The sequence below is a fragment of the Carcharhinus amblyrhynchos genome, chromosome 10 (assembly GCF_965287045.1).
Source record: "Carcharhinus amblyrhynchos chromosome 10, sCarAmb.v2.hapA, whole genome shotgun sequence".
Lineage (NCBI taxonomy): Eukaryota > Metazoa > Chordata > Chondrichthyes > Carcharhiniformes > Carcharhinidae > Carcharhinus > Carcharhinus amblyrhynchos.
This window is the reverse complement of record NC_137333.1, coordinates 88,195,264-88,339,442: the sequence shown is the minus strand read 5'-3', so window position 1 is coordinate 88,339,442 and position 144,179 is coordinate 88,195,264. Positions and strand designations below refer to the sequence as shown.

General features: G+C 40.6%; 1 protein-coding gene across 3 annotated transcripts; it reads left to right on the top strand.

Moving 5' to 3' along the window:
- Positions 1–51,162: 51,162 nt before the first annotated feature.
- Positions 51,163–143,949, top strand: fam168a (family with sequence similarity 168 member A). Of its 3 annotated transcripts, XR_013888064.1 has the most exons (9): positions 51,163–51,260; positions 92,968–93,055; positions 113,217–113,297; positions 118,116–118,241; positions 123,120–123,262; positions 129,636–129,813; positions 135,996–136,125; positions 137,135–137,173; positions 137,962–143,949. XR_013888064.1 is itself a non-coding variant. In XM_080197539.1 (8 exons), the coding sequence occupies exons 2-7, from the start codon at positions 92,986–92,988 to the stop codon at positions 136,106–136,108; spliced, it is 708 nt and encodes a 235-aa protein (XP_080053665.1). In that variant the 5' UTR covers positions 51,163–51,260; positions 92,968–92,985; the 3' UTR covers positions 136,109–136,125; positions 137,962–143,949. The 3 variants fall into 3 exon arrangements, 2 of the variants coding, with proteins under 2 accessions (XP_080053665.1, XP_080053664.1); XM_080197539.1 differs by lacking the exon at positions 137,135–137,173 and having other exon boundaries at positions 129,639–129,813; XM_080197538.1 differs by lacking the exon at positions 137,135–137,173.
- Positions 143,950–144,179: the final 230 nt, after the last annotated feature.

Genomic DNA, 144,179 nt, shown 5'->3' with positions numbered 1-144,179 from the left:
TCCTTTTTTAAACAATGGCGTCACATTTGCTGTTTTCCAATCTGCGGGAACCACCCCAGAGTCCAGTGAATTTTGGTAAATTACCATTAGTGCATTTGCTATTTCTCCCGCCATCTCTTTTAGTATCCTCCAAAGCATTCCATCAGGATCAGGAGACTTGTCTGTCTTTAGTCCTATTAACTTGCCCAACACTACCTCTTACCTCTAGGTTCAATTCCCACCCCAGGACTTGACGACCAAGGAAAGTGCATTCATAACACAGTCTAACAGACTGAGTGTGTTTACCTGCAATATCTTCCGAACATACCGGTGGCTGGTGGTAAGAGCAGGAGAGACTCCTAGTCAGCTCTGCTTGATATAGAGTGGTGCTCCTCAAGCTATAATCTCCTGGTGACAGACTAGCAACCTGCCTCAGGAATTACGAGTTATGGAAACAGATGAAAGTTTGCATTAGCAAGCCACTAGGTGTGGGAAGAGAATTGGAATTGGACTAGTTCTAATTAAAGGGATCATCAAGTACTTGCAAATTAATACTTATTGATTTCTAATGACTTTTGCTGCAATTGTGAAAATGTTTGGTCATGTCTGGAGTTCATTAAAGTTTTTGAAGTCTATAAAAGATTCTGTGGCAGGTGTTGAATGGCTTTGTCCTGGTTTTAATCATTCCACAAAAACTACTTGCTCCCAGACATTTTTTATTCTTTCATGAGATGTGAGCATTGCTGCCTAGGCCAGTATTCATTGCCCATCCATAACTACCCTTGAGAAGGTAAGCTGCCTTCATGAACTACTACAGTCCATTCGATGTAGGTACAAGCACAGTGTTGTTAGGAAGGGAGTTCTGGGATGTTGACTCAGTGACAGTGAAGGAACAGTGATAAACTTCCAAAAGTGTGGCTTGGAGCGGAATTTGCAGATGGTGGTAGTACCATTCCTTCAACATCCTGATCCTTTTTGGCGGTAGATGTCACAGTTTGGAACGTGCTGTCAAAGGAGCGTTGGTGAGTTGTTGCAGTGAACCTCCTCGACTATACACATTGTTGTCACTGTAATGAATGTTTAAGGTGGTGGATGGGGTCCCAATTAAGCACCACCTAGATGGTGTCGAGATTCTTAAATGTTGTTAAAGCTGCAAACATCCAGCAAAATGGAGCATATTCCATCATGTTCCTGACTTGACCCTTGTAGATGGTGGACAGAGTTAGGGGAGTCAGGAGGTGAGATCCTTGCTGCAGAATTCCCAGGCTCTGACCTGCTCTGGTAGCTGCAGGGCTAGTCCAGTTCAGTCTCTGGTTATGGTAACCCCGGGGATGTTGATAGTGGGGGATTCAGCGATGGTAATGCTAGTGAATATCAAGGGGAGATGGTGGATTCTCTGCTTTAGAGTAGGGCAAGGAAAAATATTGCAAGTGGTTGTCAATGTGATCATGTCCATGCATTTTTATTTGCCAGGTTTCCTCTGGTGATATTTGTAACAGCTTCCAGTTTCCCATCCACTGTTGTATACGAGAGACACTCAATCCATTTCATCACACAACTTCGGTTATCTGCAAAAATGTTCCTTTAACTTTACATTATGACATTTTTGAGATGAATTGGGCATCAGTATATTCTAGTACCTCCGGCAGTATTGCCTTATTTTAATTGAAGCTGCAATATTCTTTCCAGTGACTCAGCAATTACCAATAAGAAAAATTGGATGCAGAAGTTTTTCTTTACTTCAACTTTTGCAAGTATGAACAAGCACAGAAACACATTGGCATCCACACATTTCAATTTGTCTTGTACTTGGAGTTAGGAACTCTTGTTGAATATATCCCTCAAGATTTTATTACTTAAGCATTTCCTTCCAACTGCCTCGCCTGGCCAAACAACATGACCTTAATTTTACATTTGGGTTGCTCCAGAGGTTGATGTCGGTGAGAGCAGGTATGGAAGCTGCTCCTATCTGAACTAAGACCATAAGAAATAGGAACAAGAATAAGCTATATGGCCTTTCCAGCCCGCTCCGCCATTTTATAAGATCATGACTCACTAAGTCCACTTCTCTCCATAACCCTTAATTACCCTAATGATTAAAAACCTATTGATTTTAGTCTTGAAAATGTTGAAGGACTTGGCTTCTACAGCTTCCTGTGGTAAAAAAATTCCAAAAATTCACCACTTTTCAAGAGAAGAAACTCTTCCTCAAGAGCATTTAGGACAATTTATTTATCATGATGATGCAGAAATCCTTAAATTACATGTGTTGTACCACTCTTAAATAAATCCTGTGGTTTTTTTTTTAAAAAATGGACATACAAGCCAAAGATGGTTGAGGATGTAAATTCTGTTACTTCAGAATTGTTGGTGGATGATACTAAGAGAGAGATAATGGAATCACATCCTGTTTCCAGACAAGGATACATTAAAAGCATGAAAGTTACAAAGAAACTAATTGCCATCTCCTGTGGAGATAATGACAGTATATTATCAACTCAGCAGTATCCTGTGAGCAATATCCTAGTTTGGATTGTGGATTTTTGCCTTCTAGGGATATACACACACTGGGATTAAGGCCAACTGTAAAACTTGGTCAGTGTCGAATTGTGGTGGGTGCATCAATGTGTGACATTGGAGGGAAACCAGCAACAGACCCTTACAAATTTTACAGATTAATCTCTCTCTCTCTCTGATTGCTAGAGCAATCCAAGTCAACAAAGCCACAGCTGAAAAGGAAACAGGATAGCTTTTCAGAACACTAGAATCTCAAAACCAACTGTTTGCCTGCTGAAGTCAGCACTGCTGGAATCACAAATAACAACGGCCACAATATTCCACCATCTATTTTTCACTGATTCATATATTTTTCAACTTATTTTTGGACTTAATTCTTATTTTTAAGAATATTTTTAATGCCGACAGGTTTCTAAGTTCCAATCTTCCAGCCTCCTCGCCGGTAGCATAATGTGAAACATACCGTGAGACACCAGGAAGCTCATTTAAATACATAAGCATGTTGTTAATGAACTCTACCTCAGGAACATCCCCCTCGAACGGATATTCAACTGCTGTCAGCATAACGTCACACCTATGCCATTTACAACAGATTCACTGTGGCATGATTCTGTCATGGGGGTCTCCCGTGGGGTGTAAAATGAGTATAGTCCCCAGAGGAGAGGGATATGGTCAGGCAAGTGCCTGGCATTGGCCGCTAGCATTGCTCCTGACACACGTTGGCACTGTAAAAAGTGTTTATCCCCAGTCCAACGCCAGCATATCCACATCATGACACGTTGGCACTGCCAGGTTGGCACTATGCGCATGTAAACCTACGGTGCCAACCTGTCCTAAGGGGTGAAATCCAGTGGAAGCCTCATGAGGAGGAAGAGATTTATTTAGATTTGCTTGTGGGCTGGGAGCAGATGGAGGAGGAGGGGATGCCGGCGATGGCCAATTGGGGGTAGTTCACGCTCTGGGGGGATGGGCCGATGATATTGGGGTGGAGGAGAAAAGTGCCTATTCTGATTGGGGGTGGTTGGGTGGCCTCTGAGACCTCCTTCATGAGCTGAGAGGGTAAGGGGGGTTATTCCTGTTATAGTTGAGGCACCCTTTAAATATAATGTCCCTTATCAGAGCAGCCCATTTTGCCTGCATTTTAAGGCCCTGCCCCCACATGATGACATGAAACATGCTCCCCCTTGATTTTTTTGACAGAGTTTTGTAAGATCTGGAGAGAAAACCTCGCCAGAAACAACTCTCTGCCAATTTTTGGTCAGAATCCCCCCTGCATTTTTGTAAGGTCCACAGCAGCCTTTCAAAACATTTGCAGTTATTATAAATGTCATCAAGTCTATAATTTATTCTACCTTTAATCCAATAGGAATTCATCAATTTTCTTTTGAAAGATAACAGGACACAGGGCACTCTATAAAGAAGTCAATGATAATAATACACTGCTTCCTTGAGTTAATAATTAGATATTGTTTGACACTGTCAACTAAAACAGTTCTTTGATAAGATTGTTAAAGAGCATGCATTGGGATTTTATTTTCTTCTATTCCTTAATATCCTTGCAATTCTGCTGCAAACAAATTCATGCAGTATGATCTATTAATAAAAATGAAAGAAAAACTGCCAATCATTGCACAGCAGTGATGATATTCCTTTCACACTTTTCAAGCAGCTAAATTGCTACAACCTGTGCGAATAACATATTTTATTCATTTAGCTGCAACACTTTTCAAAAATTATACAACCAAACCTTAGGAAAGTATAGGTTTAACTCAAAGGGACAATGAAGGCAGGTTAACAATTTTTTTTAGCAGAACACAATTAAGGATTTGGACCACTGGAAGGTCCATAGCTTGCATTAGGGTATCAATAGTGGTGACATGAAAATATCTGGGAATCCAAGAAATTGGAATATTTTATGTTGGTTATATATTTTCAAAACTGGGAAAATGTAAGTTGCTTAAGGCAGGGATAGCTTAGCTATGTTAATTGAACGAGTGCCTTGATATGTTGATAAGTCTTGCAACACTGCAAACAGATGTTTACCTAAGGCAAGCAGATAACAATGGGCAACGGAATACGAAGGGATTTGGATAAAGGTTAAAGATGTAAAAGAAAGGACAAGGTATAAAGAGTAGGTCATAAAGTGAGTGCACCTGCATTTACACATCAACAGCCAGACTCAAGAAATAAAGGTAATTAAGTTGGACTTCTGAAGAAGTCAAGCTCAGATAAGGGAAGGTCAAAGGGGAAGAAACATATATAAGGAGATAATGGGTGGCACAGTGATTAGCGCTACTGCATCATTGTGTCAGAGATCCAGGTTCAGTTCCTGGCTTAGGTCACTGTGTGGAGTCTGCATATTCTCTCCGTGTCTATGTGGGTTTCCTGCAGGTGCTCCAGTTTCCTCCCACAATCCAAAGGATGTGTGGGTTAGGCGCACTGGCCATGCTAAATTCTCCCTCAGTATACCCGAGCAGACGACCAAGGGATTTTCACAGTAACTTCATTGCAATGGTTAATGTAAGCCTATTTGTGTCATTAATAAATAAACTTTAAAACTTTAAAGTGAACTTATGAAAGGAAGCTGTCGTTTAGAACTCAGCAAACAGTGGGAATAGCTGCTAGCTTCCAGCATGCAGTATCTATGAAGAAAGCCTGTCTCAAAAAGCCAGTTGTTTGTTCTACCTTAGGAGCAACCCCAAAGAGGTGAAACTGCCTGGTGTGGTAACTGCCACCGTATCGTTTTTTTTAAACTCATAAGGTATTAAGAAACATTTTATCTCTCAGGGTAGCTTTTTAAAATTCATTCATGGGACATGGGCATCGCTGGCTGATCAGCATTTATTTCCCATCTCTGGTTGCCCTTGGAAGGCAGTTGAGAGTCAACCACATTGTTGTGGTTCTAGAGCCATATTTAGGCCAGCCCAGGAGAGGATAGCAGATTTCCTACCCTAAAGAACATTAGTGAACCAGATGGGCTTTTCTGACAATCGACAATAGTTTCATGGTCATCAGCAGATTCTTAATTCCAGATATTTTTTATTGAATTCAAATTCCACATCTGCCATGGCAGGATTCAAACCCAGGTCCTCAGAATATTAGTTGAGTTGTTGGATTAATAGTTTGGCAATAATGCCACTAGGCCATTGCATCCTCCAAATAAGGTTTGTCTGGAACTGTATAAAATTAGTCATTGCCATTCTCTTAATTAAGTATACTCCTAGTTTACTTTATTGTTCTTACTTTATTTCTTAATTAATATTTATTTTATTTAAAATTATCACAAAACATCTGGGACATAATTCTCTGGATTTCGAACCTTTTCTCACATAATGCCAAATTGCAAAAAATACAGTTGATGGAATCATTTCAATTTTCCCTTGTGGGATTTGGAATAAATCAATGTTAATCAGCTATGTCCTTAACAAAACTGGGTCTCTTGGGGGATATTAAAATAATAATTGTTTGATTGGTTTGGAATTGATGAACTTAATGGTGACCAGAGTGAAGGGAGAACAAAAACTGAAAACGTTGAAAAATCTCTGGAGGTCTGACAGCATCTATGGAGACAGAACAGAGCCAAAATTTTGAATCTGGATGAGTAATCTACTCTGCTCTGATGAAGAGTCATCCAGACTCTGTGTGTAAGAGAAAAGTCTTTTCAATTATTTAAATTGTGAATAAGATTGGATATTTGAAAGTAGAAAAAAAATGCCATGGATTTTATTTGTAATGAAGCTTTGGTGTACATTTTTATGTGAATGCATATATTTTGTAACATAATTATGCATAATATAGAAATAAGTAGGAAGTGGTTGAAAAATGAAGCCAATTTTAAAAATTGTTTGTTCTGCTGATTATATATTTTAAAAACTGTTGTTTATTTTGTTGCTTAATAAATATTTGTTTTATTTAAAATCATCACAAAATATCTGGGACATCAATTGCTGGATTTCATATTTCTCCTCACATTACACCATTTTATAGCTGAGGTCAATTATTTTAATTTTTTTTTCCATTTGCAAGACTGCCACTTGCTACTGTCCAGCTTCATTCTAACTTTTCTCTCTTTCGGTTTTCCTTTAGGTACTCAAAGCAGTAAGAGATTTCTGAAAAATATTGAAGGAAGACAATCTCCTAAATGCAATGTTGTCCTATAGGCACGGTGTCATTGAGTGTCACAGAAGACAACCCTCCTTGCAAGCATCCCACGTAGCATCACAATCACTTTACAGCAGTCAGTGTCAGCTGTTAGGCTGTTCCATTACCTATCTGTACACCTGAGTTCTATTCTCCTTCATTCTTGCTATGATGTGGAGATGCCGGCGTTGGATTGGGGTGGGCACAGTGAGAACTCTCACAACTCCAGGTTAAAGTCCAACAGGTTTATTTGGTAGTGCAAGCTTTTGGAGTGCTGCTCCTTCATCAAGTGAGTGAAGAGTTGGGTTCACAAACAGGTTATATAGAGACACAGGCTCAATTGCAAGATAATAGTTGGAACGCGAGTCTTAACAGGTGATCAAGTCTTTACACGTACAGACAATGTGAGTGGAGAGAGGGTTAAGCACAGGTTAAAGAGGTGTGAATTGTCTCAAGCCAGGACAGTTAGTAAGATTTTGCAAGTCCAGGCAAGTTGTGGAGCTTACAGGTAGTGTGACATGAACCTAAGGTCCCGGTTGACTCCATCCACATGTGTGCGGAATTTGGCTATAAGTTTCTGCTTGGCGATTCTGCGTTGTCGTGTCTTGAAGGCCGCCTTGGAGAACGCTTACCCGAAGATCGGAAGCTGAATCCCCTCGACTATTGAAGTGTTCCCCGACAGGAAGGGAACACTCCTGCCTGGTGATTGTCGAGTGATGTCCATTCATCCGTTATCATAGCGTCTGCATGGTCTCGCCGATGTACCATGCCTCGGAACATCCTTTCCTGCAGCATATTAGGTAGATAACATTGGCCGAGTTGCAAGAGTATGTACCATGTACTTGGTGGATGGTGTTCTCACGTGAGATAATGGCATCCATGTCAATGATCTGGCATGTCTTGCAGAGGTTGTTGCGGCAGGGTTGTGTGGTAGTATCATAGTTGCTATTCACCTGAAGATTCGATAGTTTGCTGTGAACAATGGTCTGCTTGAGCTTGCATGGTTGTTTGAAGGCAACTAGTTGGGATGTGGGTATGGCCTTGATGAGATGTTTGTCTTCATCGATGACATGTTGAAGGCTCTGAAAAAGATGTCATAGCTTCTCCGCTCTGGGGATGTACTGGACGACGAAGGGTACTCTTTCTGCCATGTCCCGTGTTTGTCTTCTGAGGAGGTTGGTGCGGTTTTTCACTGTGGCGTGTCAGAACTGTTGATCAATGAGTTGAGCGCCATATCCTGTTCTTATGGGGGCGTCTTTCAGTGTCTGTTGCAGCCTGTTGTGTTCCTTTTCATCTGAGCAGATCCTGTGTATATGGAGGGCTTATCCATAAGGGATGGCTTGTTTAATGTGTTTAGGGTGGAAGCTGGGGCATCATGAGGTTTTCTGTGGGCTTGCAGTACAGTAAAGTGCTAAGGTGACCATCCTGATGGAGATGCATGTGTCCAAGAATGCAACCGATTCTGGAGAATAGTCCATGGTGAGTCTGATGATGGGATGGAACTTGTTGATGTCATCATGTAGTTGTTTCAGTGATTCTTTGCTGTGAATCCAAAGGGAGAAAATGTCATCGATGTGTCCAGTGTATAGCATCGGTTGAAGGTCCTGTGCAGTGAAGAGGTTTTGTTCGAACCTGCGCATAAAGATGTTGGCAGGTTATTGGCATGTCACTCTTGCTAGCCACTGCTTAGTCCCATCATCATTTTAGCCATTGCAAAATGTTGAGAGGTTCAGAATCTGCACCCTCTTTCTCCGATTTAATTATCTTTTTCCTTTGAATTTCACTAACATTCAATTTTCTATTCCTTGCTGAGTTTTCGTTCTGCATAAAAAGCTATGCAAATGCATTATTCCCAGAAATTGTGTAAAAGTGCACACTTGAGTCTGTTTAGATATTTGCAAAACCATCAGGTATAAACTACATTGATGTTGGGAAGGTGAAGATTTATTTAAACCTAACTCAGATTAATGCCATTAAAATCCTTCTCATGACTCAAATTGTAATTTTTTTCTTTGAATGCAGATGAAACGTCATCAACTCAAATGTTAATTCTGTTTTTCTATCTTTACACATGTTGCATAACCTGCTGGGTGTTTCCAACATTTTATCTTTTGCTTTAAGTACTTTTGGGGTTGCTGTTCCAGACAGGCTGTTCAGCCTGAGGATGGAATGGAGGGAGCTTTACTCTACAGCTGATTTTGCTCACTCAGCTAAAAGTGTTTGATGCTTATATGTACCCAAAACACAAACAACTTCAGTAAAAGAAATTACTCAAAGTTTTAGCTTAAGAAGTTGAAAACATGTGTAAAAGCTCCAGCGTTATAAATATTATATTTTAAGGAATGCATTTCTTTCACTAAAGATTTTCCTCTGCTTAAGTTTTCAATGTTACCTCGAACAAAAATTGAGCAAAATATTCAATATTTCAAGTACAGATAAAATTTTCACTTTAACATAATTCTTGAAGGTTTTTTATAGTCATCTGACTTTGATGCAAACCAATTGTACTCAGTCACATCCTTTCATGTTTCTACTGTCAATATCATTTATGTTGTGATTCGTTCAGTTTGACATGTTACCATTTATGCTTTCATTGCTATAAGATATTGATCCCATAATGCATCATGAAAATGGAAAATCTTCTCCCACACAGACTTGCTATTCAAGGAAGCCATGTTCTGCTTCCCTTCGTAGTCATGATGTGGGTATGCCGGCGTTGGACTGGCGTAAACACAGTAAAAAGTCTGACAACACCAGGTTTTAGTCCAACCTATTTATTTGATAATATACTCACAAGCTTTCGGGGTTAGCCCCTTCATCAGGTGAATGGAGAGTTCTGGCCTCAGACAGAGCATATAAAGCACAGACAGTTTAGAGATTACTGATTAGAATGCGAATCCTTACACCCAACCTGCTGTTCAAGACCTGAAGTGGCTGATAATGTGAGTGGAAGGAGCACTGATCACAGGTTAAAGAGATGTGTATTGTCTCCAGACAGTACAGTAAGTGAGGTTTTGCAAACCCAGGCAAGTCACGGGGGTTACAGATAGTGCGACATGAACCCAAGATCCCTGTTGAGACCGTCCTCATGTGTGCGGAACTTGGCTATCAGTCTCTGTTCAGCGACTCTGCGCTGTCGTGTGTCGTGAAGGCCGCCTTGGAGAATGCTTACCCACACTTACTCAGCACACACGGCTGAGTAAGTGTGGGTAAGCATTCTCCAAGGCGGCCTTCACGACACACGACAGCGCAGAGTCACTGAACAGAGACTGATAGCCAAGTTCCGCACACATGAGGACGGTCTCAACAGGGATCTTGGGTTCATGTCGCACTATCTGTAACCCCCGTGACTTGCCTGGGTTTGCAAAACCTCACTTACTGTACTGTCTGGAGACAATACACATCTTTTTAACCTGTGATCAGTGCTCCTTCCACTCACATTATCAGCCACTTCAGGTCTTGAACAGCAGGTTAGGTGTAAGGATTCGCATTCTAATCAGTAATCTCTAAACTGTCTGTGCTTTATATGCTCTGTCTGAGGCCAGAACTCTCCATTCACCTGATGAAGGGGCTAACCCCGAAAGCTTGTGAGTATATTATCAAATAAATAGGTTGGACTAAAACCTGGTGTTGTCAGACTTTTTACTGCTTCCCTTCCCCTGAGGTATTTTCTCCTGGCAGTACTTCAGTTACTATTGCAAATTGTATGAATTACCAGCAGATCATACATGCAAACTATTTATCCTCCTCATCAGTAACCCTTAGTCTCACAGGATATAAATCACCTCTTTTGGTTAGGTTGCTTGCATTTATCCATCATTGCTGTAGATATTCTTTTGTGATTGAAAGCCATTAACAAATCCACTTCAGCAAAGCAATAGTAGTATCTTCTTAGGTTTCAAAGACTATGATGGGCCTTTACTGGTCATTGCTTTCACATTGGTCTTCATTGGATTTCTTCCTGGTGTAGCAAACCAACAAATAAAGTAACAGTTGAAATGCAGCCTGACTTCTTCCTCCAGAGCCTCAGGTGGTCTGGTGCAGTCTTGAAGTTTGAATTATGACGTGTCATTGATCCACTGGATCTACATTAGCTAGACTCTTGGAGTAGATATGTGCTTAACAAAATGGATGGGGTTTTCCTCTTCTGCACTCACTAGCCCACAGTTTCAACAGTTCCCACTGCAGCAAGCTTTTCCTTACAGCTTCCCTTTGAGAGATAGCCTGCCTTTATGAAAGAGAAGGCTGTTTCTGCTATGTAGTCTTTAGCAACACTGCCTTGGTCTTCTGCTGTATGCAGAATTCACCATCAACATCGAGGAGAGAGCAGTCAGGAAATGCAGGAACTCGCACTTAAGTCATTCAGATAAGTGGTGCAGATGAATTTTGTGTCTTACCTACTTCAGTCCAAAAGTTATAGATCATCCCCATCCCCACCCTGCTCCCTCCCATCTAGGAAGACATGAATTTCACACACTAAATGTGGTGGGGATAAAAGCTACAGAGTATTAGAAGTTCCAAAAAGGAAGAAATCATACACTCAGAACACAAAGCATTGAGGATAAAATTTGTTTTGACCAGCCATTTCTTCAAAATATCATACTGAATCCACTCATAGAGTCATAGAGCTTTACAGCATGGAAACAGGTCCTTCTTGTCCATGCCACCCTTCTTTTTTAAACCCCTAAGCTATTCTCAATTGCCTGCATTTGGCCCATATCCCTCTATACCCATCTTATCTATGTAACTATCTAAATGCTTTTTAAAAGACAAAATTGTACCTGCCTCTACTACTACCTCTGGCAGCTTGTTCCAGACACTCACCCTCTGTGTGAAAAATTTGCCCCTCTGGACACTTTTGTATCTCTCCCCTCTCACCTTAAACCTATGTCCTCTAGTTTTAGACTCCCCTACTTTTGAGGAGAGATATTGACAATCTAGCTGACCTGTACCCCTCATTATTTTATAGACCTCTACAAGGTCAATCCTCAGCCTCCTATGCTCCAGAGAAAAATGTCCCAGTCTATTCAGCCTCTCCTTATAACTCAAACCATCAAGTCCAGGTAGCATCCTAGTAAATCTTTTCTGCACTCTTTCTAATTTAATTCATTCAACCATGGATTATATTACACCACTTTAAGTTCCTGAGAGAAAATTTCTCCTGCCCTCAAATAAATCAAGCACAATTTTAGAATATCTCTCCTGTCTTCCATCCTACATTATTTAACACACACCAATTCCTTAACATGAGGATTCCATTGGCTCAGTTTTTGCAATTAGTGGTGTTGACGGTGCTCACCTCTGACCAAGGGAGTTAGATTGAGTTCTGTGGCATAGGTTTCACCTTTCCCAATGTTACTTTGATTCTGGCACCAACTATAAAAGATCTCTGCTGTGCTGTCGTTGGGCAGGCTAACCATCCAGCCACACTGAAGAATTCTCACAGAGAGTGAAGAAAAATAAATTGTAGTGATTTTTAAAATCACTTTTAGATATCATTTTACGGAGAACAAAATAAAGATTGGGATATACACATGGGATTAAGGATGAAGCTGAAATATCATAAACTTTTAAAATTATGATCGTCAATGTAATTGAAACGGCACACTTAATTGGGGCAGCATAGTAACACAGCAGTTAGCACGCTGCCTCACAGTGCCAGGGACCCAGGTTTGATTCCCGGTTTGGGTTACTGCCTGTATGGAGTTTGAACATTCTCCCTGTGTCTGTGTGGGTTTCCTCTGGGTGCTCTGGTTTCCTCCCACAGTTCAAAGATGTGCGGGTTAGGTGTACTGACCATGCTAAATTGCCCCTTAGTGTCAGGGGGGCGAGCTAGGGTAAATGCATGGGGTTGTGCGGATAGGGTCTGGGTAGGATTGTGGTCAGTGCAGACTCAATTGGCCAAATAGCATCCTTCTGTACTGTAGGATTCTATGATTTATGATAATTAACAAATGTTAATCAAGATGGAGAAATTTGGTGTTTTACAAATATAATATTAGTTTCTTGGGGCTCGAATGGTTGTTCTCTAATTATGACCAAGTGCGCTGTTGCAAACCCAGTTGTACCTCATTCAACTTTGGATGGGATTTTCCAGCCTCCCCATCCACCAGTGGGAAGTTTTCTGGCGGCGGATGTGGCTTACCACTGGTTGCCATTGATATCTTCCAGTCCCATTGATATCTATGGCATTTTGCATACTTCACCAACCACACCATTGAGGAACCTGCTGTGGGGGTTCCCCTTCAGCAGGACTGGAAGATATTGCAAGCAGGAAGGCTTGTAAATCCCATCTTTTCTCTGGGGTTTTAAAAGCAAGGTTGGAGTATAAGAGTGCAAGTTCCCATCAATTCAAGTTATATTTAAAGTGTTCCATTTACAGGGACTTCAACAGTGCACCCTGTAGAGGAGTTGGGAATCACGGACAGCAACTTCTGGTTTAACACATTTAACTGTGCACATATGGATGCCAAATGTCACAGCTAATCTCAGTGTTGTAACGATGGTGAGTGTTGACAGGTTCACCATTATTATGACAGCAAAAACACAAACCAATAACTATTCCAATGATTCTGAAAAATGTAACTTCCTTATTGTCAAAATATAAATGCCCACTTTTTAACCATCATTTAAAACCAATAAACAAATTGCAAAAGTATTTTTTACCGACAGCATAATAATGTTAGCAGTATGTGCTTGACCACTCATCTATATTGGCCACCAATCTATATTGGCTAAGGGACAGCCATCTATCATCCAGGGACAGCCATCTATCTATATTGGCTAAGTGGCCCTAGCCTTTTGTCTTTTCCAATGGAGTCAATTACAAAAGCATTGCTTAAAATATATTAAATGTGCTGGGGTATTTTGGGCAGACACCTTGTTGCCTTCCTTCTTGCTGTGCCACATTTGTTCAGCCCCATTCAGTTGCATATTCTCTTCTATGCATCACATGTTGGCCTTTATAGCAAGATAGATAGAATATAAAAGCAGGGAGGTCTTGCTGCAACTGTACAGGGCACTGGTGAGGCTGCAACTGGAGTACTGTGTGCAGTTTTGGTCCCTGTATTTGGAGGGAGTACAGAGAAGGTTCACCAGGCTGATGCCAGAGATGAAGGGGTTAGCTTATGAAGAGAGATTGAATAGACTGGGTCTGTACTCGTTAGAGGTTAGAAGGCTGAGGGGGGATCTTATAGAGACTTACAAGATACTGAAGGGGCTAGATAGGGTAGATGTAGACAGATTCTTCCCGCTTAGAAAGGATAGTAGAACTAGAGGGCACAGCGTCAAAATAAAGGGGGGGCAGTTTAGAACGGAGTTGAGGAGGAACTTCTTCACTCAAAGGGTGGTGAATCTCTGGAATTCTCTGCCCATTGAAGTGGTGGAGGCTACCTCGTTGAATATATTTAAGTCAAGGGTAGGTAGATTTCTGATAGACAAGGGAATTAAGGGTTATGGGGAGAAAGCGGGAAAGTGGAACTGATTCACTTCAGATCAGCCATGATCTTATTGAATGGCGGGGCAGGCTCGAAGGGCTAGATGGCCTACTCCTGCTCCTATTTCTTATGTTCTTATGTTCTTAAATACAGTTGGGGGGATCTTAAACTGCACAACGGAAAATAGGGTCAGGAAATTGCAAGCATGTAATCTGTCACCAAGAAAGGCCTCCAGTTTTCCTCTTACATGTCATAATGTGCATTGACTCTAGTGGGCAAATCACGTAGACACCAATGTATCTGCTAATATTCTATGTCAACAGGATTGGGTAAATTTGCATCACTTCCTGATTCGCTGACTTGAGACATAACCAAATAGTCCATCCTGTCTTATTCCTGTTTTACCTGACTAGCTTTTTAAAAAACTATGTGGTTTGGTATACTATTTCAGAGGGCAGCTAATTGTCAACCATTAGTGTGAGTCTGGCATCTGGTGGGAGTGTGGAATGAGCTGCCGGATAAAGTAGTAAATGCCGGGTCACTTTTAACATTTAAGAAAAACTTGGACGGGTTCATGGATGAGAGGGGTATGGGGGGATATGGTCCAAGTACAGGTCAGTGGGACTAGGCAAAAAATGGTTTGGCATAGACACGAAGGGCCAAAAGGCCTGTTTCTGAGCTGTAATTTTCTATGGTTCTATCTGAACAAGAATGGTAGGGTTTCTTCTGTAAAATAAGTGGATAGCCAGTTGGGTTTTCACTACAATCTGCCACTTCATGGCCACTTCTACTGGTACCAGCTTTTCATTTCTAAATCTTATTAAAAATTCTCAAACAGCTATGGTAGGATCTACGTCCAAATTTCCTGGATTTTTAATCCCACCCTCTGGATTACTAGTCCAGTAACAACCAGTGCACTGTCATATACGGTGGTGATGTCAGAATACCTAAGTCTCAACCTCATGAAGGCCCATATATTAAAGTGCTAAAGGCTTTGGAGGTCGCACTAGCAACTTCAGATTGTTAAATTTGAGAAACATAGAAACTAGAAGGAGCAGTAGGCCATTCGGCCCTTTGAACCTGCTCCGCCATTCATCTGGATCATGGCTGATCATTGAATTGAATATCCTGATTCCCCTTTCTCCTTTGACCCTGTTAGCCCTAAGAGCTATATCTAATTTCTTTGCACTTGCCATGCAAACGCCCACATACTCAGCCTGTCCAAATCACGCTGAAGTATCTCTGCATCCTCCTCACAGCTCACCCTCCCACCCAATTTTGTATCATCTGCAAATTTGGAAATAACACATTCAGTTCCCTCTTCCAAATTATTAATATATAATTGAACAGCTGGGGTCCTAGCACATGGTTGACAACAACCTCCCTGCACTGCCAAATTGTTATGTGCTTTCTTTCTTCAAGGCTAGCAAGGAGCCTAAAGTTTTTCAGGCTGTTTTTTATGAAGAGCGTGGGCAGTATATCATCAGGGTCAAAATGCTTGACAACAAGCCTAACTGACTCTGAATTATTCACTTAAATATAGCGAGCAGGCTGTTGATGTTGGCACCCATCACCCATATTGAGGGTGTGAGCTCAGGGGTGGGCAGGAAGGTGATGGATGGGTACCCACTCCACTGAATATGCACCCCCCCACCACCACAACCACCACCAACCGACAGGCAACACACCCACTGGGGCATGTAAAATTCAGCACAGAGTTTCAGGTCCAGGATCGTTCTTCAGAACTAGGAAGAAAGGTCTTTGACTTGAAACATTAACAGTTTCTCCCTCCACAGCTGTTGCCAGACCTGTTGAGCATTTCCAGTGCTTTGTTTTTATTTCAGATTTCCAGCATTCACAATATTTTGCTTTTGTGATTCCCTGTCAGCGTTTGCTTTCCATGTGTACGAATAGTCCCAATTATGTTTACTCACTTTTTCCCTTATCCCTTCAACCTTCTCCCTTCATCCACCTATTTAATCCAATCTTGAATGTTGTCATAAGTTCAACCTCAAGTTTGGAAATGATTTCCAGAATCTCTCAACTCTCTGTAAAGACACAACTCCTGTCTCTTGTCCTAAATCTCTTACAATTAGGCTTGTACGAAAAGAGCAATACAAAAAATATTTTAGAATAAATTTAGAGCATGTGTGAGAGAGAGAGAGAGGCTAACAGCAAATGTGGTAAATAGTCTAAAATAGTTGATGTGAAGAGCCACAATTAGGGGAGATAGGAAATTGATTATGAAGCAGTATGAAGAAAAAAAAATCAAAGGAAACAAGATAAATAGGAAGGTGAATGTCTTATGGTTGTAGTATTTATATGAAAATGTGCGAAGCATTAGAAATACATTCAAAGAACTGGAACAACTAGTTAGAATGGGAGCATGCAATGTAACTTTTATATAAATGGTATCAGGTAAGCATAGCCTGCTTTTTACAAATCCATGCTAACTGTTCCTGATAACCTCAGATCTTTGTAAATGTTCAATAATTTCAATCTTAGTAATAGTAATTATTTGGCCAAAAATCCATGGCTCTTTCAACATGCTCATATCATTGTTTCAAAGGAAATGAGGGATAGGGCCATGACTCAGCTGGATATGGTAGGTCCCATCCATCTCCAACAACTTCACTGGGGTTTTGTTTGAGGGAGAGTCTCTTCTGTCCCAAACACGGCCCTTCATGTCAGATGGGGCATGGCTGGCAGAGGATGCTGGCCCAACTCAGCAGCAGTGGGCAATAGAAATCCACTACTGCAGAAGAAGTTGCAGACTGCACATCCTACCTTTAGCTGTCCACTACTGCTGCTTGAGAAGCCTATCTGAGGAGCCATACCTAAGCCATGGAACAGTCTCAGAAGACAAGGAATTATAGGTGGCCTTAGGAAGAACAACAATTTTTTTTTTCTTGCGGAAGGTAGTGGTGGGGGAGGGGGGGAGTGGGGGAGTGGGGGGGGGGGAGGGGGTGGGGTGGGGGGGAGGTCAAGCAGCACCACACATACTCTGGTAGAATGTATGCCAGAAATCACAGGCACCTAAACCCCCAAGAGGCTTAATGGACAGCTCATGCAATGTTGGTTCCTAAAAGCTTGCCTGTAGCAAGGGGAGAGAAGTGAAATATTTATTGCTGAATATACAGAATGGTCTATATTCTCCTTCTAATGGTGATATTCTGGTAGATGGGATCACCACCTTCTTTGGCACCACTGCATTCGCGCCCCAGTTTCCCGGGTTCCTCAACCATATGTCATGGCGGAGTTCCTCCTGTCAAGAGCGAGCTCTCCAAGGGCTGACTTCAAAATCCTGCTGCAGCACAATTGCTGCTATGGTAGTGCTACAGGAAGCAGGCAGGCATTTAAAAAGATATAGAAGAGCCTAATATGAATCAGCTCATTTGCTTGCTTATCCTTCAGGTTGAAAATGGCCACGTCCATCATTCGGGTGTTTGGTAGGGTTCTGGTGGGTATGTAGATGACTGCTCAGGTCAAACTATGCCCAGAAGATCCTACTGCAAATAGAATTGGATGTAACAAACACCTGAGATGAAATTGTGCCTTTAAGAAATGTATTTTAAGTATGTTTCTCTGCAGTTTTTTTAGCAGATCTTAGCATCTTATTGGCACCATTTCGTCTATAACTGCTGTACTCTAATTATTAATGAAGCAATATAATGGACATCATGCTGACTTTAATCTGGACTAATGCAATGTTCTGTGGTTTAATGGTCCTTTGGAGATTGCTGGGTGGAGTTTGATTTGGGGATGATTGACTGGTCAGGTGATATGCCTGGGGACAGTTTCTTTCCACTGAAAAGTTCGGTTTTTAGTTTTGATTCTTAGTTGCTGCTAGAAGCTGGTCAAAGAAGGCAATGGGGGGAGTTTTCCCATCCTGCCCACCACAAGATTCATAGCAGGCTGAGGGTGGATCATGCAAAGATCCACTGAACTCAAGCAGGACTTTCTAGTTTTGGGATAGGTATGCCTGGAACGTCCTGAGGCTTGTTGAAAGGGCTGGGAAGCCTCAGAGAATTGATCCAACATTCAAAGGACCAATTCAGAACAGGTGTTAAAATGCTGAAGATCCAGCATTACATAAGCATACTTTTTTTTGTACCAAGTCTAAAGAAGGTTGTATGTCTGTGGGATGGTGTTTGACTTGGAACAACATAGATAGCTAGCTGTGAGGAGTTATACTGTGTCATGTTTGAATCTTGTAATTGGTAAAAGTTATGCTAATTTTTTTGTTATATTTTAACTGTGATCTTAAATAAACTTTGCTTGACAAAGTGAATCACTTGAATCATAGCTGGAGTGAAACACCTTATGCTCACCCATGTCAAAATCAAACGTAAAACTTAGGGTCTAGGCTATCTTCATAAAATACCTAGGAGTTTCTGGCCTCATTCTTAATACAACTGAATTTTGGGGGTGTTGTTGGCTCGGGATTTCCTCGCCTTGTGATTTCCTCTGGCTCTGACATGCTCCTTCTTTTGAAGGAGGCCGCATTGTTTTTATTTGGTTAAGCCAGGTGCTGTGATCACTTTGACTCAAAATTGATGTCAAAACTCCTAAGTTAAACTTTCATAATGTCCTTGTACCACTTCCTGTGACTGTTATGAGTGCACACTGTTCAAGCACTCCATAGAAGGTATGTTTTGGTAAGTGAGCGTCAGGAATTCCATCTACATGACCAGTCAGCTCAGTTGTGACCATCTTAATATGGTTTGAATGTCTAGCACACCAGCTTAGGTGAGCACCTCAATGTCTAATATTTTGTCCTTCTACCTGACCTTCAAAAGCTTCTGAAGGTAGCCCAGATCAAAGCAGTTGGTATGACATGGTACACAGTCCAAGTCTCAGAGTGGACAGGATTATTACTCTGTGGACTTTCAATTTGAAAGGCAGACTTACTTATCTTCATTCCCAGACTGAAGTTGGAAGTCTGCTGAAGGCTACAATTACTTTGGAAATTCTCACGTATTTTGCTTCAATATGAGCAGCTCAAGAGAGTGTGCTATCGATAAATATGAATGTATTCACTGTTGACAGGTTCTGGTCAGGGACTAAAACCTTGGGCTCAAGATAGAGTTTTCCTGGATCAGGCTGGTACATGATTTCTTTTCTTTCTGTTGATTGTAAGGCTGAAGTTGCTGCATGCATTAGAGAACAAGTCCACACTACATTGCATGTACAGATCTGAACTGGCAGCTAGTGCACAGTCATAGATAAACAGGTGAAGATGCTGGTATTGGGCTGTGGTGGGCACAGTAAGAAGTCTTACAACACCAGGTTATTCTGGATCTTGTCTGCTTGGTGATGTGAGACTTCTTACCATAAACAAACAGGAAATTGCAAAGTATGTCCTTGGAAGTATGTCCTTATGGGTGGCATGGTGGCACAGTGGTGAGCACTGTTGCCTAACAGCGCCAGGAACTTGGATTCAATTCCTGGCTTGGGTCACTGTCATGTGCTGGGAGTTTTCACATTTTCCCAGCATCTGCGTGGGTTTCCTCCGGGTACTCCTGTTTCCTCAGTCTGAAAGATGTGCTGGTTAGGTGCATTGACCAAACAAGCACAGGAGTGTTGAATTTCACAGTAACTTCACTTCAGTGTTAATGTAAGCCTTATTTGTGACAGATAAATAAACTTTAACTTTGGAGATTTGGTCTTTGCCGAGAGTGGTTTCAAATTGAACATCTTCCTGTCCGTACAATATCTGATTTTGTTGGCAGAGCCACCATCACAAAAAGCAGCGGAGAGCATGGCAGAGAAAAACATGCTGAAAAAGGTTGACACTAATGTGTAGTCCTGTTTAACTTGAGTAAAGACTGGGAATGGGTCAGAAGACATGCACGAGCATAATATAATGGAAATACAAATCATTGCAATGAATTTCTGAGGGCAGCCAAATTTCTCGTTCTTTGATGGTCCTCTTGGCTGACTGTGTCAAAGACCTTTATCAGGTCAACAAATGTGGTGTTCTGTTCTTAGGATTTGTCATGGAGCTGTTTAACTGCAAACACCATGGATGAGATTCTCCAGCTTCCAACCATGTGTTTCTCACCGGTGGGAGGTGGCACACTGTTTGCTAGTGATGGAATTCTCTAGTCCTGCTACTGTCACTGGGAATTCCCATTGACGTCACCCCTTGCCATTAGGAAATCCGCAGGTGGGGGTGCCTGCCAGCAGGACTGGAGAATCCTGCCAGAGTGAATGGTTGGAGAATTCCAGCCCATATCAGTAGTTCTGTGATTTTTTTTCTGAAACTGCACTGACTCTCTGGAAGTATATAGGAGCATAGAAACATATGAGGTAGGAACAGGAGTAGGTATTCAGCCCTTCGAGTCTGATCCATCATTCAGTAAGATGGTGGCTGATCTGGTTGTGGTTTCAGTTCCACTCTCCTGTCTGCATCGCATAATCCCTTGACTCCCTTGTCTAACAAAAATTTATCTAACTCAAGGCCCAATGTCCACAGCCATCTAGGAAAAGAAATTCCAAACTCAAATCACTCTCTGAGAGAAAACTCTCATCACTGTTTTAAAATGGAGACCCCTTATTCGTAAACTATGCCCCCAAATTCTAGTTTCCGACACATATTCACCAGCTCCAGTCCTTTCAAGATTGTATATTTTGATCAGATCATCTCTCCTTTTTTTAAACTCCAGTGGGTATAGGCCTAGCCTTTCTTCGTAATTTAAGAACTTCATCCCAGGACTGAGTCAAGTGAACTTTCTCTGAATTGCTTCTAAAGCAATTATACATTTTTTCAAATAAAGAGACTGAAACTAAACACAGCACTCCAGATTTGACTCACCAATGTCCTATACAACTGCAGTAAAATGCTCCTATTTACATATTCTATTCTGTAATTGTGAGAGTCCCTTTCAGAGTCTCAATTAGATTCAAAGTCATACTCTGGAGTAACAGAAATGAGTGACTGTGACATGTATTGTGTTAAAACAACAATTTTATTGAATATTGAATAGTGATAATAAGAACTTGACAATTATATTTGACAATGTATACAAAATATATAAGAAAGATAATATAAATACATATAAAGGAAGAAAGATAGCATTATTGAAAGGAGAAAGCACTTTGGATATATCTGAAGAAGAGAAACAGATGTTTGTTTAAACACAAACAGTAATCCTCAATTTGGTTTGTTCCACGACAGCTCGCCCAAATTGGCACGCATGTTACTGTCCCCTTGATACATATGTTACCAGGTCAGCGAGTAACCCCAACAGATAGTCAATCACTCTTTCTGATCCTTCCTCCCGTTGTCTGTAGGTGACCATCCCACCTTTACTGTAGTACTGAAACTCTGAAGCATTGTGTCTTGTGAGCTTAATTTCTGGCTCCATTCAAGTCTCTTGTAGCCTGCTACAGTCTTTCCCAAAACAAATTTTAGCTCTTAGCAATTCCATTCACAGGAACTACAAGGCTAAGCAGATTTTGCAATATCCAGGTTGTTTATGTAGCTCCTAATGGTGTCTTCTCTTCTGCCATCCATCAGGTGATATGTCCAACAATCAGATTTCATCTTCTGATGCTTCAGGTGACCCCACCAGGTAAGATTACTCAACAACTTGGTCTGTCATCATATAATCATAGAATCCCTACAGTGCAGAAGGAGGCCATTCAGTCCATCGAGTCTGCACTGACCACAATCCCACCTATTCCCAAAGCTCCACATATTTACCCCACTAATCCCCCTGACACCAGGGTCAATTTTAACATGGCCAATCAACCTAATCTGCACATCATTGGACTATGGGAGAAAACCAGAGTATCTGGAGGAAACGCACACAGACACGGGGAGAAAGTGCAAACTCCACACAGACAGTGACCTGAGGCAGGAATTGAACTCGGGCCCCTGGAGCTGTGAGACAGCAATGCTGACCACTGTGCAAGGAAAACTTATTTTAATAGTCTAGCTTGAAAAAGCAGAAAAACAAAAAAATTGTCTAAACACCAGTTAGAAAGCAAACAAGGTTTAGGAAAACAGGTCACTTACCTTATTATAGATCAATTAATCAATGCACAAACATAACTGGGTTAAGATCAATGTCAACAAAGTAAAAAAATACAAAATGTATTCACCATAGCCTTAACATCAAATCCGAGCAGAAATAAAATACAAAATTGCAAAAAGTAATGGCTGCATGCCTCGGACCTACAATTTCTCTTGCAATAAATGCCAACTTGTCTTCCTAATTCTATGTGGTTCATGCACCAGGACACCCAGATTCCTGTGTTCCATCGAGTTCTGCAATCTCTCATTTAAATAGTAGAATGCTTTTCTATTCTTCCTGCTAAAATGGACAGGTTCACATTTAACCACAATATACTGCATCCACCAACCTTTTGCCCACTCAATTAATTAGTCTACATCCCTTTGCAGACTCTCTACATTCTCTTGACAACTTACTTACTACCTATCTTGGTATCATTGGCAAATTTAGCTACAATATATTTGTTCCCTTCAACCAAGTAATTAATATACATTGTAAATAGCTCAGGACAGAGCACTGATCCTTGTGGATCTCTGCTAGTCGTAGCTTGCTAATCTGAAAAGGATCCATTTATCTGAACTTTCAGCTTCCCATTAGCTAACCAATCTTTTATCCGTGTTAATATGTACCGTCTACACTATGTTTTCTTATCTTGTGTAGTAACCTTTGATGGGGGACCTTATCAGCCTCTTGGAAATCTATGTACACCATATCATCATAAAGCTTCCACTTTATCCGCCTTGAATGTTAACTTCATAAAAAATTCTAATAGATTAGTTAAATAAAATTTCCCTTCCACAAAGCCATATTTGGTTTTCCTAATCACACTGTGACTTTCTGAGTGTCCTGCTATAACCTCCTGAATAATGACTTCTAGCACTTCCCCTATGACAAATGTTAGGCTAACCGGCCTATAGTTTTCTGCTTTCTACCTCCATCTTTTCTTAAATAAGGGAGTTACATTTGTTATTTTTCCAATTTGCTGGGACCGTTCCAGAATCTAAGGAATTTTGGAAGATTATAACAAATACATCTACTATCTGTGCTGCCACTTTTTTAAAGGCCCAATGATATAGTTCATCTGGTGCTCAGGACTTGTCAGTCTTTAAGTCTAATAGTTTTCCTGGTGATGGTGATAATTTTTTAAAGTTTTCTATCATTTCTTGATTTTCAATTATCTTTGGGAAGTTTTCTAAGTCTTCTACCATGAAGACAGGTGCAAAATACCTATTTAAGGCCTTTCCATTTCTTTGTTTGCAATTATCAATTCCCCAGACTCACTTTCCAGAGCTTTAGCTTTTCTTTTCCTATTCAAATACTTGTAGAAACTCTTACTGTTTTTATATTACTTGAAAGCTTTCTCCTAGACTCTGCTTTCTATTTGTTTTTTTTTTAGTCAAAATCTCAGTTAAGATACTGTACTGAACAGTTCAGAAGGATTCTGGCAAAGATTTTGCCCACAATGGAGATTCCTCTATGATTTTTTGCAAGATTAATGAGTTCCTTTCTGCTTGTACAATGCTGGACAATGGAGGCATATTTGTATTTTTGCAGAATCATAGCATGCCTACAGTGCAGAAAGAGGCTACTTGGTCCATCAAATCATTCCTTACTCCCACATAGACTGAATGTGCTGGGTGAGCTTTTTGGCAATCACTGATCTCCAGCTTTGTAGACCTCAGCTGGGGTAGCATCAGTTATTGTAACTTTGCCATTAGACTGGAGTTTGATTGTGGTCATTGTTTTTAACAGAGGAGGAGGGTGATCAAGAGATCAGTTGGTGGTAACCTGTGGTAGCTAATTGACTGGTTTTTTTGTTGTTGGATGAAGGACAATTGAGGATGTAAGAACATAAGAACATGTAGTTAAAGTGCTTTGCCCATCTTTCTAGAATTTGGGAGCAGTGTTGAACCAGTGGCACCGAGGATTAGTGATAAACCAGAAGACTGTGGTCCAGACAGACTTTGGAATGTTATTCAATCTCTACTAGTCTTTGTGATCTGCATACGTATGAAGCTCATCTGCTTTCTGATTCAGCCAAGCATCTTGCATCTCTCTCAGCTTGCATTGTACAATCCTGCAGATGCCTTGGTAGGCACCATGCTTAAGTATTGATAACTTGTCATTGAGGTAAACCCTGTTGAAGTGATGCTTCTCCTCAGATAGTTTCTGGATATCTCATTGCTTTCATCTAACCAATTTTGATGATTACAAGAGGTAGGGCAAAAAGCTTCTAGAGCGATGGAGTACATTATATGCCTGAAGGTTGTCCAGTCATTCTCAATGGAGTGTGTCAATTTTTGCTTTACACAGGCGACTATTGAGTTATTGATCATTAACACCCAAGATAAGAAGTCAACTTACTGATGAGATGGTTCATGACAGTAAAGAGGAACATTTATTCTCTGAAGTTTAATTCACAACAAAAACAAATCTGCTTGCTTTTTAAATTTCTGTGTTTTTCCCATCTTTTTTGAGTGAGGTTACTGTTTGTTACCCTTGGTCCTTTTCCAAGATTTAGGATAAAATATTGTTACTGTCTGTTCCGATTGTTAACACTGTTAATCTTACCTTTTGTTTCTTTTTCAGTTGCCATTTCCCTCTATCTTTTTTTGCCTATTTTACAAAATATAACTTCTCTTTTATAGTCTAACCCATCTATTTTTGCATGGAGTCTCGATTTTTGATGCAGTCCTTTTACTCTGAGAGTATCTAACTTGTACTCATCTGTTTCATATTTTCACACAGTCTGCTGTTTGATATGCCGATTATTTTCTCAAACCAATTAATTTGGGATAGCTCCCCTTTCATGTAACTGAAATTAGTTAATTTCCATTCAAACACCTTTATCGTTGTCTCCTCTTTTCTATTTTCAATGTGAACCTAATTAGACTGTTTCCCAAGAGTTCCCCTATCTTCAGGTCACAAATTTGCCCTGTTTCATTAAGCAGAACTAGTTGCAGCACTGTATCATTAATTTTTGGACTGGCAACATTTTTATTGAGGAAATAGTCCTGCATGAATTCTGAGAACCCTCTCATAGCTTGACCATAAACACTTGTCTTATCCTATTCATATTAGGATACACTCCCCTCTAATTAAAACTCTTGCCATTGCAAATCTCTAAATTACTCATCAATCCTATCCTCAATTTCTTTCTCACCTTCTAATAGTTATAAGGTTTTCCCACTGCAATTACAGATGCCTTGTTATTTATTAACTGCACTGAGACTGACTGGGCTGGATTTCAATTGGCTCTTAAGAAATCAAACAGTGTAGTGATAGAAAAGGGGGGAAAATCATGCGGTGATGTCTTATTGCCATGTCTCCATTCCAACTTCAATTACTCTCCCCCTGCTTCATGGGGGCGGTCACTAGCTCTCCTTCCTCTCCCCACAAAAGATAAGTGGTGTGAAGCTCACATCCTGGAATTAACTGTGTTACAACTCTAGTCTGGCCTCTACTGATGCAACTGTGTATTTGCAATCTCTTCTGGGCTGTAAGGGAGGGCTAGCACTCTCTCAGACGGGCTCACTGCACACTTTGGAGTGGCTCACCCTGTCTTAGTCCTAACCTTCACCCAGCTCTCAACTATGGCTCCAAATAGTTGTGAGCATATGACAATGGCCACACCTTGGTAAACCACTTTGACAAGCAGGCCAAACCCGATGAAGGGAGCTCAGCAACTTTGGAATTTGTCAACTCTGACATATGAAGGCTGATTACAATATCCTGAATGATTGAGAACAACCTAAGGTCCAATAGTCCTACAGGTGGATCAGCATTGTGCTGTGGAAAGTGTGGAGCTGAACAAGACAGAGAAGACATCCTCATCAACCAATGCATCTGGACCTATCTCCAGTGGTCTAGACTCCACTTGTCTCTGGACCAAAATAGGTCAGGACAATAGAGGCTGATGATAAATAACTCTGCCTCAGTATAATCCAATTCACACACTATTCATTTTCATCATCTTTCTATTATCTGTCATCTACCATTTATCTGTCACAAGTCCTGTAGTGATGGATGAGTGACATCGCAGCTGGTATGGATTCACTGGGAGCTGCAGCTACAAATCTGCAACAGGTAGCTAAGGTTATGGCATCATTTTTCACTGACCCTCCGCCTCTCCAAGTAAACCGACAGTGGTTGCCACTCCTCTGAAGATTTGGCCAATTGTTTCCCCGTTTGATGAATTGATAACATGTGGCCATAACAGAAAGACAGACACTTCCCCTGCAGTGTCCATTTCAAATGGGAACTGAGCTTATGGAGTGTTGCTCAGGCATTCCACTCACATTAATGTAACTGTTCCTCATTCTCGCTGAAACGTTTTCAGCTCTGTAGTTGAAAGATGTGTGTCTCAGCTGTTCTGTGATTCTTAGTGCCCCATAGTGCACATCAGCGTTACAGAAAGCAAAGATTCCTATTGTGCTCCTCACATGATAAAAGACTGGAATTGGAGAAAGAAAAACAAAGAGAAAAGATCACAAACCATCCAACAGTATTCATGGAATTTGCTAGGAACATTGATCTTAACTCATTTTTAGTTTTCACTAATTCTGCAACAAGACTAGGATTAGGAACATTTTTATGCAACATAAGTAGAACAATTTAGAAAACAACAGTATTGTAGAGATGACTTAACATCCCAGAACTGAACCCTATGGTGAATGAACAGGCAATTTATTCCCTTTTTCTTGAAGTCACTTTGTGTAAGTGGCAATGTCTATACCTTTTAGCTGACAAGAGTCATGGTCTAGGTTGTAGCTATACCACCAACTATCAACAGTGACAACATGACGTTCAAATTTGTTGATAGTTCTGCATATCTAAGCTCCACAATCACCAGCAATCTGTCATTTTATGCTAAAATGAATATGTACATCGCAAAATCTTCAACTGTAATGTCCAAGGGAGTGTGGAACAACAACAACCTGACTGAGAACACCAAATTGCGAGTCTACTAAAACTGCTTCCTCGGTCACTTCTCACTTCTTTACAATAGTGAGATCTGGACAACAAATGTTACGTAGGAGAAAAGAACGAAAAATTTCTAGCTTTGCCGTCTCAGGTACATTCTAAGCATCTCTTGGTAGGACAACGTCATGACTCCACAGGTCCTGGAGTATGCTAATCCATTCTATGCTAATCCTGGAGTATGCTAATCTTCACTCAGAGGGTGGTGAATCTCTGGAATTCTCTGCCTGTTGAGGTGGTGGAGGCTGCCTCGCTAAATATTTTTAAGACGCGGGTTGATGGGTTTTTGATAAGCGAGGGGATTAAGGGTTATGGGGAGAGGGCAGGAATGTGGAACTGAGCCACGACAGATCAGCCATGATCTTATTGAATGGCGGGGCAGGCTCGAAGGGCTAGATGGCCTACTCCTGCTCCTATTTCTTATTATGTTCTTATTCAACATATTACTCATTACTAAGCCAAGTATGTCTGTACAGGCCCAGCTACATTCATTGGTTGAATGATGGTTGTATACTCAAAGACCTTCTGTAGATCTGTGAGCTGACCCCCAGTTCAGGACCTGCTGGGTGTTCATACCACTACAAAGATGCCTACAAGTGAGATATGAAGTTTGTGGACATCGACTGGACATTGACACAGACAACTGGGAGACAGTAACTAATTGCCATGACCTCTGGTGACTGTTTGGAGGCACATTGGAAGAGGCAAGCAGAAACAGAAAGGTCAGCTGGCTAATAAGGACTACCAGAAACAACAGACCAGTGAATCCAACACCCTCTCAGCAAATGTGGCAGAGCCTGCAACACCAGACTGAGGTCCTGAGCCACACCTTTTATAGCTCACTGCTTATTTAGTGAGTAAAGGAGGAATTGGAGCCTTTAACATAGGTTTGTTCACCTAATTCCAAGAACACAGGCACAGTCTCCATTTACCTTTCTCCCACATTGGTGGAAGCCGGTTCATATACACTTAAGAATAATGCCCTAACTTTTCTCCAATTAGGAACAATTGCTCTCACTTACAACTAGAGCATGCAATTCATTGTAACGGGATTTAAACAATAGCAGATCCCCTTCTTTCTTAAAGAAAATACTGTACATTTTTACAGATTTGAAAAAAATCTAAAGAAATAAAATAAATCATACTTTCTCAAGATTTACATGATAAGTTGATCTTCTTCTAATACTCCCAATAGCTTCTTACTTGAAACATTTCTTTCAGGAAAACAATCAGATAATTGATGGTTTGTATCTACTGATTATAATCTGGAAATTTCCTTTTACTTACATTTGCTTCGGACTCTTGATAAAATTCTTAATTTCTTCTCATCCACATACTTTGTGGGATGCACATTATCCCAAAGGGAATGATTGTCTATGTAACATTTTATTGGTAGTTTCTTTGGCAGCTCCCTGTTGTAGAATTTCCCCTAGTATTTTTAATCAAAAGAATGCCATGTTAATTGCTTTGGCAAGTGCAAGAATTTCAGCAGTCAGGATACTCTTTACTATTCTCCTTATTTTCTTGACTTCCCAAACCAAGAGGCAACATTTCCCACTTTCTCCCACAAGAAATATTATAAAACTAGCTGTGCTTGAAAACCCATCAGAAAGATTTGCATGATAGGAATTATTAAAAACAATCAATTTTATATTCTTAGGATCTCCCAATGGTGGATATTTCAGCACACATTTCCCCATCTTTAATTTATAAAGTATTTGTTTACCCATAAAATGTCCTCAATTTTTGGATGTTTCATCAATTCTACGACATAAGAACTTGCCTTGTATGTTAGCCCAGTCAATTCAGTTGTCCAATTAAACTTTGCAGCTGCTCCACCTCAGCTTTGGAGGCATCTTTTTACTCTTTTTCTTCTTGTGATAGACCAAATCATTGGAAATAGAGTCTATCTCCAATGGTATAAGATGATGAATGGGATGGATGGTATAGAGGTGGAGAGACTCTTCCCGCTCAGAAAGGACAGTAGGACTAGGGGGCACAGCCTCAAGATAAAGGGGGGGCGGTTTAGAACGGAGTTGAGGAAGAATTTCTTCACTCAAAGGGTGGTGAATCTCTGGAATTCTCTGCCCATTGAAGTGGTGGAGGCTACCTCACTAAATATTTTTAAGACGCAGGTTGATGGGTTTTTGATAAGAGAGGGGATTAAGGGTTATGGGGAGAGGGCGGGAATGTGGAACTGAGACACGGCAGATCAGCCATGATCTTATTGAATGGCGGGGCAGGCTCGAAGGGCCAGATGGCCTACTCCTGCTCCTATTTCTTATGTTCTTATGTTCTTATGTTTCTGCAATGTCGCAAAGCTCTCCAAATTTTTTCTGAAACTTCAGTTATAAGAGCTTGCCTGTATTCAAACGGTCAGAGAAAACAGAACTAATGTTAGTTCCTCCCAGGCAAGGACAGTATTAGACAACACCAAAGGCAATTTACCAATTGATATGGACCATATCCCCTAACCAATTGCAAAGAATTTTTAGCATGTACTCCCCATGCCAGCATCGTTTCCAACTTGCAAGTTGGTTGGTCAGCCAGTACCTTACATAACATCTCGTCAATTACTATGTAATTCCTCTTATATTAGCTGTGGCTGAATGGACTCTTAGCCGCAGTATTCGTGACTATAATATTCAAATTCTCGCATATGTCCATATATTGGTCATGTATGAATTCTCCTCCATTATATGTCAAAAAGTTTAGTTGGTGTTTCTTTCCTAGTCCAGTACCAACGCATTTTCCATGACCTAGTCCACAATAGTCTGTTTCTCCTTGCCATTTATCACTGTAGATTGGCTGAACTTAGTTACATATCCACAAAGTGTAACAAAAGAGTACCTTGATCCTTGTTTCATAACTTTAAGTCTATAATCACTACATCATTAAATTCTCTTGACCAGTGGGATGCTTAAAACAGGATATATTGATGCCTTTTGATATTTGACACAAATGTCACATTGAGCTGTAACTTGCTCAATAAGAGTTTCAGATTCTCAGTTGATTACTCTGGCATCCCATAGCAGAGTTTTTAATTTCTGTGATGAAGAATGTACAAATGGTCAATGCAATTTCCAAATAATTATTTTCCTGTCAGCTAAACTCATCTTTTGAATTCAACAAATGAATCAACAATACTGCCTGAACTTCTTGATGAGAAATATCTGGTTTCCTTGATGGTATGCAGTAATGCCCTGATTGAATGAAATATAAATCCACGGCTTTCCTGAATGCTAGTGCCTTGTCATTTTCCATAGCTAGTTTCATCACTGCTTCTTTTCATTGAGGATTTGCTCAACAGTAAAGATATCTCACTCTTCTGATTGGGAATTAAGACAAAAAGCGAGTCTCGGATGGCAACAGTGGACACTTGAACCCTAGACATGATTAATAGGTGTTTTTGTTGTTATTCCAAATATGTTAAATGACACAATGAATTGCCCACAGTGCAAAACTCGAGTCTTTAAGGTAATCCCTGAGAGAAACAGTTCCGGCATTGAGAATGATGCAGATGACTGGCCATTTCAGAACTAATGAATAAATTTTCGCCAGCTACCTTGCCTTGGATGACCACTCTTTTAGTAAACTTGAGTGTATTCACATCCCCAAACCTAAAGCAGGTGGAGCTTTCATTGTCTTTAACTTTATACTGATCTTCCTCGTCAAGAAATTCCAAGTAGCAATTGAGTCAGTTCACCTCACACACTGTAAAGGTGCAACCGCAATCCATCACTGCTTCCATTATCCAACACAAATCCTTCAGGCTGATCATCCTCATCATTCTTAGTGTCCTAACAAATCCCATTTGGGGATCGAAGTAGCACATTATTGCAGGTGGATTGGTTAATGCAAATTTACTGAAACATTTTGCCATTTTTAAACTTGAAAGTGAAACCAGGAGTCATGCATCAACTGAATACATCACTGTGAATTCAAGATTTTTTTCATTTGTACATAGGATTATTGTTTGTGGTGTTTGTGAAGTTCAAGTCTTTCTGATGTTGCTGTACAGATATTGCACAGGGCCAGGTTAAAAGAAGTGGAGCTGATTGCACAATATGAATGACGAAGTTGTGCATAATTGTCTGACAAACCCATGGTTGTAAAGTGCATCATGCAGAAATCTGAGCTTTCAATGAGCTTTTCTAAATAGAGGAATAGACTATAAAAGCCAAGGGGTATTTTCTATCCATACAATGCAGAAGGAGGCCATTTGGCTTATTGAGCCTCCACCAACAACAATCCAACCCAAGCCCTATCCCCATATTTAGTGTCCCTCTGACACTAAGGGACAATTCACCATGGTCAATCAACCTAAACTGCACATCCTTGGAGTGTGGGAGGAAACCAGAGCACCTGGAGGAAATCCACTCAGAGACAGGGAGGATGTGCAAACTCCACACAGTGACCCGAAACCAGAATTGAACCTCAGTGCCTGGTGCTGTGAGGCAACAGTGCTCAAAGAATCAAAGAACCCTACAGTGCAGAAAGAGGCCCTTCGGCCCATCGAGTCTGCACCGACCACAATCCCACCCAGGCCCTACCCCCATATCCCTACATATTTTACCCACTAATCCCTCTAACCTAAGCATCCTAGTACACTAAGAGACAATTTTAGCATGGCCAATCAACCTAACCCTCACATCTTTGGACTGTGGGAGGAAACTGGAGCACCCGAAGGAAACCCATGCAGACATGAGGAGAATGTGCAAACTCCACACAGACAGTGACCCAAGCCAAGAATCGAACCCAGGTCCCAGAAGCTGTGAAGCAGCAGTGCTAACCACTGTGCCACCCTTACCTTAGGCAAATAGAGGTGAAGATATTTATGTTTTAATTTATAGAAAATATTAAATACTATTGATGTGATATATGTGATTATTACCTCAAAATATTCAAAAATGTGCAAAGAATTAGGACAAGAGGACAGAAATAGAGTTAAGTGACAAGTAAATTCAGAACAGCTATTAAGAAAATAATATCCTCTCAAAGATTAGCCTTTAAAGGTGCTGGGGCTACATAAATCTCCTACCACATGCACTTTATTGTTTTTGTATCATTTAGTTGCCTTCTACAGGTAAAAAATAATTGAATTATGAGTAGAGCTTCTCTACTCAAAGAGGAGAGCCCTAGTGTTAATCCATAATTAAATAGTTACTTTGCATCATCTTGCTATCACCTCGTAACATCTTCTAGGTTTGTGCCGTAATGTACAGTATCAGAAAACATCCCAAGATACGTACATACTTACATTAACTATTATTTCAGTTACATAGATCAATTGGAGAAGCTGAGGCTACTCTCCTCGGAGAAGGTTGATAGAAGATTTGATAGAGGTATTTAAAGTCGTGCACGTATGTCCCTCCGTAAATAAGGAGACCAAAACTGTATGCAAAATAGAAATGGAGAAACTGTTCCCATTGGTGAAAGGATTGAGGATTAGGGAACATCAATTTAAGGTGATTGGCAAAAGAAACATTGGTGATGTGAGGGAAAATCTTTTCATGCAGCAACTGGTTAGGGTTTGGAGTGTGGCAGCAGCAGATTCAATTGGCGGCTTTCAAAAGAAAATTGGATCACTATCGTAAGAGAAAAGACATAGAAAATAGGAGCTGGTGTAGGTTAATTGGTCTCTTCTGCCTGCTCCTTCATTCAATATGATCATGGCTAATCTAATTGTGGGCTGAACTCCACTTTCCTGTTGCTCCCCATAACCCTTGATTCCACTGTAGAACAAAAATCTGTTTAACTCAGCCTTGCATATATCCAATGATCCTGTCTCCACTGCTCTCTTAAGGTAGAGAATTCTAAAGATTAGGAAATTCCTCCTGATGCCCGTCCTGAAAAGGAGACCCTTATTTTCAAATTGTGCCCCTTAGTTCTAGGTTTTCCCATGAGGGAATCATTCTCTCAGTATCTACATTGTCAAGTACCCTCAGAATCTCATTTGTTTCAGTAAGATCACCTCTCATTCTTCTAAATACCAATCACTATACACACAACCTGCTCAATCTCTCTTCATAAGACAACCCTTTCATTCCTGGAATCGGACTAGTGAACATTCTGTGAACTGCCTTTAATGCATGTATATCCCTCCTTAAATAAGGAGACCAAAACTGTCTGCAGTATTCTGGATGCAGTCTCACAAATACTGGGTACATTAACAAGACTTCCCAACTTTTATACTCTTTCAGCCCCTTGCAATAAAAGCATTTTTCTTCCTTATTATTTGCTGTACCTGTATGGTAACATTTTGTGATTCATGTACAAGGGCACCCAGATTCCTGTGTACCCCAGTATTCTGCAGTTTTTCACCTTTTAAGTAATGTCTTTTCTATTCTTCCCATCAAAATGGGCAAGCTCACATTCCCACTTTATACTCCAGCTGCTAATTTTTTGCCCACTTATTTAACCTACTACATCGATTTAGTGACTCTTTGGGCCCAATTTTACCATTGTGTTGAGCCCGTTTTTGGGCATGAAAACTTGGTAAAGTCAGGCATGAGACAAACAGTGCAATCCATGCCCACGTCCGTGCCAATTCCCTCTTACCCAAGCCCGAAAAAGAACGCAATCAGGACCATGCCTGAAACAGGCACGACATCAATTTAAATGCATTGAGCTATAGGAGGAGGACCAGATCATTCTCTGGTTGTGGGGAGAGGAGAAGGGAGGCCTGATTCTTTCTCTGGTGGGGGTGGGGAGGAGGAGGGCCAGATCGTTCTATGGTTGGGGGGGGGGTGGGAGGAGGGAAGCCTGATTGTTCTGGGGGATGGGGGGGGCAGAGAATGGAAGCCAGATTGTTCTCTGGTGGGAGGGTGAGGAGGGCCAGATCGTTTTCTGGTGGGAGAGGGGGTGATGAGAAGGGCCAGATGGATCTCTGGTAGAGGCAAGGGAGGCAATCAGTGGGGGGAATGGGGCAGGGGGGTCACGATCGGTTTGGGTAGTAGAGGGGAGGGTGGGTGAATAAGGGAGACACTTATGTTGTGGGCGTGGGGCAATGTCTGTGGGGCCATAGCTCCCGGGCTGCTTTTTGCAATCCAGGAGCGATGTGACAGGGGAGCGTTTTTCAAATTTTTTTTACTGCGCACACACAGTTGAAGATTCTGATCGGAGCAGCAGCATTTTGGGCATGATAAGTCTTGCCCACAGCCCAATTCAGATTTGTGACTTATGAGTGCTTACGAGAGTGCCTGAGAATAGAGTTTACAAGTTGGATCTGAATCACGCCCAGATATAGCACTTAGAATCAAAATGGTAAAATCAAGCCCTTTGTGCACTCCTAACAACTTGCTTTCTGACTTACCTTAGTATCATCAACAACACATTCTGTCCCTTAATCCAACTCATTAACAAAAATCATAAATTGTTGAGACTCAAGCACAGATCCCTGTGGCACTCCAGTAGTTAGTTTCCCAACCTGAAAACCCATTTGTTTAGGAGCTCTTACCTTGTCTTACCTTTTATGTGGCACCTTATCAAGTGTTGTTTGGAAATCCACATACACTATATCTACCGGTTCCCTTTTATCCATCCTGCTTGTTACATCCTCATTGAACGCTTAATAAGCTTGTCAAAAATGATTCCCCTTTTATAAAACCACATTGACTTCCTTGATTATTTTATGATTTTCTCAATGCCCTGCTATTACCTCCTGATAGCAAACCAAAGATAGCTTTAAGGGATTTATATTTGTATGAGTAAACATTGAAAACACTTTTAGGTTGATTTAATTTAATATTCTGTGCCAGAAAGGGGTCTGTAGTTAGATTCATGTTGGTCAAACATATTTGTGGTGTGAAGGTTGGTTTCAATTCCAACAGGGATTCTATTGTGATAAAGAGAGCTAAGGCATGAACAAGTAATAGACCAACAGAGATATGCAGGCATTGTTAGCAACTTGAGGCCCTTGTAAGGGAAAAATGCTTCCCTTTGTTCTTAGTTTAACTGGAAGCTACGGCAGTTGCAGATAGACAGCCGGAGAGGGAACAGCTCCCACGGCTATGTTAAAGGGAGTTGGTGACAAGCAGTTAGAGAGGGAACATCTAGAATAAAAGCCATACATAGAGTAAGGTGCAAGACAGCAAGCTCCAGAGGAAGTAAAGGATAGTTGGTTCTGGAAACCTGTAAATATAACAGGATACTGTTCATGGGTATCCCAAAGCTGAGAAGCAATCCGTTGTGGAAATTGCTGGAGAAGGGTTTCTAAACTAATCCTAAAATTTGGAATGTCTTACTAATGTCTGTGAAGCAAATTTTAAAGTAATTGGGAGGGAAGTATTGGTTGGATATCAGAATTTGTGTAACAGTGGAAATCAGTCAAAGGAATCAAACAAAGAAATCGTAAAAGGGGTTTGTATAAAACCTAGAGCGGATTCACTGGTAGAAGTGGAACAGCGATTCTGTTCAATAGAGTCCTTGTATGAAGTGGATTTCAGAATGCCACCTGCTAATACAAAGTCTTATAATGAGAGAAGATTTTAAAGCACGTTTTGGAAATGGAGTTTGGAATCTCTCATATGACAATCATCTGGGAGGAATTGGGGAAGAAAACAGCAAACACTCACTTGAGTTCAAAGTGGAGGGTATATTTGACCATAGATATCTAGTGTGTTTAAAAGGGACTTTTGTGTTCGTGAGACCATTGTAGTTTCGAAGGTACTTTGTAACCTGTGTTAATCTTAAAATCTGTGTTTATTTGTTAAACTAATCGGGGAGTAAATATGATCCATTTTTTCAATTTTACTAAACTTTTTTTCTTGCTGTTAAAATGAATTGCTGGTCCTGTGACTCTGTTCCTCCACATTCCATAAAAGAAAAGTTAAGAGTTATGGGTTATGAGCCAGTGTTCCATTCTGGGATTTTCCCGTCCAGTTAAAATATCAACTGGGATTGGAACAAAAATGAGAGCCTCTCCAGGATTTCAAAATGTGGAGAAAAGTTTATTAGATGCTTATTAGTGATAATTTGTTGGGATAATTTGAAACATGGAAAGGAAATTACTGGACGCTGAACAGTAAAACCTGTTGTAAGGTCTATTGTTAAATGGTGAGGTCTGTGAATTCTTAAAAAACAGTGGGGTGCTAAAATACTGGACAAAACATAATTGGAATTACTGTGAGGTATATTGCATAGGTTAGAATCCAAAATGGCACTGCAAATTGCTAAGACTTTTAAAAGATGCAAGATGTAATTTTAACTGGTTTACAGAAAGTAACCAAGAGTCAGTTAATTGAATTGGCAGATAAACTGGTATTAAGATTGCCTGCAGGGTTAAGGAAAGCTGAGATTATTGAGAGCATAGCGTAACATTTAAAATTACCAGGGTTGCCTGATAGCCCAAGTTTTCCAAAAAGTGAGGAAATTAAATTAGCTAAAATTCGAATTCAAATAAACAATTAGAAAGAGAAAAAGAAATGAAAAAACTTGAACTGGAGATGCAAGAAAAAGAAGAAAGGGAAAGAGAAAGAGAAAGCTTTTCAAAAAGAAATTGAAAAACTTGATGTGGACATGGAAGATTAGCAAGGGAAGACAAAGAAAAGGAGAGAGAGAATTCCAGTTTAAACTGCGGGAGAAAGAGACATTAGAGGAAAGAAGTAGTTCTAGAAAATAACCTAATGGTAAATATTTAAATTTACACAAGTTCTTTTAAAATTTGAGGAAAAGAATGTGGAAACATTCTTTATTTCTTTTGAAAAGATAACTAAAAGGATGAAATAGCCAAAATAAATTTGGAGTTTATTTTACAAAGTAAACTGGCAACTAAAGCAGGTAAGGTATATGCATCATTGTTGCAAAAGTTACCTGTAGACTATAATGTAGTGAAGAAAGTTATCCTTTGTGCAAATGAGTTGGTCCCTGAGACATAGAGGCAGAAATTTCTCAAGGCAAGAAAACAGCCAGGACAAACTCATATTGAATTTGAAGGAGTAATCCAACATAATTTTGACCATTGAATACGGGTAAAGTCAAAGTTTATTTATTAATCACAATAAGCTTACATTAGCACTGCAATGAAATCACTGTGAAAATGACTGTGATAGAGAGAAACTTGAATACAGGAGTTGGGACGTCTTGTTGAAGTTGTACAAGACATTGGTAAGGCCACATTTGGAATACTGTGTGCAATCCTGGTCACCCTATTACAGAAAGGATATTACTAAACTAGAAAGAGTGCAGAAAAGATTTACTAGAATGCTTACTTGATGGATTGAGTTATAAGGAGAGGCTGGATAGACTGGGACTTTTTTTTCTTGAGCGTAGGACGCTCAGGAGTGATCTTGTAGAGGTCTATAAAATAATGAGGAACACAGATCAGCTAGATAGTCAATATCTTTTCCCAAAGGTAGGGGAGTCTAAAACTAGAGGGCATAGGTTTAAGGTGAGAGGGGAGAGATACGAAAGTGTGCAGAGGGGAAATTTTTTCACACAGAAGGTGGTGAGTGTCCAAAACTAGCTCCCAGAGGTAGTAGTGGAGGTGGGTACAAATTTGTCTTTTAAAAAGCATTTAGTTAGTTACATGGGTACGATGGGTATAGAGCAATGGAGTTGTTTAAGAGTAATTTAGACAGGCACATGAGTGGGTTGGAGATGGGAGGATATAGGAGATTGTTTTAAATAAGGTTCATTAGCACTGGGACGTCCCTGGTAATGTAAAAGGATATGGTATGATAATAATGTTTTTTCTCTTTTCATTCACAGGTTTTATGTCGATCCGCCTTGCTGTCCAACGAGGGGCATACACGCGATGGGTTGTACTTGGGCTGCTCTTGAATGTTCGAGATTGGCCTAGTGCTTCATGTCGTTTGTGTGTGCTTAAACTGGACCAGATGCTGGGCAATATGACAGCTCAGTGACTATCACTGTTTGCTGTGCAGACACATGGATTTGGGCCAGTGTCTGTGGGAGTTTGCGCATTCTCCCCGTGCTTGTGTGGGTTTTCTCCAGGTGCTCCGGTTTCCTCCCACACCCCAAAGATATGCTATTAGGCTGATTGGAAGTAATAAATTGTCCCTAAATTAGTTTCCCTCAATGTGGATTGCCATAAAACAATAGATAAGGGTCATGGGTGGAGGGGGGGACTGGTAATGTTAAAATGGTGGCGCAGGCTCGTTGGGCCGAAGGGCCTGTTTCCTGGGCTTTTATTTGTTCTTTTTGTTGTTCAATGTGGGCCAAATGCGGGCAATTGGGATTAGCTTAGGGATTTTAAAAAAAGAGTGGCATGGACAAGTTGGACCGAAGGGCCTGTTTCCATACTGTAAACCTCAATGACTCAACTTAGAGAAGTGATTCTGTTAGAATAATTTAAAGATTCACTTCCTTTAGTTATTAGGACACATATTGAGGACAAAAGATTAAAACTGCTAATTAGGCAGCAGAGTTAGCTGATGATTACGAACTGGTCCATTGAACTAAACCTTTTCTCTGTCATTCTTTTAAGCATGGGAAGGATAGAAACTGGGAAGAAAGAAATAAAATAAGTAGTCAAGAAAGAGATGAAACAGTTGGGAATGGTCAGGAAATTTCACGTCAGATCAAAAAGGAAGTGCTAAGAGTGGAGGCATTCAGAGATCTAACTGTTTCCATTTGATTGTTGGAAATTACATGGAAGAATAGTTGCATTAGTTATAAAGGAAGCACCTGAAAAGAAATGGCTGTTAAAACTGTAGCAGTGGTGCAGGTGAAATGTGGTCTTTCAGAATCAATGAAAATGGGGAATAGATCTCAAGGTAGCTCAGATAATTATTTGAGGACTAGTGAAAGAAGTCAAGGTATTAGAAATTATGGATGTTTTGTTTCAAAGCGAGAAATATTCCCTTATTTGCCTAACAAAATAAGTAAACAAATTAAAATTTTGAAAAATACAACAGATCAATCATAGATGATAGCTGATGATACAATTAGTAAAGTATATTAATGGAAGAGATTAACCTGTTTTTTGTGTAAAGTTAATTTAATAAGTATTTTTGTAAATGAAATTGTTACAGTGGGAATTATTCCTAAATTGCCTTTTGGAGGAATAGATTTCATCCTAGATAATGATTTGACTTGTGATGACAACTGTATTACAACAGGCTGTTGATCATGATGGTCTTGACAAACCTTTCAAAACTACTGTGGAGAAAAATGAAACACTTATTGAACAAATCAGGCAATTGTAGGAAAACCTGATTAAATTCCATGCATGAAAGAGGAGTTTGTGAATGAGAGAAGAGAACTAATGAGAACAGTGGGAAAGTGGAACATTTGGCTGAGGATTTGAATTGCCTGATGGATAAACTTGAAAAAGTAAACTTGGCAAAGGTTGATCTTCAGTTAAAACTTGGCAAACTTCAAGAATCAGAAGTATTTGTGAAGTATCCTGGAAAATATCTTGGACAAAATTTAATTTGATTTATTGTCACATGTAATAGTATACAGTGAAAAGTATTGTTTCTTGCGCTATACAGATAAAGCATGTCATTCATAGAGAAGGAAAGAAGGTGCAGAATATAGTGATACAGTCATAGCTAGGGTGGAGAGCACAGTTTTAAAAGCACAGAATGAGGGTAAAAGATAGAGGGTGTGCTGGGCATTGCTAGCCAGAAGTTGCGACACTCCAGTGCCATCTTGGCTAATATAAGGGTTCTGGTAAACCAGAATAATTGGTTAAATGCAGAATTTTATAAAAAACTAATTAACTGTTAGAACTTTGTCATGAGAACAACAGTGAGGTTTATGAACTTCAAAGTAAAATGGAGGAAATTAAGAAGAAGATGGATGATATGGAGCGTCCATATTCAAAAGTTGTTCCTGTGACTAAAAATCTCATGTTGAATAGTGATTGAATTGAACAAAGAAGTGATCCAAGTAATAGTACTGATGTATGAAAGTTAGTAATAGACAATAGGAAAACAACTGAAGTACCTGCAGAAATGGAAATTACAAATTGTCAACCAGAATTACTTCCTGAGTCACTGACCCTTCGTCAGAGCTGACGATGGGACATCCTGACTTGAAATGTTGGCTCTATTCCCTCTCACAGATGCTGTCAAACCTGCTGGGATTTTGCAGCATTTTCTGTTTTCGTTTGGAATGAGACTGGGAGAAACACTAAAAGTTCACAAAAGATTCAAAGATCAAACAAAGCAAGAATACATATTATTTTGAGTGAACATAAGAAGGATCTGACAACATTCTTGAAATAACTAAAATAGATTTTGTCAAGAGAAGAAATTGTTAATGCACAAAAATTGTATTTTGATTGTGTTAAATGCAAATTTGTTACATGTGAACTTAGGAAGTGGGCTTCAGAATGAAACTATGCCTAGAAATGGCAAAAAGGACAATTGCATTTTAGACTTAAATGAACCATTTTTTCCAGAGCTGACAACTGGAAATCAGAAGAGAAAGAAACACAAGACTTGCGTTATGATAATCTTACTATGTATAGAAATAGTGTTGTTGAATATTTATTGTGCTAAGTTTGTGTAAAGTGGATATAACGACAGTGTAAATAAATCTTCATAATTATGAAGATTTCTTTCTTTCAAAGGAGGCGGTATTAGGAAATCAAAGGTAGTTTTAAGGGATTTTTATTGTGATACAGAGAGGTATGGCATGAAAAGTATTAGGGCAGTAGATGTATGCAGGCATTGTTAGCAACTAGAGGTTGAAAGGAAAAAACACTTCCTTTTGTTCCCAGTTTAATTGGAAGCTAGGGAAGTTGGAGATAGAATGCCAAAGAGAGAACATCTCCCACAGTTCTGCTAAAGGTAGCTACAGAAGGAAAATCTCTCTTGGCTTTTCTAGAAGAAAAGCCATACAATGGAGTAATGTGCAAGAAAGCAAGCTTCAGAGGAACATGGTTGGTTCTAGTAAATAGAACAAGATTCTGTTCATGGGATCCCAGGCAAAGGTGTAAAGCAATTGGTTGGTGAGAGTGCTAGAGAAAGGTTTCTAAATTTGGAATGTTCTACTGCCTTGAAGTGAAGTACAAGCTCTGTTTAAAGGAATCTTTTGAAAAATGTGGAGTGGATTTTAGAATGCCACCAGCTATCAGAAAGCTTTATTATGAGAGAAGGTTTTAAAGGTGCTCTGGGAGTGGAGTTTGGAAATTTTCAAATGACAATCATCTGGGGTGATTCTGGGGGAGAAAACCACAAACATTTCTTGAGTTCAGCGTGTAGGGTATATCTGACCAAAGCCATCTAGTGTGTTTAAAAGGGATTTTTTTTGTGTTAGTGAGACCTTTGTAGTTTCAAAGCTACTTTGTAAGCCATATTAGTCTTAAAATCTGTGTGTATTTGTTGAGCTAAGAAGCAAGTAAAGGAGTATTATATTATGATCCATTTTTTCACCTTTTTTCTTGTCAATAAAACAAAGTAGTGGTCCTGTGACTCTGTTCCTCTATGATATGATCTTTTGAACCAAGGTTCCATTCTGGGATCTTCCTGTCCAGTTATAACATCAGCTGGGACCATAACACTCCTTAATAATGGATTCCAGCATTTTCCCAGTGACAGATCTTAGGCTACCATTCTTTATTGTTTCCTGTTCTGTCTCCCTCCTCTTTTGAATAGAGGTTACATTTTTGTAGTTTTCCAATCTGCTGGGACCTTTCTAGAATCGAGGGAATTTTGGAAAACTAAAACCAATACATCCAATATATTTGCAGTGACTCATTTTAAGACCATGGTATGCAGGTCATCAGGTCCAGGGACTTGCCAGCTTTGGTTTTCCTCGTTTGTAAGGCTACAGGGAAAAGCAAGAAATGGAACCAGGTGAATTTCTCTTGCGGAGCCTAGCACAAACACAATAGGCTGAATAGCCTCCTTCCATGCTCTAACCAATCTTTGATATCACACATTAAATATGTCCAGATCTGTCTTTAATGTTACTCATTCATTCCTGTACTACTAAAAGTGGTACATGTAAAGTCTTACAGCAGGGACAAAATATGAGCTATACAAAGTACAAATAGCTGCCATGTGTGGTCGGGTTAATGTGATGGTGAGTAAGAATTATTTCTGTGGACATCACTAGCAAAGTTGGTATTTAGCACCTATTGAGAAGCTGGATAAATGGAGTGAGACTTACCAGGATGGTTAAGAATCAACCATTTGTTGTGTGCCTAGAGTTACATGTAGAATGGAAGATTTCCTTCCCCAAACAACATTTGTGAACTACATGGATTTCATTGATAACCTAGTAGTTATGTAGTCATCCTTTTTATTCCAGATACATCTAATTATCTGAATTTAAACTCTGCAGCTGCTATGGTGTTGGTGATTGTCCCTTAACAGCACACAGCATGAGAGGGTCACCTAGTTTGAGGGACCAACTGGGATGGAGAGTGGGAATCACTCTTGGGGATGGATTCCTCTCTTGGGCAGAAGACTACTAGAAGACATATAGAAAACATGTTGGGATTTGGGCAGCCAGCGGGTTGCTCCAGGGCTGTCGGTGAGGCTGCAGGCCTCTTCTCAGTTTTGCCTTGTGTTCCTGCCGAAGTCTGTAGTGATAGGATTTGAACATATACCTCAGGGTTACTGGTTTAATAACATAACCACTGCACTACGATTCCCACCATTATCACTCTATGCTGTGTGGATACTGTACAACAGAGTACAGGCAAAATTTATGAAAATGTTTCCAGGAATTAGGCGCTTCAGTTACATGGATAAATAGGCTGTTTTCATTATAAAAGAGAAGGTTGAGAAGAGATTTGATAGACATGCTCAAATTCATAATGATCTGGAGAGAGTAGATAGAACTGCTAATGTTGAAGTGATAATATGAGTTAAAAACAAGATGGACGATGCAAAGGTTGTCATTCCCCACCCTTGGAGCACAGGGAATACATTGCAGGTTTTGACAAATGACACAATCGCTGAGCTGACACCAATATCAGCAACAAAAATCTGGTGACTAATCCAACAGTAGGACCTCCAGGGTTCAAAACGGTGAACGGTGCTCAACAGGTGCCACATTCTCTAAAGAAGAACATTCTCCTCCTCTAAAGGAGTTTCAGGGATAGCCCAGCATAATCGAGGTCATACTGTACACCACATTGCAAATAAAGATGGCCAATGAAAATTAAACGCAGGATTCAAGGCAATCCACCTAACAAACGCACAGTGCATGACTTGGTTGTCCAACCTGGACTTAGACTTATAAAAGTGCAAGATGTATACACAACAAGAGCACATGGTGTAGGGGTAACATATTAACATAGATAAAGAATTGATTAGCTAACAGAGAGCAGACAGTAGGGATAAATGTCATTTTTGTGTTGGCAAACTGTAACTAGTCAGGTGCAACTGGGATCAGTACCGGTGCCTCAACTATTTACAATTTATATCAACAACATGGATGAAGCTAAATTTGCCAGTGACACTAAGACACGTAGGAAAGTAAGTTGTCAAGACTCTGGTCAAGTATAGAGATTAGTTTGCAAAGGGATTTAGACAGGTTAAGTGAGTGGGTAAAAATTTGGCAGATTGGGTATAATGTGGGAAAACGTGAACTTGTCAACCTTGGCAGGCAAAAATATAAAAACAGTATACTATATAAATGGAGAGAGATTGCAGGACTCAGTGGTACAAGGAGATCTGGGTGTCCTGGTATATGAATCACAAAAAGTTAGATTGCAAGGACAGCAAATGATTAGGAAGGCGAATGGAATGTTGGTATTTATTGCAAGTAGAACAGAATATAAAAGTAGGGAAGTTCTCCTGCAGCTGTACACGTTCTTGGTGAGACCACATCTGGTATATTGTGTAGTTTTGTTCTTCTTATTTGAAAATATATAATTGCATTAGAAGTAATACATAGAAGGTTCACTCGACTCATTCCTTAGATGAAGGGTTCATCTCATGAAGAAAGATCGAATAGGCTGGGCTTGCGTTCACTGGAGTTTAGAAGAATGAGAGGCAATCTTATTGAAACATATAAGATCTAGAGAGCACTTGATAAGGTAGATATCAGGAAAATATTTTAGCTTGTGGGAGTCTAGAACCAGGAGATACAGTTTAAGAATAAGAGGTCTCCATTCTAAGCCTGAGATTAGGAAAGTTTTCTTCTCTTAGAGGGCAGTGGAAGTTGGATCACTGAATTCATTCAAGGAGAGTTTGACAGAATTTTGATGGACAAGGGAGTCAAAAGTAATGGGGCAGATAGGAAAGTGGAGTTGAGGACATAACCAGATCAGTCATGATCTTATTGAATGGCAAGCAGGTTCAAAGATCCTATTAGCCTACTCCTGCTCCTACTTCACAACTTCCAAAGTCCCAGTGCAAGAAGAAGAGTAGATAGAGAGAATATGTTTCCATTGACATGAGGACACCGATCTAAGGTGAACAGCAAAATAATCAAAGGCCTCATGAGGATAAAATACTTTTACGCAGTCAGTAGTTAGATCTAGAGTGTGCTGCTTGAGAGGGTGGTGGAGGCAGGTTCAATTGCAGCTTTCATACAAACATATAAATTAGAAGCAGGCCAAACAGCCCCTCAAGCCTACTCCTCCTCCATGATACTCAATAGTATCATGGCTGATCTAATTCAAATAAGGTTTCACCTCTTTGTTTATCAAGAATCCATCTATCTCCGCCTTAAAAACATTCAAAGACTGTGCTTCAACAGCCACTTAAGGAAGGGAGGTCCAAAGACTCGCTCTCTTTTGAGAAAAAACATTTCTCCACATCTCTGTTTTAAATGGGCAACTCTTATTTCTAAACAGTTCTAGATTCTCCCACAACAGGAAACATCCTCTTCTCATCCACCCTATCGAGATCCATCATGGAACAGAAAAGAAATTGCCATGTTTTGTGGGGAGAAGTAGGACTAAGTAACAATAATCTTCAAATGGAAGGGAAAATGTGGAGCTCACAAAATTGTTCTTCCCTGTCTGAATGAATCTTCACATGTACTAGCCAACATAGGCAGCACACTGTACAAATTACTGTGACAAAACTGTGCGTTTAAAAAATATATTTTAATCATGTTTCTCTGCATGATGTTTATAGCAGTCCCTGGCATTTTATCGGTGTCATTTTGTCTACAACTGGTATCCTCTATTGTTACTGAAGCAGTATAATTGATGCAATGCTTGTTTTAATCTGAACTAAAGCAGTATTCTGTTGTTTTAGTGTTCCTCTGGGATTGTAAGGCAGAGCTTGATTACAATGATTGACAGTTCAGGTCATATGACTGAGGACAATTAGACCTTCACAGAGGATTCTGGCTTAGTTGTTATTTCAGATGCTGTTTAGATGAAAGGGAGCAATGTTTCTTTTTCTCCTCTCTGGAATTGGAGATTGTGCTGTCTGAATATTGTTGTTTTGGAAGCTGCAAAGAGAGAGCTATCTTTTTCTATCTCTGAAATCTAGAAGCGGCTAGACTCTTGGTTTATTTCTCTGTTTTGCTGTCCTGAGGATAGATCCTTCTCTGAAAACTGCTGTTTGGATTTCCGTCCATAAGTGTTAAAAAGCTGGAAATCTCGTATCACACAAACATACTTGTTTTAGCGCTAACCAATTCTGAAAAATGACGTATGTCTATGGGGTATTGCTTTAAAATTGGAACGGCAGAGATAGCTAGCTGTTAAGAATTATACTGTATCATGTTTAAGTCTTATAATTGGTAAAAGTTATGCAAATTTTTTTTGTTACACTCTGTGTTCATAAATAAATTCTGTTTGATAAAAGCTCCCTAATGGGTCACTTCAATCATACCTGGAGTGAAACAGCTTAAGTTCACCAATGCCAAAATCAAGTATAAAACTTAGGGTCTAGGCTAACTTCACAACACGCCTTGGACTTTCTGGCCTGGGCCTTAACATCACGGTCTCTCTTTCTTTTTAGGTGCCATGGACCTCCACGTTAATCTTGCTTTGAAGGTGTGGATCATCTTTGTTGGTGGTACATTCATCCAGTTTGGGAGGATTTTTAAAAAGACTGTTCTCTGTCTATTTCAATATCTTTTATATTTGATTTTTCCCATCAGAATCAGACTTTCTAAATCATGATTTCTCATTACATATTAAAGATAATTTGGGGAATACTGGTATAGTCATCATATTTACTGCTTGAAAGGATTGACCATAAATAAATGCAAGCAGTTTATATTTTTGTTGAAGGTTTGAATAGTTTAAGAGTTATCCAAAAGGGGAAAAGCTAATAAACTGGGATATTTGAAGGAAGAAATTGTCAGGATAACAGGATATTTAACTAACATTAAGGACAGTCCCGGCAGAATTGTTCAGACACCAGTAGCTAGGATGTCATCTTTGATTAAATGTGCTCCTGGAGGTTTCATCACATGACTTGCCCGCACACTGGACCATCCAACCTTGTGGCACACTGCGTTCCTACTCCAATTGGAAAGCAATGGATGATGCTTGACTGTCAGCCAATCAGACTCCTCCCTCCCTTTTCAATATTTTTATATCAGGTAGAGAAATGTTCAAAGAAAATGGAAATAAAAACACAATGTTTTAAAATGTCCTAGAATTGTACAATCTCTATAGTGGAGAAGGAGGCCATTTGGTTCATTGAATCTGCACTGACTCTCCAACAGGACATCCCACCCAGACCCAATCTCCAAAGCCCTACATATTTACTCCACTGATCCCACTAACCAACATATCTGTGGACACTAAGGGGAAATTTAGCATGGCCAATGCATCTAGTTATCCTGGTGATTTTTCTGTAGGTTGGTGCACAGCAGTGTTGTAGAGATTGATCATCAGTGCGGCTGCCTCAGAAAAGCAGCCAGGATAATCAAGGAACCTACGCATTCTAGACTAACTCTCTTCCACCTTCTGATTCATGTGCAGAACTTGCATGTGGTTGCAGTAATGGAGACTTGGTTAAAAGAGAGACTGGACTGACAGCTAAATCTTCTGGGATATAGGGGTTTTAGGTGAGACACAGGGGAAGGCACAAGAGGTGGGGGAGTTGCATACTGGTTAGGGAACATATTACAGCTGTACTGAGGGAGGACATCTTAGAAGAATCATGTAATGAGACACTATGGATAGAGCTCAGAAATAGGAAGGGTGCAGTCACTATGAGGGGGCTGTACTACAGGCCTCCCAACAACCACGGGAAGTTGAAGAATGGATATGTAAGCAGATTCTGCAGAGATGTAGAAATAATAGGCGTTGTTGTCATGGGAGACTTTAATTTTCCTCACATTGACTGGAAATCCCTTAGAGTTAGAGGTCCGGATGGTGACAAATTTAAGTGTGTCTAGGGTTTTTGAAACAATATGTAGATAGTTTGACCAGAGAGGGGACTATGCTGGACCTGGTTCTAGTTAATCAGCCTGGCCAGGTCATTAAAGTTGCAGTGGGGAAACATGTGGTGAACAGGGACCACAATTCTCTAAGTTTTCAGATACTGATGAAAAAGGACAAGTATTGTCCTAGGGTTAAGGTCCAAATTTGGGGGAAGGCTAACTAAAGCCAGATTCGGCAAGATTTGGATATTGTTGTTTGGGTGAGGCTGTTTGAGATTAAATCCACATCTGGCATGTGAGTCTTTAAGGAGCAGTTATTGGAATGCAGGATAGGCATGTGCATGTGAAAAGGAAGGACAAGAAAGGCAGGATTTGGGAATCATGGATGACCACAGAAATTGTGAGTCTACTCAAAAAGAAAAAATGATGCACACATAAGGTCTAGGCAACGAAAAATCAATGAAGCACTTGAAAAATGCAGGGAAAGTAGAAAAGAACTAAAACAGGGAGTCAGAAGGGCGAAAAGGTGTCACAAAATGTCCTTGACAGGCAAGATTAAAAAGAATTCCAAGACATTTTATATATATATTAAGAACAAGAGAGAAGCTGAAGAAAGAGTTGATCCACTCAAGTACAAAAGAAGGAAATTACATGTGGAACCAAAGGAACTGGGTGAGATCCATAATGAGTATTTTGTATTGATACTCACAAAGGAAAGGGACATATTGATTGACAGTGTCTTGGAGGGATTGTAAACCCTCTAGAGTAAGTCATAATTACGAGGGAGGAAATGTTAGGTGTATTAAAAAGCATTAGGGTAGACAAATCCCCAAGGCCAGATGGCATCTTTCCTAGATTACTGAGGGAGACAAAAGAGGAAATTGCTGGGCCTCTAACAGAAATCTTTGTTTCCTTATTGGCCACAGGTGAGTCATAGAGGATGGGAGGATAGCCATTGTTGTCCCATTATTTAAGAAGGATGGCAAGGATAACCTGGGTGATTATAGGTCAGTGATAGTGAAATTGTTGGAGAAGATTCTTAGGGATAGGATCTGTACACATTTGGAACTGAGTGGTCTTACTAGTGACAGACAGCATTGTTTTGTATGAGGGAGGTCATGTCTCACTAATTTGATTGAGTTCTTTGGCAAGGTGACAAAAATGATTGACGAGGGAAGGGCAGGTCCCTCATGGCAGGTTAGTGCAAAAGGTTAAATCACATGGGATCAAGGGTGAACTAGCTAGATGGATTCAGCATTGGCTTGGCCACAGAAGACAGAGGGTAGCAATGGAATGGTGTTTTTCTGAATGGTGGTCTGTAACTAATGGTGTTCTGCAGGGATCTGTGCTGGAACTTCTGTCGTTTGTAATATATATAAAAGATTTAGAAGAAAACGTAGCTAGTCTGATTAGCAAGTTTGCAGATGATATTAAGATTGCTGGAGTTGCGGATAGTGATGAAGATTGTCAGAGAATACAGCAGGAGATAGATAGACTGGAAAATTGGGCAGAGAAATGGCAGATGGAACTTAATCCAGACAAATGTGGGGTGATGCATTTTGATAGATCCAATTCAGCGGGGAGCTATAAAATAAATGGCAGAACTTTCAAGAGCATAGATACACTGAGAAGTCTACACATACAGATCCACAGATCCTTACAAGTGGCAGCACTAGTGAAAAAGGTGGTGAAGAAAGCAAATGGCATACTTGCCTTCATCAGCCGGGACATCGAGTATAAAAGTTGCCAATTGTGTTACAGTTACATAAAACATTGGTTAGGTCACATTTGGAGTACTGTGTCTAATTCTGGTCACCACACTACCAGAAGGACATGGAGGCTTTGGAGAGAGTACAGAAAAGCTTTACCAGGCTGTTGCCTGGTATGGAGCATATTAGCTATGAGGAGAGAATGAATAAACTGGGATTCTTCTCCCTGAAAGATAAAGGCTGAGGGGGCGACCTTATAGAAGTTTATAGAATTATGAAGGGCATAGATAAGGTGAACAGTTGGAAGTTTTCTTCCCCAGGGCAGAACTGACAATTACAAGGGGACATAAGTTCAAGGTAAGGGGGAAAGGTTCAGTAGAGACGTGCAGGGGAAGTTTCTTCACAGAGGGTGGGACGGCCTGGAATGCACTGCCAAGTGAGGTGGTTGAGTCAGACATATTAGCGACGTTTAAGACTTATCTGGATAGACATGAACAGGTGGGGATAGAGGGATGCAGGAGGTAGGTCTAGATAAGCCGCAATTGGCGCAGGCTTGGTGGGCCGAAGGGTTTGTTCCTGTGCTATGCTGTTCTGAGAATAAGTACCAACTGACTCAAGAACAGCTTCTTCCCTGTTGCCATTAGATTTCCTTATACTAAGTTGATCTTTCTATGACTGTAATACTACATTCTGCACCCTCTTCTTTCCTTCTCTCCTACGCACTCTATGCATGGTACGTTTTTCTGCATAGCGTGCGAGAAACAGTAGTTTTCATTGTATCAAAGTACTTGACAATAATAAATCAAATTAAAGGGCCCCTACAATGTCTACAGCCATTTGGTCCCTCCAGTCTTGACAAACTCCAAAAGAGCATCCCACTCAAGCCTTATCCCCATAGCCCTAGGTATTTACTCTAGTAATTCCTCCAACCTACACATTTTGGGATACTAAGGGGCAATTTAGCCTGGCCAATTACCCTAACCTACACATTGTTGGTCTTTGAGGGGCAATTTACCATGACCAACCCACCTAACCTACACATCTTTAGACAATAAGGGACAATTTAGGTTGGCCAATCCACTTAACCGACACACCCTAGAACACTAATGAGGATGAGAGTGTGATATAGGCTGATAGGGTGGAAAAGGTAGATGTTCTGAGGGAAGATGTATTAGCAATTTTGAAAAGCCTGAGGGTCGATAAGTCCCCTGGGCCAGATGGGATACATCCTAGGATACTTTGGGAGGCAGGGGATGAGATTGCGGAGCCTTTAGCTTTGATCTTTGGTTCCTCACTTCCATGGGGATCATGCCAGAGGATTGAAGAATGGCGAATGTTGTTCCTCTCTTCAAGAAAGGAAATAGGCATGACCCTGGTAATTATAGGCCAGTTAGTCTTACTTCGGTGGTCGATAAGTTAATGGAAAAGGTCCTGCGGGATAGGATTTATAACCATTTGGAAAGTTGCAGCTTAATCCAGGATAGTCAGCATGGATTTGTGAGGGGTAAGTCTTGCCTCACAAATTTGACTGAGGAGGTAACTAAATGTGTAAAGGTAGAGCAGTTGAGGTCATGTACATGGATTTTAGTAAGACTTTTGATAAGGTTTCCCACAGTAGGCTCATGAAGAAAGTAAGGAGGTGTGGGATAGAAGGAAATTTGGCCAATTGGATCAGTAACTGGCTATCTCATAGAAGACAAAAGGTGGTAGTGGAGGGAAAATTTTCAGACTGGAGGCCAGTTACCAGCGGTGTACCACAGGGATCAGCGCTGGGTCCTCTGCTATTTGTGATTTTTATCAACGACTTGGAAGAGGGGTCACTGAGGGGCAATTTGGCATGGCCAACCCATCAGGTGATTTGTCTTCAGGTTGGCGCACAAGCAGCGTCCTGATTTTCAATCCCTGGGAGATGCAAGTAAGGCCGTTCTTTGGAAGTGGGTCGTGGCATCCCTCAGATGTCCTCCTCCTCCTCATGCGCTTCAACCGTTGCTCACCTGAGCCTGCAGAGCCTCCGCGTGGGCAACTGACAGTTGGAGCGAGGCGGGGGGAGCGGTGGAGGAGGCGGGGCTGGCGGGCGAACGCCATGACGCGAGGGCGGGTCGGGTCAGGATGTGACGTCATGACGTTCACCCCTCCTCCGCCCCCAGTTGGGTTCGGTTTGCAAAGGAGCGGACCGGAGAGGGAGAGAGAGAGGGCAATACACAGAGCAGGCAGGCAGGGAGGGAAGGTGCTCGGTCCGGTACTTGCTGGTAAGCGGCACCTTTTATCCCCTATATATATCCACACAAATTCCAGCCAAGACCCCATTAATTTCCATGTTAATTCGAGATGTGTTTTTTGAAGGAAGGAGACATGAAGGGGGACAGAAATAAAAAGGGATTTCTCTTAAAATGGACGGTTTTTTTGTGTGTGAGAGAGAGACTGCTGAGTGAAATCTGCGGCTGGGTTGCGGCAGGGCTGATTCCCTCCCCTCTTTCCAACTTGACTAATTAATGGTTGAAGGAGGGGGGAGAGAGAAGGGTTGCGGAGGTTTATTTGTTTACTGGGTTTGTTCCCGTGTGTGTATGTTGGGGGAGAAAAATAACTATAATAAAATAAAATGGAGGTTTGGCGTTTGCTGAGTTTTGCTGGCTGGCTGGCGCAGGAGCTTCACTTGGTCAGTGACTCTCCATTCCCAGAGAGAAGATGAAGAGCTTTTTCTCTACCTCAGGAATGCAGCGAGGCGCGCAAATGCTCGCATTTTCTTTTTTTAAAAACAAAAAACAGTGAATTTACACTTCTCAAAAATTTCAACTAATTTTTCATTTTTTAAAAAATGTTAACTTTTAAAAAAAGAAAATTCAACTATTTAAAAATTATATTCTTTCCCACTCAGTTCAGGCAGTAAGCTATTTTTTCTCCACTATAGTACATGTTGTCTTCCCTTCCGCCCCCCCCCTTTCCCCTCTTTCCTTTTCTCTCTGGCAAATGTTCTCATCTCTCTCATTCCTTATTCTGCCAAATGTTCTGTTCCCCTCTTTCCTTTTTCACTCTGGCAAATGTTATATTCTCCTCTCTCCTTCCCCTCTCTGGCAAATGTTCTCTTTCCCTCCCCCCTCTTTTTCCCTTTCTGTCTGTCTCCCTAGCAAGTCCAGCGAGAAGGAATAAGTTGTACAATTTTTTTCTGTTTTATTTTAAAATGGACGTTGTTAGCTTACTTACAGACGCATGGTTGCATCTAATTAAAGTAAAAAGGCGATTCAATCAGTCCAGCGACGATGAATGAATAGCTGCTGGTCGGTCGGTCGGTTTGTTGGAATTGTTTTCTTTGTGATAGGCACAATATTTTTCTCCCCTCCTCCCCCCCCCCATTAAAAAAAAACTACCTATATGAAAATGGTCGGGATCCAACTAAAACCCAGCTCTGCAGATGCATAACCATGTTTTGTTTTTTAAAGCTAAAATGTATTGTCATTTTTAACATTAATGTTGTTGCATACACTAAATCGTGTGGATTGATTGTAGAAGGGTGCCAGCACTTTCAAAATCCTCATTCCTGCTGTTTTGGCAGCATGATACGAATGCTCAAAATGGACGGGTTATGGCTGCTGCTTGTAAGAACTGAAAGACATTAAAATCTGATCGTTTCATGAACGATGTTAGTTATATTTTTGTGTCTCTGCCATTTGGTGCATTTAGTAGTTTCCCGCTAATTTGTCCTTTATTTGAGCATTGGGAATAGCTTCTCTAAGCTCAAGGGACAGTTTGCATTGATCTTTCGATTCTCTTGGGTCTAAAAATTCCTTCAGTTTTTTTTCCCCCCTTTCTCTGATGCAACTGCGCTAACTCGCACGTCAGTCCGTTTTGTCTGAGTGTATACATACATCGAAATGACAGAAGTTTACCCCTAGTTATTGTATAGATGCCTACTCGTTTGAAATGGAAGAAATTGACTTGGAATAGTTTTTAGTCAGAGGAGACTACCGGAGAGGTTTTTTTGGCCTTGGTGTACCGTATATCCACTGTGTATGCAATGCCGCTGTCGGGCTTGGCACATTTACCGTGCAATTTTTTTTGCTTGTGCTGTACTTTCGCCATGGCTTTAATAAATGCGCTCACTTATTGATTCCGTATTTGAGTTATCTGCCAAAATGATATTTTATTAAACAGATGTGAAGCTATTTGCGTCAATAAATTAATTTTTTGCTGCTGGTGACTTTCTTGCATCAATTAGATTTTTTTAAGTATACAAGAACGGCCTGTTTCATTGTAGGGATTTTATTCTATTCCACAAGCTGCTACATCTACCTTTGTATCCATACGGTTTGTTTTGGTCTGCTGGCCTCATTTTGTATACATCTGATTAAGAAGACAAATGAAATTTTGTCCTTCATTGCTAGAGGGATGGAGTTTAAAAACAGGGAGCTTGTGTTGCAGCTGTATAAGGTGCTGATGAGGCCACTCCTGGAGCACTGTGTACAGTTTTGATCTCCTAGAGAAAGGATATACTGGCACTGGAGGAGGTGCAGAGGAGATTCACTAGGTTGATTCTGGAGTTGAGGGTAGAGACTGAGTAGACTGGGACTGTACTCATTGGAATTTAGAAGAATGAGGAGAGATCTTAAAGAATCATATAAGATTATGAAGGGAATAGATAAGATAAAAGCAGGGAGGTTGTTTACACTGGCAAGTGAAACAAACTAGGGAGCATGGCCTCAAAATGAGGAGGAGCAGGTTTAGACTGAGTTGAGGAGGGACTTCATCCAAAAGATTGTGAATCTGTGGAATTCCCTGCCCAGTGAAGTGACTGAGGCTACCTCATTGAATGTTTTTAAGACAAGGATAAAAAATTTTTGAACAGTAAAGGAATTAAGGGTTACAGTGAGCGGGCAGGTAAATGGAGCTGAGTACACAATAAGATCAGCCATGATCTTATTGAATGGTGGAACAGGCTTGAGGGGCAGATGGCCTACTCCTAGTTCTTATGTTCTTAATATAGAAATTACAGCATGAAAATGTAGATTGCCAGCTCTGTGGCTTGTCAGTTTTTTAAAGATGGGGAGATGAGACATGCACTATGATGATGGAACAGACTGATGCATTCAGATAGCACTTGTAGATATGACCAGCATTCTGAGAGATATTCATTGTTGCTCGAGTAAATGCTGTCCATGTTCTCTACCCTTCATCTAATTGTTGCAATTGGCCCATGCCTTAATCTGTAATTAATTTAATTTTTTACATACTGCATTTCCCTTGAACATTTTTACACCATGGTAATTAGAAGAGGGGAATAGTCAGTGTAACACACATACAGATTTAAATTTGTTTATAGAATCAGGATTTTTTTGAACTAGTAGTTTTCAGTTTCACTGCAGAGCTCTCTGGGGTATGCTCTCGCTATCTGGGACAATTTAACATGTTGGAAACCTGACTTTAGAATCTAGCTCTTTAGTGTCACAGATCAGACAGACATCAGCATGGTCTCTGATTAAAGGTCAGTATAATAAAAACTGTTGGATTTTGTTGCTTGGCTTGTCCTAGGCTTAGCTGGACACTTCTGTAGCTCTGAACTGAATGTTCCAATCTACATGGTTGATGTTCCATATCAAGAATGGGAGTGTTAGGTTGAATCTCAAATTTTGACCGGAATAGAATCTGAACTACGTTCATTGAGAACTCAGTATTGTGACTGATGTTTTTTGAAATTAGTAACATTTAATAATGTACCCAGTTCTGTGTATACCTTTCCAATATTTGTATGCTCAGTTATCTGCATTGTTTTAAAATTCCAATGTCACTCCTAACTGATCACAATATCCAGAGAATATTTAAGACCCCAACAGGGTTTAGAGAAGTTAGGGTTAGAGGAGAAGTTACAATTGTTGCCTTTATTGCATGTTTCCACAAATAGAGCAGTGTAAGTGTAGATTGGTGAAGTTGAATGTGTGTACTCTACATCCAGAATTATGTAAGCAATTAAAATTGGGTGGGCACTACTACGGGTAACAGTAAAATCCATAATTAAATTAATTATTAAAATTGGGAGTCATATTGTAATTTGGTTAAATATTTATAACTTTTTAACTGCTTGATCAGTAAATCCAGCACCCGACATCAGATCTGCTGGTTTGCTTACTTTGTCAGTGCCATCCTCAGTACCACTTGCCAAGAGTTACTTGAGCAACCTCTATTTCAAATTACCTGTTCAGTGGGGATTGGCTCCATGTGGTTGTTCTTGCACATGTGAATTGGTGTGCTGATGAGCTGTGTCTTTAAATTTTATAAGAATAATTTCAGAAAAGTATGCCACGTTATATGTAGTTACATCTATCTTTTAACACCTAGAACATGTATTAAAGGGTCATGGTTTGATTGTAAGGCATGACCTTTTTAATTTGTTCTCAAGACTGATGTGGTTGTTCAGGTGTGTTCTCAACTGAGATTTCATTATTTGGATGCTTTGGGTCAGTTGTTGTCTGCTTTATCCAGTGCTCAAACTGGAAAAAAAATGAACACTGATTTGAGAAAATAGTTGTATTCTGTAATTCAGAGAGTTCTAAATCAAATGAGATAAAATTAAGCTTTACTGATATGTTGGATAGGTAGCCTACCTGAGAATATGTTTTAATGTTATCCATATGGATCAAAGACACTTGAGGCGCAACATTATTGTTGAAGCTACAGACGCTGAACTAAATCCAGTCAAGGGTACGGTCATGTTTCTTGGTGTGTCCAGCTAGGGAAGCAATTGGAACACAGTTTCCATGTCATCTCTCTCTCCCCCCCCCCCCCCCTCCCCCCTCCTCCTCCTCCTCCCCCCCTCCTCTCCTCCTCCTCCCCCCCTCCTCTCCTCCTCCTCCCCCCTCCTCTCCTCCTCCTCCCCCCCTCCTCCCCTCCTCCCCCCCTCCTCCCCCCCTCCTCTCCTCCTCCTCCCCCCCTCCTCTCCTCCTCCTCCCCCCTCCTCTCCCCTTCCTCTCCCCCTCCTCTCCCCCTCCTCCCCCCCTCCTCCCCCCCCCTCCTCCCCCCCTCCTCCTCTCCCCCTCCTCTCCCCCTCCTCTCCCCCTCCTCCCCCCCTCCTCCCCCCCTCCTCCTCTCCCCTCCTCTCCCCCTCCTCTCCCCCTCCTCTCCCCCTCCTCTCCCCCTCCTCTCCCCCTCCTCTCCCCCCTCCCTCCTCCTCCTCCTCCTCCTCCTCCCCTCCTCTCCTCCTCCTCCTCCCCCCTCCTCTCCTCCTCCTCCTCCCCCTCCTCTCCTCCTCCTCCTCCCCCCTCCTCTCCTCCTCCTCCTCCCCCCTCCTCTCCTCCTCCTCCTCCCCCCTCCTCTCCTCCTCCTCCTCCCCCCCTCCTCTCCTCCTCCTCCTCCCCCCCTCCTCTCCTCCTCCTCCTCCCCCCCTCCTCTCCTCCTCCTCCTCCCCCCTCCTCTCCCTCCTCCTCCTCCCCCCCTCCTCTCCTCCTCCTCCTCCCCCCCTCCTCTCCTCCTCCTCCTCCCCCCCCTCCTCTCCTCCTCCTCCTCCCCCCCTCCTCTCCTCCTCCTCCTCCCCCCCTCCTCTCCTCCTCCTCCTCCCCCCCTCCTCTCCTCCTCCTCCTCCCCCCCTCCTCTCCTCCTCCTCCTCCCCCCCTCCTCTCCTCCTCCTCCCCCCCCCCTCCTCTCCTCCTCCTCCTCCCCCCCTCCTCTCCTCCTCCTCCTCCCCCCTCCTCTCCTCCTCCTCCTCCCCCCCTCCTCCTCCTCCTCCTCCTCCCCCTCCTCTCCTCCTCCTCCTCCCCCCCCTCTCCTCCTCCTCCTCCCCCCCTCCTCTCCTCCTCCTCCTCCCCCCCTCCTCTCCTCCTCCTCCTCCCCCCCTCCCTCCTCCTCCTCCTCCCCCCCCTCCTCTCCTCCTCCTCTCCCCCCTCCTCTCCTCCTCCTCCTCCCCCCCTCCTCTCCTCCTCCTCCTCCCCCCCTCCTCTCCTCCTCCTCCTCCCCCCTCCTCTCCTCCTCCTTCCTCCCCCCCTCCTCTCCTCCTCCTCCTCTCCCCCCACCTCCCCCCCTCCTCTCCTCCTCCCCCCTCCTCTCCTCCTCCCCCCCTCCTCCTCCTCCTCCCCCCCTCCTCTCCTCCTCCTCCTCCCCCCCCTCCTCTCCTCCTCCTCCTCCCCCCCTCCTCCTCCTCCTCCTCCTCCCCCCCTCCTCTCCTCCTCCTCCTCCCCCCCTCCTCTCCTCCTCCTCCTCCCCCCCTCCTCTCCTCCTCCTCCTCCCCCCCTCCTCCTCCTCCCCCCCTCCTCTCCTCCTCCTCCTCCTCCCCCCTCCTCTCCTCCTCCTCCTCCCCCCCTCCTCTCCTCCTCCTCCTCCCCCCCTCCTCTCCTCCTCCTCCTCCCCCCTCCTCTCCTCCTCCTCCTCCCCCCTCCTCTCCTCCTCCTCCTCCCCCCTCCTCTCCTCCTCCTCCTCCCCCCCTCCTCTCCTCCTCCTCCTCCCCCCTCCTCTCCTCCTCCTCCTCCCCCCCTCCTCTCCTCCTCCTCCTCCCCCCCTCCTCTCCTCCTCCTCCTCCCCCCTCCCTCTCCTCCTCCTCCTCCCCCCTCCCTCTCCTCCTCCTCCTCCCCCCCTCCTCTCCTCCTCCTCCCCCCTCCTCTCCTCCTCCTCCTCCCCCCCTCCTCTCCTCCTCCTCCTCCTCCCCCCCTCCTCTCCTCCTCCTCCTCCTCCCCCCCTCCTCTCCTCCTCCTCCTCCTCCCCCCCTCCTCTCCTCCTCCTCCTCCTCCCCCCCTCCTCTCCTCCTCCTCCTCCTCCCCCCCTCCTCTCCTCCTCCTCCTCCTCCCCCCCTCCTCTCCTCCTCCTCCTCCTCCCCCCCTCCTCTCCTCCTCCTCCTCCTCCCCCCCTCCTCTCCTCCTCCTCCTCCTCCCCCCCTCCTCCCCCCTCCTCTCCTCCTCCTCCTCCCCCCCCCCTCCCCGTTCCCAAGATTAGAATTGCATTTCCTCTTGTTGGGTTTGTCACTAATTTGTTGAAAACATTTTCCTGGATGCACTGCAATAATTTTTCAACCTTGTATTGTTTGAATCTCCGTTAATAGGACAGTTAGTCTCCTACTGTTGTCCTTTTCTTACAGGCAAAAATTTGCCTCCATATACTTTTATCTCCCTTTCAATTTGGGGTCTAGTATACTCCCAGTAGTGTGATTGCCCCTTTCTTATTTCTCAGCTCAACATAAAAGGCCTCGATTGTTGATCTGTTTGGCACATCATCTCTTCTAACAACAGAAATTGATTCTTTAACCATTAGTGCTGTTCCCCTTCCTTTTTTATCTCCCACTTCTTCATATCTGAAGACTGTATAACCCAGGAATATTGAGCTGCTAATTTTGCTCCTACTTTAGCCAGGTTCTTATAGCAATGTCATCCTGCTGCCATATGTCTACCTGTGCCCTTAATTGATCTACCTTTTGTAATACTCCTTGCATTGAATTAGATACAGCGTTTAGCCCCATCATTTTTTCTTGATTGATACTTTTTAAACTTTGCTTCTATCCCTACATCTTTTCCATGACTAGTTCTACTTCCATTTTCCTGATTTGAATCTGACATACAGATCTTACTCCTGGGTTGCCATTCTCCTGCCACACTATTTTAAATACTCCCCAGTAGAACTTGCAAAAGCCCCTGCAAGGGCATTGGTCCCAACATCTCGTCTGGGTGTAGCCAGTCCGCTTTGTACAGGTTTTACCTTCCCCAGAACTCTTCCTCAAGAAAATGAATTCATCTTGGCTACAATATCTCTCCAACCACATTAATTTGGCCTATCCTCTTGTTCTTGCTCTCACTGGCATGTAGAACTTAAAATAATCCTGAATACTGTATTTGAGGTCCTGCATTTTAATTTATCTCGTAACTTCCTGTACTTAGCTTATAGATTCTCATTCATTAGTTAACCTATGTCATTAGTACCAATGTGTACCATGACCACTGTCCGTTCACCTTCTCTCCCCAGAGTGTCTTGCAGCTTGCCTGTTTGAGCAGCAGAGCCAATCACAGTGCTGTGAATCTGGCTGCGGCTGCTGCTGCTTTCCCCTGAGCAGCCACATCTCCCCCCTGCCCCACCTCCCCCTTCCCATGCCAGCAGTATCCAATATCTGTTTGAAGGGGGCGATGACCACAGGGGATGCAACACTACCTTCCTGTGTCTTTTACTGCCCTTGATGGTCACCTGTTCCTTTCTGTATGTGTAATCTTTACCTTTGGTGTGACCACCTCACTAAATGTGCTATTCACAACTTGCTTAGTATCGCAGGTGCTCCACAGAGAGTCCAGCTGCATTTGGACGGATCTTCTACACACATGGTCTTCAGCATCCCTTATTTCCCACATTGTGCAGGAGGAGCATATCATGGATCTGATGTTTTCTGCCACGGCATCCCTCTTGATTAAGCTAGTTACTCCCTTTAAAAGAAACTTGTTAGCTAAGGGCCTTAGTAATATTAATTAGGAACCTTGTTTCTTACCACTTAACACTTCTGTTATAATTGTACAGCACTATAGTTTTTTTAGATCCTATCCCCCCTATTACGTATTAAGCAATGAATTGCTTTAGTGGATTGGAAATACTAGGACTTGTCAATCAGTTGCTTTAGTTGGTCCCACGTTATTTTCTGGTGTTTGTTTGACAGCTCTTCCTCCTATTCAACAGTCAGTTGTGGTGACCAAGCTGAATTTTTCCAGATGTTTCTCAGTGACTTGGGATAAGAGGAGTATTTTCAGGATGCTGAACTATTGAAATGCCATAGGGATCAGTGCTGGGGTAATTATTTACAATATATTAATGATTTGGACGAGGACCATTGCCAAATTTGCGAATGACACAAAAAATTTGGAAAGCAGGTGTTGAGGATGACACAATCTACAGAAGGATATTGATAGGTTAAGTGAGTGGGCAAAAGCTTGGTGTATGGAATATAATGTAGGAAAATGTGAAGGTATGCACTGAAGCAGAAGATAAAAGGAGTTGAATATGTAAATAGAGAAAGCTGCAGCGCACAGATTTGGGGGTTCTTGTGCATAAATTATAAGGCCAGCAGGTAGTTGGGAAGGCAAATGGGATGTTGGTCTACACTACTTAGACCACAGCTGGAATACTGTGAACAATTTTGGTCCCCTTTTCTAAGATATCTTGGCATTGGGGGCAGTCCAGAGAATATTGACTCCGGTGTAGAGGAATTTTCTTAGGAGAGGTTGAGTAGGTTGGGCCTATGCTGAATGGGGCTTAGAATGAAAGGTGACCTTATTAAGACACAGGATTCTCTGGAACTTGGCAGGGTAGTTGTTGAGAGTTGTTTCCCCTTGTGAGAAGACCTAGGACCACAGGGCATAATTTCAGGGTAAAGAGTGCTCATTTAAGACAGAGGCGAGGAGAAATTTCTTCTCTCCAAGGGTCGTGAATCTGTGGAATTCATTACCATAGAGTGCTGTAGAGGCTGGGTCATTAAGTATATTCAGTGCTGAGATAGCAAGATTTTTAACCAGTAAGGGAATCAAGGGTTATGGGGATAAGGTGGAGAAGTGGAGTTCAGGATGATTAGATCAGTCATGATCCCATTGAATGGTGAGCAGACTAGTTAGGTCGAATGGCCTCCTTCTATGTCTTATGGTTTAGCCAAGATCTTTGTTCTATAAATAATTGACTGTTTGCCTCCTGGCATGAAAGTATTGATTGTGTGTATAACACTCAATCTGAATGGATTAAAATCTGTTGAATTCCTTATTCTAGTTCTAATACAATACCTTAGCCCAAATCCCAATAATGTAGGATTGGAACTGGTGTCCGCAAGTGCTGGGCAAATAACCAGGAAGGGCGTGAAAAAACCTGTACTTCTGCAGACTTGTAAAAATGTAGTTACAAATCACTATTCCTTTTATCAGAGAAATTCTCACCTTGTGGTACTTATATTAAGGAACCAAGCATTAGTAATTCTTTCTAACCTAGCAGCAAGCAAATAAATCAAGGCTGTTGTCTTTAAATGTTTGCTCAGTTAATGTTGCTTGCTTCTAGTATTTTAGAAATGTGTAAAGTACTTTTATATAGTTCAGTAGAATGCATAGACATTTTTCTCAAAGTAACAGGCTTTTAACTATTGGCAATAGAATTTTTTAACATATGCTGTTTTGGTATGTTGTAGTTGTTAATGACGCAATACCATATAAGGGCATGATCCGCTTTGGTGAAATTTTGTTCATGACATTTTGGAGCAAGTTTCTAATACCCTCTTTTTAGCAGCTTATGTGGCACTGCAGTTTTTCTAGTTGATATTAGAAAAGGTACTGTTTTGCTTGATTAAGTTTAAGTTCAGGCAGATGGTGATTTTAAACCATTAAGGCTGGCTGTAATTTGCTAATCACTTTGTGGTTGAGTAGTGCTAACCAATGAAGAGGAATAATTATATGGTTTAGAAATCTGAAGTGAAAATATAAAACGGTAAATGAACAGGTCCAGCAGGTCAGTCAGCACATAAATGCTATGTTATGTATGGCATTTGGTGAAGGGTACATGTCCAAAATGCCACTATCTATTTAACTCGCCGTCCCTAAAAATAATGAGAATTTTCAGCATTTTCTGGGCTCTTGTCCCAACACTGGTAGTAGTTGTACATTTAACCTCAATCTGAAACATGAATCTTTTTCCTAAACCGTTGTCTTTGTTTTCTTCAAATCCTTCACATTGACCATGTTGTATGTTGCCCTTTTCTAATATCTCCTGCTTTTGCTTTGTTAATTTTTACCTGATTATGCCGCTGTGAGGCTTCTTGGGATGCTTTTCTACAAAGATAAAATGCAAATACAACTTGATAAAATTTTTAATTTATTGTAGTAACCTGGAAATAGACACATTCAAAACAAGTATGGTGAAATACTGATAAAAGCAAAACATGATGTTGAGATTTGAAACAAAAACAAATTGCTGGAAAATCTTAACGGGTCTGACAGTATCTGTGGGGAGAGAATAGAGCCAACGTTTCGAGCTTGGGTGACTCTTCATCAGGCTCTGACAAAGGGTCATTGAGACTTGAAACAATGGCTCTCCTCTCTCCCCTCAAATGCTGTCAGACCTGCTGAGATTTTCCAGCATTTTCTGTTTTTGTGGTGTAATAGTGAATTGAGTGGCTGTTGCTGAGTAGCACTTTGCACATTTGTTGTCAGTGTGGAAATTCAGTGTCATAGAAGGAAAGTTCTACCCAACATGCTTGCTCGTGGGCTCAGCAGCAAAGCATAGAACAGCAACAAGGTTGGGAAATGTTCATTTCAGATTGATAAATAATTGAAGTTCACCTTTAACTTTTTAAAGGTATCAACCTCAGCTTTAGTGGTAGCGATCTATCTTGGAGGCAGATAGGTTTAAGACCATTTTTTAGACTTAAATAGGTGATCTGACAGTGCAGAACCAACATTTATAGATTATTTGATAATTCCTCATTTATTTTGGTGGGGTGTTGTGCATAGACTGGTGTTGGTTAAGGGATAAATGTTGAATAGGACACAATTAATAGTTTGGCCCTTGATCTAATGTATTATTTGTATGATAAACTCTCTAAACACTCTGCTGACATATCAGCCTATGGTGGATTTGGATCTGGAGTGGGGCTTGAATGAGTATGCCAGTGTGTAGATGTATTGATCCTGAAATGTGATTTTTTAAAAAAAATATATATACAATTTTTTGCCAGAAAGATAGCTTGATTAAATTTGTTTTATAAGTTGTTATCCAACTCTGTTAAATAAGTTTTGTTAATGTCTGATTATTAATCCATAAAATTGGGTATTTTAATAAACTAGCCATGAATGGGGGATATGGTATAGTCTTAGCATAATCTTATTGACTAGTAAAAATGTACCCTCTATGTTTCTTTTGGAATGTGGGGTAATTTATTTAGGGATGCGGCCAGATAAGCACTATTTAAGAACTGAATTGAGTCCCATCTCTGATGTAATTTAATCGGGGAAGATAATTGTATTGAGGCACAGATGCCTCTCTCTCCGTGCTCTTATACTGAAGGCCAGCAAACATCAAGTGGCAACCTCTTTTCATATTGTTACAACTTGGATGCATGCAAAAAGCAGACTGACAATCCCTCTGATTTTCCCAACTCTAATGATCTCTGGTCAATAATTGACCACATGGTCAATTGTAGGTATCATCTTGTGCTTCCAGCTGTTATAAATGTTAAATTAATAGTTTTGTCATATGGATCTATTTCCTCTGCTGAGTGACTCAAGAACAAGGAAAAATAATGACTGGAGCTAGGTTGGCTATTCAAAAGCACAATCAGGAAGCAGTCTTTCTGCACACAAGCTAGTATAAATCTGAGACTTGCTCCCAAAAGACTGAATGCTAGAACAATTGGCGTTTTCAGGCCAGTAATTTTAGGTGTACATGTAAGTGGATATGGAACAATGGTGATTGCATGGAGTTGAAGTGACAACAAGGCCTGTTCCTAAATTATTGGCACCATATTTGTGGTGTGTCACACTTGCCTATTGAGAATAAGTTGTGGGTAGCAGTTTGAGTTGGATTGAGAAATGTAAGAATAATAGAAGATCAGTCTTGGGTAAAAATGTAGGGAAGGCGAAAGAAGTGAGGGAGAGTTGGTAGGTACAGTAACTGAGATATGAATTTATTTTGAAGGAGGAATGCTGAGTATAGAAAATGATTGAGAATGCTTCTACCCTCCTGCAGCAATGGGAGGCTCATGCTGGGACAGTGAGCAAGCAACCATTCTTTATCTTGTGTGTGGTATAATTTATGTAGCTTTGTATAGCTCATACACATTTTTGCCTCCATTTTAAAAGGTTACACAGTCTCAGGAGATGAAATTAGAGAATACACAGCTATATGCCTTTGATACAAGCTTCACACAGAGCATGTCCAACATATCTGCCTTTATGAAGACCTAGCAGGATGATGGCATTTGAGTACTAATTCATTATTCAACATTTCCTTTTGCTGCTTAGTTGCCTAGGTGAATGCGAAAAGATTAAAGATCAATCTTTTGTGTATAAGGGATCATTTCCTAAAATTAGTGGGTCAAGAGCTTGAACTGAACAATGGTATTTTGATGTACTGTACATTTTAAAAAAAGTTATACATAGCTCAAAGAGGCGGGGTGATGATGAGAAAGCCACCCAGGGTTTGAATACAAGGATGAAAAGAAAGAACTTGTATTTATATCACCCCTTTTGTGACATCAGGGTGTCTCAAAGCTCTTCATAACCAGTTAAATATTTTTGCAGTGTAGATGCCATGTGAAGACTAGCAGCCAACTTGCACAATTAGGAATGAGAAAAACCAATAATCTGTTAATGTCAGTGGAGGAATAATTATTTGCCATGCTACTGGCAGAATTCTCCAGCTCTTCAGATAATGAGGTGGAATCTTTTGCATTTGCTTGAGAGAGCACACAAGGTTCTGGGTTTACTGTTTCATCCACAAGTTGACAACTCCACTGCCATATTCAACAATGATTTGTATAGCATCTTTAATGTAGTAAAACATTTAAAGCATTTTGTGGAGGCATTAAAAACAAAATATGATACCAAGCCACTAGGGCAAATGACCAAAAGCATGGTCAAAGAGCTAGGTTTTGAGGAGCATCTTGAAAGAGACTTGGATGTATAAGGATGGAATTCCAGTGCTTAGGGCCTAGGCAGCTGAAGGCAAAACTGCTAATGGTGGAGCAATTAAATTCTAAGATGGAGACAAGATTTCAAAGAGCACATATATACCTGAATGTTGGAGAAATATAGATATAGGGTGGAGTGAGACATGGAGGGCATTAAAAGCAAAAGTGAGAATTTTAACATTGAAGTGTTATTTTAACTGTATGTAGGCCAATCAATGCAAGGGTGATCAGTAAATGGGATTTCGTGAGAATTAGTTTGTGGGCAGTATAGTTTGGCTAACCAAGCTTACCAAGGGCAGAATGGAGGTGGTCCAGGAATGCATTGGAATTGTCAAGTCTATTGATCACCTGGTATGGATTAGGGCATCAATAGCAGATAAACTCACGCAGGGGGAGGAGTTGGGTGATATTGGAGGTGGAAGTAGGCAGCCTGGGTGGTGGCGTGGAAATGTGGTTGAAAGTTCATCTTGGAATTATATGTGGAAACGTAGATTGGACAGTCTGGTTCAGCCTCAGACATTTGCCAGGGATAAAAATAGACCGATGGCTATGGAGTAGAATTGTGTGATGGGGGCTGAAGACAATGGTTGTAGTCTTCCCCAGTATACGATTGGAGAAAATTTCTCATTATGGTAGGTGAGCTGTCAAACAATTTGGAGACAGTGAAGGGGTCAAAAGAGGTGGTGGTGTGGTGGGTTGGGTGTTGTCAGCACATGTGTAAATGACCATGTTACTATAGGACTGCACACATGTCTTATGTAGTACTGTATAGTGTCAGCCAGACTGGAGCTTTGAACTCATGACTTTCTGACTGAAGCGCTATTAAGACCACGTCAACCGAACACCTGATTTAAACCATAATTGTAATATTTCAGCTGCACTTTGAGTGTTGCATTCAGCTCTGGGCACCGTAGTACAACTTCCAGGCCCTAGAAGTTGGTCATAGCAGGACCGCAAGGTTAATCCCTTATGTCAGAACTAGATTACGTATTAGGCAAATGTGGACTCCTTAGAATTATCTAGAATACATTAGTGGAATAGAAATCCAGAGCACTATTAAACTGAAACTGGAGCATAAGATGATATGAATAGAAAGTTAAAAAAATGAAGTTAAGAACTGACGTCAGAGAGCGGCTCTCTTGCTTGGAATGTTCTAATTCTGGAATCATTGAAATGATATTTGCTACTGATACTGTAAGAATGAGCTCAGTTATAGTTTTGTTTTACTTGTTCTTTGAATAGCAATAAATGACAAATTTGCTAGACAGTTAACAGGTCAGGACTGGCGAAGTGCTCCTTGTTTCAGTAAGTTTGCGTTCATGAAGGGGAAGCACTGTTGCATTTAGGCTGCAGTCAGAAAGCAGGAAACATCAGAAACAACACTCCAGTTCCTAGGTTAATCGAGCAGTGTTTTATAATAAATTGTGTTGTAAGTAGCTCCCAGCAGGTTTTTAAATATTTCATGGATTCACATTTTTGATTGACTTGATTTTTTCCTAATCAGCACAAAAAACACTCTCTAAAGTTAAAGTTTATTTATTAGTCACAAGTAGGCTTACACTAACACTGCAGTGAAGTTACTGTGAAAATTCCCCTAATCGCCACAATCCAGCATCTGTTCAGGTACATTGACGGAGAATTTATTGTGTCAATGCATCTACTAGCACGTCTTTCAGACTGCGGGAGGAAACCCACACAGTCATGAAGAGAACATGCAAACTCTGCACACATAATGATCCGAGCTGGGAATTGGGCCCCTGGTGCTGTGATGCAACAGTGCTAGCCAGTGTGCCATCATGCCACCCTAGATCTGGTGTTTGGGACTAAGTTCCTTGTAAGGAACTCTTGAGTAAGAGTGATCATTGTGCCATAATATTTAGATTAGTAATGGGAGGGGGGAGCAAGGAATAATCTAAAGTAGAATTTCTAACTTGGAAAATAACCAACTTCATTGGATGTGAGGGGATCTTGCTGGGGTAGAATGAACCAAAGACTGCCAAGAAAAATTGTGACACAACATTGGGTAATTTTTAATGTTCCAGGTACAGGCTAGGTACATTTTAACAAGGTTGAAAGGTAAGGAAACCAAAACCTGGGCTCTTTGGATGGCCGGGGAGGTAGCAAATACCGTATGATGAAACTAAAGGTGTATGATGTCAGATATTCTAAGTGAGAATAAAAATACGAAAAGCTGAGGGGGGAGTGAAGAGGAAGATAATGTAAAAGAAAGATCCTGAGAATAGAATGGCAGTTAGCGTAAAAGAAGCCAAAAATCTTTTACTGGCCTGCAAATAATAAATGGCGAGGTGGTTTGGGGGCAAAGAGGGTGATATGTGTTGGGCAGGGCTAGAGTATTTAATGAGAAAAAATGTGGATAAAATATCAGTAGAGCAGAGATGGTGGAAGTAATAGATGGGGTGAAAATTTGCTAAGGATATATTGGAAAGGCTTGGATATGGTTAGAATAGATAAGTCACTTAGTCTGATGGCTGACGTCCAAGGTTGTTAAAGGAAGTGGGGAGGAGATAGCTTAAGGGCTTTCCATAATGTTTGAATCTTTCCTAGACATGGGGGAGGTGCCAGAAAAGCAAATATAACGCTGTTAAGAAAGGCTGTAAGGATATTCCTGGTATCAACAGGCTGGTCAGTTTAATATCCGTACTGAGTAAGACGTTAAAAACAATCAGGGAGTATGGTACTTGGAGAAGATCAAATTAAGTTAGGATAAGAACATAAGAAATAGGAGCAGGAGCAGGCCATCTAGCCCCTCGAGCCTGCCGCGCCATTCAGTAAGATCATGGCTGATCTGTCGTGGCTCAGTTCCACATTCCCGCCCTCTCCCCATAACCTTTAATCCCCTTGCCTATCAAAAACCTATCAACCCGCGTCTTAAAAATATTGAGCGAGGCAGCCTCCACACTTCAACGGGCAGAGAATTCCAGAGATTCACCACCCTTGGAGTGAAGAAGTTCCTCCTCAACTCCGTTCTAAACTGCCCCCCCCCCTCCGGCCTATCTTGAGCCTGTGGCCTCTAGTCCTACTGTCCTTTCTGAGCGGGAAGAGCCTCTCCACCTCTATCCTATCCATCCCATTCAACATCTTATACGTCTCAATGAGGTCTCCCCTCATTCTTCTAAACTCTAACGAGTACAAGCCTAGTTTATTCAGCCTCTCCTCATAGTTCAAGCCCCTCAACTCCGGTATCAGCCTAGTTAACCTCCTCTGCACTCCCTCCAAGGCCAAAATATCCTTGTGTAAGTGCGGCGACCAAAACTGCACACAATACTCAGCTGCGGCTTCACCAGTGCCCTATACAGCCGCAGCAAGACCTCCCTACTTTTATATTCAATCCCCCTCGCTATGAAGGCCAGCATCCCATTTGCCTTCCTGACCACCTGCTGCACCTGCAGGCTGGGTTTTTGCGACTCATGCACAAGGACCCCAAGGTCCCTCTGCACCGTTGCATGCTGCAGTTTTTCGCCACGATGAACGGATGAATTGCTTGATGAATCCAATTTAATTTTTGATGAAGCAGCAGGGAAGGTTGGTGGATTTTAATGCAACTTTTTACAAAACACTAAAAGTCTAGTTAACAAAACTGAGGGTAAGTATCAGGTTGGGAAGAGATATTGTGGGTGGATGTGAACATGAGCCTTCCAACGCAGTGAATGGCGATGACTTAGGGTGATGGGATTGTTTTACGAGGAAACATTGGACAGGCTGGGCCTGTATCCATTAATGATTGAGGGGCGATCTTATTGAAATATGCAAGTTCCTGAGGGCACTTGACAGGGATGCTAAAAGGATGCTTCTTGTGAGAGAGACAAGATTCTGGGGAGACTGTTTAACAATAAGGGGCCTTCCCTTTAAAACAGTGATGAGGAGAATTTTTTTGAGGATCTGTAGTGTGTGGAATTCCTTTCCCCAGAAATGGAGCCTAGGTCACAATATTCGGGGCAGAATTAGGTAGATTTTTAATTGACATGAGAGTTAAAGGTTATGGGGGACAGACAGGAAAATGGAGTTCAAACCCATTTTTTTAAAACGGGGTCTCCCGTTTAGGAGATGAGAAGAAATTTTCCCTGGCTGTGAATCTTTGAAACACTCTTCCCCAGACGCTGGTGGAGGCAGGGCCAATTAATGTTTTTCAGGTAGAGGTAGTTAGATTCTTGATTAATGAAGATTATCATAAGTAGGGTGTGGAATGTGGAGCTGTGAAATCAATCAGATGATATTGAATGGTGGTGCAGGCTCAAGGGATCCTCCTAATTCATATGTTGGTATTTGTTGGAAATGGGATGGACATTTCAGGGAAATAGATTTGCAGGATTATGGGACTAGAGTAGGGGAATAGGGCTGAATAGTGCTCTATAGAGAGCATTGACTCAGTGGGGCAAAGAGTCTCATACTGTGCTGTAGTTACTCTCACCTCTAATGTCTCTATCTTTCTTTCAAACTTACAAAAGATCCACAGTTATTACAGGAAGGACTGCAGGACCCGTGAACAGGCAATAACTTGTGAAAAATTGTTTTTAAAGCTTCATTGGTATGAACTGGAGGAGGAGAGACAAACATATTAGGGATGTCCAGAGTCAGGCTTAATGATGTAATGAGCAAAATTTGGCTATGTAAGGGGATGGAATACAATGGGTAGAATAGCCTTGTACATTTGTGTTGACACAGTTGCTTTTGAAAGTTGCTCATGATTACAAATATAGACATTTAAAGATGAATGTGATATCAGATACCTACTTGTATTAAATACATCTTAAGCATGTCATGCATATATTAAAATTCCTTTTAGGCCAGACTCCAATTTTATGCTATCTCGAGTTGTGAAAATTTGATCCGAGCTGTCTTCTCAAGTCTGTGTTCCTGAAATTGTGACCCTTTTTAATTTTAGTTATAGTTTGATCTGGGACACGAAGCTGAGAGTTGTGTAAAACATGCTAAGCTGAACTCCGAATATCGTGGATCTTGATCTGTGCATTTAAATGTGTCAGAACCTTACATAATGCAGATATGAACAGCTTGTAATTGCAGAATTGTAATTCAGTATTCATTTTCCAGCAAGTTGAGGATTAACTTTCTTTTCGATCACTTTGTCCCAAGTCCAGTATGGTAGTTAAGTGAAATATGCAAAACAAACTTAGTTTTAATTAACTCCTTTTGGGAAAAAAAAAATTTCTGAAAGGATACAACTTGCATTTACATTGCAACTTGAACATGGTAGAACCCCCACTACATTTTAAAGGAGTGGACATTGAGTCACAATGAGATATGAAGGAAGATGATCAAAGGCTTGGCTAAAGTGCTGGATTTTAAGCAGAGTTTAAAGGGAGGTGGAAAGCAAACAGGCAAGTATAGACCAGTGAGTCTAATGTTGGTGGTAGGGAAGTTGCTAGAATCCGTTATCAAAGATTTCATAGCACAGCATTTGGAAAGCAGTGGTATAATCAGACAAATTCAACTTGGATTTACAAAAGGGAAATCATGCTTGAGAATCTGCTGAAATTCTTTAAGGGCATAATTATTAGAGTTGAGAACCGTTGAATGTGGTTTATTTAGACTTTCAGAAGGTTTTTGACAAGGTCTCATATAGCAGATTACCATGTAAAGTTGAAGTGCGTGGGATTGTGCATAGTGTCTTGATGGATAGAAAACTGGTTAGCAGAGATTTGGAATAAATGGGTCTTTTTCTGATTGGTAGGCAGTGACAAGTGGGGTACCACAGGAATCTGTTCAAATTATATATTAATGATTTGGACATGGGAACTAAATATATTATCTCCAAATTTGCAGATGATACAAAGTTGGATGGGAAGGTGAGCTGTGAGGAGGATGCAGAGATGCATAGTTGGGTGGATTAGTAAGTTTGCTAATGACACCAAAGTCGGTGGTGTGGTAGATTGTGAGGAAAGGTGTCATAGTTTGCAGGGTGACTTAGGTTGCAGAGCTGGGCCGCGAGGTGGCGGATGGAGTTTAATGTGGAGAAGTGTGAGGTCATTCATTTCGGTAGGAGTAACAGATGTGTTCAGTATAGGGCTAACGGGAGGATTTTGAATAGTGTGGAGGAGCAGAGGGATCTAGGTGTATGTGTACATAGATCCCTGAAGGTTGGGAATCAAGTAGATAAGGTAGTTAAGAAGGCATACGGTGTCTTGGCGTTTATTGGTAGGGGGATTGAATTTAGGAGTCGCAGCGTCATGTTGCAACTGTACACAACTCTGGTGCGGCCGCACTTGGAGTACTGTGTGCAGTTCTGGTCCCCACATTACAGGAAGGACGTTGAGGCTTTGGAGAGGGTGCAGAGGAGGTTTACCAGGATGTTGCCTGGTATGGAGGGGAGGTCATATGAGGAGAGACTGAGGGATTTGGGGTTGTTTTTGCTGGAAAGAAGGAGGCTAAGAGGGGATCTTATTGAAACATATAAGATGATTAGAATTTTAGATAGGGTGGATAGTGATAGCCTTTTTCCTCGGATGGAGAATGCTGGCACGAGGGGGCATGGCTTTAAATTAAGGGGTGGTAGTTATAGGACGGATGTCAGGGGTAGGTTCTTTACCCAGAGGGTGGTGAGGGATTGGAATGCCCTGCCTGCTGCGGTTGTAAATGCGCCTAGTTTGGGGGCGTTTAAGAGATCTATGGATAGGTTTATGGACGAAAAGGGATTGGTTTAGATTAGTGGGTCAGTGTTTTTTTTAAAAAAAACTGGTCGGCGCAACATCGTGGGCCGAAGGGCCTGTTCTGCACTGTAATGTTCTATGTTCTATGCTTCTGTGTGATTTGGACAGGTTGAGTGAGTGCGCATATGCATGGCAAAGGCAGTATAATGTGGATAAATGAGGTTAACTACTTTACCTGATAAAGCAGCATGCACTCCGAAAATTTGAGATTTCAAATAAGTACACAACTCTGGTGCGGCCGCACTTGGAGTACTGTGTGCAGTTCTGGTCCCCACATTACAGGAAGGATGTGGAGGCTTTGGAGAGGGTGCAGAGGAGGTTTACCAGGATGTTGCCTGGTATGGAGGGGAGGTCCTATGAGGAGAGACTGAGGGATTTGGGGTTGTTTTCGCTGGAAAGAAGGTGGCTAAGAGGGGATCTTATTGAAACATATAAGATGATTAGAGGTTTAGATAGGGTGGACAGTGATAGCTTTTTTCCTCAGATGGAGAAAGCTAGCACGAGGGGGCATGGCTTTAAATTAAGGGGGGGTAGTTATAGGACGGATGTCAGGGGTAGGTTCTTTACCCAGAGGGTGGTGAGGGATTGGAATGCCCTGCCTGCTGCGGTTGTAAATGCGCCTAGTTTGGGGGCGTTTAAGAGATCTGTGGATAGGTTTATGGACGAAAAGGGATTGGTTTAGGTTAGTGGGTCATTGTTTTTTAACTGGTCGGCGCAACATCGTGGGCCGAAGGGCCTGTTCTGCACTGTAATGTTCTATGTTCTAAATAAAGCTATTGTACTATAAACCAGGTGTCGTGTGGCACCTCATCTTGTCCACCCAGTTCAACACTGGCATCAGCACATCATTGGTTTACCCACTTCAGTAGCAGAAATAGGAATGCGCATTATTATTTGAACGGGTGTAAAGTGAGGGATGGATACTCAGTGGGACCTTGGTGTCCTTGTGCATTAGTCACAAAAAGTAAACCTTTTAGGACTGAGGTGAGGAGAAATTTCTTCATCAAGAATGTGAATCTATGAACTGCACCACCACAGAAAATATTTGAGGCCAAAATTTGTGATTTCAGGAAGGAATTAGATATAGCTCTTGGGGCTAAAGGAATCAAGGAATATGGGGAAAACGGGCTCAGTGTTGAATTTGACCAGCAATGATGATGAATGGAGGAGCAAGCTTGAAGGGCAGAAAGGCACTGCTGCTTCTGAGGCGCACAGGGAGGGAATTCCAGAGCCTGGAGGCCTGGCTACCAATGATGGATGTTTTTATTGCATGGGGAGACGCTAGAAGAGGTCAGAATCAATCTCGGTGAAACCTCATCTTTCTCATCGGGATTTCCAATGTCCACATTTGAAGTTCTTGTCTTGGAATTCTCCCCAAAATATACTCCTGTTAGGAAGGTTTCGACAGCTGCTTACCTCGCAGTACCAGATATTTTGCCCTGCACTTCTTGACGTTCAGGCTTCACCTTTCAAGCAGAATTTCAGTTCTTCACCTGTGCCAAACATAACACTGCTCTAAAAGTGGTACTTTCGCCCCAGTGGCCCGCGGCATGGTGTCATTGAACTTTGACTGCCTTCTTGGATCTTCAGGCTTGACTTGCTGTTGTGACAGTAGAGAATAGAGTTTTGCTTCCTTTAGTTTGCCTGAAACATGTTGGTCTTCCATTACAAAGTGTAATTACAAAATGTTGCAGACTAAACACATTATAAAGTTCAAGACCACATGCTGAGGGATACACTTTAAGATTGGGGCAGCTGCTGCAGAGATGCGATGGGGGAAGTTCATTGTCCAAGCCCTTTCAGCCATAGTGAACTGAGGGGAGTGAAATTGTACAGAATTTCCCTCTCCTGTTAAATACCTATGCACCATTTTGAAATGCCTATAATGTTTCTTCGATTATAACCATTTATATAGATGATCTGGAGGAGGGAACCGAGTGTAGAGTGTCGAAATTTGCTGATGACACCAAGATTGGGGGAACAGCAAATTGTGCGGAGGGTGTGGAGAGTCTGCAGAAGGATCTAGATAGGCTGGGCGAATGGGCCAGGAAATGGCAAATGGAATTTAATGTTGGCAAGTGTGAGGTGGTCCACTTTGGTAGGAAGAACTATTACTTACGGGGCGAAAAACTGCAGCAGGCGATGGTGCAGAGGGACCTCGGGGTCCTTGTGCATGAGTCGCAAAAACCCAGCTTGCAGGTGCAGCAGGTGGTCAGGAAGGCGAATGGGATGCTGGCCTTCATAGCGAGGGGGATTGAATATAAAAGTAGGGAGGTCTTGCTGCAGCTGTATAGGGCATTGGTGAGGCCGCAACTGGAGTACTGTGTGCATTTTTGGGCGCCGCACCTGCGCAAAGATATTTTGGCCTTGGAAGGAGTGCAGAGGAGGTTTACTAGGCTGATACCGGAGTTGAGGGGGTTGAGCTATGAGGAGAGGCTGAATAAACTGGGCTTGTACTCGTTAGAGTTTAGAAGAATGAGAGGAGATCTCATTGAGACGTATAAGATGATGAATGGGATGGATAGGATAGAGGTGGAAAGACTCTTCCCGCTCAAAAAAGACAATAGGACTAGGGGGCACAGCCTCAAGATAAAAGGGGGGTGGTTTAGAACAGAGTTGAGGAGGAACTTCTTCACTCAAAGGGTGGTGAATCTCTGGAATTCTCTGCCCGTTGAAGTGGTGGAGGCTGCCTCGCTAAATATTTTTAAGACGCGGGTTGATGGGTTTTTGATAGGAGAGGGGATTAAGGGTTATGGGGAGAGGGCGGGAAAGTGGAACTGAGCAGCGACAGATCAGCCATGATCTTATTGAATGGCGGGGCAGGCTCGAAGGGCTGGATGGCCTACTCCTGCTCCTATTTCTTATGTTCTTATGTTCTTATTATATTGAAGCATCTCAGAGCACAAGGTGATCTATGCAGAAACCTGCATATTACTGTATTTTGTGTGAGGGCTATTTTGAAACGTTTGTAATGTTCTTTCAGAACCTTCATGGATAGTGTATTTTTGCCAAAAATTTTCCTTTTGATTACGTAGTATATAGTTCGCTGTAAGCAGTGTCACAGGTAGACAGTGGTAAATAAAACATTTAGCACACTGGCCTTCATCAGTTAGGGCATGGAGTATAGGAGTTGGGACATTGTTACAGTTGTATAAGTTGTTGGTGAGGCTGCACTTGGAGTATTGTGTACGGTTTTGGTCACCCTGTTATAGGAAAGATATTGATGAACTGGAAAACGTGCAAAGATTTACAAGGATGTTGCCTGGGCTAGTGGGCCTGAGTTATAAGGAGTGATTGGCCAAGTTAGGGGTTTATTCCTTGGAATGCAGGAGAATTATACACCTTATTGAGGTGTATAAAATCATGAGGGGCATAGATAAGATGAACAGTCTTTTTCCTAGGGCTGGGGAATTGAAAACTAGAGGCATAGGTTTAAGATGAGGGGGAAAAGTTTAAAAAGAACCTGAGGGGCAACTTCATGCAAAGGGTGGTGTGTATATGGAATGAGCTGCCAGGGAAAGTGGTTGAGAGAAGTTCAATGGCAACATTTAAAAAGCATTTGGACAAGTACGTGGATGGGAAAGAATCAGAGGGATATGGGCCAAATGCAGGCAATTGGGACTAGCTGGGAGGGCACCATGGTCAGCCTGGACTGGTTAGGCTGACAGGTCTGTTTCTGTGCTGTATTCCTCTGACTCTTTCAAACTCTTTCAAAATAAAATTTGAGTCCATGTCCTAATTACAGTTGGTCTGACTGATAGGAGCTAGCTTGAAAGGCTAAAAGGGTTTTTTAATTTCCCAATTTCTTTATCAGCATTTTATGGATGGAAAAAGGAACTATTTCCATATTTATGAACTATTGAAGTGGCTTTCTTTGCACTTCATTGAACCTTCATTCAGGCATTGTTTTGATTTTCCAAATGGATATTTCCCATTAGCTATGCAGACCAATCTTAATTTTTATTGATGCAGTTTTTTCTCCCATCTCTATCATAACTTAAAATGTTGCTAAAACAAAAAATTCCAAGGGAAAGCAACCAGAATAGCATAAACTTTTAGACTATGATAGATTTCCTTTAATAGAGATGAAGGAACAGGAAGTCATTGTGCTAAACATGAACATTCCGATTGCTACTGAACTCCTGATAGTTGGCATTTCCTGTGGCTTATTATTGAAATAACACAATTGGTTTTCATTATGGTCAAACTTTTATGGCTGACATAAGACATAGCTCAACATTTATATGTTAGAAAATTGACTGCTAAATAACACAGCAGTTTGTTTTGGCCATTAAGGACTATGGTTAATATGCTCTCAAAAACCTCTAAGAAATCCTGGAAAATTCAATCACAGGTACCTAATCACAGAAAAGTTGCATTAGGCTGGTGAGTCAGGATGGGTAAGCAAGTCGTCTTGGCTATGGGATTGGGAGCAAGTCTGCTGAAGAACGGGGTGGGACAGCTTGTCTGCTGAGGCTGATGGGGAGGCATAGGGAACAAAGGAGGCTGCAAAAGGGGAAGGGGTGCTGAGAGAGAGAAATCAGTTTAAACTTGTGAAAAGGCAATCTCAGCGAGCTAGGAAACATGAAGTCACTGAGGTAATGAATTCTCGGCAAATGAATATGGCGTCTCTAGTTTAAGTTTGCATAAGTTCAGGAGCTACTGCATGGGGAAAAATGTGGCTGCTTTAATACTAAACCATTTTGTTTTGTAAGATTTGCACTTGTCACATTTCAATGTGAATTTCTTAAGGTGCAGTGACTGTTAGAGATAAATGCACAACTATTTTGCATATATACTTGGCATATGCAATGATTCCAAACAGTAATGAGTAACTTGCATTTTTACATGCTTTTTATGACTATCGGACATCCCAAAGTGATTTAATTCAATGAAATACCTTGGAAATGTTGCAGTGAAGAATATGTAATGAGATAAATTATCAAGTAATTTAAGGGGATCTAGGACTAGGGACCTGAATACAGATGGTAATGGCACTATGTTCACATTTCAAAGTGCAATGTGTGGGTTGAAAAGATTAGAGTTCTCGTAAGAGTAAGAAGGCAGAGCCAGTTAAAGTGAACTCAGAGATTTGGTTAAAAGATAGGATAGTAAAGATGCAGTGGTAGAGATGCTTAACTTATGGCAAAGGTGAGGAAAAAAAACTGAGAAGGATGCATTGACCGTGATCTTAAAGTTAAGGATGGTACCAAATTGAAAGAAACACTATATAAATCTGCAAAGATCGATGGTCAGATGATTGGATTTTAAGAACCAGCAAAGAATGATTAAAAAATTGAGGAAGATAAGAGCTTCCTCAATTTTCAGGCAAGAAAATCCTTGTCTGAAACTATGATTCATCCCCTAATTACTAGGAAAATTACATATCTTTTTTACAATAGTTTTTTTTCACTTTTTTAATTCCTTAAAATAGTTTTAATTCCTCAATGGTAAAAAGCTAGCTAATGTAAAAACTAACTTCTACAGGTATCTAAATAGAAAAAAATTAGCTAAAACTAGCTTAGCTTAACTAGAAAGAGCCTGGAAGAAAGGAAAAGATGTAGATGCTGAAACAGGTATTTCATATTTGTCTTCTGTGGGAGAGTTCAAAAACCTCCCAAAAAAAACGTGAAAATGAAGAGGTGATCAGGTGTGAGCAACTTAAATCAAACAGCATCACTAGGGAAAAGGTGCTGGAAAATCTATTAATCGCAACGGCTGACCAGTCCCCAAGACCAGATGGCCTGCATCCTAAAGACTTAATATAAGTGGCTGGAAAGGTAGGGCGGAAATTGGTATAATCTTCCAAAATTCCCAAGATTCTGGAAGGGTCCCAAAACCTTGTAAAATAGCTAACATCTTTATTCAAGAAAGGAGGGAGACAGAAAACAGGGAACTATAGGCTGTTTGCAATTTCCTTAAAATGGTTATAGAAGGGTACTTAGAAAATCATAATGTGATGAGGCAGAATTTGCATGATTTTATAAAGGGAAAATCACATTTAATCCATTTGGCTTTAAGGAATTAACAAGCTTGGTGGATAAAAGGGAACCTCTAGATGCAGTGTTCTTGGATTTCCAAAGGGGATTTGAAAAGGTACCACATCACAGGTTACATAAGAACTAGGAGTAGGCAATTACACTCCTAGAACTAGCTCTGCTACTCAATGTAGCTGATCACATCTTGGCCTCAGTCCACCGTCCTACCTGTACCCCATACTCTTTCATCCCTCTACTAATTAAAACTTTATTTTCAAATTTGTTAGTGTTCTGATGTTCACTGCACTCTGGGGTGGGGAATTCATAAGAACACAAGAAATAGGAGCAGAAGTAGGCCATCTAGCCCCTTGAGCCTGCCCTGCCATTCAATAAGATCATGGCTGATCTGATAATGGTTCAGTTCCACTTACCCACCTGCTCACCATAACCCTTAATTCCCTTATTGATCAGAAATCTATCTACCTGTGACTTAAACATATTTAAGGGGGTAGCTTCCTCTGCTTCAATGGGCAGAGAATTCGAAAGATTCACTACCCACTGAGAAAAGAAGTTCCCCCTCCACTCTGTTTTAAATTGACTCCCCCTTATTTTGAGGCTGTGCCCTCTAGTTCTTGTTTACTTTCTAAGTGGAAATAATCTCTCTGCCTCTACCCTGTCTAGCCCCTTCATTATCTTATATGTCTCTATAAGATCTCCCCTCAGCCTTCTAAACTCCGAGTACAGGCCCAATCTATTCAATCTCTCCTCATAAGCTAACCCCCTCATCTTTGGTATCAACCTGGTGAACCTTCTCTGCACCCTCTCCAAGGCCAGTATCCCCTTTCGCAAATAAGGGAACCAAAATTGCACACAGTACTCCAGTTGCAGCCTCACCAGTACCTTGTACAATTGCAGCAAGACCTCCTGCTTTTATACTCCATTCCCCTCGCGATAAAGGCCAACATTCCATTTGCCTTCTTGATCACCTGCAAACTGGGTTTTTACAATTCATGCACAAGGACCCCCAGGTCCCTCTGCACTGTAGCATGTAATTTTTCACCATTTAAAAAATAGTCCATTTTACTATTATCCCTTCCAAAGTGGATAACCTCTCACTTGCCACAGAATTCCACAGATTCACGACCACCCTGTCAATCCCTTTAGCCATGATGTGGATATGCGGCGTTGGACTGGGGTAAACACAGTAAAAAGTCTGACAACACCAGGTTTAAGTCCAACCGATTTATTTGATAGTACACTCACTAGCTTTCGGGTTAGTCCCTTCATCAGGTGAATGGAGAGTCCTGGCCTCAGACAGAGCATATAAAGCACAGACAGTTTACAGATTACTCCCTTTAGCTCTACTTTCTCAGAAGGAAATTTGGCATGTCAGCTATGACTCTCACCAGCCTTTACAGATGCACCATAGAAAGCATTCCTTCTGGTTGTATCATGGTTTGATATGGCTCCTGCTTTGCCCAAGACTGCAAGGAACGACAAAAGGTTGTGAATGTAGCCCAATCCATCATGCAAACCAGCCTCCCATCGATTGACATTGTCTACACTCCCCGTTGTCTCGGCAAAACAGCCAGCATGATTAAGGACGCCACGCATCCCGGACATTCTCTCTTCCGCCGGGAAAAAGTCTGAAGTCACATAGTCTCAAGAACCACGTCTTCCCTGCTGCCATCAGACTTTTGAATGGACTTGCATTAAGCTGATCTTTCTCTACACCCTAGCTATGATTGTAACACTACAATCTGCACTCTCTCGTTTCCTTCTCTATGAACAGTATGTTTTCTCTGTATAGCGTGCAAGAAACAATACTTTTCACTATGTTAATACATGTGACAAATCAAATCAAATAGGTTACCAAATGAAATAAGGGCACATGGTGTAGGGTGTGACATTAACACAGATAAAGGTTTGGATAGCTAACTAGCCATAGCGAAAAGGAATATATAGGTTTTTTCTAGGATAGCAAACTGTAGCTAGTGGGTGCCACAGGAATCGGTGCTGGGGCCTTGACTATTTGTAGTCTATAATAATTTGATATGAAGGGATTGTTGCTAAACTTGCTGATGGCTCCAAGATTGTACTCGTTAGAGTTTAGAAGAATGAGGGGAGATCTCATTGAGACGTATAAGATGATGAATGGGATGGATAGGATAGAGGTGGAAAGACTCTTCCCGCTCAAAAAAGATAGTAGGACTAGGGGGCACAGCCTCAAGATAAAGGGGGGGCGGTTCAGAACGGAGTTGAGGAGGAACTTCTTCACTCAAAGGGTGGTGAATCTCTGGAATTCTCTGCCCGTTGAAGTGGTGGAGGCTGCCTCGCTAAATATTTTTAAGAAGCGGGTTGATGGGTTTTTGATAAGAGAGGGGATTAAGGGTTATGGGGAGAGGGCGGGAAAGTGGAACTGAGCCACGACAGATCAGCCATGATCTTATTGAATGGCGGGGCAGGCTCGAAGGGCCAGATGGCCTACTCCTGCTCCTATTTCTTATGTTCTTATGTTCTTATAGGTGAGAAAGTAATTGGTCAAACGGAGGTAAAGAGTCTAGACTATACAGCCTGCAAATGGATTTAAGCAGATTAAGTGAGTGGGTAAGTATAATGTTGGAAAATGTGAACTTGTCCACTTTGGAAGGAAGAGTAGAAAATCAATTTTCTTATTTAAATAGAGAGATTGTGGAATTCGTGGTAGAGAGGGATCCCAGTGCACTGATACATGAACTGCAAAATATTACTATGCAGGTATGGCAAGTGATTAGGATGGCAAATGAAATGTTGCTGCTGATTTCAAGGGGGAAACCAATATGCAAGTAGGGAAATTTTACTCCTATAAGGGCCTTGGTAAAAGCACCTCTGGAGAACTGTGTGCAATTTTGGTTGTCTTGTTTGAAAAAGGGTATAAATGGTTAGAAGCAGTTCAGAGAAGGTTCACTTGATTTATCCCTGAGATGAATGGTGTAGACTTTATTAAGAAAGGTTAAGCAGGTTGGGTCTACACCCATTGGAGTTTAGAAGAATGAGAGATGAGCTTATTGATGCATGCAATTCCTGAGTGGACTTGACAGGGTGGATGCTGAAAGGGTGTTTCTGCTTGTGGTAGAGATTATAATTAGGGGAGATGGTTTTTAAAAATAAGGTTTAAGATGGTGATGAGGATAATTTTTTTTCTGGTGATTTTTAGCGTGCGGAATTCCTTTTCCCAGAAATGGAGCCTAGGTCATTGAATTTATTCAGGGCAGAGTTAGGTAGATTTTTGATGGACTAGAGAGTGAAAGGTTATAGAGGAAAGTAGAGTTGAGAGTAAGACCAGATCAGCTCTGATCTTATTAAATGATGGATCAGGCTTGAAGAGCCTACTCATGCTTCCCAAGTCTTATGCCCCTAATAAAGGGGTTAGTGAAAAAGATCCATGAAACCAGTAAGTAGGCCCCGAAAGTCAAAAGTAGATCTCAAGTAAATGTCAAGAGCCCTCAAAATAAACATTTTTACTGCTAAACATGAAGATTCTCTGCGTGCAGTGGCCAACTTCAAATTTACATTTGCTGCCAAACTCGTGGTATTGGATTAGCATAACTGATTTGATTTTGTTTTGTTTGAACTAATTCCATTAAAAGTTTTTTAGTGTTAGTATGTCAATAACATGTTAAAATGACATTTTTCATGCAGAGATTCTTATTTATAACGTACCTTTTCATAATTACCTGCCAAGTGCAATGAGACATTTTACTTTCTGACAAAAATTTCACCGAGTCACGAAAGGAGGTATTAGAACTGGTGACCAAACAGTTGCTGAAGTGGAGGTTTTCAGGAACGCTTCAAAGGAGAGTTGTGCAGAGGTTTAGGTGTGAATTCCATGCTTGGGGTCTCAGCAACTGAAGACATGGCCTCCAGTGGAGGCGCAAAGAAAATATGGGGTACACAAGAGACCAGAATTGAAAAGAGCTTTAGTTGCGAGTAGAAACTGGATAGACTGGCATTGTTCTCCTTGGAGCAGTGAAGGCTAAGGGGGTATTTATTAAGATGTTAAAAATCATGAATGGTTTTGTTGGTGTAAATAGGGAGAAGTGGTTTTCAGAGACAGGATGGTCAGTACCAGAGGGCACAGATTTAATGTGATTGGTGGAAGTTCCACTAGTAATTGGAGCTCTGAGTTGTTACTGCTGCAGTACAGTGCCTGGAAAGGTGACACAAGCAGCTTCAGTGGTAACTTTCAAAAGGGAATTGGATCAGTACTTGAAGGGAAGAAAGTAGAGTTGTAGGAAAAAGCAGGGGAATGGAACTAACTGGATAAATGCAAGGTTATCCATTTTGGATGGAAAAATAAAAGGGCAAATTACAATTTAAATTGGAAACACATTCACTGGATTAATTCTGGATTTGAAGGGGCTGTCATATAAAGAGCAGTTGAGTAGCTTGGGCTTGTACTTGCTGGAGTACAGAAGAGTGAAGAGGATTTGATTGAAGTGTATAAAATACTCAGTGGGATTGATTAACATTTATTTTATCAAATGTTCCCCCTTCTAGAACAATCTAGGACAAGAGTCATAGTTATAAAGTAAGAGGGGGGGTTCAAGACAGGTAAGGAGAAGCTGCTTCTCAGAGGTTATGAATCTATGGAACTCACTGCTCCAGAGTGCAGTGGATTCAAGAAAGAGATAAATATTTGATCAAAAGTGGGGTAAAGGGTTATGGGGAAAGGACAAGGAAGTGGAGTTAGGATGAATTGGAGATCAATCATGATCATATAGAACAGTGGAGAGGGCTCGAGTGGCTGAATTGCCTACTCTTGCTCCTAATTCTGATTTTCCTATGGATCGCTGCACCAAGTGCTAGCACAAGCATGATGAGCTGAGTGGCCACTCCCTGTGCTGTATAATGCTTCAAAATTCTAGCAGCAGCAGGCTGAACTGCAGACAGATCTAGATGAGATTGGACATTGTTGTTTAAGATAAAGGCTTGGTGAATAACTTTAGAAAGTTAGACTAGAATGTTCATCTGTTTCTAAACATTAGAGACACTAAACATTTTGCTTTATTTCGTAATCACGTTTGACTTCATGGGCAAGCAAGTGGAGAAAGGTGGGAATCTGAGTTTCATGTATCAGTGCATATTTCGTTAAATTATTTATGTTATGACGACAGATTGCATAAACTTGATTTGTATTGAGTTTAGATAGTTGAGATTCCTAATAGAGATCTTCAACTGCTGGGACACTATCAAAAATAATGTATCGTTAGCATGGATCTCAAAGGAAAGTCTTGCTTGACTAACCTCATTTTATCTTTTGAAGAGTTAGCAGAGAATAGGCAAAGTTAATGTGGTAGATGTGATTTACCTAGATTTGCAAAAGACCTATGATAAAATACTGTAAAGAATAAGGTCAGAGAAAGGGGAGTCAGGAACAAGTAGCTGAATGGAATGCTAACTGGCTTCGAGACAAACCATGTAATGGATAAAGGGTAGTTATTCACAGCGACGAAAGGAAATGATGTTCCCACAAGGATCAGTGCTGGGAACACTGCTCACTAATTTGTAAATTTGCTGATGCCACCAAATTTGGGATGGGTTTTGGGGCAGTCTGTACTGAGGATTGCAACAGTAGGTATTAAACTTGCCAAATGAGCGCATAAATGTGAATGATTTTCAACATGGATAAATGTTACTATATTTTGGCAAGAAAAATGAGATTGCATATTAGCTAGAAAATGATGCCGTATACAGCTAGGCTAGAGGAGCAAAGGGATCTGGGAGAACAAAAATACAGATCACCAAATTAACAAGACCATTAAAAAAAAAAGCAAAGCAAGAACTAGGATTTATTTGGAGGGTTAGAACTGAAAAGTAACATTGTGCTAAACTTGTACTGAATCTTGGCTATATTATAGAAAGAGGCACTGGAACAGATGGGGAGAAAAGATTTACAAGGATGATGCCAGAAATGTAGGGGTATAAGTAACAGAAGAAAATCAACAACCTGGGTTTCTTTTCTTTGGCCTAATGAAAGGTTTTGATGGAGTATACTATTAGTGGGGAGGAGAAATACTTAAGGCTGTTGATATGTGATAGTCACCAAGAAACCCAATAGGGAATTCAAAAGAAACTTTATCCAAACTACTGAGAAATTTGCACTTGATCCCATGGAGTGGTTTAAGCAAAGGGTATAGATGCATTTCATGGGAATCATAAGAGGGCGAAAGGATGAAAGAGTTATTGTGCTGCTAGAATTACATGAGGTAAGATTTGAAGAGACTTGATTGGAGCATAACCACTGCCATGGCTGGTTAGGCCAAATGGCCTGTTTCTGTGCTGAATGTGCCAGGTAATTGACATTTTAAAGACTGACATTTTAAAGACTGACATCAATGAGAGTTGTGGATAAAGGGTGTAAAAATATATGGAGCAAAGTGATTAAATGGAATTGGGCTAAAAAAAACTTGCATTTTGCAATCATGGGATTTATCAAAGCCCTTTGCAACCTGTAACATGTGTTTTTGAAGTGGTGTCACTGTTGTACTGTTGGAAACAGCATCTACTTTATGCACAGCAAACTCTCTCAAACAGCAATATGATGACCAGGTAATCTATATTTACAATGTTGATTGAGGGGTACATATTAGCTAGAATACTGGGGTGATTCCCCAGCTCTTCAAAATTATGCCAGGCATCTTTTCCATTCAAGATACAGCAGATGGGGTCTTGTTTTAATTTCTCATCTGAAAGATGACACTTATGATAGTACTGCACATGGGATGTCAACCTTTTTGTTTGGTGTCTTTGAGTGGGACTTGATCATTCATTATAACCTATTCCTTTCTGAATCCTAGTCACATTTAAGATGCCTGTACACTTATGTTTTCCTTTTGTTAGTGGTGATGTTGGAAAATTTAGGGAACAACTCCTATTCTCAAACTAACTTTGCTTCCCAAATTGCTGTATGTTTTGACCTTAAATTAGAGATTAAATATGCATGTATTAGTTTTGATGAAATATGTTGAATTTTTATGTTCATGTTCAATTATTATTCATCCTTGCCTACCTTCAACTGAAGGCTGTAATTGGTCTTCAATCCCAAGGAAATTGAGTTATTAAATACATGCATATATAAATATACAATTAACCAAAGATGATGAAAAAAATTACACTCTGAATTATGGTTTGAAATGCATTGCCTGAAAGGTGGCAGTAAACTTACCACTGTGAATTGAATAAATACACGTTGGGAGAAAATAAATTGCAGGACTTTGCGGAAAGAGCAGTCAGTAAGGATAGGCAACAACACCACCTCCATGATCATCCTCAACACTAGTGCTCCTCCAGGCTGTGTCCTCAGCCCCTTACTATACTCCTCCTACATCTTTGACTGTGTGGCCAAATTCCCCTCCAACTCAATTTTCAAGTTTGCTGATGACACCACCGTTGTGGGTCAGATCGCAAATGATGAGGTAGAGTACAGGAAAGAGCTAGAAAAACTGGTGAATTGGTGCAATGACAATAATTTTTCCTTCTATGTCAACAAAATGAAGGAGATAATCATCAACTTCAGAAAACGTAGTGACGGGCATGCCCCTGTCTACATCAATGGGAATGAAGTAGAAATGGTTGAGAGCTTTAAGTTTTTAGGTGTCCAGATCACCACCAACCTATCCTGGTCCCTCTATGCACATGCTGTAGTTAAAGCCCACCAACGCTCCTACTTCCTCAGACTAAGGAAATTTGGCATGTCTGCGACAACTCCCAACTTTTACAAATGCAGCATAGAAAGCATTCTTTCTGGTTCTATCACAGCTTGGTATGTCTCCTGCTCTATCAAAACGGCAAGAAACTACAAAGGGTCATGAACGAAGTCCAGTCCATCACTCAAACCAGCCTCCCGTCCATTGATGCTGTCTACACTTCCTGCTGCCTTGGAGAGCAGCCAGCATAATCAAGGACCCCATGCAGCCTGGACATTCTCTCTTCCATTGGGAAAAAGATACAAAAGTCTGACATCACGTAGCAGCCAGCTCAAGAACAGCTTCCCTGCTGCCATCAGACTTTTGAAAGGACTTACCTTGCATTAAGTTGATCTTTCTCTACACCCTAGCTATGACTGTAACACTACATTCTGCACTCTCTCCTTTCCTTCCCTGTGTAGGTATGTTTAGTCTGACAGTGAAAAGTATTGTTTCTTGTGCACTATACAGAGTGTGGAATTAATTGGATAGCTTTTCCCCAAAATGATCCCTCATTATTCTGACTGTATGATCAGCCCTGTCTTTATTGTTTGAACTGCTGAACCAATGGTTATTCTCAGCCAAACTGTTATGGTACGACATTATTTTCATCAAATTGCACCTAACTCCAAGCATAAGCACAACCTAGTGTGAAATTAAGCTATACTGATCAGAGGAATCTAATTTAATCTCTTGTCTGAGTTAACTGGTTGAATGGGGTTGCAATTGGGGGATTCCAGATTGACCTCACTACCCAGATTATGGCAAAGGAAATCAGCCTTGTTGCCTATTCTTAACCATGCCCAGTCACTTGATATTTGGACTGACTTGGGTGGTGGGGCATCATCATAGCTAGGAGCTTGATATTTACTTGAGATTCATAGAGAAAAAGGCAGCAGGTGGAGAATGTACAGAAGTTGAACTCATCTCATGTACTTCATTTCCCTGGAAGGTGGCAGAAGTATATTTCCAATTTGGGATAGGTGGTGTTGTCAAGTTTCATCTGGACAAGGGACTGGAACAGGCAAGAGCTATTGTTCAGCGCATGGATAAAAAATGTATTTGAGGCATGTCGGCTTGAGTAAGGCCTTGCATCTGTGGAACTCTATCCCAGCATTGGTGCCTTGAACAAACGTTAGGTGTTGAGATGGGGGTGTTATGAAATCTGTTGCTAGAAAGAAAGTAACTGAAGTCTGAAATGTTTGAGAAATATCTCCCTTTGTTCTGAAAACACTAATGTGCATTAGAAGGAAAATTCTGGATTTTTTTCTAAACAAGTATATTTAAGTTCATAGTGCATAGAAAACCTTTTGCTTTACTTGCAAAGTGTGAAAAGTTTCTTTAAAATTTTTACTCCATACTATTGCATAATTAGTCAACGTGCATTTCTGCAGGACCTCAAAACCCTTGTTGCTTTTAAGCACTATATGCATTTTGCAAAGAATTGCTTTATTCTGTAGACTGCAGCTCCTGGCCCTTTTGGATTTCAGTTCCAAGTCTTCTCTTCAAGCACATCAGTGTTTTCTTCTATTGTTGCTGGCTGTCTTTTTGCCTATTCCTGGTCCCTGTGTGCAGCAGTTTGCCCTTGCCCTCAAACACGTTTTTCATCCATCTGCTGAACAACAGCTTGTGCCTGTTCCAGTCCCTTGTCCAGATGAAACTTGAAAACACCACCCATCCCATATTGGAAATATACGTCTGCCACCCTCCACAGAGATGAAGCTCATCCCTATACCTTATCCATCTGCTGCCCTTCTCTCTTGCCCCTCCTTCCCCTTTCCTGCCTAATTCCAATGATCATACTCTGAAAATGGACTTGCAGGGTGATTGGTTATGATCTTGGAAAGCATGTTTTGTCCTAACTGGTTGTTCAAGTATAGCCAACAAAGAGGACATTATCACTAAGCAGCCCTGTTCAAAGCTGTGACATCCCTATTATAGCAGCTCCACTTCTGTAGCTGGAACAATTCAGCACTTCAGTGCATTTTGATTTTGCTGGAATGTCACCACAGGGTGCCTACCAATAACTGCTTGACAGTTCTGGTGTAATACAATTGTGAATTATTGTTTAATTTCTTGCACTGAGCTTGGATGAATCATCTAAAGTGCTTTTATTTGCTTGTAATCTGGAGTGGTATGCCAACTGTTCAGTGCTGTCAAATCTGGCAGCAGTGTGGCAGATTTGATGATAAAATAAGTTTCTGCAGTGAATTCCAATGGTCCAGGAAAATCATAGCCTTGGAATCAATAATAAATGTCATCCTACACTGAAAAGAATGATGGGATTAGCTTTGCAGCCTTAATTTTAAAGGAATATTTGCAACAAAATTGCCTAACCAGTTTGTTTACAATCTGTCCCACCTACTGCACTCAAGATGACTAGTCTACGTGGTTACTATTGAACTGAGTATTGTCAGGTAGTGGTGATGTCACTGGACTAGCAATCCCAAAGCCAGGATTAATGATTTAAAGACAAAAATTCCACCTTGGCATATGGGAAACTTAAAGTTAGCTAAGTAAATTTGGAATAGCAAGCTCATAAATAGAATAATAGCGACCATGAAACCAACCATTCATTGTAAAAGCCCACCTGATTTATTGATGTGCTTTAGAGAAAGAAATCTGCTGCCCTTGCCTGGCCTGTATGTGACTCCAGAATCATAGCAAAGTGCTTAACCCTTAACTGCCCTATGAAATAATCGAGCAAGCTACTCGAGTGTGTCAAACCAAGAAAAAAGTTGAATAAAAGAGGGCATGCCACCAAGCATCAACCTAGGCAACAGGTAAGATGAAAGCGTATCCAATGCAGTTGACCCTGTAACACCTTCCTCTCTGAATCTAAGGAATTGTGTCAAAATTAGGAATGTTATCCCACACTGTCTAGCAACAACTGACATAGTCCTACTCATCAAATCATACTTCAGTCAAAGCCCCAGACTGTTTCATTACTATCCCTGTGTGTATCCCATCCCACTGGAAGGATAGGCAAACCAGAGGTGGTGGCACAGATGTATAGTGGGAGGGGGCTGTCCTGGAAGTCCTCAACTTTGTACACTCTAGAAGCCTCATAGTATCTGACCTGATACTAGGCAAGAAACCCTCCTTCTGATTGCCACTACTGCCTTCTCAGCTTTATTTCTCCATGTTGAGCACCACTGGAAGAAACATTTAAGGGACAACAATGGTGCAGAATGTACTCATAAATATCTGTTACTAGGAGTTACTCAGCAGTGCCACCCTTAACAGAGCCAGTTGAGTCCTGAAGGATGGACCTGTCAAACATGGGGGTCACCACTGGCCTTAAACTTAAACTGGGCCAACCAAACAAGTAGAGTGGCTCCAAGAATTCTGCAGCATGTAACTCGCCTAACTCCCCAAAGCCTTTCTACCATCTACAAAGTCAGAGTCATTGATGTACAAGAACATTCGAGTCTCTTTGTACATCATTTCCCAAGCTGTCACTATTGCTTTTCCACCTGAAGTTGTTAACTTCACACTTTTCCATGTTATACTGCATCTGTCGTATTTGCCTACCTGCTCAACTTATCTAAATTGCGATGAAGCCTCTTTACTTCCTCCTCACCACTCAAGTCCAGACTGTTATTAGCAGAGTTGAGGAATTTTTGCTGACACATCATTTTTGGTGAAGGCCATGCCTGTGAAACTATAGTTGGTTATGCATTGTTGTTATTTGTGGATCAACCTCAATCTTAGAAGAGGACCTGAAATTCTTTGAAGAAAACAGTTTTGAAGGAGTCTGATGTTGAAGACATACATGCCGAGTGGATTGCTGAACCAATTTGTGAAATCTTTTGTAATATTTACCACTTAATATGTAATAGTTTATAATCAATCAGTGTTGATTTTGATTTTAGATGATTACCCAAGGCATATTTAGATTGTTTTATTTGCCTCTTTAGTAAAACTTATTAACACAATAGTAAAACAAGTTGTTTTGAATCGTGGAGTCTTCATTCTTTCACCAAATAACTGACATTTTGGATTTTTATACTAAAATATTATTGATCTTGATCGAGTGAAGATGTGTGGGATACACTGAGTGGGATGTTTTACAATGTTGAATGTGCTATTGAAAAATAAGTTGTTGTCGTGGTGCTATATAAATGCAAGTTTTTCTTTCCTTTTGAAGCAATTGAACGGTTACAAATTTAATTTATATAGAACTCATACATCTGATACTCTAACATGTGGAAAGCAGCAGGTAACAAACGAGCGCAAACAAGATTATGGAGGAGTGAATTCCTGGTTGGAGATCATTTTTAAAGAGGGCTGTTGAAAGAAGCAAGGGAAGTGGAAGGGCACGATTATTGGATAGGTACGTGGTGCTAGGTTGACCTGGTATCTTGAATATCCCAAAAAGGCCTTTCCCCAATATAGCATTAACCAAATCAGGGCAATAAATCTTTATACTTGAAATCTGCCTTTGATCAAATGCATCTGGAGGAAAAAATAGTCTCTAGGGTAATACTTGGTAAAATAATCATGAATTCCTTTTGATACAGTTGAACAGGTTGTTTTAATGAGATATAAAAAAAATCCATAGCATTTTTGTGTTGAACTGTTAGAAATTCAGTAAGATTCCCAGTCAGTTGTGCAGTGCAAAAGAACTTGTGATCACGGATGTTTATAAGATTTAAAATTGCAAGTGGATTTGCAGGTAAACGATAACTAATTGTGCAGTTGCATTTGTCAAAGCAGCTTGACAATACCTGGCATACCTGAACCAAGAAGTACTTGCACTTCGATAGCTCCTTCAATGTAGGTAGAGTTGCAGTACTCTTCACAGAAGCATATCAGAAGTATTGAAACCAAGCCATGTAGAGATAGCAAGAGGGATGATCAACTTTGTTAAAGGAATGAGGAGAAAGAGGCAAAATTCAAGCTTAAGGCCTTATACAGCTGAAAGCAGCTGTGTCAGAGTTGCCATGTAGACTTTCTTTAGCTGGTTCACGTTCACAGTTTCTTCCATCAAATTAATGCACAAATCTTGGCATTCCTTTGGTCATGGAAATTAGTTGCTTGGCCGCTATACATTAAAAAATGTATTGTTACAGTTCTGATTAAAATTTCAATTTACTATGATCAGCCTCAGTTTCTCATACTTTGAGCCTTTTTTCTAACGTTATCTAAAACAGTTTATCTAATTATATATTAATATTCAGATTGATTTTTCCTTTTGCAGTTTGAATTTTTGTTTCCTAAAATATTTAAAGTTCTGGTGATCTCTGTTTATTGTTGAAAAACACAGTAACCAGCATTTTGGTGCATTAAATTCTCAACATTCCGGATTAGATCAGATGAATGAAAAGGAGCTAAAAGGGGTACAGGAACACTGTGGGTAGCTTGTGATTCCAACCATTCACTCACTAGTAGATTGTGTTGAAGGATTTTCTGGGGAGCACACTAAGGTCCACCTGCCATAGTATACCAAGGGTTGAAACTGTTAAACCCCTCAGCTTGTGCATTTGTCATGGAATTTTTCATATTTATCGTGGCATTTGTTGTACATCTCTGCACTTGTATTGAGCCACTTAATATTGCTACATGCTGTATGACAAGAACTTGAATTGTATTGCACTTTTAGTAATGTCCCAACATGAACTGTTTAATTTCAAATTTCTATGAATAAAATGTATTATCGGAAAAAAGACTGTCAAATGACCTTATTCTGTAATTAAAAACAAAGTACTACACCAATGCTGGAGATCTGAAATAAGTAAAGAAAATGCTGGAAAAACTAAGATCTGGCAGCACCTGTGAAGAAAAGTGAACATTTTGAGTCCAATCTGATTCTTCTTTCGAACTAATAACCATATACGGAGCATTATTCTGTGTTCCTTCATATATTTTTAATCGAGGTAAATTTTTGCTATTTAAAATATTTTTAAATGTCAGAGCTCTTTGCTATATGAAGAGATACAATTTATAAATGACAGCTCTCTAAAAGTTTAGATTAGACTCTGCATTAGAGATGGTGGCTAATTCATGACTTGATCCCTAATGTATTTCACACCTTGTAGACTTCAGTTGCTAGATCAACACCAAGTTGTCTAACCTCGCTGATCGTGACCTCTAATCAGCTAGCTTTGCTGAAGGTTAGGGGTCAATAACTTCTGCAAAGCCATCTGATTAAGGAGTAGTATAGAAAGAAATTACTTGATCTGAAATAAAAACAAAAATGTGTATGCATGATCAGATGGTCACTATCTGTTTGTAGGAAAGGTAGATGCTCTTCACATTCTGGGGTTGTAAAATTTGCCTACATTATTGAGCACCAGGACTCTGTTTACAATAATTTCATTCCCACCCAAATAATAAAGATGGGAATAATACAGTTGCGAAGAAGACAATCTATTTCATATGTACCATTCTTGGCCATGCTGTGGGAGGGGGTTGGTGGTGGGAATAAAATCATCCCAAGTATTGAGATATGCTTGTGTACTGTTTTCAAGCTAACAGACTGTACCTCTAAGCATCCCTCTATCCTTTTGAGAGATGTAGACTAGGGTGGCACAGTGGTTAGCACTGCTACCCCACAGCACAAGGGACTTGGGTTCGATTCCTGGCTTGGGTCACTGTCTGTGGAATTTGCACGTTCTCCCCGGGTCTGTGTGCGTTTCCTCTGAATGCTCTGGTTTCCTCCCATTGTCCAAAGACATGCAGGTTAGGAGCATTCTCCCTTAATGTACCTGAACAGGTACGCAAGTGTGGTGACTAGGAGATTTTCACAGTAACTTCATTGCTGTGTTAATATAAGCCTATTTGTGACGAATAAATAAATTTTATTTTAGTTCTCCAAAACATGATGGAAAATGGTGAGTTAGGGGAGGGGTTCTTGTGATGTATTCAAGACATTTCTCTTTGTTCAGGGATTGGGTTTTCAATTTATTACCGAAGTTTAACACTGATTTAGTATGACGGTAATATATTCCTGTCATAACCATTCAAATAAATTCAATTATATTTGCACCAGAATCAAATTAGACTATATGTAGGGTGGAATGTGTTACACTGTTGACCTGTGCCCTAATTAGATTCTATGCATATTGTGTTATTTAATCTGTTAACGCTGAAACTTGGCTTAATGCAGTGTTATAGTTGAACTAGAAAATGTGTGCATATCTGTTTGATTCAAGTTGGGTTTTTTGCCAACTCTTCCATACAAAAATTTAACTAGGCAGCAGGCATCTTTCCTGCATTACCCATTCGTTGCATGGAAAGGTGTTCATGGTCATTCCTGCTGAGACTATTAAATTAATTGCATTGGACAGATATGGAGAAATAGGGATCCAGGTTAAGTTAGAATCATAGAATCCCTACAGTGCAGAAGGAAGCCATTCGGCCCATCAAGTCTGCACCGATTCTCCGACAAAGCATTTTATCCATGCCCTATACCTGTAACCCCATGTTTTTACCTCACTAATCCTCCTAACCATACACCTTGGGACACTAAGGGGCAATATAGCATGGCCAATCCACCTAATCTGCACATCTTTGGACTGTAGGAAGAAAGCAAAGGTAATCCATGCAGAAGAACATGCAAACTCCACGCAATCATTCAAGGCTAGAATCAAAGCCGGCTCCCTGTACAATGTGAGGCAACAGTACTAACCACCGTGCCACCCATTATTCTGGTTTTGCTCATTGGCACAATGAAGTCTTTATGTCTGCTCTTGTAATTGAGTTGCGTTGCTGGAGATGACTTGAAATCTGTTCTGTACTTAAAAACATGAACTAAACATTTTTGAATGGTTTGTCACTGATGATCATTGCTTTTCCTTTTATAAAGATTTCTGTTTCTCCTATGTTAATAGCCAGGAGCTGCTTGTTTCATAAGTAAACAAATCAAAAACAATTTTTGCAGCACTTGGAGCACACGGCAGAGAACCTAGTGTATAGAAAGTTTTCAGTTTATTTAAAGCTGCATCTTCTTTCCTCAGAGTTCCTAGTCTTCCAACATGAACCCTGTTTACAGCCCCGTTCAACCTGGGACTCCTTATGGAAATCCTAAGAATATGGCTTACACAGGTAAGTTTGCTTTATTTTAACTGCATCACAGTTCACGCTCCCCTTGGTTTAAGGAGGCATCAATCTTGGGTATCATTCTATTCTGAAAACACAACTGTTTAAATGAAATAGCTTTGCATATATTAGTTAGTGATTATACCCTTAATAACAGTGGAAATGTATGCATTTTCCTATAGATGAGTAACATCAATGAGTTTTATTGTAGTTCCAATGGCTCAGTTCATTAGAAGCTACTTTATATGCACTTTACCAAGTGAATGACATTGTATTACTTTATCAAACAATCAACAAATGCTAACCTTGACATCATACTATAATTGCTTCCTCAGCTATAAGAATAAAAATACTTAGCTAAAGATGTACAGTTTTTTACTTCTTGCAGAGCCAGCCACGTTGTAAGATTTTGTATTTTGCTATTGGATTCCTCTTGTTTTGAACAATCGCTGTATGGACCAAAATGGTCTTGAATTTTATTTAAGACAACACAAATGTGACCTTTCAGCCCTTCTGGCCTCTACTATTCAATACATGGTTGATCTGGCTTGATCATAACTTTCTGCCCAATCCCCATGTTCCTCGATTCCCTGAGAGATCAAAAATCTATCCCAGTCTTAATGTGTAGAACAACTTGAAATGGCTAAATATGGTCAAGGTTAATGTGGTCAGAGCAAAATGCTCATTAAAGTTTGAGGGGATGTTTCAGGCTCCATCCTTGTTTAAAATTGACATTTTGATGTAATGTGTTAAGTGAAGAAAAAAGACTTGTGCATTGTGAGGGGATTGAGACCTTGCCTTGTATATTCTGATGAAGTATAGATAGATAGAAATAGCCATGAGGGAAAAATTTTAAACACTGGACAAAGACCTTTTAAAATGGCTGAATGTGTATGCCTCTGACCGTCGCACTAAAGAAACTGCCTGGCAGTATTGTGGAAACTTGCACCTTGTTATCCCCAAAGAGATAACAACAACCTTCTGTGGGCTGCACAGACCAAATTCCAAGTTATACAAAGGCCATCTGACCAAAAAACAAAAAATTACCGCATAGGAACAGGCTCTTTGGCCCTCCAAGCCTGCACCAACCATGCTGTCTGACTTAACTAAAATCTGCACCTCATAACTAAGGTTGGCCAAACATAGTCTACTTGTCTGATAGGACAAAAGCCCCTGAAACCTTCCTTTTAAGTTTTAATAGTTGAGACATTTAACCATTTTGGAGGCCTAGATGATAGGCACGCAACCCTTGTCAAAGACAATGTAGGGAGGTCGGAGTTATGACGGGCCTCTAGCTTGTGGAACCAGTTATATTGCCTTGTTCTACTGTAAACTCAGTCTGCCACTTTAACATATAACTAGTAGCATCTCAGAAAAGCATCCCTGCCAAGGTTGAATATCTGGTCCCATGTACACTGCTTCTGTTGCAACTTCTGTACCATTGCCTACTGACTCATTTTTGTACATCTATCTTGTACACCTAATGTACTCCACCAGAAAAGTGAAGTAGACACCTGAATTTCTCTTTGGACTTTGATCCTGGACGAGGAACCTATATGAAACATTGTTTTCTGGTCTCTGCACTGTAAACCTTTCTATTCTCTATCTCTCTTACTGTATGAATCCAGGGGAGGCGGAGACAATGTTGCAACCCTCCTCCCATGTTTTGTGTGTGCAAATAAACTGAGTTCATTCTTGTGTTTGCTGTGTGATTATTAATTTAAAAAAAAATTGGACTGTGGTTGTGAAAACTCCTTTCTGTTTATGGACGTGTGGTGAGAAGAGAAATTTGTGCTGTTTAGATTAAATCACCTTCTATAACAGGATAAAATATGTGGGCCCTTTGGGTATGTTTGGGACTTTGCAAAGCATTTTACAGCTCATGAAATTCCTTTGAAGTAGTTATTGTAATATTGGGAAGCATGGCACCTAACTTTTGCACATAAAAAGAATTGTTTGAGGAATAAATATTGGTTCAGAAATGGGGGACAACTCCCCTGGTCTTCAAAATAGCACTTTGGGATTTTTTAGAACCACGTGAGAGCAGACGGAGCCTTAGCTTCATATTTCTTCCCAAAAAAATGGTGCCTCCAATTTTACAGCACTGCACTGGAGTATCAACTTAGATTTTTGTGCTTATGGCTATGGAGTGAACTTGAACCACAATCTTCTGATTCAGATGAATGCTACCAACTGAGTCATGACTGTAACAGGCAGCAGTCTTAAAGATTAGACCTTATCTTGTGTATTACATTTGGTGTGGCACCTTGTTGATTACCTTTTGGTAATCCAAGTGATCACCTCTAGTGGTTCCCCTTTACCTTAAGTATGTCATGAAAATCTTGATTAAGTTTGTCAAACACCATTTCCTTCTTGACCATGTGCTTATTTTCTTGGTAACGTTGGATAATTTGGGAAATTAAGTAATAGTTTCTGTTACTATCAGTACATGAATTAAAATTTCTTATTTTTCCTGTATTGACTGCGAGCCTATGAAATAGGAGCTGGAGAAAACCACATGGCTCATCAAGCCTGCTCTGCCATTCCGTATAATTTTAACTGATCTTGGGCTCGGTCCCCTTTCCCACACATTCCCATATCATTAGACTTCCTGAGAGCAGAAATCTCAGCCTTGAGTATATTTAGTGGTGTATCACAACCTTTTTGGGTAGAAATTTCCAAAGATTCTCAAGAGATTGAAGACATTTCTTCCTGTCTTGATCCTTAATGATCAGTTCCTTATCATGCACCTGTGCCTCCTTGTTGTAGGCAACACCTTAATATTTACCCGATCAAATCCCTTCATAATCTTGAATGTTTCAAGGCGATTACCTCTATTCTTCTAAACTATTACTGACTCCTCATCATAAGGCAACCCTTATTTTCCAGGGACCAATCTAGTGAACTTCTACTGTACTGGCTTCATTCAAGTACAGTATGTCAAGTCATGTGTGCTGCCCAGAGACAGGTACTTGGCTCATTGTCTGATACTTCACCCTAAGCCTGGCAAGTTATTTTGTTAGTAGCATTTTGTCATTGCCTCCCACTCTGAAAGGCAGTACAAATAAGCAGGCTCCAAGTTTATCTCTACTAGAATGGGAATCAAACTTGTGCCATTGCATTATTCTGAACTATAGGTGAGCCACTAAACCAACCGACTGGTTCACCAGTGCAAGAATGTCCTTACTTAATATAGTGACTAAAATTGCACATGGTATTCCAGATGTGGTCTCAGCAAAGCCCCAATCAATTGTAGCAAAACTTATTTATTGTACAATATACAGTAAAGACCAACATGCCATTTCCCTTCTTAAATGCTTGCTGTACTTGCTAACATTTTGTGTTCCTTGTGCAAGTATACCCAAGCATCATAGAACATTACCATTTACAAGTTTCATGTCTTTTGAAAAATATTCTACTTATGACCAAAGTGAATAACCTCTCACCTTACTTGCCCATGTTATACTACCACCTTGTTGACCACTCATCTAACCTATATCACTTTGCAGCCTCTTTCTGTCCCCCTCACAGCATTCCCACCTGGCTTTGTCCTGTCAGCAAAATTGGATGCATTACTGTAATAAAAGTAAAATATTTGCAGATGATGGAATAAAAAGCAGTGGTTTTTTGATTTTATTATTCATATGTTTATTATTATATAATGAAAAAATCATTTCTTGCGCGTTATACTGTATATCGAGACGGAAAAGAGTGCAAAATGTAGTGTTCCAGTCATAGTTAGGATGTAGAGAAAGATCAACTTAATACAAAATAGGTCCATTCAAAAGTCTGATGGCAGCAGGGAAGAAGCTGTTCTTCAGTTGGGAAAAACTCAGTGGATCTGAAACGGTTCTGCAGAGAAGCCATGTTGGACTCAACACTAGCTGTTTCTCTCTCGATAGATGTTGCCAGACCTGCTGAGTGTTTCCAGCACTTGCTTTATCAAAGTCAGTTATATAGATATCTGGGCCCCAGCACTGATCCTTGCAGTATTCCAAAGCCTGCAACTTGAAAAATGCCCCATTTACCTCCTGTCTGTTAAGCAATTCTTTTGGTTATTCCTTGTTTGTACAATGCTTGAATGTGATAAAGAAATCCTTGGTCTAGCATGTCCTGCAGCTACATAGAAAAATCAGATTGACTGGCTGAAATGTTGGGATGCACCAGTAAAAATGTTTGTGCTGTATTGTTACCAGTTTATTGGAAGGCGATGAAAGTCATGCAGTTCTAAATATCCTTAAACCATTGAAGCACAGCTAGGATTTTCTGACTTCCTACTGTTTCTTTTCCAATATCACTATGTTACAATACGCAATTAAAATTGCTGGAAAAATACTGTAGCTGCCTGTGGATTACTGTTCCTTTTACCCTTGATAAAATGACCCTAATTTGGAGCAGGTTCTTATCCCCTTTTGTTGATGCTCAGCGCTATTTCATCTGAGAAGCATGGCTTGGAATTTTAATGTTGCTATGGCCAGCTATGATTTCAGAATTCAGCCTTTGCTCAAAGTGCAGGAAGAAAATGTTGCTACAATGGGACTTTTTGGCAGTGCTAGATTAAATTAATGTTGAAAGCATACTCAGTGTTGATTCTCTTCGATCTGTTTTGCACAGAATGGACAGTCTTTTTAAACTAGAATATAAACTGCTCGGTAATTTCTCTCTAGGTTATTATGCTGATCAATCAACTATTTTTCTGGAAGAAACCTGGAATAAAAGTGTTTATTTAACAGGATCTGAAGTAATGAAAAATCACATTTTTAAAGAGATTCTAATTATCGTATATCCTTATATACATTTTGAGCTGAACCAGTGCTCTTCCACAGTTTCTAAAGTAGAGAACGTCATGAGTTTGCCGTTGCGAGTTATTATGGCCATCACGTTGGGGAAGTTGTAGGACAAGGGATTCTGTGATTCTAGACTACAATGGAACAGCTAGGATGTTTGGAAGGGATCGGAATTGTGGAAGAAAAGCCAGCAACAGCAAAGCAAGCGCACATGAAGGAGGTGAAGAGGAAAGAGTACAAATTACAAAAAGGAAACTAAAAAGAATGAATTTTCTTGTCACTGTAGAGACTCCCAAACAGTTTATTTTCCTGTGACATGAGAAATGAGTCTCAGAACTGCTCTGGAAATCCTACTGCATTTCTAGGAGCTGGTTCAGTGTGTTTCCTATTTGAGGTCTCAACATTGGGAGAACAAGGCAAAAATAACTTGAGCTAAAAAAAATGTACTTTCTAAACACTAATCTGAATAAAAAGTAAACTTTCAGTTTTTTGAGTTTATTTTGAAGCTTTTTCCATTGATAAATTGTGGACCAAATCAGTCAGGACAGGTTGTTCCTTAATTCTGTGTAGACATGTTTCCCAGCTGAAGTGTAGGTGTGAAATGCAAACACAGCACTTGTTTCACTTGATTCAGCAGAATACCATTTTTTTTTGTTTCCTCGATCCCTCTCCTTAATCAAGCATTTTTGTCCTTTTATCATAAAAGCAAAATTCTGCAGAAGCTGGAGACCTGAAATAAAAACAAAATGCTGTAAATACTCAAGTTTGGCCACATCTGTAGAGATTAACAGTTAGGCAGAGTTCTGAAGAACAGTCATATTTAACTGGGAACATTACCACACTTTCTCTTGCCATAGTTGCTGCCAGCTTTGCCTTACTGGTTGAAATCTTTGCAAAGGGTTACAAAATTGCTTTCCATTAAAAGTGAGAGCATTTGAAATTAACTAGGTAACTTCTTTGTGCTCTGCAAGTTGAGAAGCTTCTGGCTATTTATAAGCAGACAGTACCCGATCAAGCTAAAGTCCCAGGCTAGCCATTCGGGCACTTGCCAATTATGTTCTGCACAGCATAACAGCCTACAAAATAAAAACATGTAGAATCGCCAGCAACAATGCATTCCTCCCTGATGAGCTCAACTCATTTTATGGCCTTTTGAGCAAGAGGATGTCATCTGCTCCAGAAGCTTTGGCCGATCTGGTATGAAGTCACCATCACAGATCAGCCACCTTGAAGCTAACTCACAGAAAACAACTGGCCTGAATGCAATACCTGGACAAGCAATCAGATCCTGCATGGACCAGCTGACAGGGTTATTCGCAGACATCTATGACTCCCTTACACCAATCTAAGGACTCCAGCTGCTTCAAGAAGATGGCCATCATCCTCATACCAAAGAAAAGCCAGGTAGCATGCCTTAATGACTGTCGCCCAGTGGCTCTCATACTCGTGATTATGAAGTGCTTTGAAAAGTTAGTCATGGCATGGATTAGCTGCAGTCTCCCAGATTGCCTGGATCCACTACAGTTTGCCTATTGCTGTAACAGGTTCACAGCAGATGCCATCTCCCTGGGCCAACACGCAACCCTGGAACACCTGGATTACAAAGATATCTGTCAGCATTCTGCTTATTGATTACAGATCAATCTTCAACACCATTATTCCTTCAAAACTCATCTCCAAACTTCATAGCCTGGTGCTCGGCTCTTCCGTCTCTGACAGGATCCTAGACTTCCTAATGCACAGACCACAATCAGTAGAGATAGGCAATGGCATCTCCTCCACAATTATGCCCAGCATTGGTGCCCTGCAAGTCTGTGTTCATAGCCTGTTACTACACTCCTTGACTGTGGCAAAATTCTTCTCCAATTCCATTTCAAGTTTTCTGATACCATCATAGTGGGTCGGATCTCAAACAACAAAGAGATGGCATACAGGAAAGAGTGAGAGGATCTGCTCAAATGGGGTGATAATTGATTCCTCAATGTCAGTAAAATGAAGAAGACAGTTATCAACTTCAGGAAGCATAGTGGAAGACATGCTCCTGTTTATATCATCAGGGGTGAAGAGAAAATGGTCAAGAATTTCAAGTTCCTAAGTGTTCAGATTACCAACAATCTGTCCTGGTCTCTCCTCAATGTTATAGTTAAGAATGCCCACCAACACCTCTACTTTCTCAGGAGGCTCAGGAAAATTAACATGTCCACTATGACACTGTCCAATTTTTACAGATGCACCATAGAAAGCATCCTTTCCAAATGTATCACAGCTTGGTATGGCTCTGCTCTGACCAAGACAGCAAGAAATTACAAAAGGTTATGAACGTAGCCCAGTCCATCATGCAAACCAGCCTCCCACTCATTGACTCTGTCTACACTATTTTTTCCCTCGGAAAAACAGCCAGCATAGTCAAGGACCTTGAATTTACTCTCCCCCATCTTCTATCGGGAAAAAGATACAAAAGTCTGAACCAAGTCAACCAACTCGGAACAGTTTCTTGTCTGCTGCCATTAGGCTTTTGAATGGATCTACCTTATATTAAGCTGATCTTTCTCAACATCCGACGGTAACACTAGATTCTGTGCCTTGTCCTTTCTCCCCATATACCCTATGAATGATATATCTTGTCTGTATACTCTAGTAACAATACTTACTGTATCCCAATATACGAGACAATAAATCAAATGAGTGGTCGCTCAAATTGGGTGCGAATTGAAACTCCCTTGATCCTGACTTATTTTAGTAATGTATTATCTCAATTTTGCTGGTTTTTTTTCACATCCCGTCTTTCACCTGTTGGTGTGATGTTGCAAAATCTACATTGTGTTCAGCAACATAATAGCACCTTTTAACATAAAATGGCTCGAACCATTTCACAATAAAGGAAATGTGGGGCTGGTGACCAAACTTGACTAAGTACGCAAGTTTCTAATGAGTTTCTTAAAGGAGGAAAGTGGTGTTGAGGGGTGAAAATGTTCAGGAAGGAAATTCCAGGGCTAGGGTGGAAGCAGCTTGTGGCATGGCTGCCCTTGATGGAGTTATAAATAATTGAGACTAGAATTATAGGCGTCAGATATGAGTGTTATAGGTTTAAAAAAAGTCTAGATTGGGAAGGGTGAGACCAAGGAGGGATTGGAGAACAACTAAAATGTTAAAGTTGTGTTGTTGAATTGGAGGCCATGGTAGGCCAGTGACCACAGGGGTGATGGTTGATTTAGATGTGATACATTTGGACATTGGCAGCAGAACTTTGGGTGACCCCAAGTTTACAGAAGGTAGAATGTGGGTGAGTGGCCAAGTCTAGAGGTAACAGAAATGGTGAGGGTTTCAGTAGCAGCTGAACTTAAGCAGAGTTGGAGTAGGGCAATGTCGGGTGGAAATATGCAGTTTTTGTGGTGACACGGCCACATGATTGAATGCTCATCTTGGGTCAAACACAACAGCCAAGTGGGAGCAATCTGTGAACAGCCTTGGACAGTTGCCTAGGAGTTGGGCAGAGTTCGTAGTGGGGACCAAAATCTATGGCTTTAGTATTCCCAACCCAAACTTGGAACTCTTTCCTGCGTCAGTGATGATCTTGAGGCTAAATGCCAGAAGTAAGAAACAAGAACCATTGCTCAACAATGACAAACTTGAGCACAAGATTTAACCCCCCCCCCCAAAAAAAAATTCTGTATGATTGCATAATATACAGCTTTAAGTGGCACTCATTGGAAAAAGTATACTGTCTTTAAGAAAAAAGATGGCGAGGTAAATTTGGTATATATTCGATCTAACACCTCCAACTGTATTGGGTTCTTAATACCAGTCACTGTGACCAGGCAGCTGCATTGCTTTCAGGCGTTTATTATGGTTTGTATGTCGTTACTAAGTGAGCTAGCCTTCAACTTCTACTCTGGGATCTAACAAATGGGACTCCAAAGTTACGTTATGCCATAATACTTTGGAATACACTATCAATTTTGAAAAGTCTCACATCTTTCACATAATTACACAATTTTTTGTGTGCAGTATGAGAGGCTCTTTATTATACCCACTGATGCACAACTTAATCTCTTTGGGTTTGATTGACCCAATTGTTTTGCTAATTTTGTTTTGTTAATTCAGTGTGGATTTTATAAAGTCACTTACTGGATTAGATTTTCTTTTTAAATGCAGAACTATCCAGCAATTACAGGCCAGCCATTTAACCCTCAGTGCTGAGAGAACTTTCTGTAATGATAAATGTAAATAAAATTAACAGTCACTTAACCAAGTGAGGATTGATTAAGGAAAGCCAGCACAAATTTGTTAAGGAAATTATGTTTGACTAATTTGCTTGAGTTTTTGATGGCATAACTGAGAAAGTAGGTGAAGGTGATGTACATGGACTTACAAAAGGCATTTTGTAAAGTGCTGTGCAACAGACTTGAGATCAAATTGGTAGCTCATCGAATGAAGAGACAGTAGTAACATCAATGTGAAATTGGCTGATAGGAAATGGAGAGCAACAGTGAGCGGTTGTTTTCCGGCTGGAAGAAGGTTAAATAGTGGAGTTCCCCAAGAGTTGGTATTAGGACACCTGCTATTTCTGATTTGTACCAATGCCGTCGACTTTGGTAGAGGGTACAGTAATTTCAAAATTTGCAAATGACCCAAAACTCTTATGAACTGATTGGAAGATGTTAAATTTTTAAAACACACAGGCTGGTGGAATGGACAGACTAATAAATGAAACAATGCATAAAAATGTAAAGTGATTCATTTTGGTATGCAAAATGGGGAGAGGCAATATAAAATAAAAAGCACAATTGTAAAGGGGTGGGGAAAGCAGAGACCTGGGCATATGTATGTACAAATCATTGAAGGTGACAGGGTAGGTTGCAACAGCCATTAGAAAAAGCATATGGAATTAAAAGATTTATAAGTAGGGGCACAGAGTATAAAAGCAAGAAAAAATAATAAGTCAGCAGAAAACGACTGGTGTTCAGTTCTGGGCACCACACGTTGAGGGATGTGAAAGTATTAGAGCGAGTGGAGAAAAGATTCAGGAAATTGGTTTCAGTTATGAGGGACTTCAAATTGGAGAAGTTGGGCCTATTTGCCTTGGGGAAGAGAAAGTTGAGAGGTGATTTGACAGGAGAGATGTTCTAAATTGAGGTGTTGGAACAGAATCGATAAGGGGAAACCATCGCCACTGGTGGCAGGTTGAGAATCTAAGAACATCGGCAAATTGACAAAAGAAACAGTGAGGACAACATGAGAAAAATGTTTTCTATGCAGTGAGTGGTTAGGATCTGGAATGCACTGTCTGGTGGAGGCAGATTCAATCATTGCTTTCAAAAGAGAATTAGATCATTATTGGAAGTGAGAGTATTTGCAGTGGTACGGGACAAAGGTTGGATGCTTGTGCAAAGAGCTGGCACAGGCAACGGGCTCATTGACTTCTTTCTGGGCTGTAACTGTTCTGTGATTCCATGATTACATAAATATTAAATGTTGAATTCAGAATATAGAATCGGATCATGGAAATCTTCACAGAAGAGCATTCTAACAATGTGTTGGTGCCAGTTAAAAAGAACGTCTCATCCCACTTTCCAACTCTTGGCCTACTGCCTTGTAGGTTACGACATTTCAAGTGCATATCTAAACATTTTTTAAATGCACTGTTTCTGCCACCTTTTGGGCAGTGAGCATTAAGCCTTGATCACCGCTGTGTTGTCTGTTTTATATTTCAGATCTTTGCAGAGGTGACATTAATTAATGTGCACAACAAGTTTAATTCACAGTTCTTTTGAAATGGCTATTCCAAGCTGGCTTCCATCTCTTTCTACAGTTTGTTCACATTGCTTGAGTCCACATCCAGGCTTAACCAATCAAGCATCATGAACGTCAATAGTAAACACACTCAAAATCAAATACAAAACATTACACTCTGAAAAGAATTCTTCTCATCACAAAGAACAACCCAGCACGGGAAACAGGCCCTTCGGTCCAACGAGCCCGCGCCGCCATTTCAACAAAGCATTTTCCTACACCTACCCTGCCCCGTGTGTATGTGAATGGTACCCCTAATGTAGCCGGATTCAGGGGAGAATAGTGTAGGGTCAATTTGGTACACCAATCAGCCTAAGAGCACATCTTTCGGGTGTGGGAGGAAACCGGAGAACCCGGAGGAAACCCACGCAACCACAGGGAGAATGCGCAAACTCCCACAGACACTGGCCCAAATCCATGTATCTGCACAGCTAGCAGTGATAGTCACTGAGCTGTTGTGCCCGTCTGCTGGTCCAGGATTAAGCATGCACAACGACACAAAGTACTAGGCCACTCGAAACCTCCAAGAGCAGCCCACGCACGACCCACCGTGTGCATGCCCCTCGTTTGACAACAAGGTGGACCGACACCTGTGGATTAAAAGTAATACTTTTATTCTCAGTTATACTGAGATACTTAATCCTCAGTAATACTTCCATGAATTATTTAAAGCCTAATTAATATAAAAGGACTTACATTTATATAGTGCCTTTCACAAACTCAGGACATCTCAAAGCACCTATAGGCTACTTAAATTAAGGTGTAGCTATTTTTATAATGTAGAACAGTGGTTCCCAAATGCTGAACATGGCTCACTTGTGCGTCTGTGCCGTGAGAAGCATGCAAGTGTGCCATGACTGTGGGGCAGATTCCAAGCTCTGGCTGAGGAAATTCAACCACAGCAATGCCTCAGTGTATACCTCAAGTCTGCACTGTTCCCATGCCTGTCGTTTTCCATGGTTGTTCCTACTGTCTTTTCTTTTAAAGTGCAGATTGCCAGCAACTAGGACCAAATCAGGGCGAGGTAACAAAACAAGCAGAGGGATTACAGGACAGAGTGCTCAATATTGAGTTTAGAGGAGGGAATCAGATGCTCAGGCCAGAATTTGCTTCGAGATCCAAACATTTTGAGGATATCAATAGTTCAATTGGCACCATCATTGAGGCCAAAATGTTGCCTGGTTTGAGGCTAAAATGTTGTCTGATTTCAAGAAGAAATTCATAGAAACCTGACAGTGCAGAAGGAGGACATCGGGTAGGCTTGGGTTGATTTGGTCCATCGAGTTTGCACTGACGACAACCCCAACTAGGCCCTATCCCCTTAACTCTACGTATTCACCCTCTTAATCCCTTTAACCTATGCTTCCTGGGACACTAAGGGCAATTTAGCATGGCCAGTGCACCTAAGCCACGCATCTTTAGACTGTGGGAGGAAACCGGAGCACTTGGAGGAAACACTCACAGCCACAGGTAGAACATGCAAACTCCCACACAGATAGTGACTCAAGTCCCTGGCACTGAGACAGTTGTGCTACTATGCCACGCAATAAGATATAGTTCTTGGGGTTAAAGGGATCAAAGGATATGGAGGAAAGGAATTGGGGGCGGTGGGGGAGAGATCAGGATATTGAATTTAATCAGCCATCATCAAAATGAATGGCGGAACAAACTCGTAGGGCCAAATGGCCTACTCCTGCTTCTAGTTCCTATTGTGGTTTCTCAGCCATGGTTTAGCTTGTATTCCTTTTCAATTGTTGGGTGTGGAAAGTCTTTACATCAGTGACCCCCAAAAAGTCATCTGTTTGTTGTTGTGCCTCGCTGTTGATGTGTATGCTAACCAATCCAACAATTAGTCGAGAGGTCAGTGAACCAAAACAAAGTAAAACACGTCAGAGGAATGCTGGGGAAAATGAAAATAATGCTCAAACCCAGTAGTCTGGGCACAGGAGTCTAGTACAGCTGACTTTATTCGACTTCCCTGTTCTCAAGTTGAGTTGGCTGTGTGAAGGTTTTTCTGACTAGTTGTGAGCTGTACTTAGAATTTTTCTCTTTTCAGGCTGAGGCATTGATCTTCTTGTACTTTAGGGTTCTGCAATGTCTTGATGCTAAGTGGATGTTCATCACCGATTGAACAAGTTGATCTATCTAGAAGGCATCAGTCCCCCACGTGGAACGAGAGATATAAACATCACTTAGACCTTGAGTTGAACAATGACATAATTGAGGAGGTGCCAATACTTTGGTCAGGAAAGCTCCCGTGTGGATTTATATTTCTCCTACTGACTGTTTTTACTCAAGTTGCAAAGCCTGTGCTCAGTGGACTGGGTAAATCCATTCCTTGCTCCAAAAAACCAAATTCAAATTCGAGTTGAATCCAATTCAAGGCCTCCACGGGAGAGAAAAACAAGATAAGGCATTGCACCCTATCTTGGGCTTGATCTGATACTTAATCTTGGGCAGAAGGCCGAGAGGGCATTTATTATAAGGAGGCCATGCTGAGCACATTGCGTCAACAGAAGTACATAATTTACATTGACTTTTTCCACCCTCCAGACATAGAAATATAAAATAGGAGCAGCAGGAGGAGACTTGGCCCTTTGAGCTTTCTCTGCCATCCATTATGATAGCTGATCATCCAACTCAGTAGCCAGATCCTACCTTCCCCTATATCCTTTAATTCCCTATGCCTCAAGTGCTATATTGAGCTGCTTCTTGAAAACATTCAATGTCTTGGCCTCAACTACTTTTTGTGGTAGCGAATTCCGTAGGCTGACTACTCTCTGGGTGAAGAAATTTCTCCTCCTCTCTGACCTGAACTACCTACTCTGTATCCTCGGACCATGACGCTTGGTTCTGGACACCCCAACCATCGGGAACGTCCTCCTTGTACCTATCCCGTCTAATTGTGTTAGAATTTATAGGTTTCTATGAGGCCCCCCCCACTCCATTCTTCTAAACTCCAGCAAATACAATCCTAATTGGAATTATATCTAGCCCTGTTATTCAGATTTTCCCCAAAAAATTGACCTCCTTTTGTATGACAGTGAGGACTTCCAAGGTCGAATAGATCTTTTCCTTAATGTCGTCATCTCAGTTATGGGTCGGGGCATAAGAGCTGTTAATGGTAGCATATTGATTAGAGCTGAACTGTAGGTAAAGTGTAACAAGCCTTTCATTTTAACAATTTGTATAAATACAAGGATTAGTACCTAGGCCTCAGCTGAATGGCTTGGATGAAGGGGTGGAGTGTAACATGTCACTACAAAGTTAGTTGGGAAAGTAAGCAGTGAGAAGGATGCAATTAGGTTTCAGAAGATATAGGTAGATTGGGTGTGTGGGTAAGAACATAGCAGATGGGATACAGTGTAGCAGAGTATGCAGTCATATACTTCGGTCAGGAAAAAGAACTTTTTGGATGGTGAGAGACTGAACAACGTTTTCAATCAGAGGGACCTGTGTTCTTGCGTATGAACCACAAAGTATTCATTAGTTTGGTTCCTGGGATGAGGTGGCTCTTCTATGGGAAGAGATTGAATAGACAAGGCTTATATTTCCTGGAGTTTAGAAGACTGGCAGGCGATCTAATGGAGACTTGAAGGATTTGACCAAACGGATGTTGAGAAAATGTTTTCTTTGGCTGGGGAATCTAGAACCTGGGCTCATGGTCTCAATCTGGGTCAGGACTGAGCTTGAGAAATTTTTTTACTTGATTGGTTTTAAGACCATAAGACGCGAGACATAGGAGCAGAATTAGGCCATTCGGCCCATTAAGTCTGCTCTGCCATTCGATTTTGAATCCTTTGAATTTTTTGTTGTATTGAGAACTCTGGAATCTGATCATTTCTTAATTCAGCATTCTCAAAACAAACTGAGCATTTTAAAATTCAGTTTTGTTAAATTTAAGTGGGTTAAGTTGAATTTTTAAATTTCTGTTCCATTCCACAGAAGTGTTCTGAATGTAGAACCTTCAGTTTGAGAGAATTTTTTATGCTGATGTATTTAATTTATCTGATGGCATTCATTCAGCTGTGGGCACTTGGAATGTGTGGCTGAAGCAGATCTGTTTCAACTATTTCAAAAGTTATTTGTAGCTTGCTGTTAATGTGCTGAGAATGTAAAAGCAGTTTTTTAAAAAAAGATTTATGTGGATCTAATTGACTTGTTTCTGGGGATCGAGTAATTAGCATGCCAGTGGAGAAGTGGTTACTATGGTAGTAGATATCAGTGCAATACAGTTGATGCAAGTTCATTTGAAGTTGCCTAAGGCAGCAGCAACATGTTAACCTGTCTTAGTTCCATTGAATTTTGATCATTCCCACCTGAGCAAAGTATGCTGGGTTTTTAATTTCATAAGAGCTGTCTGTGTGCATTTTGCAATGGATGAATTTAACAACAAAAGTTGCATTTGTCTTGAAATATAATTAAGCGCATAAATTTAAATGCCAGTACACCATCTGACTAGAACCATCTTCTGTACAATACAGATGAACTTCACATGCCCAAAACAGCTGAGAAATTACAATACTGTACCAGTGACTGTTAACTACAGGAATCCGTAGTCTGTGAAGGCAAGGTCAGATGTAGGAGCTGGTGATGGAGCATGTTGCTGCAAACAGCTTTGAATGCTGCTAACATAACTCTATGCTTAAGAAGTTCAATTTGAAAGTCAGACTTCTGTGCAAGGAGTTCTACGGATAACAATCTCGAGGAGGAACTCTGAACATAGCAAGGATAAAAAAAATTCAGATTTGAAGAGTTTGTATTTTAGGAAGGAGTAGGTGGAAATTGGAATAGTGCATTAATTGTGTAGAACTTTTTTACTTTTGCTTTCAGAATGAGAACGGGAGCAGTACAGGTGATTTGAAGAGGGTCTAGAACAGGGTGGGTACAAATGTCAGTGAATGACGCAAGATTCTTTCGTTTAGAGGAGCTTCAAGTTTTTTTAGTTATGACCTGAGAAAATAGAAGATGCTTTTTTTTAAAAAAGCTTGCAGTTACTGACGCTGTCACATTCTCTCCAGTCTCTCAATGAATTGGATAATTTTGCAGCACAGCCACTCTTGTACAGAAATGATGGCCCCCACAGACAGTAGAGGCAAACTGGCTCTGTTTTGTTAAGGCATTGATTGAGGAAGGACTGTTGACCAAAACACTGAAAGGTCTTGTTGCTCTTGAAATAGTGCCTTTGAATCTTTTAATGCCTATTTGCATAGATAGAGCCTTGGTCATAGAAACATAGAAGTTAGGAGCAGAAGGAGGCCATTTGACCCTTCGCGCCTGCTCTACTATTCATTATGATCACGGCTGATCATCCAACTCAGTAGTCTAATCCTGCTTTTTCCCCATAACTTTGATCCCATTCTCCCCATGTGCTATATCTAGCTGCCTCTTGGATACATTGTGTTTTGGCATCAACTACTTCCTGTGGTAATGAATTCCACAGGCTTTAACACTCTTTGGGTGAAGAAATGTCTCCTCACCTCCGCTCTAAATAGTCTACCCTGAATCCTCAGATTGTGACCTCTGGTTCTGGGCTCCCTCGCCATTTGAGAACATCCTCCCTGCATCTACCAATTAATGCTCCCTTAATACTCAACTGAGAATCAACTTCGCATCATTGTTAAAATTTGAAGGTGTGAGTTCTTAAGAAGTAGCCTAGCTGACCAGCTTAAGATGGATGCTTGATGACAGGACGATAAGAACATAACATAAGAAATAGGAGCAGGAGTAGGCCATCCAGCCCTTCGAGCCTGCCCCGCCATTCAATAAGATCATGGCTGATCAGTCGCTGCTCAGTTCCACTTTCCCGCCCTCTCCCCATAACCCTTAATCCCCTCTCTTATCAAAAACCCATCAACCCGCGTCTTAAAAATATTTAGCGAGGCAGCCTCCACCACTTCAACGGGCAGAGAATTCCAGAGATTCACCACCCTTTGAGTGAAGAAGTTCCTCCTCAACTCCGTTCTAAACCGCCCCCCTTTTATCTTGAGGCTGTGCCCCCTAGTCCTACTGTCTTTTTTGAGCGGGAAGAGTCTTTCCACCTCTATCCTATCCATCCCATTCATCATCTTATACGTCTCAATGAGATCTCCCCTCATTCTTCTAAACTCTAACGAGTACAAGCCCAGTTTATTCAGCCTCTCCTCATAGCTCAACCCCCTCAACTCCGGTATCAGCCTAGTAAACCTCCTCTGCACTCCCTCCAAGGCCAAAATATCTTTGCGCAGGTGCGGCGCCCAAAACTGCACACAGTACTCCAGCTGCGGCCTCACCAATGCCCTATACAGCTGCAGCAAGACCTCCCTACTTTTATATTCAATCCCCCTCGCTATGAAGGCCAGCATCCCATTCGCCTTCCTGACCACCTGCTGCACCTGCAAGCTGGGTTTTTGCGACTCATGCACAAGGACCCCGAGGTCCCTCTGCACCGTCGCCTGCTGCAGTTTTTCGCCCTGTAAGTAATAGTTCTTCCTACCATTCTTCCTACCAAAGTGGACCACCTCACACTTGCCAACATTAAATTCCATTTGCCATTTCCTGGCCCATTCGCCCAGCCCATCTAGATCCTTCTGCAGACTCTCCACACCCTCCGCACAATTTGCCGTTCCCCCAATCTTGGTGTCATCAGCAAATTTCGACACCCTACACTCGGTTCCCTCCTCCAGATCATCTATATAAATGGTAAAAAGCTGAGGCCCCAGCACCGACCCCTGGGGCACTCCACTAGTCACCATCCGCCAATCCGAATAGCACCCGTTGACCCCCACTCTCTGCCTCCTATTTGACAACCAATCCTCTATCCACGCTAACACCCTACCCCCAACTCCATGTCCCTCGACCTTCTGCAATAACCTCTTGTGAGGCACTTTGTCAAACGCCTTCTGAAAATCCAGAAAGACCACATCCACCGGCTCTCCTCTATCCACCGTCCTAGACACATCCTCATAGAACTCCAGTAAATTTGTCAGACACGACTTCCCTTTAATGAAACCGTGCTGCGTCTGCTCTATCAAGCAATTCCCTTCAAGATGCCTCGCAATTTCCTCCTTAATGACAGATTCTAACATTTTACCTACCACAGACGTTAAACTAACCGGCCTATAATTCCCCGCCTTTTGCCTGGCACCCTTCTTAAACAACGGCGTAACATTAGCCGTTTTCCAATCATCCGGCACTTCCCCGGAATCCAGCGACGTTTGGAAAATAATCACCAAGGCATCCACTATCACCTCCGCCATTTCTTTCAGAACCCTCGGATGTATTCCACCCGGTCCTGGGGACTTGTCCACAATCAGCCCCTCCAGTCTGTCGAGCACCGCCTCTCTAATAACAGTAATGTCATTAAGACCCTCCAGTCCTACCACCTTTCCATCGCTAACACCCGGCAAATTATTCACGTCCTCCTCCGTGAAGACAGAAACAAAAAAGTTATTCAATACCTTAGCCATATCCCCATCCCCTACCACTAGGTCCCCTTTCTCATCCTCTAAAGGACCAACATTCACCCTAGCCAGCCTCTTCCTTTTTATATATTTATAAAAACTCTTGCTATCCTTTTTTATATTAAGCGCTAGCCCAGCTTCATAGTTTCTCCTACCCTTCTTTATCAACTTCTTTGTCAATCTTTGTTGACATTTAAACCTCTCCCAATCCTCTTCTCGCCCACTACTCTTAGCTACTCTAAATTCCTCTGCTTTTAGTTTAACACTTTCCTTCACCTCCTTCGTTATCCACGGCATGTAGTCCTCCATGAATGAAAGTAGAACTAGCTGATCTAAAAAATAATAGTTTTAAAAAATGTAAAAGATTGTGTTAATCAAGAAAACAGGCCAATTCAGTGAATTGCAGCCATCAATCTACTTGTAATTTAACATCGTTAACTCTTCACCGTTAAGTTCATTTTTAGGGACGAAGTTTTTCAGGGTTTTCAGTTGAGTACTATCTTTCGGCAATGAGCTATACCTAAGGACATTTAAATTAACGTGTAGATTATACATTTAGAAAGATCAGAAATCTGACTATCAGAATCAAGTGGAATTGAGACAGAAGACCAACTGTGATTGTCTTGAATGGCAGTGCAGGCTCAAGGGACATTGATCCGTTATGGCCCTCTCTATCATTATGCTTTACATTTATCAGCAAGAATTGCAATTCAAGACATATGAGATCCAAAGAAATGACAGAAGCACAATTAAACTGTTGAACACTAATTCAAAATCTCACCAACTTTTTATAATCTGCTTCTCATCTCCTTCACTCCATCTCTGTGCCCTGAATGAAATAATGTCTGTTCCACCTTAATACTTAAGTTGAACTGTGGCCAACTGTGAGTTGATGTGGGTTTTTGAGGCTTTTTCTAGGGCTCTAGACCTCTGTGATTGATCCCTGAACAATATCAGTTCCCTCTAAATGGATGGAGTTGAAAAGCAAGGAAGTTATGTTCAAGTTGTATAGAACTTAAACTGCACTTGGAATACAGTTCTTATGATCTTACTGTAAAAAGGATATGCAGTCACTGGAGATGATGCAAAAAGTGTCAGAACTGAGAGGTTGTAGATGAGAGAGGAATAGGGTTATTGAAAAGTTTAATGGGGTAAATGAAGAGAAGACCTTTTCACCAGTGGGTGAGATCAAAATGACCTTTAGGGAATTGGGGCTAAACTATTTTTTGTATTCTAACCACTTTCTGTGTAAAATGCTTATACAAAGTAATTGAGGTGAATTGCATAGATGCATTCAAGGAGAAGCTAGATGAACACAAGGCAGGAAGGATACGCTGATAGTGTTAGATGAATGGTGAAAGCAGGCATGTGTGGAACATAAAAGACCAATATTGACTTGAATGGTCTGCTTCTGTGCAAGGGTAATACTTCGTCATAATCTATTTAGTATAGTCGCTGCAACTGAGTAACAGAGCAAAGGTATGACATGCATTTGTCACCCCCATCGTTTATCTTTTGCAATATGCCATTAGCACTTCTTTGAACAGAGAGCAAAGAAAATTACAGCTCAGGAACAGGCACTTTGGCCCTCCAAGCCTGCACCAGTCATGCTGTCCAATTTGAACTAAAATCCCCTACCCTTCTGGGGACTGTATCCCTCTATTCCCAACCTATTCATGTATTTGTCAAGATGCCTCTTAAAATCGCTATCGTATCTGCTCCCCCTACCTCCCTGGCAGCGAATTCCAGGCACCCAACATGCTCTGTGGGGGAAAAAAAAATTGCTTTGTACATCTCCTAAAGAACAAGTTGGGCGAATAGCAGGAAGTATGTACGTTTTACTAGCCTTCCTGGTAAAATTATGGATCCAAGAAAATTTTGGCACTCTAGGACCTGGAATTTCCTTCCATTTATAATAGCTGCTGTAAGCAGATATACTACATGCACATTGTCAAGATATTCATGTAAAACTGATGAAATAGAATGGCCGAGCTCTGAAAGTTTTTCTTTAATTTTCGGGTCGTAGGTAACTTAATGTGTGCTTAACTGCTAGTTAGTATTTGATTTTTTTAAAGTATTCCTCTTCTGTCATTGAGTTCACTGTTATTTGGCATTCATCCATTCTGTTTTCCAATTCCTTTCCAGGTTATCCTGCAGGTTACCCGACAACTGCTCCTGCCTATACTGCTAACATGTATGCTAGTGGCAGTCCTGGATATCCTCCTGGTAAGCTTTCTATTTTGTTTTTATTCCACAAAACTTAAAAATATTTCACCATAATGGTTCATTTGTTATCAATAACTTTTTAAAAACTTTAAAAAATAACTCTCCGTCATGGCAAATAGAGAATTCTAACCATCATTGGCTACAGATGAAATTCAAATCTTAATCTCCATAAGGATTATAGTATATCAGAATTTTGAGGGTATCTGGGAATTTGAGATGAAATCTCCTGCAGTAAAAGATGGTTGCGTCTAGGATAACTGGTATCTAGGGTTTGCTCAAGTTTTAAGGGATCTCTGGGTGGGAGGGAGGCTTGTATTTATTAAGCAGCTTAAATTCAGAATATTACTCAGTTCTAACCAAAGACTCCTATAAATTAGGAGTAGGTCTAATCCATTTGGTCCCATAAGCCCATTCCACCATTTGATAGGATTATAACTGATCTGATTGTGGCCTCATCTCTACTTCCCTGTCCACCTTCGATTCATGACAAATAAGTCAATCTCACAGCCTTAAGACATATTAAGTGACCCTGCTTCCGCTGCTCTCTGGAGAAGAGAATTGTGCTGACCAAGGACCTGCCAAAAATTTGTTTCTTATCTCTCAACTGGGAGACCCCTTTATCACGCAGTTTTAATCTCTCCCACAGGGGAAACATCCTCTTAGCATCTATCCTATGATAACCGAGGTGACTTGTTCTCTCTCTGCACTGACTTCCATATAGGAATAAAATACTTCTGTGTCAAGAGATGCAGAAACATTGCACTTAAATGGTGTGTTTCTCAAATGCCTCAATGCTTCATGTAAAGCCACTCATTGAAGTGCAGTGCCTATTGTATGCAAGCATTATTGTCCTTTTGTGTGCAAGAAGGTTCCACATATATCGAGATGAATAATGGTTTGATCTTTCTTGACACCACTTGGAGGAATATTGGATAGGAAGCCAAGAAGCACTCCTAAGCACACTAACAAGATGGCCACTATTGAATGACTTGCCTACAGAAAGGTGGTGGTGACAAGTATCGAACCTCGATTTATGTCAGAGCTAAGGACTCTGTTCTGAGCTATTTGTTAACAGAGAATAATTTATTACATTAAATGACATTCAACATAAACTTCACTTTCAATCTCATGGTTTTATGATCAGTAAAGCTTTTGAAAATTAATTGGAAGGTATAGATCTGCAAACCTGGATCAAAATTAGCAGTAGAGCTATAGTACACTGTGTTCGTGCAAGCCAGCTTGGCCGTTACCTCAGTAGTTTGAGAAAGAGGTTTTTAAAACAGAATAATCAATAATTAATTTGTCCCAAATAGGTAAGCTAAATAAACACAAATTTAAATGATTTACAAACTCTGTTGGAACATAAGCTCCATTTGGTCAACATTAGAACCTATGGCTTTAACATGTTTCTCAAAATCACTACTAGCAGCTGACCAGAAAGTAAAATGCGTAAAACAAAGAACAGAATAAATCTTTATTTGGGATAGTTTCAGAGGATTGAAACACAAAATGTAATTTGCTGTCAGGCTTGTGTGCATGTGGTACTATTCATTTTGTTGAACTTTATGGTGACTGAGGAAATGCTGATTGTACCCAATGTTATGACTTCAAGAAATGCACTATTGCTTATAGTTTGGTTTCTTGGTTTCTCTCATGGTCTGACTATTTAGAAAGCAAAGCTTTTTTCCTCATTCAACTTGCTCAAATGCAACACAGTATTGCAATTTCTATCCAGGTTATTGCCTTATTGGATTTAAAATTAGTATAAATCTGCCTCCTAACTTCATGCTTCTAAATTGAGCCAGTCTGACGCTGTCAAACCCATTTCCCCCAGTGTAATATGAAAATTCCTGGTAGCACATACATGCACTGAAGTATACTCTACTTCATAAATATCTACCAGTAATTCAAACACACCCCCCCCCCCCCCCCCCCCCCCGCCCCCGGCCTACTATTTAACTTTTCCAAAGAAAGATCCTTGTCATTGTCTGATGGTATGATAGTGTTCCCTCAGTGTTAAATATCTTCCTGCAGAATAGATATGTAGTATTTGGGCTTCATGTACAGGCACAGTATTCATGATGCGTTGTGAGCATCACTGTATCTGTCATGCTTATGCATTTTCTTGTGGTTTCTAAAGCTAGATCCTGTTGCAAACTCGGATACATGATTTTTAGTGTTCTGAGAAGCTGCACCAAATCCAAGCATATTCAGTGTCCATGTGGGCTTGTTTCAGTTTCTTTAAATTGTTAAAGTTCTCTTGTGTTTTTGTTAGACTGTGACTGCATAGTACAGTTAAGTTGTGAAATTTAAACTGAATTGCTGGTGGAAAGATATAGTATCTATCAGTGTCTGACTTTCCTTTCATTTGATAATATAAAAAGGTGAGTTTATCTAGGCTGTTTCAGTGAAAAAAACAAATGACAAAATTATGCTAATATTAAATAATCAGAGGCTACCTAACATAAATCACTTCCAGGTCTGAGAACAGATTAAAGAGACAAAAGGAGTACACCATCAAAATTGTATTGGCATCCAGATCATTTTTGTTTTAAATATGATGCTTGAAGAAACCATTCTTTTTGTTCTAATGGTGCAGTAAACGCAGCCCTTTCACCTCTTATGGGCCTGAATACAATCCAGGTTAATAGGATAGAACCATATCCAGCTGTATGGCCTATAAGAATTTGGACAATCATATCCAAATATGCTTTACTAATGTGCTGTCTTTAATCAGTTGGACATGTGATTCATGGTATTTAATGCTGATATTGTGTGTCCAGAGTTGATACTTCTTTGGACACATTTTTCAAAAGAAATCTTGCAGATAAGTATTCTACTTTAAACTTAGTTGTCCATCTATTACTGTACCATACTGTGGTAGGGTACCCATTCTGTTTTGTGCAGATCCATGTAATGAATTGATAACATCCACTTTGACTATTTGCACCTCCTCTGTAGAAAGTATGAACAGCACTTTATCATCTTTATGTACTTTTGATAGGATTGGCCTAATCCTGAAATGCATTGCTTTAATGTTCAGTTAGAAAGGAAGAGTTTGCACTTGTATAGTACCTTTTACAACTTCTGGGTTAAAATACTTTACAGCAAACAAAGTACTTCAAAGTGCAATCACTGTTGTAATGTAGGAAACCTTAGTTGGAGAATGAAGCATTCCATTGAAAGACCAGTTGTCTGTATGTCTTTAAAGTATAGCATCTAGTACATCACTTGCAATAGCTTCTCCATGATTCTGCACTATTACCTTTGGTGTCCTCTATAGGATCTATTGTTGGCCACCTCCTATTTCTCATGTATCTGTTGCAGATTTTGGGTAGTTTTGACTGATTTAAGTGAATAGTTACCAAGGAAATGTTCGAACAATCCTATCTAACTCCTTGGCAGCTACAGAACTGTCAATCACACTAATTTCCAAGGCACAGTAGCATAGTGGTTAGCACTGTTGCTTCACAGCTCCAGGGATCTGGGTTCAATTCCCAGCTTGGGTCACACTCTGTGCGGAGTTTGCACATTCTCCCCATGTCTGCATGGGTTTCCTCCAGGTGCTCCAGTTTCCTCCCACAGTCCAAAGATGTGTGGGTTAGGTGGATTGGCAAAGCTAAATTGCTCCTTAGTGTCCTGGGATGCGTAGGTTAGAGGGATTCGCAGGTAAATATGTAGGGATACAGGGATAGGGCCTGGGTGGGATTGTTGTCGGTGTGGACTCGATTGGCTGAATGGCCTCCCTTTGCACTGTAGGGTTTCTATGGTTTCTAATTATGGGCAGCACTGTAGCACAGCGGTTAGCACTGCTGCTTCGTAGCTTCAGCGACCTGGGTTCGATTCCCGGCTTGGGTCACTGTCTGTGTGGAGTTTGCACATTCTCCTTGTGTCTGCGTGGGTTTCCTCTGGGTGCTCCAGTTTCATCCCACAGTTCAAAGATGTGCGGGTTCGGTTGATCGGCCATGCTAAAATTAGTGTTGAGATGCGTAGGTTAGAGGGATTAGTAGGTAAATATGGATATGGGAGTAGGCCCTGGGTGGGATTGTGGTCGGTGCAGACTCGATGGGCCGAATGGCCTCTTTCTGCATTGTAGGATTTCTATGATCCCATAATGCATCCTCCAGGGTGCATCAGTGTCTGTCCAGTGACCAGAATATCTTGGACATAAAACCAGAAATGTGCAGGTGCTAACTAGCCAGTCTAGCTGACCCAGTGCTTCTAAATCCACGTGCAGAACATGATCACCTTCCCTGGTGCAAAGCTATATTCTACTCAGTGTTTTAAATATTACCTTCCAGTGAGTGCTTGAGGAAATTAGGACTGATCTCTCAAGACAACTGAACAATATCTTTAACACATTGTGCAAATCTAAAGAACGATTAGATACAAATTTCTTCTAGCTACCAGACTTCAGCTTTTTCATCTGCTCACCTGATTGACTAACAAAACGAGAAGCTGTTTCACTGATACCAGGAAATAATTTGGATACATTCAAATGCTATGTTTTTGTATTAGGCGAAATATAGAAATTATCAATGGGAAGTCCTCTTTTTTCCTCCGTAACTGTGTACTTGTACTGTACCTTTTCAATGGGACTGTTTTATTGAGTCTTTGGAAAACAGTAATAGAGATGACTTCATGGCAAAGGGCTATAAGAAGAAAGTAACAGCATTGATGAGCTCTTACTGACCAGAATCAGTTCCTGGGGCAGGTAATCTAAGCTTTCAAAATGCTGACAGGTCATGGCTTATTGCACTGTTTAAAAATGTTGAGACTAGTTTTGTTTTGTAACGCTATTTTCTGTCTCTGTGCAAGCTTTATTCATGATGAGGCAGAGCTGGCCACAGACATCAACTTCTGGTGCCTCTGAGGGTACTTATGACCTCCCAGTCGATGCTGGCACTGAGAGCAGAACTTTCCAAGCTTCTTCTGCATCATTCAGTAAATAAAACTCATTTTTCTCTTTTTATACTTTAGAACTTGATAAAACTGATTTACTTTTATATGATGTGTAATGTGCAGAAGAGTCTTGGGGAATAATGAAGCACCGTCTGAAATTACAGTCTTAAATTTGGGTTCGGAAAAGCAGGCTGTGTATCAGCTTACTTCAAGATAGAAAGCAGTTTACTGTGTGTTGTAAGTATTAAGTTAGGGTGCACAAGTGATAAATTGGATGCTGAAATAATAGATCATTGTCAAATTCATAGTAATTTTGCCACTTATTTTTCTATTTCCAAATAAATTAAGCTTGATCATTAGAAAATAGAGGCTAGAACAAAATCCATTTTATAGTCACAAGCTGATTCAAGTGCTTATATTTAGTTCGTACAGCACTTAAGGAGATGAGGGAGAAGGCAACTTAAAAAATGTTAGTAAGAACCATGGATGATAAATAATTCTGCCTGCCTACAAACTATGTAAAATTGAAGTGAAAACCTTGCCCAACCTTATTTAGGCCATGTCTCTTCTGCACATAATAGAGATGGAAATTTATCTAGTAGAAACGCATGTATAAATAGACTGAGAACAGAAATGACTAAGGATCTCAAACTACTTTCTGTGCTGCTATCTGCCTAACTGCAAATACAATCCTTGCTTTCTGAAGTAAACTTGGGATAGAACAAATGCAAAATCCATTGCATTAGTCATACTTTGCCGAACTGAATTTTTGAATTCTGCAGTAAATGGTTACATCCTGTATACTGGAGATGTATTAAGTAAAACAAAATCACTAATAATTACATTAATTATTGAGAAGCTTTATTTGTATGGGGATTTGAATTGAGATGACACCAGAAAAATACTACGGCTCTGGCAGAGTACATAGCATCAAAGTCCACAATTTAAAAATAATCTCATTCTTCTACAGATGTAGATCATTACCTGACATGGAGAGCGTAACTTTGATTTACTCTGTTAACTTTCGGAATTGTAGCTCACAGTCTTATCTGATCAAAAAGCACCTTGTTCTATCTAAACTGGTGCAGTATTTGTTTCCTGTTGTGCTCCAATATACTGGCGAATCCACAACAAAATTTGACCTTGGAATCTAATTTTCTACTTGTCTGCCATCTCAGACATTGGTGAATGAATTCTGAGAGAGAAGCACCAGTAAAAGGGAATTGTTGTGCAGCGCCAACACAGTTGTGAATTCAAAAGAAAATTACAAATCAGTTTGCATCTTGGAGTACTTAATAAAGTGTCCAATGCAGCATTTGTAATTTTATACAATTTCACTTAAATGTGCTATTTGTGAAATAAAAATTGAACCCCAAAATAAAGTGCAAGAAATTAAACCTGATTTTCTATTTTGGCAACATTAGTAACTGATGACTGGAAATGGGACTGCATATCTTCCAAAGTAAGGATTATAGTAGTATTTTCATTGTCTTTCCTCTCCTTAGATATCAAATTCTTGCCTGGTAGGAAATATTTGTATTCTTAACCTGCTTCTTCCCTGTATGTCTCCCCTTTCCCTTTCCCATCCCTGTCCACCCTACCTCAACAGACTCCTAATTTCACGTTGAAACAATGTACTGATCCACTGAACTAGTTGGTGCACAGTCCACAGGAACTCCTCAATGTCAGGACACGTCAGAGCTGCCATTGGAGAAGCCCTCTCCCTATTACTTGTGGAGAGTCTTTACAGAGAAAAAACATTGGAAATATTCATAGCTTCCAGATTGAAGGATCTTTATTTTTCTAATTACTTTCAGAATACCTAGCTGGCAAAAGCAATTTATATTGTGTCTGACCTAAATTCCATTTTCCCTAATATAATGAAAATTGGGCAGGGCCAAATATTTTAAAATGATTGTAGATTATATTTGTGGACAGGTTGTACTGTACGCATGACTTTTTCCAAAAGGCTGGCCACGTCCAATTTCTCTACATGAAGCAGGTAAGTCCTTTTTAAGAGGCAAGGTGATTTGCATTACCTAGTTAGTTGGGGTGTGAATGTATGTATGCATGTGAGAGAGATTGGATGTTTTAAATGTAAAGTAGCAGATAGACTAGATGTTGAATTATATTCGGCCATAGGGGAGTATAGTAACATTGATCCTGGCATATAAATTATGTACTGGGTGCAATACTGTAAGTCTCATCCCAAGACCAAAATGCTGTATTCAAGCAGATTACTTGTAAGAAATATGAACTGAAATATAGAAATATGTAAAATATATTTTAAAATGTATAAATGCATATTGTAGTCAGTTGCAAGTTCCAGTGCACTTACAGAAGACTAAGATGAGGCTTGGACCTAGTAATTTTTAACTGGTAGAAATTAAGAGAATTCCTGTGCATCTGATGTAGCATTCTTAATGCTGATATGCAACAATAGGGAAAAGCTTAACTGTAGTAACCTGGTTTGAGATCGGGACCAAAAAAACTCTGAGTACGGTTTTCCCAGTCACCTGTAATGTCGTGGTAATTTGTAATGTAGGATTTTACCACCAGAGAAAATCATGCTCAGATAACTTGGATTTGTTCCCAGTCTCCAGTTAATTGTTGGATTGAACTGTAATTAACAACCTTCCTAATGCTGGATGCCTATTTTAAGTTTTTTGAAGGACTCTGTTCAGCCTTGGAGCACTGTGAAACATCGAGTCTTGGTGCCAAAATCACCTGTCTCAGCCAAAATGGGATCAATGCTTACTTATTGAATGTAATGATAATCAGCCAGAATTAGAACTACTATATGAATCATTTTCTGTTGGTTTTTATGGTTGAATGACCCAACAACTATCTGCAGAAGGACAGTTTTTCCTTGTTTTGTTTCCCCTGTTATTGCTTGGATATGGTGCGAAAACCTTGAATTTAACTTGCTACGTCCCTAGAATGATATTTCATTTAGAGGCGTGCATGTAACCAAGGGTCTGTTTGTCCCTGCTGTTGTTCTCCACTATCATTTTCTCTTCAGGTTTCCTCAGGTCACAATTCTTAGCAGTGGTAATCAGTTCATCTGCTTTCAGATATCTGTTAATATTGCTTTGTAAATATTAATTGCAGTTTTCCCTTTTACTCTGGGGGGTGGGGTGAATGTGATCTCTATTCATTGCCACATATGACAGATGCATAACTCAATCTGCATCCTGTTGCTTTTTGAAATATAGATGTTCTGTATAACTTTTTTGTATAAAGTTTTTTGAACATTTTCTTTTGCAACACAGTAAGTAGTTTGAGATGTTTGTCATTAAAAGATATTGCAGACCTTTATCACAAAGGTATATTATAGATTGAAAACTATGGCTATATAATTAAATGTAGAGTTATCTTGCATAAAGTACACGTACAAGTTTACCCAGTATGTAGGATTCATCGTAAAACACAAGCTGTAATGCAAAATATCCTATGTTGTTAAAATTATTTCAGCTGTAAAATGTTCAGAAACACAGAATAAAACTGGAATGAATGTGGAATAAAGTAGTAATCCAAACTTCTGAAAAAAATCTATATTTTAAATAATTTTCTATAGGGACAAATAGAATTAGAGACTGGGGCACAGCTCGCAAGAAGTTGGCATACTCTGATGCCGTCTTGAATAATAGCTCATTTTCATCTTACGACAAATGAACTTTACTAAATTCTAGATTCTATTTTAAGCAAGCAGTTCTTGTAACAAAAACCTCTTTAGTCATAACTTACTTATATCTTGGTAATGTAATTTGATGAGATCCTGAACTTGAGTTCCCATATTGGCCTAGAATTTGTTGGGATAATAAAGGGTAGGTTTTCATGCATATGCATAATTGGTGAATAAATAACCCTGCCACTTATAGTAAGGTATGGATACCCTGTGAGTTGAAAAAGCCATAAATTACTGGATGATTTGAGTTGACCTCAAAAAATACAAGTGCTTGTCATCAACCTCCATGGTTTTCAAAAATTTGCAGGATTTGCACTGTTGAAGTAAATTAAACTCTACAGAAAGTTAGGGACGATACTTGTGACATGGGGACCCATTATATACATGCAATGCCATTCAATTCCCCCTAACTCAGAATGCAAACTTTTGAAACTATAGTAAATTGTTCCTAGCAATTCTTTAAATATTTTTATTTTTTCTTTATTTTTCCCCTTCTCTTTTTCTCTCTCAATCCAAACTTAATTTCTTCTGTATTTCTCACCTGTATCTAAATTGACTTACTCACTGCTGCTTGTCATTCCTATTTCTTTATTGTTGGCTAAGGAAAAACACAGTTCATCTTACATTTCACCAAGAACCCAGTTGCCCTGTTATCAACTTATACTTCTAGTTACCTACAGTACGGACATTTTTCAAGCTGGGGGTGTTGGAGAGTGAAATCTAAAACTGTTGTCCTGGAAGATGCCCTGTTTCCTGTTCCCTCCCTTTCCATTCCACCAGCAAACTCTGGCCCAGTATCTTTCCTAACTAAATTGTATCTCAGCAGGTATTTTAAAGTACGCTAAAATTGTGTGTGGCAGCATCCTTTGGAATGAGTAGAAATTTTACTGCATGCTCTCCATAAGTTAAAGTTTTTGCTATTCCGGTTATGTTTCATTATTTTCAGTTTAGTGTTGCTTTTTAAATATTGACTATTTTGCTTTTGATTTCTGAATTTGTGCAAATTGAGGGTCTGATGCTATTATTTACTTGATTCTAAAGATTTTTAACAGAGGAATTCTGTTATTTGAATTGAACAGTGGTAATGGTAGTTGAGAAACTGTGACCTGCATTAATACTTTGGAAACATAAAAAAAATTTAACTTCAAAACTATCCCAGTCAGAATTTGTTACAAAAAAAAACTTGTATTGAAAGCTTGCTAGTCATTTTAATTATGTTTTTATCTTTTTAGGGTACACTGGAGGAACTCCTTACAAAGTAGCACCTACTCAGAGTAATGGTGCACCTCCCCCATATTCTCCATCTCCAAACCCTTACCAGACCGCCATGTATCCCATTCGAAGTGCCTATCCACAGCAGAATCTGTATGCCCAGGTAAATATTGTAACAAATAGTGAAAATGTGCCACATTTGGTATAGATGTAATAATGTATTGTGGGAAGATTGATGCAAATAATACGCTTGTGCTGTAAACTAATGATATCAAGTACTGTGGTGAAAGATGTGTATCTGTATAATGGCCAGGATTATTGGGAGTTAAATTATCTACTCTCACTTTTGTTCTCTCTACTTTCTTGTTTACTTTCCTTTCATTAGCTCTTCTGTTCTCTCTCTGTAGTCTTCAACACAAGAAGCTGCTCCTGAGGTTGTTTCTCTGGATATGGCATACTGTGCACCCTAGTCTCCTTTTGTCTTGTACTTTCTTGAAAACCATCTTGTCATTCCCCGATTCAACCTAAACAAAAACCTTGAATGTAAATTTTCACTGACTTTTTATTGTTCACATTCTCCCTTTCCAGTTCTTTTAGAGTCAGAAGGACTCGATGTTAACTCTGCATTCTTTCCTTACAGACATTCCCAGCCTTGCTCAGTTTTTCCAGCATTCAATGTTCTTATTTCAGATTCCAGCATCTGCAGTATTTTGCTTATTTGTGTCCCATCTTGTGTTTGGTTTAATTACAGATAGAATCATAGGATCTCAACAGTGCATAAGGCCAGTGAAGCTGCACTGACAGCAATCCCAGTCAGGCACTATCCACCTAACTCAACGTATTTACCCTGCTAATCCCCCTGACACTAAGCAATTTTGCAGGGCCAATATTCACAACCCACACATCTTTGGAGTGTGGGAGAAAACCAGAGCACCCGGAGGCAACCCCCACACATTTGGAGAATGTGTAAACTCCACACAAAGTGACCCGAGACTGGAATTGAACCTGGGTCCTTGGCGCTTTGAGGCAACAATGCTAACCACTGTGCCGCCATATCGCCCTTGGATTTTATCTATCACCAGCATTCCAACAGAGAGCTCCATGTAGCACATACATTGAAATCAATCATTTTTTCTGTAATTGTAGTATTTGTGTAATTACTACAGAACTCAATTCAAAACTGTTTCAAAAATTAATTTGGATGTAAAGTTAAAGTTTGTTTATTACATTAACACTGCAAAGAAGTTTCTGTGAAAATCCCCTAGTCGTCACACTCCGGAACCTGTTCAGGTACACTGAGGGAGAATTTAGCATGACTAAGGCATCTATCCAGCACGTCTTTTGGACTGTGGGAGGAAACCAGAGCACCTGGAGGAAACCCATGCTGACACAGGGAGGATGTGCAGATTCCACAAAGAGCCACCCAAACTGTGAATTGAACCCAGATCTCTAGCGCTATGAGGCAGCGGTGTTAACCACTGTGCCACCATGCCGCCTATGTAGAAGCTCATAACATTTATTTCAAACCCCGGACGCATTAAATATCAGACTTCAGATATTAAGAATTAAACAATTTAGTTACTGGTACTACTTTTTGGGCAGGGAGTGTTTATTAAATCATTAAAATCAACTTTGCCCCATGTCATTAGTGTCTCGAATAATGATGAAGCATTTAATGTTTGCATTTATGTATAACCATTTATATAATGGCCCCATAGGGTTTCACAAAAAGGTGCAAGGAAAACTGACCTCCTGGATGGACTGAAAATTTGTTTAAACTCAGATATTGTGACTTGGAATTTATTAATAGTAGGACAAGAGTCAGGTTAAGCAAGATGCACCAAAGTTCAGCCAAAGGGAGTATTCAGAACAGTAATAGTGGATGAGATTGTAGAGCTAATGGAAAGAGAGGTGCATTTTTTTTTTAACAACCTCGAGGCATTAAAAGACACTTTAAGCCAATTATGTATTTTTGAAGTGTGGTCGCTTTCCCTGTTGGAATTGTAGCAACAAATTTGTATGCAAGTCTTCTCAAACAGCAATGTGATAATGACCAATTCATCAATTTTTAGCTATTGAGGGATAAATATTGGCCTGGGCGCTAAATGGCAGGATTGATCTTGTCTGATCTCTTCGATACAGTTCCATGGAATCCTTTATATTCCTGAGAAAGGATGGGCAGGTCCTCAGTTTAACATCTAATCCAAAAGATAGTGCTTGCTGCATTGTAGATGCATTGTCTAGATTTGTGCTCAAAACCCTGATGTAGGATTTAAACTCTGCAACCTTCTGATGCACTGGCAAAACTGCTATCAACTGAGCCACAGCTAATAAACTGGGAAAAATTGAGTGATGAGGGGAATGCCTGACACACAGATTTAAAAAATTAGAGGATTGTACGCATATGTTACCCTCTCATTCAAAAGAGGGCATAAGAATTATCCAATATCTACATGCCAGTCAGTTCAACCTCAGTGGTGGAAAAGCTTTTATAAACAGTAATTCAAGGCGAAATTAATTGTCACTTGGAATATGGATTAAGTAAGGAAAACCTGCACAGACTTGTTATGAGCAAATTGTGTTTAATTGGATTGTGTTTTTAAAATATCTTTGTTCAAAGCTTTTATATTTACAAATAATGTAACAACCTCTGAGATTGGCACAGTACAGCAATCTATGTATACAGAAAAAAATGAGCAAATGTCTATAAAAATTATTGTTGTCAGCCCCTCCTTACATATGGGTAATGAAAGATGATCAGAAGAGTGGGGATCTTGGTAACAGGATAAAGCCATGAACATTGGTACTGTGGTGCATGCATTTCCCCTACAGGATAACAAGGACAGAGCTTTGCAATCTAAAGAATTTCTAATGGGGTAAATACAACCAATCGGGATCTAACGAGACATCTCAGAGCATCCAGGCAATAAAACAATATCCTGGGGAGAGAGGAGCAGCAGGAAACTCCCATCAATACAAAACATGATGTGACAGCATGCATTCACACACTGGAGCCAGTAGACCAAAGATTCTTACCAAAAGTGAAACTTGTAACACAACAGATCTCAATCTACGGCACTGCTCAGACTCAGCATCACGTAGAAATCCTGAGCTATTTTCCAGCAAGGAAACCCACCAACAAGTCAAAGAAAAACTGTCAAGACACCCATCAACTGGATATAAGAACATAAGAAATAGGAGCAGGAGTAGGCCATCTAGCCCTTCGAGCCTGCCCCGCCATTCAATAAGATCATGGCTGATCTGTCGTGGCTCAGTTCCACTTTCCCGCCCTCTCCCCATAACCCTTAATCCCTTCTCTTATCAAAAACCCATCAACCCGCTTCTTAAAAATATTTAGCGAGGCAGCCTCCACCACTTCAACAGGCAGAGAATTCCAGAGATTCACCACCCTTTGAGTGAAGAAGTTCCTCCTCAACTCCGTTCTAAACCGCCTCCCCTTTATCTTGAGGCTGTGCCCCCTAGTCCTACTGTCTTTTTTGAGCGGGAAGAGTCTCTCCACCTCTATCCTATCCATCCCATTCATCATCTTATACGTCTCAATGAGATCTCCCCTCATTCTTCTAAACTCTAACGAGTACAAGCCTAGTTTATTCAGCCTCTCCTCATAGCTCAATCCCCTCAACTCCGGTATCAGCCTAGTAAACCTCCTCGGGAAGAGATATAACTCTCCTCCTGACAAAATAGGGAAGCCCTCCTTGTTAAACCATAGAAAATTACAGCTCAGAAACGGGCCTTTTGGCCCTTCTTGTCTGTGCCGAAACATTTTTTTGCTTCGTCCCACTGACCTGCTCTTGGACCATATCCCTCCATACCCCTCTCATCCATGAACTCGTCCAAGTTTGTCTTAAATGTTAAAAGTGACCCTGCATTTACCACTTTATCCGGCAGCTCATTCCACACTCCCACCACTCTCTGCGTGAAGAACAGCAGCAGCAGCACGCACACACACACACAAGCCGCCCCCCCCCCCCCCCCCCCCCCCCCCGCGCGCGCGCGAAATATTCCCTTTAAACTTCTCTCCTTTCACCCTTAACCCATGCCCTCTGGTTTTTTCTCCTCTAGCCTCAGTGGAAAGCGCCTGCTTGCATTCACTCTATCTATCAAATCTTGTACACCTCTAACAAATCTCCCCTCATTCTTCTGCACTCCAGGGAATAAAGTCCTAACCTATTCAACCTGTAATTCAGCTTCTCAAGTCCTGGCAACATCCTTGTGAACCTCCTCTGCAGTCTTTCAACCTTATTTACATACTTCCTGTAACTAGGGTATCCTACTCCTTTCAGCCCTTCCTCCAACTGAAGAATAACTCCAATCCCCAGGGGAACCAAGTCACCAAAGGAGAACAGACCAGAAGCCCCCCGCAAAAGGAGGATATCTTGTTTGTGGCGGTGGGGGGGGTTGGTGAATTTGGTGCTTTAATGTTTTCAGTGGGGAAAAATGACACGTTCAGTATTTTGATCTTCACTTGAAGGCGGTTGTGACTCATTCACAGGAACGTTAACCAGGTAATCTGACAGAATGGAGGCAATCAAGAGAAGGGCAACAGCACATATATGGAAGCAGTTTCTATCCCTGGGGGGTTGGTGGTTTTGAATGGGAGTGAGAACCACAGGCACACTATCAGCCAACGTGGAAGCTAGCTGTTGGAGTATTGCACCTATTATAGGAATGTTATAGAAAGCACTGGTTTAAAATGTTACTAGGACCAAAATATTACAGTTGTGGAAAGAGATTAAAGGAGATTGGGCTTGTGTTTTTCTCTTCACTGGAGCTTGGACAGTTGAAGAATATTAGGTTAGAATTGGTTCAAAGATTGCCTTGCTGAACCGTAGAAGCAGTAATGAATTTAAGATCTTGCACAGTTTGAGGGAAGCTGAGAACAAAAAAATTTCTGTATAGTGTGTAGTTAGTCTGCAGTTCTCATTATAAATGGTTACTGTTAATAGTTAAACTAATGTAGAGTAAAAAAAATTGTTTTAACATGGAATTATTTACTTGGATAAATAGGAATAATAAACAATATGGAGAGCAAACAGAACTAGGAATAAACTGTGACTAAGGGGAAAAAATACCAGCACATTTTCTGTTCAGATAAGTGGCTATTTTTGTGTTCAACAGTGTCCATTTTCAGAAAAGACTATAGACAGCAATTGCTTTAATTGAGACTAGTCTGCTGCCCTCCATTTGTCCCCTCATTAGGAAGGTGGTTCTGTGGGTGCCATTAGCATTTAAAGTGTCTCCCAAAATGACCAGTTGTATAAATTTGGGCAGAGTGCTCAGTGAAGATGTTATCCAGCTGGATTTTGTGCTTACATAGGCCATATAGAATCTCTACAGTCCAATAGGAGACCATTTGGCCCATCGTGTCTGCACTGACCACAGTTTCACCCAGGCTCTATCCCTGTAATCCCACGTATTTATTCTGCTAATCCCCTGATGCTAAGGAGCAATTTAGCATGGTCAGTCAACCTAACCTGCACATCTTTGGGTTATGGGGAGAAACTGAAGCACCTGGAGGAAACCCACGCAGACTTGGGGAGAACATGCAAACTCCACACAGCCATCCAAGCTGGGAATTGAACACTCATCTGGCACTGAGGGCACCACTGTGCTGCCCTTGATCTTTTCAGCTGCATCAAAGTAGAATGGGAAATGAAATCAGTACATTTAAGACCTTCACTTGGTGTCAGCTAACTTAGCTTTGAACCCATTGGTGCTGCAATCTAAAAATAAGACATGGTAGAAACTATAAAGCCAATCACTCTGTATCTGTGAAGGAAAAAGACCAGTGAGGACTCGGCCTGGTTTCTGTCACTTGGATCCAAATAAGCTTTAAGTAAATGTCCAACAAAGGAAGCAAGTGTTTAAAATTAATATAGAATCCCTACAGTGCAGGAGGTGGCCATTGGGCTCATTGAATCTGCACTGACCATCTTATCCAGGGCCACTCCACGCCCTATTCCTGCAACCCCACAGATTTACCCTGCTAGTGTCCCTAACCTACCAATCTTTGGACACCTACTTGACAAGTTAGCATGGACAATCCACCTAGCCTGCACATCTTTGGACTCTGGGAGGAAACTGGAGCACCCGGAGGAAACCCATGCAGGCATGGGGAGAACCTGCAAACTCCAAGAGACAATCCCCAAGGCTGGAAATGAACCCAGGTGTCTGACACTGTGAGCCAGCAGTGCTAACCACTGTGCCACCAAGCCATAAACCAGCATAACTTCAAAAGCTACTTAATTTTCCCCGATTCTGTGTTCATTGCCACTAGAGATCTTTTTTTTTAGCATGCTTGGATCCTGACCATCACTGTCAAGAGCAGCATTTCTTGAATGTCACTAATTGCCTTAGTGATGGTGGATCACCGTCTCGAATGCTGTCATCTCTGTGGGGAAAGTGTTATTGTTGAACACTCGAAGCTTCTGTTCTAGGTCTATCATTGGTTTTTGAAGTATGACATACTCCAATATTGTCTAGGATTTTAGCTGATCACTGCTTTGTTTTTTAAGCAGGGGGCCTATTACACACAGCCCGTGTATGCAGCACAGCCTCATGTTATCCACCATACCACAGTGGTGCAACCCAATAGCATTCAACCTGCTATTTACCCAACTTCTGTCCCTGCTCCACGCACCAATGGGATGGCTATGGGAATGGTTGCTGGGACTACCATGGCGATGACAGCAGGTAAGGTGTACTTAATTAGCTGCTTTTGTAAATGTAAGCATCACTATAATGATCACTCTTTGATATATCACCCAAGATGCAAAATTTAGCCCATTCTCCTCTAAAAAGATATGAATCATGAGGATTTCCATTCCTCAAGATAGATTGCAGTACTTGGTTACCTGGCTGAGAATTGAACCTCTTTGAGATGGGTCTAATTAGAGATTGTAAAACTAATGGCATGAGAAAGACCTCTTTGACCCAAGCATACTCTTCCATTCTGTTGGACGGTCATAGACCAAAAATGTTAGCACATTCTATCAATGTAGATGCTGCCAGATCTGCTGAGTATTTCCAGCATTTTCTGTTTTTATTTCATATCTTGCATAATGTAATGGCTTCCAGTATATTTAATTTCCTAAGGGAGTTAACTATTCTAAAAGATATTTTTAAATCTGCTGGATTTCAGTCTAATCTGAATTATGTCAGCTAGTTTACTGCATCTATAATTCCTGTAGCAAAGAAGCTGTTACATTAGAGGTTTGTTTCTAAACTATCCATAGTAAATGAAACTCCAGGCAACCATCAAATAAGGCATTAAATTATTTATAAACAGCGAAACTAACTTTGCAGGACACAGCAATCCATGCTTCAATTGTGCACATAGTCCAGACTAGGTTTAAAGCTCCCACACTCCTGTAGGTTGCAAGCACTCCCATTTTTTTGGATGAGAAGCCATGTGGTCTCAGATTTGCCACACAATCATTCAAAGATCATTGAGCAGTAATCACAGAATGCTCACAGCACAGGACATGGTCCACTGAAGGAGCAATTTACCTAGTGTTACTCTCCTGCCTTTTTCCCCATGCTGTAACATTTTCCTCTTCACAGTTATCCAATTTATTTCTGAAAGCCTGAATTGACCCTTCATCCACCATATTCTTAGGCAGCACATTCTAGATCTTAACCACTTGCTACGTGAAAAGGCTTTTCCTCAAGTTGCCATTGCTTATATTGTCAATTGAATCTGTGTTCTCTGGTTCTTGAGTCTTCAACCGGTGGGAACAGTCTTTCCCTTTACACTGTCTAGACCCCCACATGATTTTGAATACTATCATATCTCCTTTCAACCTTCTCTTCACCTAAGAACACAATCCCAACATCTCCAATCTATCTACATAACTGAAGTTCCTCATCCCCAGAATCTTTTCTGCAATCTCTAGAATGCCTTTCATCTTACCTGAAACATGGCACCAAAATTGGATGCAATGCTTTAATTGAGGCCCATTCAGTGTTCTATACAAGTTTAACAACTATTTTTCCATGCCACCAATGAATATATTGGTGCCATTTCATGTTCTTGTCTGGACTTGGAAAAATTTATTCATTTTTGTTAACAATTTCCACCCCTTTCTCATGATCAATCTCTGACACTTCCCTTCCTTTCCTCTCTGGTGATAGTAGGCATGTAATAATTATTGGTGATCTGACTCCCATAGCTACCTCAACTGCAGCTCCTCACGCTCTGCTTCCTATAAGGACTCCATCCCATTCACCCAGTTTCTCCTCATCTGTTCTAATGATGCTGCCTTTGAAAACAGCATTTCTGACTCTTTCCTTAACTAAAGTTTCCTCCCTTGGTTGACAGTTCATTCAACCAAATCTGACCCATTTCCCACACCTCTGCCCTCACTCCCTCCTTCAGCTTCTGCATTCAAAGAATCATCCTCCACCAACTCCAGCATGATGCCCATGTGAAACACATCTTCCCTTTGCCCATTCCATAGGGACTGCTCCATCCGTGACAGCCTGGTCCACTCCTCCGTCACACCCAACTCCTCATTCCCTTCCCATAGTATCTTCCCTTGCAATCACAGAAGGGGTAACGCCTGCCCCCTTTAGCCTCTCTTTGCTTGCCATTCAATGCCCCAAATAAGAACATAAGAAATAGGAGCAGGAGTAGGCCATCTAGCCCCTCGAGCCTGCCCCGCCATTCAATAAGATCATGGCTGATCTGTCGTGTCTCAGTTCCACCTTCCCGCCCTCTCCCCATAACCCTTAATCCCCTTGCCTATCAAAAACCTATCAACCCGCGTCTTAAATATATTGAGCGAGGCAGCCTCCACCACTTCAACAGGCAGAGAATTCCAGAGATTCATCACCCTTTTGAGTGAAGAAGTGCCTCCTCAACTCCGTTCTAACACCCCCCCTTTTTTTTTATCTTGAGGCTGTGCCCTCTAGTCGTACTGTCCTTTCTGGGCGGGAAGAGCCTCTCCACCTCTATCCTATCCATCCCATTCATCATCTTATATGTCTCAATGAGATCTCCCCTCATTCTTCTAAACTCTAACGAGTACAAGCCTAGTTTTTTCAGCCTCTCCTCATTGTTCAACCCCCTCAACTCCGGTATCAGCCTAATAAACCTCCTCTGCACTCCCTCCAAGGCCAAAATATCCTTGCGTAAGTGCGGCGACCAAAACTGCACACAGTACTCCAGCTGTGGCCTTACCAGTGCCCTGTACAGTTGCAGCAAGACCTCCCTACTTTTATATTCAATCCCCCTCGCTATGAAGGCCAGCATCCCATTTGCCTTCCTGACCACCTGCTGCACCTTCAGGCTGGGTTTTTGCGACTCATGCACAAGGACCCCGAGGTCCCTCTGTACCGTCGCATGCTGCAGTTTTTCACCATGTAAGTAATAGTCCTTCCTACCATTCTTCCTACCAAAGTGGACAACTTCACACTTGCCAACATTAAATTCCATTTGCCAGTTCCTGGCCCATTCGCCCAACCTATCTAGATCCTTCTGCAGACTTTCCACACCTTCCGCACAATTTTGCTGTTCCACCAAGATTGGTGTCATCAGCAAATTTCGACACCATACACTCGGTTCCCTTCTCCAGATCATCTATATAAATGGTAAATAGCTGAGGCCCCAGCACCGACCCCTGGGGCACTCCACTAGTCACCAACCGCCAATCCGAATAGCACCCATTGACCCCCACTCTCTGCCTCCTATTTGACAGCCAATCCCCTATCCACGCTAAATACTTTCAGTTAAAGCAACATTTGACTTACACCTGCATCAATTTCAACTGCTGTATTTGCTGCTCCCACTATGGTCTCTTCTACATTAGGGAGATTAAATGTAGAGTGGGTGACTGCTTTATGGATCACCTTGGTTTAGTCTGCAAGCATAACCCTAAATTTCCTGTTGCTTGCGATTTTAGCTCAGCATTTTGCTCTCATGCTCATGTTCATCCTTGACCTGCTGCCATGTTCCAGTGAAGCCCAACGCAAGCTAGAGGAGCAGCAACTCTTCTTCCAATTTGGCACATTACAACCCTCAGGCCTTAGCACTATCAAAAACTTTAGACCGTGACCTTTCTGCTTCACCTTGATCTCCATTATTAGTTTAAAAAAAAATTTCCCAACACAAACCCCCACCCCACTGTCCCCCAACAGGCCATCTGTCACTTGTTCTAAGCTTTGTTTTCACTGAGCACTGACCTTGGTTCTCCCATTAACACATTCTGTTATTTTACCTTTATGCAACCATCAGCACCTTCCATAGTCCTTCACATTCATTAATACTTCCTCTGCCTTGTGCCCTATGCTGCTTTGTTGCAATCTCTCCTAGCTCCTATCTATCATTGACCACCTTTTTGCTCCATCCCCTCTTAAACAGTATATAATCCATCAAATTTCTCCCTCTTTATCTCTGAAGAAGTCATATGGATTTGAATCATTAACTGTTTCTTTCTTTCCATATGCTGCCAGACCTGCTGAGCTTTCCGGCATTTTCTGTTTTTATTTCAAATTTCCAGCATCCGCAGTATTTTTATTTAACGTGACTTCCTTGCTCATGTTTTCTAGGTACCTACAATGCCATATGCTTCATTAATCACACACAAACTGTGCTGCCACCTTCAGTGATGTGTACACATTTACACCTGGGTTCCTGTGCTCCCGCACATCATTTATTGTCCTGCTGCATTCTTCCTACCAAAATTAATTGCTTCACACTTCTCTACATTAATTTTCATAATCATCCATGTGTCTTCAAACTACCTCGTACACCAGGGACTAAGTAAAGTGTGGAGTTTGCCCTTTCTTCCCATGTCTGAGTTTCTTCCTGATGTTCCGCTTTCTTCCCACTGTCCAAAGATGTGAGTCAGGTTGATTTGGCATGCTAAATTACCCCTTTAGCGTCAGGAGGATTAGCAGGCAAAAATGTGGGGCTAAGGGGATTTTCGGTGCAGGCTCAATGGGCTGAATGACTGTAGGAATTCTATATCAGAAAGAATAAGAATCTGAACACTGACACCTGGGGGACTCCTTTATAAACCCCTCCAATCTTAAAAAAAACTTCTCTACTATTTCCTGTTGGTCAACTATTTTATATCTGTGCCATTACTGTGCCTTTTAATTGAGTTCTAACTTCGACTTGAAGACCATGTGCAGCATATCAACTGCATTACCCTTATTACTCTTACCTCATCAACAAGTTGGTTAAACACAATTTGCCCTTAAATCCATGCTCACTTTCTATAACCCACATTTGTCAAATAATGCTTAATTTTGGCCCAAATTATTGCCAGAAGCTGTAGTTGCATGCTTTTACACCTTGTTCAGAAAATGGTGTATTGTTTGCAGTTCTGCAGTATCCTGGCATCACCCTCAAGTCTGACAAGAATAGGAAAATTATGGCCAGTGCCTCCTGTAATTTCCGCTCTCAAGTCCCTCTGTATCCTTGGATGCATCTCATTTGCCCCTTCTCCATTGTTAACTTCTCTAAGTACAAACAGCCTTTCCAATACCTTGATTAACTTTAAAACCCTCAAGTGTGTGAACTGCCTCCCATCTCACCATGATCTGGGCAGTATCTACTTTGGTAAAGACAGACGTAAAGTATTAACTTAATTCCTCAGCCAAGCCTCCTGCCTCCAGTTGAATCCCTTTTTGGTCCCTATTCAGCCCCATTCCTTCATCTTTTAGTTTTCTGTAGAAAATATTTGGATTTTCTTCTGTTACCTGTAATCTTGATGAATTATCTTGTTCATATGCTGTGTCTAAGCTTGCACATGAATGGCCAATCGCTTGCTTGAGATACCACCAGTTATTCGTTGTAATGATTTGACATTGTGTTCTTAAACCCCAAGCATTACAGCGTCATTGCTGATCAGCAAATCAGCTAGTGAAAGAAAAAAGAATGGCTCGCATTTAAATGCAGTTTCATCATACCTCTCAAGTATCCCAAATTGCTTTATTTGCAATTCATTGCTTTGAAATGAATTGCACAGTGGCTATTACAGTGAAGCCAGCTTTGGAGATGACTCTTCTCACTCGGACAAGAGTGCAACCAAAGCAAGGTAACCAAGACCTAAGAGGAATGCGGTGGCAACTTAGCACAGTAGTAGGAACTTTAACTTTTGCAATAGGTGGCATGTTGAATTCCTTTGCTACTTACATTTTGTTCAGTACATTGTGGCAAAAGAATACCAACATGGCGCACAAATGGGAGGGCTAAGAACTTGAGTCTAAAAATGGTAAGTATGATGCATTAAAAAGCCTATTCCTTTCTAGTCGTAGAATAGGCATAGAATCCCTACAGTGCAGAGGAGATTATTCGGACCATCGAGTCGGTCTGCATGGACAACAATCCCACCCAGACCCTATTCCCATAACCCCACATATTTACCCCGCTAGTCTTCCTGACACAAGGCACTTTATCATGGCTAATGAACCTAACTCTCACATCTTTGGACTGTGCGAGGAAACCGAAGCAACTGGAGGAAACCCACGCAGACACAGGGAGAATGTGCAAATTCCACGCAGTCACTTGAGGCCGGAATTGAACCTGGGTACCTGCCGCTGAGGCAACTGTGCCATCATGCTGCCCTCTTAATCACTCATCTACATTTTAAAAAAAATCTGAGCAAGTTTGAAAGCCATTAGAATAAATGCTCAAGGGAAATCAGTTGAAACTTGACTCGATCTGTGAAAATTACTTCCCATGTGATTTAAAATTTGAAATAAGAATTGTCGAATATCCTTATTACCCGCTGTGCCAATTCCATTGTGTGCGTCTTAATGTAGTGCAGCATATTTATTACAAGGTTCATAGAATATTTTTTCTGTCTGAAAGAGTTGAGACAAGTTTCTGTACTAGACTGAAGTTTTGCTTTCCTCTGCCTCAAAAGGGACTCTGCTGACCACGCCACAACACACCCAACTAGGACCACATCCAGTTTCTGTGCCAACGTACAGGACTCAAGGAACACCTGCGTATAGCTATGTACCTCCACATTGGTAAATTCACAACCAATTCATGTAAGTTAACATGCAATATTAGTAAAGATTTGGTGTGTATATGTAAACTAATGTTTATGATGACTTGCCTTGATTGGTTCCAAAATGTAATTTGTAAGACTTTTTATCATGTTAACAATCTCTCAACACTTGGCTTCAGGTTTAAATGTAGGATCTTCAGCTACTCATCGTACTTCACGCAATTACCTGAGAATATAAAAGAACAACTTCTGCCATCCCAATATTTTTGTTGAAGCGTCACGTGCATTGTTTCTCTTTCATGTAATCAGTATAAAATCCGGAAAAGCAAAACTGTGCTTTCCAAGTGCTGAAAATTTTAAAATTTGCTTCAACGTTTGGGAATAAGAAAAATTAGTTGGGCTAATCGCAATGTCTAAATTGTCTTTTTTTAAAGGCTTTGCCTGTGTGAACAATGTGTACAGGTTATCCACTCATTTGATATAATGTTGGAAATTTCTATTTACAAATAAACTCCCCTTTCCAATGAGAACATAAGTTTACACAGGCTGCAACACCGAAATGGCCAAATGGGCAACAGTCCACCTTCCATGTGGGTAAATATTTCTAATCATAAAATTGATGGGAGTTTATTTCCTGTTTGGCTCGGAACTCGTTTCTTAAGTGTCCTATAAAAGAATACAATATGTTTTTTGTGGAGCAGTGCTATATACAGAGGAAGCATAACTATTGTTTTATGTATATCTCGATATTCTGCCCCTCTGCTGATGCGTAACATATTACTTGCGCTACTTTTTTTGCAGCTTAGTACTAGACTAGTTTAAATGATTTTCAACAACAGCATTCAAGTCCCTGCCTGATCTATACATCCTGTAACTCCATTAAATCCATGCACTGACTCCCTGCTCCCCTTAACATGTGCCTACGTTGAACTCCATTTGCTACCTAATGGAACAATTTACTAAAAGATTCAAATCTTAATCTGGATGCATTCTTTCTTCATTCTGTCTCCAACATAATTGCAAAATTGAATATCTATGCATGCACTTAGAAATGAGGAAAAGCTGCTTCCCAGTTTTAGCAAGCTGAGGTGAGTAATCTGAATATGCTGTCTTTATGATACTGCTGCTGATTCTTTGGTTCAAACCAGTTTTTTACCCTCTGAATTGCTAATCATGCTAAATGTAAAATCTTTATATATCTAATTAACTAACCAATATTTTATCCAGTAGACCAATGTTTCTCATTTACAATTTTAAAATAATATAAATATTGCCAATTTTCATTTGGGTCACCTTGTTGCACAACTGGCAAATCTGCACTATAACTGCAGCTGCATGATGGAAGCACAGTTGCACCCTCTATCACCTCCTTCATGACTGCCTGAGGCTGAAGCAGATACTTCACAGCTTTGGGGTTCTATTTGACCCTCAACTAAACCCTTATCCTCACCATCGTGGAAAATGTGTACAGTCACGTCATTAATATTGCCAGGCTCCACCTTGCCTTCACTTATCTGCTGTTGAAGCTTTCACCATACTTATGAGCACCTCCAGACAGGATTATTTGAATAGTGTCCTGGCTGGCCTTATTATCCACTTGGCAAAAAGAGTTTGTTCAGGGCTGTTTTGGTTTGGTTTCATTTATAAATATCTAAGTTTCTAGATTGAGACCTTCAGCTTAGAATTTAAGATCAGCCTTTTAACATTTATGTACAAAAATGCAAATAAAGCTTTACAAAATCATTGCTTATCATGTATATATTTTCAGTAGAGCCAAGTTAGTTGCACACAGATGGTTTGCCTCATATTCAAATTAAATTTTTCAGATGCGACATAGCATGATTTAAAGTTATGGTTCATTTTTATCTTTCTGCAGATCTGGAGTCAGACATTGTATGCAACTACTCAAGTCTTACGTTGGTGCTTGTGCATTGAAGCCACATGGCACCGAATCTGTTTGCAAGAACAAAGTGCAAAGGTCACTTTATGCATCATTTAGTGTTTTTTTGTAAAAGCTGCTTTTCTCCAAACTTCTGCCTCATTTAAGTTCTTTTCCATCATAGCTACTCAAAATTGTTACAGACCAATGTTTGGTATCACAAGCGAGGCTGTGGCCAAAGAGGCCTATTCAATGGTGAGAATACATGTCATTCTTTTAAAAATGCATGTTTCACCATTTCCATTACTGAGATCCTATAAGGAGATTTATATTGAGATTTAAATAAATGAGCCCAACCTGAATATGATGCATCATCTCCAAGAAAGGCAAATATGTTCTTTCAGTTTAAAGAGAACAATGGTTATGTCTCTTTAATCTGATCTGTTGGTGTTCTTGATCTTGCACATTCTGATCTTACATATTAACCATAAAATCTTAGACATTCAGTTTGGACATTAGCCTTGCTAGTTGCATTTAAAAGGCATTATCAAAGCACTCACCACTGAAACGGCCTTTAATTTTTTTTTATTTTTGACAGTAGAATTCAGGAAAGCTTTGAGGGTTTAAAGGGATAAAGAATTAATGGAGCACTCCATTCATTGCTATAGCGCAGTGAATTCTTCCGATGACTTAAGTCATTCAGCATCATTTGTTTGAGTTGGTTGGCCGGACACTTTGTTCAAGATAAAATGAGTGGTTGAGCACCATTTCTCCCTGCCCACCAATCCATTACAGCTATTTAATGAGCATTGTGTTCTTTAAGTTCTAAATACAGGTTGCACTGTATCAGAATTAGGAATTCTATGGCATTGGCTTTCTTTGTCAGGAATGTTACAAAATCTGGATTCATTCTACAAGATAAGTACATCTCCCTGAACCTGAAGTCCTGCGCATTATGATACTGTTGAGCTCCTTGGAATTATTTTGGATTTTATTATGCAGTATCCCTTATCAAATTAATCCAGTTGTCAGTTTGTTAAAGTCATCAGCTGACAGTATTGCAATTTTTTGAAAGAGGTGAAAGTATATCATTTAAATATTGTATAACTTTAAGCGAAGTGATAAGATTTCGAAAGTAAAGGCAGAATTTTCTTATCCTTGCCTTGATGAAAGGACCTGGGTAGAAGAATGCTGTGGCTCTAAAGCTCTTGAAGGTCTTAGTTGACAGGAATTTGTGGGACAATACCATCCAAGTAGAATGGGGACAGTTTGTTTAAAGTCATGAAAGTGAGGTGAATATTTGTGTCCAGCAAGTGAGTTCTTTCTGCCCTGTATGGTAAAGTTTTTGGAAATGAATGTATATGACTGGAGAGCACTGACAAGGATATGAGAGAAAGCAAATTGAGATTTAGGGAGCATATATTTTCCTTCAACTTAGAAAAGGCCACATATCAGAATTCTGTCAAAATACAGAAGCTAGGTTATGTTGCACAATACATATATAAAAATAATCTATGCTACTAAACAGGTACAAGACTTTATACATGAGTATATATATATATATGTAACACACCCATATTGTGTTTGTGGTTATAGCTTAATAGACTGATTCCTGAAAAAAAAACTGTATGAGACCTAGATTTTAAATAGAAATGTAATCAAATATATTAAACTCCGTCTGCTGATGCAGAAATTTTTATGTTCAGATCACATAATGGAAAGAGGGACTTAAGTGGTTAATTTCCAAAAATACTGGTGGGTGCATTATATGCACCCTCTAATCTCAGCCGAACAAATCTTAGTTGCATGGAGCAGCATTCTGCTAAATGTAACCTTGTTTAGTCAAGGTGGGAAAGAGGGTATATTCTGCAATATCAAATGCCTTTCCAATGCTGAAGTTTTAAGATGGTCACATGCAAATATAATTGTTCAGATTTGTGGGTCAGGAAAATGTGCTGCATTCTCAAAACTGAGATATGCCTCTTCAAAACAACATTGCTGCAAAGATGTGATTTTAAATCTTGGTGCTTCTATTTAGCAGTTTTTAAAACTAGTTTAAGGTATGCACTTGCATCAGATCCATTTACTTTATATGTAATTGTGACATTTTTGAATAACATTCCATTTGAAAACTTGAGCTCTCTAAAAGTTATATTGGCTTTTTAATCCAGGCTGTTTTTCCAGAACAAATATTTGGTCCACTGTTTAAAATTGCTGGATTGCCTGAATTTTAGGAATGGATCTCTTATGCCATAGATTTAATTAAATAGCTAATTTCTCAGTGAATTTTTTGACTAAGCGTTACTGAACCATTTACATGAGAAAATGCAACTCGGGCTGACTGGAGTGCATTGGTTTTCCATCACTATATTGTTAGAAATGTCACGGTTATTTAAATGTTGTCCTTATTAAAAGATTGAAGTACAAATTGGTGGAGAACTACTTCAATCCCAGCAAAATGGGGAGGGGGAAGTTATGGTTCCTAATTTAGACACTCTAGAACTGTTGAAAAACTGTCTAATTCAGATATAGAGATCACAAACATCAGGTATGCAGAAATTTTACATTATTACAGATTGATAAATAGAAACGTGACTGTCTTAAATTGAAAGTGGCGAGCTATAAAACTGAGAATTGGCAAGTATGGATTTTCAAATATTGTTTATTATTCAACCTAGAAACTAGAGGGAATATTACTGCATAATACCAATATTTCAGCAATTAGAGGAATGCAATTCTGAACAAAGCCACTAATGATGCAAGTGATTACCTTGAAGTTGTTTTCAGTGAAATTTTATTTCATCTCACTGAGAAATCATGATAACATCACAACCTTAAGATTTTGATATAACTGCACTTAAGATCAGCAGAGCATTTCGCAGAGCATTAGTAATAGGGCAAAAACTTCAGCATCAGGTTTGGTACAAAATACAGTGTGCAAAGAGGTAGCGGTATTGTAGTAATTGTCTTCAGGTTGAATCTCCCACTATTTTGTATGAATCGAACTGGCAAGTGGGAGCTATTTAGTGTGACATTAGCTGGTTTAGGTCCTTTTGACTCACCTGGTTTTAAGGGTCTGTGAAGTTGTAGTTCTTCAAAGAAGTTCTGTTTGTGTCTAGAATCACGAAGTAAAATCTCCCAGCTGATTGCAATTGTCTGAGTTCTGACTGCCCTTTATGTTGCTGATGTCTTTGTAAATGAAGTTGCTTCAATTAAACTGATCCATTAATTGGGGACAAATATTTCAGCCACATTTGATTAGGTCAGGTTCAGATTAACAACATTTACTACACTAAAAATGTAAAGAAAATGAATACACAAGGGAACACTTGCAAAACATTCTGATACAATTTGATATGTACCTGATGGAAATTTACCCTTTTATTGCTAGATAGTCTAATTGACTTTTGCCCTTTAGGTATGCATCACTAGATATTCAACTTTCCCAATTTTCTCCTGTTTGTAAATCTCTTATTTGATCTTTGTGTGTGAAGAGAAAGGTTCAATTTGGAACAAAATCAGAGTACAAAGCTTTCTTAACTTTCGCACTAATTTGTACTGAATGAATGATTTATCCCTGGTCAGAATAGCTGCTATGCTTGCACCTTCAGGAGTGCTGGTTTAAATTTAGGACAAAGTCAAGTGTTTTATTCTCCATCAAAACTACTTTTTTTAGCTGACCTGGTAGTGATTAATGCATTGACTGGATATTAGAATTCAAATGTTGTCTATTTCCCCAGCACTATTGATCTTGATGGTCAAAAAAATTCACATTTCTTCGTTTTTAAAAAAAAAATTGCTACTGTTGATATGCTTTATATGGGCATTTTTGAAATTAATTAAATCCAGTCTTTCGCACTTGCTATACATATAGCTGATTGATCTTGGGCAACATTATTGCTGATCACCGGAATACTTCACTCATATGTCAGATCAGTATTTTACCAGCAGCTGTCAAGATGTTTGTGCAAAGTCTGCAAGTTCTCTCCGTATCTGCGTGGGTTTCCTCTGGGTGCTCCAGTTTCCTCCCACAAGTCCAAAAGTGTGCTGGTTAGGTGCATTGGCAATGCTAAATTCTCCCTCAGTGTACCTGAACCGGTGCTGGAGTGTGGCAACTAAAGGATTTTCACTGTATCTTCACTGCAGTGTTAATGTAAGCCTAATAGCGATACAAACTTCTTTAAGGTATTTTGTTATCACCCACAGTTGAGCTGATCATCTCACCACAGACCACAAAGATTTTGCCTATTTTGATTTTTAAAATTCTGTGAACTCATTGCTATTTCCCCTGTAACTTAAATCAGGCAAATGTCATTTTCTTGAATACAAAAAACTTAGTTAGCTACCACTAATGTTTGTAAGGTAGCCACTATACCATAAAAGTTTATACTGATGCGTGCAGAGAAATATTGCAAACGTTATGTTTGGCCTGTCAGTGAAACAGTGACCGATCACCATAATTATTTTCAAGCTGTGGTAGGTGGTAGCAATGACGTTCTGGCTATAACTCCTTTATCACACCTTCATAATTTGTTCTTTAAAAATTTGGGTTTCCTTTGACTTGGCAAAACCAATAGATTATCTTATTTGTCTGTTAAGTCACAGTAACAAAAATGTATTGGAAGTGTTCCCAGCAGCTCTCCTGATGATCTGTTTTTATAGTACAGGTTTGCTATACAAATACATGATGTGCTGCATAGTACATTGACCTGAACCTGCACCAACGTTGCCATTCATGTATATTTACCTTTTTTGTTCCTGCTTACCAGCTTATGAGCTAAATCAGATTTCTAATTTTAACTTTTTGCCACATTTTTGAAAAGAAAAATCGTTGCCCAAATTTCAACATGTTTGCATTTTAATTGGACTGAGACTTTTCTTACTCAATAATCAAGCAAATTTTTAAAATTCACATTTCAAAATATTGCAGAATTAACATTGGAAACTTGCAGAATTAACATTGGAAACTTAATTTCAAATTGAACTGAGGTATTTATAGACTGTTCTTTTAATGTTGAATGGCTGATTGGATACTGCCAGATGACTAATATAGTTAAGATAAACTATATTATTCTTGACTGTTTAGCTCATAACCAGTGTGTAACTGTATGCAACAAGAGAAAGCATACCAATTAAAACAGGGCATCTGTTCAACATAATAACCAGGTTTACCAGTTCAGTTGATTATACAAGACCTTTTAACAGATTTTTTGTACATCTTTGCTAAATTAAAAAGTACTGTAATGCAAGACTTGAACAATGCATATTAACAGTTGTACTGGCCCAATTCAATGTCATAAGTACTTCAGAATATCAGACTTAAATAGGAGAGATTAAACGGTGTGTACGAGTGTTGCTCCTGTATTTTAAAGAAAGATAACCTAGGAAACCTTTGCAGTTCAGATATGTAATTTAAGCGCTTTTTACCATAAGTGTTATTTAAGTTGTTTAATGATTGATGTTTATTATTCTTAATAGAAAAAACTTTATGGTTTAACTGAAGTTGGATGCTTCTTTGAGCTACAGGGAGCATTTCAGAACACAAGTCTGTGGGCTTTCCTTTTACTGTATTTCAATTGCAGTTTTGGACTTCCTTATTTTGAATTCTATTGGAACACTAATAAAGCAAGAAGAGAATTATGGAAATGTCATTGTCTTCCAAGCGTAGTTCATAGAACGCAAGTGTTTTAATAACGCAGATTAGAAGTTACTTATGGAACCTGAAAGACCCACAGTTTACACTTGTGACTATGAAGTGTAATTCTGTTTTTTTATTTTGTTTTTTGGAAAAGATCAGTTAGTGATCTAAGTGACAGAATTAAGCCAAGAGTTTGTAATTGTATATTTACTGTAAGATGTAGAACATTCAATAACAATTAAAATGTTTACAAAAAAGACTTGGCAATTTTCTTTTGGTGTTTAATCACTTGGATAAAATGTCAGAAAATTAGATATAATTCAAAACTAAAGAAGATTTAAACTTTTGAGGGTTGTTGCATGAGTTTTTCTTGGAATCCTGACTTCAGTTTCAGATCTTGACAATGATTCAGAATTTTTCGAACAGTGAGAATGGAAATTGTGTGTGGAAAGCCTGTTGGAATGAATTGCTCACAACACTACAAAATATAATACGAAAACCAGGAAGCAAAGTCCATTAAAAAGAAACACCACTCAATTCTTTGTGCAAAAGAGCACAGGCATTCACTTCATGCCAG

Excerpts from the sequence above, each read along its gene's own strand:
- fam168a (XM_080197538.1), top strand. The coding sequence starts at position 92,986 with ATGAACCCTGTTTACAGCCCCGTTCAACCTGGGACTCCTTATGGAAAT. Across the intron at positions 113,298-118,115 it reads CAGTCCTGGATATCCTCCTG|CTTTATTCATGATGAGGCAG; the intron begins GTAAGCTTTCTA and ends TCTCTGTGCAAG. Across the intron at positions 129,814-135,995 it reads TACCATGGCGATGACAGCAG|GGACTCTGCTGACCACGCCA; the intron begins GTAAGGTGTACT and ends CTGCCTCAAAAG.